Raw genomic sequence first — 135,225 nt, forward strand, 5'->3', positions numbered from 1 at the left:
CGTTTTAGACAATTAGACAATTACACTGGATTTTGCAATATTTCCGGTCACAAATATTTGGCTGGATGGCTTTGTGGAAATTTTCTGTGGTTTGCTAGCTAGCTTTTGTAATCTGCTTAGCTATCAACTTTGGGATATTTATAATATTTATCAATTGACTTCAGCATAGTCCAGGCAGCTGGTCTTTAAAGAATTCTTCTGGGTTGAGTTTAAGGAAGTTCCTTGAGCCAAGAATGAAGGAATTTTTTCCCTCTGTTGGCAGCAAATGCATTCTGTAGGAGTGGGTAGAGATTTTCAAACTTTGGGTTTTGTTTTTTGAGAGGGGGAGTCAGTTGAAATTCTAGACCCATATCTGCTTTATTCAGGTCCAAAAGCTTTGGAGCTGACACTTGGATTCTGAGACAAAAATAAATAATGGTGCTGCCCCATCCTTCCTAGCCCCAGGCTCAGCCTGGATCTCGACCTGAGTCCAGGACTAAGGCCACCCCAGGGAAACATGTCCTCAGAGACCTCTGCCCACATTCCCTCCCTTTTCCCTGTAGTCTAGACTCACCTCATTCCCACTGTGAACCAAGCCATGTTGCCGAGGTCCAGCCCCAGCAGGACCAGGAATACCCAAGGGATGAATGGCGTCGGCGAGGAAGACAGACAGACAGACACACAGAAGGTTGCATAGAAGAGGTAGCTTTTTTTAATTTTTAGGATAGCTCAGTTTTTATAGAATGAATGTTACTTCCCCCTTAAGTCACCACATATTACATCAGATATTGGTTTGTGCTTCCGTCAATATTTTTTTCCCCATGTTTTCCCCCTACACATTCATCTAGAACGTATTCAATTACAGGGTTTATTCTTAAATGTCCCGTACATAATCTTCTTGCCTCAATGGCCTAACATTCTCACTCTAACAAAAACAATATTCCACAAACCTCAGGTATAGTGTAAATTCTTTGGACAATAAAACAATACATGGGAAGGGTCACAGTAACATGTTTGACATTTCTGAGAATAGTACCATGAGAAAAACCTGATATTTTTCTTTACCTGAAACCACAAAATCTCAATTTACAATGATTAACTATTAAACAGCAAAAACACCTCTAAAGCAGCAAAACACCTGTATTAATAGTGAGATAATGGCAGTGAAGCTGGTTAATATAAATCTTCTATTGAAATCCTATGTACCCCATTTCCTAACTCTACAAAAATACCCGTAATATCCCATGTTGTTTAAAGAAAGGGAAACAATGAACAAATAGCAGCAAGGAAATAGCAATAGAGAAAACCCTTTCAACCAGGGAGCAAGTAAACTAAAGCAGTATATCTACTTCTAAATCTAAATGCCTCTACTCTTTTCAATTCTAGAACATTATAATCTTTTAAGCAAGCAGCCAAACTATACCTGTGGCCTTTTCTTTTTTGACTTGATGTTTATGGTCATGTCCTGAGCCAGAGCAATCATGAGCATTTCCAAAAAGGCTTGGACTTTTCCAGTGAGGCCTTATTACTATATAATATATTTCCAAAAATTAATAGAAAGCCCAACAACAGTAAGACAGAAGGAAGAAAGGGACATATCAGGCCCCCAGAACAACCTCGAGGGGAAGAGCTGCCTCGCAGGTTCCTTTCTCGTCCTGGCGGCTCCGGAAGGGAGATATTGGGCCCCGGGGGCAGCCCTGTGTGAGGAAGAGCTGCCTTGCAGGTTCCTCTCTCGTCCCATGGCCGTGTAACAGACTGGGCGCATCCTGGCGGCTCCCAATACCATGTGGAGGGACTGACACCCATCATGACTTCTTGACTTGCATTATAACTAGAGATAGGGCCTTACCCTAAATCATGCGTTCTCAACAGGGGCCATATTGCCCCAGAGAGGATGAAAATTGGTTCGGGATAGAGCGGGCACTTTAGATATGCCAATGATTTCTGACCTTCCAAAGGACCACAGAACATACATAGATATATAGGACTTCTGTATAAGGAAGAAGTAAAATGATCTATATTTGCAGATGACATAATTTTGTATATAGAAAATCCTAAGGAATCAAGTATTAAAATTTCATGGGAGGGAGTCTCAACTGGGAAAAAACATTGTCTAAAAAGTCTCCTTGGGTGGGTGGGGAGAGGAGGGCAATAATGGGGAAAGAAGTTGGAGAAGCAGTGTTCTTAAAGAAAAAAAATAGAATTATGATAAGTTCAAATTCTGGGACCCTGGGACCAGAAGGTTTTGGTGTGAGTTTTCTGGGCCCTGCATTTTGCATCGTGTGAGATCGAACAGCCCAGGAGGGCACCGGAAGGAGAGGGTGGAAACCACCCAAATGCACGGCAATGGCCCTGGCAGTGTGGGCTACAGAAGGCTCCAGCGTAGACACAGCCTCCCTGTGGGGCAAATCCCAACTCTGCCACATTCAAGTTCAATGACCTGGAGCCAGCTACTCAACCTTCCTGCCCCAGCCCCCATCCCGGGTCCAGAAAAGAATGAGGATGATAATGTAACTGCATAGGGTGTCTGGGGAGATTAGATGAGGCTGAGTGAGAAAAGAGTGTCCAGCACGTAGTTACCTTTCAGTCATGTTACTTGGGAGCTTTAGTCACCTGATTGTCCCAGGCACTCACACCTGGATGGTCACTGTGTCCTTCCCAGGGTTCAGTGAGCTCGGGTGGAATCCCTGCTGGATGTTTCTAGAAGAGGATGACTACACTTAGCCACAAAACACGGATACGACAGCAACAGAACAACAGCAAACCCAGTATTTCCCCAAATTAAGTCTTCCACTTCCACTGTCACAAGTTTTGCTGTTCCTTTGTTCCTTCTGAGCTTGTAGTTACTTCATAGCTGTCCTTAAATCAGACCTGGAAAGAATTCTCTTTTAGCATCATTCTGAGCAGCCAGATTCCAGAAATCAGGGCATCGATAGGCTGGTTATACAGTTTCTGATAGATGTTAAAATAAATACAAAGTTGTCAACACGTTAAAAATGTTTCTGCATGCACCGTCTACTTAAAGATACCTGCCACGCCACCGGCGGTACGCGTGGCGCTTGGAAAAAGATGCTGCCACCCAGACCTTGCGCCCACGTCCCGCCCGCCCCCATCCGCGAGGAGCCGCAGCCTCAGCACCGGGCTCGGTGGGGCTGCAGCGCCCTCTGCTGGCCGGTCTGGGAGCCGCTCCAGCTCGGCACCCCTTCCGTCTGGGCGGGATCCACAAGGGGCGACTCTCTCCGACTGGACGTTTGATGTCACTAGCGGTGTAGTTTTCCTTCGTTGTGAGGCGTGAAGAGAAGTGAGAAAGGACCCCTTGCTCCAGGTGCAGGGGCTGGGGCACTTGGGGAGCGAGGAGGTGGGGACAGGGCGGGGGCGGGACCTCGGGCAGGTGCGGGGTGAAGGGTGAGCTCTGAGTTGCGGGGGATTGTCAGAGATAGGACTTAGGGATCGAGTGAGTCTAGGGTAGATGTTAAGGACCGGCCAGGGCTGGATGAGGGGAGGGTGCAGCTCGGAGAGACAGCAGGGGAGACAGCAACGCCCTGCGGTGAAGCAGCGGCTTGGGAGTTGTGCAGGTAAAAGGCAGGGCAGGGTTGAGGTGAAAGTGGACTTGCTGGTGACCTTCCTAGGGGTGTCAGTGAGCTGGCTGTCACAGGAAGACTGTTTTCAGCTCCAGGTCTGTGTGGTTGAAACCTCCCATCTGGGTGTTCAGGGGGCACAACGCCAGTCGCTGCTCAGCCTCTCCAAGGCAGGTTCCCTGGCTCTCCTTCCTGGGATCCAGGACCAGCACACCCCCACCCCCACCCCAGTCCTTAGCTGTCTGCTCCATCCCAGGGCTTGTTCTTCATCCCCCTGAAGACAAGCCCAAGTCCTTTGTTTACTAAGATCCAATATCTGTTTTTTTCTATTGTTTATAAAGCAATAACAGTCGTCTTGTTTGTCGGTAAGATAAGATCTTACATTTGTGTGATTCTTCCTACATTAAAAGGCTATTTTCACAAACGTCTCCTTACTGGTTCACACAAGATCCTATGAGGTAAAAAATGACCCATCTTATATCATTTTACAGAATTGGAGCCTGAACATCAGTGAGCTTGATGCACCAGACCAGTCAGAGGCTACTGAGTCAGGACTGAAACTCAGTGCCCTGACTTCTGGCTCAGCAAGCTTGTGGTTCATTGACACAGATAAACCCAAGATTGATCCAGAGATTCAAAGCACAGGAGAAGTATTTGGATTTGCTATTAGAGACTTGGGCTTCCTAGGTGGCACTAGTGGTAAAGAACCTGCCTGCCAATGCAGGAGATGCAAGAGACACGGATTCGATCTCTGGGCCGGGAAGACAGCCTGGAGAAAGAAATGGCAACCCACTCCAGTATTCTTGCCTGGAAAGTTCTGTGGTCAGAGGAGCCTGGCAGGTTACAGTCTATGGGGCCACAAAAAGTTGGACATGACTAAGTGAGACAGGTAGGTGAGGCTAAGGATGGAGGCATTGATCAAATCACATTACCTGGCTCCTCACCCAGGCCAGGGGGGCACTAATTCCTACAGCCCCTGTGCCAAGGGAGCCCCTGCGGGCACTAATGAGAACTCCCTCTGAGACAGCCAGGGCACAACGTTACCCAGCAGGAGGCAGAAATAAAGTTCCTTCGGTCCCTGGTCTCTGGTCCCTGACTCCCCCTAGGGGGTGATTCTTGAAACCGGCGCTTCTTTCCCTCCACGTGGTTACCCCCCTTGGAGATGATCCCAGACAGGTCCACCCTGGTCTCCCCGCTTAGAACGGGGGCTCATATCCTTGAGACCCTCAGCACTGAGCAACGAGGGGTTCTCAGCTCTGCTGAGTCCTGAAAGACCCCCTCACAAAGAACAGCTATGCCAGCAAGCTCCCCCTTCACCAGGCAAGAGACTGCTCAGGACTCCTGGGGTGGGTTGGGCAGAGTCTGTGATTGGCGCACCAGGCTTTGAAGATTCACATCTTTATTAAAGGCTAGGACAGTGGCGAGAGAGCTGAACAGTCCTTTGCTATAACACCTGTGATCAACTCCATCTGAAGGGAGAAAGCCTTTGGGCCTGGGCTTGGAGCTGGAAATCAGCAGGCTCAGTCTTGGGGTGGGGCTGGGGGGAAGATGTGGTGAGAAGGAGACCAAGTCCTGCCCTCCTGCTGCCAAGACGGTCATCACAGATAGGCTGAGGCTCCGGCCCCCTCCTCCCCTCACCCAAGCCACCGGTTTTACTGAGCTTCAGAGCCAGTGCCTACTTTTAAGTCGGAATCTGATTTTAAATGCATCAGAGTTCGCTGTTAGAGCCAGCACTCTCACATGGCAACAAGTTCCTACGTGATCCCTCTGTGGGTCTTCAGGGTCCCCAATGGATGGGGAGGGGGGTGTGGGCACACAGCCTTCACCCATGTGAAAGCTGAGGTCATGGGGATGTCCCCAGGATCAGGGTGTCAAGGAAGAGGGATGGCAGAGGGGAAGGGGCAGTGGTTCCGCTGGTCAGACAAGACCACCTGCCTGTGTGCCGCACAAGTTTGGGGGCCTTAGTTAGCTTAGGGTTGGGGCCATGGGCTCAAGAATGAAAACCTCCTTGACCACTGCCCCAGAGGCCTGCTGTTCATTCCTAAACCCCCAGAATGGCGGGGCTGGATGGGAGCTCTGGGACTGGGCAGGCTAACCAGCCCATTTTACAGGTGGGTACATGGGGGCTCAGGAAGGGGCCCTTTCCTGGATTCCACTCAGTGCACACAGTTAGGGCCAGGACTTTCTCTGCTGCTCCACACTGCTTCTCCTGGGAAGGCAGTCTATCAAAGCAATGGTGCAGAAACTTGGCGGGCCTCAGAATCATCTGGAGAACTTGTTAAAGCAGCCTGCTGGGCCCCACCCCAGAGACTCCTATGCTGCAGGTCCCTGGACTCCACTGAGATCAGTGCTGGGTTGGAGGTCACACCTCGGGAGGGCTTGGGGCAGGTGGGGGGCAGTGCAGAGAGCAAGAAGGGCCCAGTGTGGCCAGGAGGAGGGAAGCAGGCTTGGAAGGTCATGTCTGGAAGCAGGGAGCAGCGGGCCCCATCTCCGCTGAGAGGAGGCCCTCTGGGGGTCAAAGTGCTCCAGAGCGGACGTGAACTGGGCTGGCCTCCGGGCAGTCAAAGGCTAGAAGAACCCAAACCCCTCAGGGAAGGGTTGGTTTGAAAGGCACTTTGGTACCCGTGGGGCCCCTGGTGCTGTAGGCAGTGTCCGTGGGCGCTCTCAGCAGGCCCCCTGGGGCCATGCCAGGGCTCAGGGGGGAGCAGTAAGGACCCCTCTGGAAGCTGGAGTCGGTTGGCTGGGGCAATATGGGGGCTGCTTCGAGAGCCCAGCGGCCAGGCCTTCTTCACCAGGGACCCTTCCCTGCCCTGGTTCTGGCTCCTGGAGAAGGAGGCCCGTGGGGGTCTTTGGGCTAACTCATGGTGCTCCCAGGGCCACCCAGGGATCTGGTGGCCCCCGGCGGGTGGTAGCTTGGCCTCAGAACCTTCTCTGTGGAATTTTTAGAGAAGTGGAATTTGGTCCCGGAGAAGGAGAACTGATTCTGGACCAAATGACAAGGGAGATAACTGGGGACCAGGACCTGGGAATGCTGCGGTGGGAGGGGGCAGGCTCAGGGACCCCCTCTCTCTCTGTCCCCAGAGCGTCTGAGCCAGTCAGCCCCTCCACTCAGGTCTGCTGCGTAGCCCTTTCTGCCAAGCTGTGGCCAGCCGGAGGGGCAGCGACGTCTCCTGCCCCTGCCGAGGCCGGCGCCCCCAGCAGGCCTTCGAAGTAGGTGCCCAGAGACTGCAGGTCGATCGCAGGCTGAGCAGGGGATGACGCAGGGGTCTGGAGGCTCAGGAAGCGGTTGTACTTCTTCAGGCCGCCCCGCGGATCATGGTGGTGTGCGGTCAGCAGCTCTATGAAGGTGACCTTGTGGAGGGCCAGCAAGCGGGCCTCGGCCCGGGGCAGGACGGCCGCCCGCACCAGGGGCTGCAGGGATGAGAAGCACTGCAGGCTGCCGAAGGGGTGGATGTGCGGGGCCAGCTGGGGGCCGGGGGACACCTCGAGCAGGCGGCACAGGTCACGCATGGTCAGCACGGCCGCTAGGGCACTGCGTTCGCTCATGTTTCTCGCCAGGTAGGTCTTGGCCAGGCTCTTGAGTTTGAAGCTGCTGGCCCCGGGCACGCACTCCCGGATGAGGGGCAGGGTGTCCAGGAAGCCTGAGATGGCCTTCTGGAACTCCCCCAGCATGTTCATCTGCTCCAGGGCCTGGAAGAAGTTGGGGAGACTGGGCCCCCACAGCTTATGGCAGGCCAGGATGGGCTGGCGCATGCTCGCCAAGAAGTACAGGAAGTGCTGCAGTCCCACCTCCAGGGAGACGGCCTTGGAGCACACGTTGAGCACCTCGGGCTGGATGTATGCGCGGAAGTGGCTTTCCTGGTTCACGGCTGCCAGCTGGCTAATCTTCTGGGCTGGGCAGGAGAGAAGGGCAGCGTGAGGTCCCAAGGGCATGGTGGGGGGCACCGACCCCACCATCCAGAAACCCCACCTTGGGGCCTGATGGCAGGAATCAAGCATCAGCCTCAAACGCAGCTCTGACCCTGGCTCTGATAGGGATGGGGGTCAGAAGGGGAGGTGGGATCACCCTCCAAACCCCCTTCCTCCCCTGCTGGGAGTCCCGCTCCCCCCTGCCCTGCCACCTTCCGGAGTTCACCAAACCCTTTCACTCCGGGTCCCTCCTGTCTTCTGCCAGCCTCCACCCACCTGCCCTAGGGACCACTCACTGCTTCAGCCTAGCCCTCCACTCCCTTTCCCCCCCGACTGCCAACCCCATCAGTCGCGTAGCTGAGGCCCCCAGCCGTCAGAGCGCTGGGTCAGACAGCACACCTGCCTGACCCGCTCCATTCAGAGCATGGCCCCGAATCTTCCAGTGAGGTCTGCAAACGGCTTCCCTGTCCTACAAAATACCCGCTGCTGTGTCCGCCTGGGCTGGCCCTACGCTGAGCCCAGGCAATTGGATGGGACCCGGCCTCCCGCAGGGCCAGGGTTAGCACCGCGGAGTTGAGGGAGAAGGGGTCACATCTCTCTGTGACCTTGGCTCTGTTGGCCTCCCCTCGCAGCAACCATGGAACAAATGGGCTCTGCACTCAGCCTAGGGCTGTGTTTGGATTGCTGGTGTCACCTCGGCAACTTTAACGTTGTGTTTCTATTTAGAAGTGTGTTCCCAAGGCCCCCTAGTGGAAGCACCAGTCATGGGGGACTCATGGAGGTGCTTGCCTCATGCCTTCAGGCCCTGATCAAAGCAGACGTCCTTATTCAGAGAACCAAGTTCAAACACCTGAGGGGCCCCGGGGAGCTGTGGTGCTCTGCCCACTCTCTGGCTGCAACCACTGGCCACAGCTCAGGGTTCTCCCGGGCTCACAGATGGCTCTGCATGCACTTATCCTGGGGACTTAGGGACTGAGCTAGAAAGGGGTGGGGGGTGGCCACCAGAGAACCCACTTTCATTGTCAATCTTGAGGTCAAAGAAAACCAGGGGCTTGTCTTCCACCGGGGAGTTGGAGAGGCTGTCGTCCAGGACTCCAAGGGAGCTGGGGCCCTCCAGCTGGAGGTCACTGGACTCGCTGCTGTTGTCGTCCAGCTCTCGGGAGTCCTGCAATACACAAGAAGCCAACAGGTCAGGGGGCTGTGGGGGCCCAGAGGGGGCAGTGGCCATGCGAGTCGGTTCCCCGTGAACAGGCGTGCATGCTTTTGTGTGCGTGAGCATGGGGCGGGGTGCGGATGAGAGCACATGGGTATGGCAGGGGGGGTCTGTGTGCGCCTCAGGGAGGGTCTGTTACTGGGAAAGGGAGGGGGTGTTTCAAGCGAGTGCCTGAATGGATGTGAATGTGCATGGGCATGTGTGAGGGTCATGCGTGTGAGGACACGTGTCAGTGTGTGAGTAGGATGGGATCACGGGGGCAAGTGTGAGTGAGTGTGAAAAAGTGTGGGAATGAATGCAAATATTGTGTGTGTGTGTGTATGGGGGTGTGGTTTTGTGGGCCTGTGTTGACACAGGTGTGTGTGAAAGTGTGATACTGTGTGGCTGAGTGTGCATATGGGTGAGCAGGGCTGGGTGTGGAGGCTCAGGGAAGGTGTCGGGGCGGAGGTGGGCAGGGCCCAATGTGTCTGCTCCTTGTTTCAACTCCTTGCGCCGACTCAGAACAAACATCGTGAACTGGGGGGCGGCGGGGGAAGGAGTCCCATCTCGAACCTCAGGTGTTCCTCTGGAAGGGGCAAGATGCCTAGCTTTTCTTGTCCCCCAAGTGAGCTGAGGTCCCGGAACCCTGCACGAAGGAGGAGGGAGGGCTGCCCGACCTCCGGAACGCCACCTCTAGGGGACACACAGCGTCTGGCTGTGAGAACAGTGGAGAAGTAGGCTCAGAACCGGGGAGCTCTCTGTCATCTGGCGTCCAGGACACAGCTGCTTAGGTAAGCTGAAGGCTCGGTTCCGCCAGGCTGGGCACCCGAGGCTCTGTTCTCTCCAGCACCAAGGTGTGGACACTGTTGAAAGGCCCTGGGGATGGGAGGGCCTCTAGCTGTAAGCGTTTAAACCCCCGGGGCTGGGGCGAAGGAGGGAGGTAAAGCCTTTCATAATGTAGAATTAATTGCTTATCATCTGCCCACCGGGCAAAGCTCAGCTTTGGCGGCCTGCTCAGAACTTCCTGTGTCACCTGTGGATGTTAACCAGACACCAGGAGGAAGGGACGTGGCCATTGTCACAGGGCCCGCTGGGGGCGCTGCAGGGTCAGAGTCCAGAGCAGGCCCCAGCCTTCCCCTCTGACAGACTGCCCCTGGTGGCTGATGGAGTTGGCCTCACCCGAGGCCATCCAAGGCCTCTCTGAACTCTGACCTCTGGCTATCGTCCCTGGCCTGGGCAGAACTAGCCTACTGTCTTCAGCCCTTCCACCCTCCAGGTGAAACCTCTGTTTTACTGAAACTTCAGCCAAGTGCAAAGTCTTTGCTAACCACAATTAAAATGTGCTGGAATTTTCCTGTGAGTGCCTGATTTCTGCTTTATTTGCATTTCATAGCCCTCTCCCAGGCTCACCAACTTCCTCCTAGGCACTGATAGACACTCATTGAGTCCATCTAGACCTGGTTTGGCTTACAGCAGCCTGTGAGTTTTCTGGGACTTTATACCCGAGGCCCTACTTTGACAAAACATAGGCCTTGTGGATCAGTATCCTCGAGTTGGCCGTGCAGCCAAAGCTGGCTTGGCAAGTCTTTCTGTCCTGCTATCAGGGCTCCCTGGCCTCCCTGGAGGGAGCCTTCTCCAAGAGTCTTCTTTGAAGTTGCTAGAGTGACGACAGGAGACACCACCTTCCTCCCCGTGGGAGAATCTAGTTGTTTCCTCCCTCCAACCTTCCAGTGCCTGTCCTGATCACAAGGCAGTGGTGCTCTCACACAGGGGCTGGTGAAAACAGCTGGACTCCCGTTGCTGTGGCCTCCCCTGAGCTGCAGGTGAAGTGCTGTCCCCGTGCCGTCCCCACTTGGCCGAGTCATCTCTGCCACCCACCAACATGGCCTTCCCCTATTCCTTCTTCTCTTTGCTCCAAACTGCCGAAGCCCTCGCAGTGGCCCTGAGTGCTTCCGTCTGTCTTCTGGCGCTGTCTCTTCAGGCTGGAAAGCCAGCGTCTTCTCTTCAGATAGTCCTTTCCAAGACTTGATCTCCCTGGAGAGCAGCATCTTTGAGCCAGCTCCCCCATCTTTATACCAGGGTCACTTATGATAGTCACGAGAACCTCACTTTTCAAGAGCCTCCCATGGCCCTGAGGTCATTCTCTCTTTTATAGTCATGGAAATATCCTTTGTCTTGAACTTACCGAAGACCCTGTCGTCCCCCTTAATAAAAGAACACCCCTTTCCATCGAGTTGTCAAGGGAGGGAAGGCTGAATCTTCCAGCCCTGACTCCCCTTCCACCCAGATTTCTCTTGCCCTTGGGTAACGACCATGAAGTATGGCTATTCCACCGGGCTGGTCTCACAGGAATGCCTTCCACTGAACTCCAGCTAGCACTACAAGCAGTTCCCCATTCCTGCCTTAAATCCCAGCAGTACAGCTAGGAAATACTGACATTCAAAAAAGACTTTCCTAAAGACCCAGGGTTAACAGAATCAGCACATAGAGGCTCCGATGCTGGATATCTTTCTGTCCCTCTTCCATGCCCCCCACTGCCTGCCACTCCTCAACCTCATTCCACAATCAGGATTAAGGGGGTGGGGGGTGGAGCATAGGGGGAGAGTAGCGGAGACCTGAACCCAAGAATCCAGGAGAGGGCCTTTTGTTGGAAAAAGCTTGAGATTTGCTTGGAAGGGAAAGGAATGGCAGCAGAAAGAACCAGAGTGGGGAAGCGATCAGAGCCCACATATGAGGACTGGAAAGTGAAAAGTGAGAAAAGGCTTTGAGGGACCAATGAGTAGGAGATGATGGTGGTGAGCCTGAAGGGATGAAGGATTTAAGGAGTGCTGTTGTGAGTTATGAATTGTATTCTCTGTAATAGTCTTTGAAAGATGACTATATACTAGATAGTTGGTTAATGGACTGTGTTTCTTTGACTGCAAAACTGAGCCATGTGGGATCCGGGATATTTCTCAGGATACACAGGCAATCAGGATACATGCGCAACTGGGTTCACGAGCTCAATTTCACTTATCTCCATCACAGTCAACTTAGCAGATCAATTGCATCTCAACACAACAGGTGTAATGGCCATATTGAGGTGCTCCTAGGAAGCCACTAGGCTGACACCTTATCACCTTCCAAAAAAACCTTATAGGAGGTTTATCTGGAAAGACCCAGCATCTCCCCTTTCCAAACTGGATCATATCCCAGCATGTATACGTCACCTCTATTCAAGGCTGATACGTACACAAATGAACAGCGTTTCTTTGACACAGATATGCAATCGAATCCCTCAAGAGGAGAAGGGAGCGACAGAGGATGAGATGGTTGAATGGCATCACCGACTCAATGGACATGAGTTTGAGCAAGCTCTGGGAGACAGCAAAGGACGGGGAAGCCTGGTATGCTGCAGTCCATGGGGTCACAGCACAGAGTCAGATATGACTTAGTGACTGAACACAACAACCTTGATTGTGCACAAGCAGTTTTAAAAAATCTTGACGTCCAGGCTGCACCCAGACCAATTCAGTTAGATTCTCTGGGGGTGGGACTCAGGAATCTGTCCTTGGTAAAACCCCCAAGTGATAGCAGTACATAGCCAGGATTGGGAACAACTGTCGTAATTACTGATTCATTTCATGTATGGGCATCAGCAAATCAGACAGGAGCCAAGCTCTTTGCTATTCAACATCCTCACCTGAAGCATCTAGTATCGATATTAATGCTAATTGAGAGAGTCCTCGGCTCCTGAGGAACTTTCTCAGCACTTGAGCTCAAGCAACAGTTGGGATCAGATTGGCCAGACACATGCATGCCCGTATTTTGCAGACAGAAAACCCTAGCTCTTGCAAAGCCTGAAGGCCCCAGAGATATCGCACATGTTATCTGTTAACCCAGATGATCCCATTAGCCAGCCTGTGGTCCCTATGGCTCTCTGTCTCCTGCTCTGGCCCCTCTGCAGGCTCCAGGGGCCACAGCTCCCATCTTCTCAGCCGAGCACCTGTTTCTTTATCTGGTGTGCACACTCACTAGCATCACGGTCCCTCCCCTGGATCAGTTGCTCCCCACAGGCCTCCCTTCCACTGCCCGTCACCATGCACTTCTTCCGGAGGTTGCCCCCTCGGCAAGGCCACCTCCTGCTTCCACTTGGTCCTGCTGCTACCGGGCACTGGGGCATCTTCTGTTGCAAGAGTGGGTGAGGACATCTATCTTTTTCTCCTTTGGCTCTGTTGACACAGGGCCCGCAGCAGAGGTGTGGCTGACCCACCTCATTTTTAAGCATAGTCCTCACCCCAGGTCTCCAGCATCAGGCCTGGGACTCCCCCTCCACCCCAAGATTACAGCCCCACTGCCTCTCCCAGCAGGTGTGAGGTCTCTGGCAGAACACCTGTGCTTCTCGAGCAGCCTCTCCCCAGCCCCGCCCACCACACCAGGTCAGTGCCAGAGCCCCCACATGTCTGGATTCCAGCCATTGACACAGCTGCAGCACAAGTTGGGGGCTTGCATGCCCTGGTACACTTGGAAAACGCAGTATCTTAGCAGGCCACTATTCTACAACTCAGCAGGTGACAGAAGAGACATGAGTTCAACCTCTGGGTGAGGAAGAGCCCCTGGAGAAGGAAATGGCAAGCCCCTCCAGTATTCTTGGCTGGAGAATCCCATGGACAGAGGAGCCTGGCGAGCTACAGTCCATGGGGTCACAAAGAGCTGGACATGACTGAAGCCACTAAGCAGGCATTCCAAAGCTCTCATACAGGGGCAGGATGGATAAAGTCCATAGGGAGGGTAGGACCTGGGAGCTGGGAGCATCCTGCAGACATCGCCCTGCCCCCTCCTGCTAAGGAACTCTGGGAGCACCATGGGTCTGGAAGGGAGCACGGAAGGTGGATGAGAGATGCACCTACTGAGAAGGATCTAATTTGTTTGCTTTCTAAATTTTTTTTTTTCCAGTAAGTTTCAGACTCCTGTAATGGTTAATTTTAAAAGCGTGTCTGAAGAACGCCTACACGAAAGCCGTATCCCTCTGGTTCCTCTTGCCTCCAGACATGAGCAGCTGCTTCTAATCATTTAATTCTTTGTAACCTGAAATGCACTTCTCCTTCCTGAGTTGATCAACCTCAGATAGCACCTAGTGGCTCCTTGCTGGTAAGTCACTTCAGTCATGTCCGACTCTGTGAGACCCCCAGAGACGGCAGCCCACCAGGCTCCGCCGCCCCTGGGATTCTCCAGGCAAGAACACTGGAGTGGGTTGCCATTTCCTTCTCCAATGCATGAAAGTGAAGTCGCTCAGTCGTGTCCGACTCTTAGCGACTCCATGGACTGCAGCCAACCAGGCCCCTCTGTCCATGGGGTTTTCCAGGCAAGAGTACTGGCTCCTTGCTACTGACAGCTAAGTGCTAGTCTGACCCCACCCCCAACCCCACCCCACCAAAATATTTCTGGTTTCAGTAGTTCTACCTGACTCTCATGAAGTCTGGCCAGATTAACAGCATTCAAATCCTTCTCTTGCTCTTTCTTTCCCAGGCTTCTACTTCCATCCAGGGTTAACCTTGTTTTAATGTTATCAAGATTACGGGATAGAAAGAAGTAACCAGCTTTCTGAGGAATTTAGAACATGGAAAGACTCACAAAGTGATTGGCTCTGAGGAATAGTAAAAAGGGTGGGGGGAGTCCTGGGCAGCTCTGGGGGTCCCAGCTTTTGCAACTAGGCAGATGTGTGCAACTTACAGAGAGGACAAGAGGCAAGGTGAATTTGAGGTTTCTGTGGGGCATCTGAGTGGAGATACTGGGCGGCTACTGGCTTTATTGTTCTGGCGGGCAGGAGCCCATAGGCAGCCGTGTGCATGGTTGAGATCATGGGGAGAGTGTACAGATTCTAGAAGGAGATGAGATCCAAGAACCTAAAGCTGAAAGAACAACATTTAAAAGAACGAAGAGACCTGAAGCGGAGGTGAGGAGGACCAGCCAGAGCCGCAGGAGGAAACCTCTTGAACCCAAGGGAAGCAGAGTCTTGGGGCGTTAGGACTGAAGGTGACCACTGGACTCAGAGGCACCATCTGGAGATGGTGACAGGGCTCACAGGCATGGTGGGAAAGGGCAGGGAACTGGGGCAAGGAAGGAGCGCTGAGGGGATTAAGTTTGAAGCTTGTAAATGGTATGTGTGGGGGCAATGAATGCAATGGTAGGACTTTCTCCAGGGTGCTTAGTTACAGCCCACAGGAAGTGTTTGAAGATGCAAATGAGGATGGGGAGATGGAGGGAGGTTCCCAAAGGGCAGGAGGGCAGGGCCAGGAAGAGCAGTGAGTCCTGGGGGGGGGGGGGGGGGGGGGGGTTGGGGGGGGGTGGCCACCCTCACTATCCTAACAGAAGGGATGGGGAGGGATGTGATGGGGTCAGGTCAATCAGTCATCAGAAAGCAAGATGTGGGCCGCTGCCATGCCACCTGTCCTATGGTCCTCCTAGGGCAGAAGGTGCAGCCACCGGCCAAGAGCAAGGGTGGGGAAGAGGGACCAGAGCTAGGGAAGTAGGGGTGCAGCGAGGCGCCCTGAAGAGCAGGGGGCGGGGCATGCCTAGGCAGGAGGCCAAGGAGCCCAGGAGACAAATCATCTGTAGCTTTCCTCCCCTCAACTTTTCTCCAACAGAAGTTGGCCTCCAGGTGGCAGTGCAGAGCAGGGGACACGACTGCCTCCTTCCAGGGCTGTGTTTCGAGGGCCGGCTACCAGGAGCGGGGCGGTGGGGAGACAGGGCACCAAGATCCTGGTGGAGGACTGGCTGAAACGGTGGACCTTGCTAGCTGGTGGGCGGGAGGTAATGGCAGAAGGAACTGGGAGGGAGAGAGCCCTTGTCCTGGAAATAACTGATGGGGAGCTCAAGGAAAAGGAGGCTATGGTCAGTCTGGGCCAGTCTAGAGAAGGAAAGTTCTCAGTGATGCAGTGGTCTGGGGGGAGGAGGCAAGAGGCGTGGGGCTGGCAGCTACTGGGGAATGGGGCAAAGATCCTTGAAACGTCAAGGAGAGGCTAGGCTGGTGGATGTTGGAGTCACCCAGGAAGAAAGCGGGACCTGGGTGGGGAGAGGAAACCTAGGAGGCAGTCTTCCTACATGGTGTGGAGCAGAAGGATGTCTGAGATGAGCTGGGGAAAGTGGGGTTCATCTGGAGAGCCCAAACCTCAAGGGCATGGAGGATGCTGCCAGATAGTAGAACCGAAACAGTCCAGGAGGCACAGAGGGCCTGGACCCCACGTCCCACCTCTGAGGCTCACACAGGGAATGGAGGCAAGAGGGTCACAGCAACCCCACAGGTGAACCGAGTGTCTGTGCAGAGGAGCCAAAGACCGCCAGCCGGGAGGAGGTAGGCCCAGCAGGGAATCTGATGGTCATGGAAGAAGGGTTTGCAAGGGTAATCGTTCAATGAGTGTTTATTGAGCAGCCACACCTGCCAGGGCCTGGGAGCCACGCAGTCCCTGCCCTCATGGGCTTACATCCTGGCAGAGGCCCAGTGGGAAGGCTTGGGGTGGGAGAATGGGGCAGTGGGAGTTGCAAAGGGTGCGAGAAGCTTCATCTTGGGCAAAGAGACCTGAGGATGTGCGGAACCAGAATATCCTGGCTGGGGAGGCCTTAAGCCTCTTTGTTCAGAGGTCCATGGAGCCATTCATTCCCTGCTTCATTCTGTGACAAGACGTACGGGATGCCAACCTGCCAATCTCCAGGGCTGCAGAGGAGGGAGGTACCTGGGGCTCTCAGAGGCTTGTCTGCGGGGTGTCTGTGCTGGTGGGTGGCCTCTCCAGAGGGTGGGGTGGTAGGAATGCACTTGGAGAGGCCTCCATGGGGACCTGGGCTGGGGGATTCTCCATGGGGGCCCTGCCAGAATCTCCAGAGGAGACCTCTGCTCCAGGAATTTGGGATGCTCTGCCTCCCCCCATTACTCTCCTGTAAAAGGTGTTACGCTGGGAGGTCCCAGGGGAGTGAGGAAGGGGAAAGATGTTGAGCCACTGGGACACAGCGGGGAAGGCGTCAAGGGGTCGTGTAGCCAGTCGCAACAGGCGGGGTTGGCCACCGGCCCTTTGGGGGCAGGCGGGATCCTCCTGGGGATTGGCAGGTTGGCTGGGAGGCCCAGTGGTGGCCAGGGTGGTGGCTTGACCCGTGGGGGAAAGCCAAGCCCACGTGTGGGCACCATACGTTTTGAGGGGCAGGTGAAAGGTGCTGCGAGGGCGCAGGGCTCTTTGCACCCCGCGTGACAGGAAGCTGATCCCACGGTGGACGGCGGCTTGCTCCTGGTGACCGGCAGGCTGGCTGGGACTCTCAGCGTCGGGGACGGCGGCTTGCTGGGCGGGATGGTGGGGAGGCCAAGCCGGGGGGCGGCATGTGCCACGGGACAGACGAGAGGCCCAGAGGGGGTGGGACGCTCCGCGAGCTCTCGGCGGGGGGTGGACGGACGAGGAAGGAGGCAGGACGGCGGTCTCAGTGGGCTCCGCACGCTTTCCAACACAGAACCTCAGACTGAGGGCTGGCAGGGGCCTCAGGGGCCACCCAGTCCAGCCTTCCACTCTAATTCCGATCCCTTTCGCCCCTGGGCAGGCGACAGCCCGGCCTCTATGACCCTCTATGAACAAACATCCGGGGACAGGAGGGTCACAACCCATGCAGCCACTTGTCCCACTGTGGGATGGCTTTAAAGAAAGTTCTGCTTATGTGGAGTCACAACGTGCTAGTCTGGGCCCTGCATGGTGCTGCCCTGCACCCTCACACCCCCACGTGGCCCTGCATCGCTGCCATTAACCGGGGGAACGGGTGCGGGTCCACCCTCCTCACTGAGACTTAGGAGGCAGAAAATGCATAAGGAAGCTGCAGACACAGGCACTGGCTAGTCCAGAAAAGACACAGGGCTCTGAAGGGAAGCCCTGTCCAGCTCTTCAGAAAGAGTACATGTGATTACTGATGGCTCCTGCCCTGGTACAACGGGAGGGCCAGGGTGATCCAGGCCACAGCTGGCAATTGGAGACTATCCTCTGGACAGCTCGGGACTCACTGCCTCGCTGATAAATCCCCCGGGCGCAAGGTGAGTCTGAGAGTCACCTGCTGGGGGCTATGCCCCTGGGGACCTGGAATGGGGGGAGGAAGTGTCCTGGGCCAGACTTCTGAACCACTCACCGGGTTTTCAGGATCTGAGTCTTCTGAGCTGCTGATCACCACGACGCGCTCCTCTGAAATGGAGCAAGGGAGATGGGGTTAGGCCCCGGCAGGGCTGCTCGTGAACGGAGCCCGGGGTGTTCTTCTGCGGGAATCCTTGCAGGCCAGTGGGCTGGGCGGGTGACATGTGCCCTGCAAGGGGGCTGTCAACATTCAGCATGTCGGCCAGTGTGGATTTGCCTGTTTAGTCCCTCAGTTAGGTCTGACTCTATGCAACCCTGTGGATGTAGCCCGCCAGGCCTCTCTGCCAGTGGAATTCTCCAGGCAAGAATACTGGAGTGGGTTGCTGTGCCTTCCTTCAGGGGACCCCCAATGCAGGGATCGAAGCCACCTCTCTGATGTCTGTCTGTGTTGGCAGGCGGGTTCTTTACCACTGGGCCACCTGGGAAGCCAGGATCTGCCTATACGGAGGGGTTACTCAAGGTGGCTTTCCATCACTGCCTGCTATGCCTTGTCTGTGAAGACTTAATTCAGCTGCTGGCCCTGGAACGATTCAGAACTGACTACCCGTGGAGGGGGAGTGACAAGCACCACCTGGTTTGGAACCTTGGGCCATCCTAAAGCAGCACACTGGTTGTTCCAATTCTCAGCTCCGTGAGCCGAGATGTTTGAGTTAAAAGATATTTTAGGTTTACAAAACCTTCTGATTACCAATAGCATTTGTGAGCAAGGATTCTCCGTTGGGGCTGAGCGTGCGGCCAGGGTCAGGGTTCAGTGTGACCAGGGACAGGGGTCAGTGTGGGACCTAGAATGAAAACAAAGCTGGACACTGGGTAAGACAGCTCCAGGAAGAACTGTCTTGAACATTCCAGAATTCTGTGGGTTGACCTCCACTCACATGAAAGGACTCCTTCTCTGGCAGTGGCCATAAAAGATACACTGAACAAGCGAGATACTTTAGGTGGATGGCCTACTTAAAATTTGGGAACCGATGGGTGTGAACTTTACCAAGTCTTCTCTGAGCATGTGCTAGACACCCACCAGCAAACATTGTTTGGGGAGACCCAGCCTGTGCAGAGGCATGGTCTGGGTTCGAAAAGAGTGTGTCAGGGGAAGGAGCTAAGGAAATGTGTTCCCCAGCCCATCATGCTCCCTACACGGGCATCCCAGCAAAGCATGGGCTAAACCATCCACTCTCGCGCCAGCGCCCCCAACCCAGACAAACCCTGGACTTGCCCTTCCCCGTTTGGTGGCAGCTGAGGGCAAGACACACAGGGAATGCTGCTGGCCTTGGGCTTCCTGGGAAGGGCATCGGGATGCAGAGGAGGGGTCCCACCCAGCCCCGGGAAGACAGGATGCAGGCCTCAGCCTGTGCCGCCCACCCCCACTCCCTACCTGTCTCTGCAGGGTCGCTGGTTTGATGGTTGCTGTCAGGCAGCGAGAGCTCATCTCTTATGATGGGGCTCTTGGGGCTGGGGGGCCCATCCAGGTGGGGTGGCGAGACTGCCCTGGAGGTGCTGGGCCTGGGCTGCTCAGGGGAGCTCCGAGCCAACCTAGACTCTTCCCCCTCCTCAGACTCCATCTTGATGACCTTCCGGGGGCACTCGGTCTGGCAGGCCTTCCTCTTCTGCGGGGTGGCCGTGTTGGTGACCTCCTGTGCAGTGGGGTGTCACAGGGCGGGGTCAGGAGCCTCCAGGGCACCAGGGCAGTGGGCAGAGACCCAGACCTGAGTGGTAGGACTCTGTTCCCCACCCCATGCCTTTTGCTCCTGCTCTCCCCTTTGCTATCTGCCATGCAGATCACACCTCTCTACACAGAGGCCCTCCCAGGTCAGCAGGCACACTGGCCCTGCTGGTGACCACTGACCACCCATCTCTGCTGGCTTCTGAGTGCCCTGGGAGGGGCTCCTGCTTGGAGGGGAGCTTCCTGACACGGCCACTAAGAGCTGGGAGGGCGCAGAGTAAGTGCCTGTTGAGGTCTGGGTTCTCACTTCCATTCCACCTCTTACCACCGAGTGGGATCTGGGGCCTGGGAAGGGGAGGCGAGGGCTGGGGAACATCTTACTTCTCTGCGGGAGGGGTCTTGGATGGAGAAGGCGTACACTGGCACAGGGTGTGCCCCTGGCACCGGCTGTACCACGGCCAGTCCCGCGGCTTGCTCCTGGTCCCTCTGCACTTCCTCTGGCTGCAAAGTTGGGAAACAGAAGTAGTCAGAAATGACCAGGCAGGGGACTTCCCTGGTGGTCCAGTGGCTAAGTCCCTGCACTCCCAATGCAGGGGGCTCAGGTTTGATCCCTGGTCAGGGAACTAGATCTCACACGCTGAAACTAAAGAGCGCCTGTGCCTCAACTAAGATCCAGTGTAGCCAAATAAATAAATATTAAAGAAAGAAAGAAAGAAAATGACCAGGCGGTAGGACCAGCCAGGTCCCCTGGCTTGGGGTCAGCTCAGTCTCCAAGGCCTCACCCAGACATAAGAGCTGGCTCCTGGTCCAATACTGAGAGCCTAATGGGGACCGGGAGTCTTCCTTGCAGCCTCCATGACTTCACCCCCTGGCAACCCTGAGTTGCTGGCACCCCAGGGACCACGTCAATGCCTGTGCATCCTAATGGTGCCAGAAGATGACCTCAGGGATCACACTACCCAACAATTCAAGGCTTGCTTGACAAGTAGGCCCAGCCTAGACAACTCTGGGGCTTCCCCAGTGGCTCAGACAGTAAAGAATCCACTTGTAATGTGGGAGACCTGGGGTTCAGTCCTTGGGTTGGGAAGATCCCCTGGAAGAGGGCATAGCAACCCACTCCAGTATTCTTGCCTGGAGAATCCTCATGGACAGAGGAGCCTGGTGGGCTACAGTCCATGGCGTTGCAGAGTCAGACATGACTCAGCGACAAAGCACAGACCAGCACAAACAACTCTAGGGACAAAGTGGTGCTGGTGGTCCCTACTAATGGTAGTAGCTCCTCTCTAGCTTCAAATTCATAATAGGGAGGGATCATTCCATGGAGCTGACATTGCCCCCTGCCCCATCACCTGTTCACAATAGCCTAAAGGTGGAAGCAGCCCAAATGTCAATGGATGAAGAGATAAAATGTAGGGTAGCCATTCAGGAGAATGCTATTCAGCCATAGAAAGGAATGACGTTCTGACCACACAAGGTGGATGAACCTTGAACACATCATGCTAAGTGGACAGCTAGCCACAGAAGAATGCATACTCTATGATTCCATTTATACGAAGTAGCCAGAAGTACCAACTGCACAACGACAGCAGACTGGGGGTCGCCAAGGGTTGGGGGAGGGAAGTGAGGAGTGATTGCTCCATGGATATGGGCTTTCCTTTTGGGGAAATGAAAGTACAGGAACTATCGTCTGGGACAGTTATACTAGACTGTGAGCACACTAAATGTCACTGGATGGTACACTTTAAAATAGTTAAAATGGTGAATTTTCTCATGTGAATTTTAGAATGAAATTACAGTTTAAAAAAAAAGGAGGTGGTGCTATATTATATATTATTATATTTTATATATATATATGTATTATATTATTGCCCATCTACAGAGAAGGAAACCAAGGCACAGGGAGGTGAAGTGATTTCCTAAGGTCATATACCTAATAAGGGCCTGGACCCGGGGCTTGAAACTAGTGTTATTTTTAATTTTTTAAAACTTTATTTTTGGCTGCATTGGATCTTCATTGCTTTGTGCGGGCTTTCTCTAGTTGCGGGAAGAGGGGGTTACTCTCCAGTTGTGGGGTGAGGGCTTCTCTTTTGTGGAGCACAGGCTCTAGGCGCATGGGCTTAGCTGCTCTGCGGCATGTGGAATCTTCCTGAACCAGGGATTGAACCCACGTCCCCTGCACCGGTAGGCAGATTCTTATCCACTGCGCCACCAGGGAAGTCCAAATCCAGTGCTTCTGAAATGCGAGTTCCCTTTCTAAAGCGCCTGAGTACGCTCCCTTTTCTTCACTCACTGTCTCCTTTATGTCCCTCTGCACCATCTTTCCCTGTCGTGGGAAACTCAAGAGTAAGCTGGAGCTTTTGCTGAAACGGTGTTTGTGATGTGGCGAGCATCCCTCTGCAATGAGAGGCCCAGATTCTGGCGCTCAGTCCAGGGGCCCCGGCCTGCCCCTCCTGCCTCCAATCCTGACCCCTTGGCACCTCACACTCCCTATGCACTCAGCAGACGAGGGTCCATCCGGAGCCCGAGGTCCATCCACACAGTGGGAGGGGGCTCTTGGCTCAGCTGAGCTGCGTCAGAAAACCCAGGCACTGGGCTGTAAGAGGGTGAGGTCAGGAATGTGCCTTCCTCATAGGGACAGGCTCTGTCCGCTCCCGTGTGGCGGGGCACATGGTCAGGCCCACCTCCACAGGGTGAACGGGAGGGCTGACCTGGCCAAGCCTGGGCAGGGGAAGGCAGGGAAGCCCGGCAGGACAGGCCGTGTGCTGGGGACCAAGACCCTGAGGCGGGGCTCTTCTTGATGTCAAGTGCATTCATGTCAAATGTGGGTTCCCAAATCATGGACTATCATGGACTGATTTCCTCCCCTCCTTCCCGGGTTTCTTTTTCTCAACATCTTCACAAAAAGAGAGGAGAGCTGTCTCTCTGAATCAGAGAGTGGACCTGTTTGGGGGGCGGGTTGTGTGGGAGGAGAGGATAATCTGGCAGGTCATTTTCTCCCAGGCCTCTTGGAAAAATATATAATCTCCAGGGTACTCTCGGTGCCAGTGTGTTTTACAAATTACAGTTGTGACCCATGAGTGGGTCACGGAAGCAAAGCCATGACTAGCATTTTTTGTATTACATAGAATACTACAGAACAGAAAAATCTTTAAGAGTACATACCACATTTATAAGTGTAATTTATTGCACAAAACTTCTGTTTTAGCTATAGGTATGTGCATGTGTATACACCAGTAGGTTAGATGTAAAATATATCTTTCACAGTGGGTGGTGGTCAAAAACTTTAAACCACTCCACAGTCTTTAAGATGGCCACAACTTAAAAAAAAAGTGTGAATGAGAATGTGGAGAACTGGAACCGCTGTGGACTATTGGTGCACCAGTACAGTGCAGCCACTAAGGAAAATTTTATGGTGATTCCTCAAAAATTAAAAACAGAATTACTATATGAATCAGCAATTCTACTCCAGGCAAATTTATGTTATATGTATTTGATCACCATTAAAAATGAAAGAGTGGGGAGTTTACTGGTGGTCCAGTGGTTAAGAATCTGCCTTCTAATGCAGGGGACCTGGGTTCGATCTCTGGTTCAGAAAGAGTCCACATGCTGAGGGGCGACTAAGGTCGTGTGCCACAACTACTGAGCTTGCGTTCTAAGAGCCTGCAACAAGAGAAGCCACACAATGAGAAGTGTGCACACTGCAACTAGAGAGTAGCCCCAACTTGTGGCAACTAGAAAAAGCTCAAGTGAGCGATGAAGACCCAGTGCAGCCAAAAAATAAATAAATTTTTTTAAAAAATGAAGAGTTGGAAAGGTCTTGGTCTGCTCGTCTGTATGTGTCTCTGAAAACTGCTGGCATGCAACAGAACCTCTTTCCATGTGGGCTGTGAACTCTCCAAAGACAGAGCTGGGCTCCTCTCAGCCTCTGCCCATCCTTCCTGACACCCCCTACCTATGTTAATGAAGCAGGGACACACACGAGGGCTCAGTAAAGAAAAAAAATCATCATGACTGATTCATAGTTATTTTACAGTTTTAAAACAATTTATTTTTTCCATTAAAGTATTGTGACATCATTACAGAAAGAACCAAGGGAGACAGAGGAAGGACAATGTCCGAGGTGCCGTCCTACCCAAGCGCTCCTAGTTAATTACACCAGTTGGTATTTATCATCCTCTCCACCTAGGCACGGGGTGGGGATGAAACTAAACCAGTGGTTTCAAGAGGGACGCGTGTTGGTGCTGGAAGCCCAGTTCCTGCCTCCTAAGGCAGGAACGTGGGTCAGAGCGGTACTTCTCTCCTGGCACAGTCAGACCACGCCTGCCTCCCTCAAGCAGCCGCACATGTCCTTTGCACTCATGGTGTATGACCCACTTCCATTCCCCAGCTTCATCCACCCCCACCCCCAAGCCTATTACCAAAGTGAAAGCAAGAGAGTCTGCACAGAGCATTCTTCTGATGCTCCAAGTTCAACCTGCTTAGTAGCTGGCAGCAACAGGGCACAAGACAAGGCCCAGAAAAACACCTAGACCGTCTTCACACAAGACAACAACACAGGCTCTCTTGCTGTTCATTAACTAACGACTGGCACCTGGAAGCCAGTGCAGTCTATGGCCCTGGGGCACTTGTCACCACCACTCATAATTTCTTTGAAGACATTTTTTCATTCTAGCATTGTCTATCATATCAAAATAACCTAAAAGCCAAGGAACTGGCTAAACAAATCACACTACACCTATTTTAGCAGAGACCACTATGCAGATATAAAAAGGCATCAGGCAGCTCCCTGCCTACTGATGAGATAAGAATTCCCCAACAGGATTGTGCCCTAGGCATGATATATATGTGGCACTGTGCTACCTTTGTCCAAAAAAAAAAAAAAAAAAGCAAATATATAGTCATATTTGCTTGTAACTACATAAAGAAATTCTGGAAGGATATAAGCCACCAGGGAAGCCCAGGAAATTAATAAAGATAGATATATAGGTAGGCCTTCGCTGGTGGCTCAGTGGTAAAGAATCAGCCTCTCAATGCAAGAGATGCAGGCTTGATCCCTGGGTTGGGAAGATTCCCTGGAGAAGGAAATGACAACCCACTCTAGTATTCTTGCCTGGGAAATCTCATGGACAGAGGAGCCTGGCAGGCTACAGTTTATGGGGTTGCAAGAGTCGGACACAACTCAGTGACTAAACAACAACAATATGGGTGTAAACACTGGTCAGATGGGGGACAATGTGGGAGGGAGACATTATCACTTTCTATGCTTTTATTACAATTTCTGACCATGTGATTGTATTACTTGTCCTAAATATCCAGAATTAAATGTCCTTTTAAAATTTTATATGTGTGTATATGGGAATGCAGTACCCAAGACAGTTGGGAACTGGCTTCAAGTCCTGCCCTTAGCATTAGCATGCTGTGTGGCCTTGGGTTAAGTCACACCCTCTCTTGGGGTCTTAGCTTCATTCTCTACACAAGAGCAGGTCAGACTCCAAGATTTCTCCTAACTCTAAAGCTCTCAGGTCCTAAGTTCTGCCTCCTATGGGAAGCCTCTTCTAATTGCCTCAACCTACAACAATCTCTGTCTCCTACGAGAGAGATTAGCCACGGCAAAGCTGGCAAGGCTGACTGCCCTCACCAGAAGACCTGCTTTCCATGGACGACCAGTCAATCCTGGGCCCAGCTCCTTGACAGGCACACACACCTGGATGACCAGGATGGGGAGCAGACCAGGTGCCTGATCCGGGGAGGAACTGAAAAAGCTTATCCTGGGAGAGAGGAGAAATGCATACATGTAGCCAAGAGGACAGGTTAACAGGATGCCACTGCATTTGCACCCACGGATGCGCCCTAAGAGCACTGCAGAGATGGGAGTGGCTCAAGCCTCAAGAACGAGCAAGCTTCCTGTCCCTGGAGATATGTGCATGACGGCTGGACAGTCGCAGGTCAGCAGTGCTGCAGAGGGAATGACCACATGAGAAGGAGTGCGGGCGCTTTCCAACCCTGAATACTATGGCTCTTAGGACTGTGATGGCCCTGAAATCACATCGATGGAACCCAGGCTGCTGCGATCACTGTCTGACTCCTGGCCTCATTCTCCATTCCTCTCCAGAACCATATGTGGGGGAAGGGCCACATATGTGGAGTGGGGCACACAGAAGGGAGGGACATCTGCCAGGTCTATCAAGGGCCTGCCTGCCAGGGACCACTCCTTTATCTCCTGTCCACCCCTGGGCCTAATGCCTCCTGGACACATCAAGACCTACTATGGCACTTAGGAGCCCAGAGCCAGCCAGCCCTTTCTCCACCCCCTCCCACTGAAGGCTCAGTCCAGGCCCTTGCTGTCATTCTCTCGGGTGCTCTCTCTCCTCTGTTGCCTGCAGACATAGGGGCAGCCTGCAGACATAGGGGCAACCTGCAGACATAGGGGCAGTTTCCTTCCCGATGGAGGGGAACTCCCAACCCGCCCGGCCTGCAGGATGGACCACCTCCCCTTCAAACCTCAAGTCCATCTCACCGGGTCAGTGCTACAAGTGTCTCTGGGAGTGCTGGCAGCTTCTGGGCTGGCTCTCCTGGATAGAGCTGCATCTGGAGAACACAAAGAAAGTCATGGGCAAGTCAGAGACGTTCCTGGTGAGGCATCCTGTCTGAGGACAGTGACAAAGGAAACATCCCTGTTGCTTTTCCTGGAGACCCATTTTCCAGGGCCTCTGGCAGCTCCATGGAGTGGCTGTAGTTGGGAAGAAAGCTCCCTGATTGCAGTGGGCATGAACTCACCTAGAAGAGAGAGGCGTGGCATGGGAGAGTGCTTGCCTTTGGCTCCAGACCCCAAGCACAGCTCTCTCTCCAACTTGGGGCCGCCACCAAGGCAAAGCACAGACAATCCTTAACAGCGTTACTGCTCACTGATTTCTCTGCACAGTGAGAGCTCCATGACACTCTTCTGACTTGTGGCCTGTGTTTATTAAATCTAAATCTCTCATGCTGGAAGATAAAATAACTCCTTTTTCTGCCACCACCGAGGCAAGCTGTTTAAACTCTATGGAGGTCATGTCCTGTACATGCAGTAATAGTCACCACCCAGGTGGAGAAGGCGCATGTCCACGCTAGGACTGCATTTTGATGAATCCACATTCACTAGCTCTGAGGGCAGGAGTGAGCAGGTCTCCATCACTGCCATCTGCCCAAGAACCTTCAGATTCCAAGGCTTCCCTCCCCTTTCTCAGTGAAAGGGCATCCTCACACCAGAACCGGAGATTTAGTCAAAGAGCCATTTCAGCCTCCCTACCCTGGAGGCCCTCCTGAGTGGCCCCTGTGTCTCTTGGAAGCCTCCCTGCTGCCTCCAGCGCCTAGAGAGCTGCTGTAACTCCTGGATTTGGGCTGCAGAGCCAAGCCCTGTCTCATTCTCCAGCCACATGATGTGCCCCGACATTGTCTCCCAGTTGGACTGGACAACTTCCAGGTCAGAAACTGGTCCTGTCTTCCCACTTCCCTAGTGCCCAATACTAGGCAGGGCCCACAAAGGTAGGCAGCTAGTCCAGATAGCAGGCCATCTGAGGGGCAAAAGATCTCCTCCACTGAGCCCTAGCCTGGTTTTGGGTAAGCACCCAACCAGGGGATGGGGGTGGGGGGTAGGAGCGGTGGTGGTGGTGGAGGTTCTCAGCCCCACCCAAACCTCATGTTCCTGTTGAGTTCTCTGTTGCTGGACACGGGGGGCTTATGAGAATCTCTTGAAGTGGTTGGCCCCTCTGGGGCTAAAATGATACAGGGTATGGTTCTCAGCTTTATAGTTTTTTAAGTCCCTTGAGGGGCTTCCCCAAGTGGCTCAAGCGGTAAAGAATCTGCCTGCAATGCAGGATACCAGGGTTCAATCCCTGGGTCGGGAAGATTCCCTAGAGAAGGAATTGGCAACCTAATCCACTCCCTCTTGCCTGGAGAATTCCACGGACAGAGGAGCCTGGCGGGCTACAGTTCATGGGATCGCAGAGTTGGACACAACTGAGTGACTTTCACTTTCAACTTCCTTGAGGGTCACAAGATCACAACTAATAGTTAGGGTCTTGTAAATCAGTCAGACGTGACCCTTCTGGATGGCTGCAGGCTTTGGCTCCCCCAGACTTATCCTGCGCTCTGTAACCTATGATGTGATCAAACCCAAGAGACGTAATAAAACCCCACAGTTTCCTCTTGCGTCACACCGGGCTGATCTTTTCCACTCGCCTTTCCCCAGGGGCAGCGGCAGGTCCAAGCCCTCACAGGGTAAACAGGCCAGCCATGAGGTGATGGTGGCTTACCTGTACTCTGGGTGATGCAAGAGAGGAGGTCCTGCAGGCGCATCCTGAATGTGTCGAAGCCGTCTGTGTGTACCGTGGCTCGCGGGCTCTGGGGCTCCTCCTGGCGCAGCTGGTGGAGTGCCTTGCGCAGGAAGTCATGCATGTCCAGCACCTCCTGGTCCGAGGCATACTGTTTCATCCTCTGCACCAGCACGCTGCCCATGCGGATCCGCTGTAGCACGGCGTCCAGCCGGCCCAGCTGGCCCGCTATCTCTTCGTAGTCGCGCTGGTACCGCGCACCCACGCCTTCCAGCAGCTCACGCTCCAGCTCGAGCACGTGCGCGACCACCTCGCGCACGCGCTCTCGGATGAACTCCTCGGTGTCGGCGCGGACACGGCCCAGCTGGGTGATGGCAGAGCGCATCTGCGCCTGCGCTGCCGCAAAGGCGCGGTCCTGCTCCTGCAGGTCCTGGGTCATGGTGTCCAGCTCATCCTGCCGCTGCTGGATCTCCGTGCTGATGTCGCACTTGAGCTCGCTGTGGTCCCTATCCAGGAGCGCGCACGAGCAGCACAGGGGCTTGGAGCAGCCCCGGCAGTAGATGCTGCGGACAAAGAAGGTTGGCCTGATTTAGGGCATTCCTGCTTTCTTTTTCTCTTTAAATATTCTTTATTAAATGCCTCTTCAAAAAGGTTACAAAACTTTGAATCCTGGTATGTTTCTAAGTCTGTGCTTTTCTCAGTTCAGTGTTTCTGGTTATGGTGATAGTATCCAAACTACCAATAAAACTTACTGGAACATAAACATAAAAAAGTTACTAAAGTAGTAATAGCTAGCCTCCATCCATAAAATACTGTATATTAACACATATATATGTAATTTAGAAAGACAGTAACAAAGATCCTACATGCAGGGCAGCAAAGGAGACAAAGATGTAAAGAACAGACTTTTGGACTCCATGGGAGAAGGCGAGGGTGGGATGATTTGAGAGAATAGCATTGAAATACGTACATTCCCATATGTAAAATAGATGACCAATGCAAGTTCGATGCGTGAAGCAGGGTACCCAAAGCTAGTGCTCTGGGAAAACCCAAGGGACAGGGTGGGGAGGGAGGTGGGAGGGGGTTTCAGGATGTGGGGACACATGTATACCCATGGCTGATTCATATCGATGTATGGCAAAAACCATCACAATATTGTAAAGTAATTATCCTCCAATTAAATAAATTTTTTTTTTTAAAGCAGAGTTAATCATCATCAGAAGCACCCAGAACTTCTGAATTTCTTTTCTCTACCTCGGAGACAACCAGGGGAGCATCCTGGGTGCATCCTTCACACCTCTGGCTCTTCAAACCACTTCACATAAATATTCACACTCTTCTGCTGCTAGCAGAATTCTAAGGACTTGATACATTTCATCCCATTTAATCCTCGGTAGAGTTTTTAAAGAGAGAATTATTATTATCCTTACTTCACAGATAGAAGAAAACAAGATGTTCAGAGCTTAAATAACTGACTCATACCTACAACAATTTTGGGCAGGTTGATGTTAAAAAAAAAAAAATCAGATCATGCTAAACGATTATTTTGTAACTTCCTCCTCTAATTTAACTTTTGTCCAGGACACTCCTCATCTAGGTCTACAAGCATAATCTTCAGTTCAGTTCAGTCATTCAGTCGCCGCCAACTCCATGAACCACAGCACGCCAGGCCTCCCTGTCCATCACCAACTTCTGGAGTCCACCCAAACCCATGTCCATTGAGTTGGTGATGCCATCCAACCATCTCATCCTCTGTTGTCCCCTTCTCCTCCTGCCCTCTATCTTTCCCAGCATCAGGGGTCTTTTCAAATGAGTCAGCTCTTCGCATCAGGTGGCCAAAGTATTGGAGTTTCAGCTTCAACATCAGTCCTACCAAAGAACACCCAGGACTGGTCTCCTTTAGGATGGACTAATGTATTCTTTAATAGCTCTATTACATTCCAGATGGACCACATTGACTCAGTCATCCTATTAATAATGCATTGGACCAGTTTACTGGAAGACAATTTTTCCATGGGGTGGGTGGGAGGGGTGTGTGCAGGGGAAGGGGAATGGGTTGGGGGAGGGGTGGCAAGGGGTGGTTCAGGCAGTAATGAGAGCAATGTGCAGCAGCAGATGAAGCCTTCTTCGCTCCTCGCCAGTTCCTAACAGGTTTCTGGCCGGTGTGGGTCTGCAGCCCAGGGTGTTGCAGAACCCTGTGTTAACGGGCATACCAATGATTTCCTGCTTGTGCATTTCCCCCCCAATATGGGCAAGGCTTTATGAAGCCTAATGCATAGATCCTTTTGCTTCTATGAAATATATTACAAAATAATAGAATTGCTAGGTCAAAGAGAATGTATATTTTTATTTATTTAATATATTTTAGCCAGCAGACACGTCCACAGTATTTACTATGTGTCAAGACACTTATAAACATTTCACAAATATCAACTCACAATTCTGCCAAGAGAATGCACTGGTCATAGCAAACACCCTCTTCCAACAACACAAGAGAAGACTCTACACATGGACATCACCAGATGGTCGACACTGAAATCAGACTGATTATATTCTTTGCAGCCAAAGATGAAGAAGCTCTATACAGTCAGCAAAAACAAGACTGGGAGCTGACTGTGGCTCGGATCATGAACTCCTTATTGCCAAATTCAGATTGAAATTGAAGAAAATAGAGAAAACCACTAGACCATTTAGGTATGACCCAAATCAAATCCCTTATGACTATACAGTGTAAGTGAGAAATAGATTTAAGGGACTAGATCTGATGGACAGAGTGCCTGATGAACTATTGATGGAGGTTCGCGACATTGTACAGGAGACAGGAATCAAGACCATCTCCAAGAAAAAGAAATGCAAAAAAGCAAAATGGCTGTCTGAGGAGGCCTTACAAATAGCTGTGAAAAGAAGGGAAGCGAAAAGCAAAGGAGAAAAGGAAAGATATTCCCATTTGAATGCAGAGTTCCAAAGAATAGCAAGGAGAGATAAGAAAGCCTTCCTCAGTGATCAGTGCAAAGAAATAGAAGAAAACAATAGAATGGGAAAGACTAGAGATCTCTTCAAGAAAATTAGAGATACCAAGGGAACATTTCATGCAAAGATGGGCTCAATAAAGGACAGAAATGGTAGGGACCTAACAGAAACAGAAGATATTAAGAAGAGGTAGCAAGAATACACAGAAGAACTGTACAAAAAAGATCTTCACGACCCAGATAATCACGATAGTGTGATTGCTCACCTAGAGCCAGACATCCTGGAATGTAAAGTCAAGTGGGCCTTAGGAACCATCACTATGAACAAAGCTAATGGAGGTGATGGAATTCCAGTTGAGCTATTTAAAATCCTGAAAGATGATGCTGTGAAAGTTCTGCACTCAATATGCCAGCAAATTTGGAAAACTCAGCAGTGGCTACAGGACTGGAAAAGGTCAGTTTTCACTCCAATTCCAAAGAAAGGCAATGCCAAAGAATGCTCAAACTAAGCACAACTGCACTCATCTCACACACCAGTAAAGTAACGCTCAAAATTCTCCAATCCAGGCTTCAGCAATACGTGAACCGAGAACTTCCAGATGTACAAGCTGGTTTTAGAAAAGGCAGAGGAACCAGAGATCAAATTGCCAACATCCGCTGGATCATTGAAAAAGCAAGAGAGTTCCAGAAAAACATCTATTTCTGCTTTATTGACTATGCCAAAGCCTTCGACTGTGTGGATCACAATAAACTGTGGAAAATTCTGAAAGAGATGGGAATACCAGACCACCTGATCTGCCTCTTGAGAAACCTGTATGCAGGTCAGGAAGCAACAGTTAGAACTGGACATGGAACAACAGACTGGTTCCAAATAGGAAAAGGAGTACGTCAAGGCTGTATATTCTCACCCTGCTTATTTAACTTATATGTGGAGTACATCATGAGAAACGCTGGGCTGGAGGAAGCACAAGCTGGAATCAAGATTGCCGGGAGAAATATCAATAACCTCAGATATGCAGATGACACCACCTTTATGGAAGAAAGTGAAGAAGAACTAAAGAGCCTCTTGATGAAAGTGAAAGAGAAGAGTGAAAAAGTTGGCTTAAAGCCCAACATTCAGAAAACTAAGATCAAGGCATCTGGTCCCATCACTCCATGGCAAATAGATGGGGAAACAGTGGAAGCAGTGTCAAACTTTATTTTTGGGGGCTCCAAAATCACTTCAGATGGTGAGTACAGCCATGAAATTAAAAGACTCTTTCTCATTAGAAGGTAAGTTATGACCAACCTAGACAGCATATTAAAAAGCAGAGACATTGCTTTGCCAACAAAGGTCCGTCTAGTCAAGGCTATGGTTTTTCCAGTGGTCATGTATAGATGTGAGAGTTGGACAATAAAGAAAGCTTAGTGCCGAAGAATTGATGCTTTTGAACTGTGGTGTTGGAGAAGACTCTTGAGAGTCCCTTGGACTGCAAGGACATCCAACCAGTCCACCTTACAGGAGATCAGTCTTAGGTGTTCATTGGAAGGACTGATGTTGAAGCTGAAACTCCAATACTTTGGCCACCTGATGCGAAGAGCTGACTCATTTGAAAAGACCCTGATGCTGGGAAAGATTGAGGGCAGGAGGAGAAGGGGACGACAGAGGATGAGATAGTTGGTTCATGGGGTCGCAAAGAGTCGGAGACGACTGAGCGACTGAACTGAACTGAATCCTTATAATAATCCTGTGGAGTGGGAATTATCATTGCTCCCATTTTAAGGATGGAGAAACTAAGCATGAGGTACAATAACTTGTTCAAGGTCACACAATTAGAAAGTCCAGAAGCAAATTGTAGTCCAGAAGCAAATTGTAGTAGACAGAATAATGGTGTGCATTCAAGTACTAATTCCTGGAACCTGAATATGACACCTCACATGGCAAGAAGGGCTTCCCTGATAGCACAGTTGGTAAAGAATCCACCTGCAAGGCAGGAGACCCCAGTTCAATTTCTGGGTTGGGAAGATCCGCTGGAGAAAGGATGGGCTACCCACTCCAGTATTCTGGCCTGCAGAATTCCATGGACTGTATAGGCCATGGGATCGCAAAGAGTTGGACTTGACTGAGCCACTTTCACTTCACTTCATTTCACATGGCAAAAAGGACTTGCTAGGTGTGATTACATTAAGGATCTTGAGATGGGAAGATTATCTTGGATTATCTGGGTGGGCCCAATGTAATCACAGGAGACCTCAGAGGGGAAAGAGGAGAGAGGCAAGAGAGTGAGAGAGGGAGAGGAAGCGGAAGTCACAGTGATACTGTCCTGGTGTCTTTGAAGGTGGCAGGGGATCATGAAGTACAGAATGCAGGCAGGGACTTCCCTGGAGGTCTAGTGGCTAAGACTCTGCTTTCCAAATGCAGGGTCCAGGCTTTGATCCCTGGTCAGGGAACTAGATTCCACGTGCCAAAACTAAACATTCCATGTGCTGCAACTAAGACGGGGAGCAGTCAAATAAATAAATAAACAATATTTTTTTAAAAAAGAAAAGAATGCAGGCAGCCTCTAGAAACTGGAAAAGGCAAGAAAATGGGCTCTTCTCAAGAGCCTCCATAGGGAACACAGTCCTACAGACATCTCGATTGTAGCTCAATGAGACCTACTGCAGACTTCTGACCTCCAGAGGTAAATAATCATCTATCTGTAATGGTTCAAGCCCCTAAATTTGTGGTAGATTGTTACAGCAACAATAGGAAACTAATTAAAACCCAAGTGGCCTGGCTCAGAGTCCACGCACTGAAGCACTGTAAATATTACTCTTCAAAGAGTACCAGGAGGACTTCCCTGTGATCTGGTGGTTAAGAATCTGCCTGCCAAGGCAGAGAACATGGGTTTGACGCCTGGTTCAGGAAGATCACACATGCAGGGGGCCTGGGTGCCACAACTACTGAAGCCCGTGTGCCCTAGAGCCTGTGCTCTGCCAACAAGAGAAGCCAGTGCAATGAGAATCCTGAGCACTGCAACTCAAGAGCAGCCCCACTTCACCGCAACTAGAGAAAGCCTGCATGCAGCAATGATGACCCAATGTAGCCAGAAGTTAATCAATAAATTAAAAACAATATTACCAGGAAAAATATTAGTTACTTCCCTAGGAATACTGCTATAATTTACTCTAGCCAGCAATGAGAATAACAAGTAAGCCCATCTAAGGCCAGAAGAAAGGATTTTAGCTGGGGCCACTTTGGTCTCAATTGCTGAGATCAACTTGTCCCAGAAATGCCAACAGAGAGCCTGCTGGCCAACCCAGTTCCAAAGTCTTGGCACCAGGTGCCAGGTACAAGTCCTCAGCTTTGCCAGCTCTCAACCTTTCCAAGTCACCCAAGGTGGTAAGTCCCAGGGCTTGAGACTCTTGATCAAACAGAGGAGACTCATTTCACACTAACAAAGCTTCTCTGGAGACAGAAAAATGTGTGGTAAGGGAAATGGGGGTCACTACTGGGTCATGAGCCTTCAACTCATCCAGCTTCAGCACACTGGACCTAAGTAACAGAGACTCATCTAGGCTGTGAGGCAGGGCCAGTGATTGAGGTAAGTGGTAGGGGGAGCAGAGAAAAAAGCTGGGCAGATGCAGATCTGACCTCAGATCTGTGCCCTTCCTTGGCAGGTCATGTAACCTCCCTGGACCTCAGTTTTCTTATCTGTAAAATACGGATAATTCCCACCTCATATGGGAGTGCTGGAGAAGATCAAAATAAGTCCTTCATGAATGTTTTTAACAAAGACTATAATTATAATTGACTGAAATATTAGTGTTCTCTAATGACACTATTAATGAGAAATGCTAAGAATTATGAAAAGAATGAGTAACTCTAGAGAGGGAAATTTGGCAAGATTCATCACAATTACAAATGTATTTATCCTTTGACCCAGCAACACCTCCTTCTAGATTTCTTTTCTACAGCTCTATCTCCATGCATAAGAGGTAACATCTGTACAACGTAACACAGTCCACAATAGCAAAGAATAGAAACAACCCAAGTGCCCATCACTACTCAAAGAGTTACATAAATTAAGATGCACCTGTGCAACAGAGTACTATGCAGCTGGAAAAAACAGAGGAGGTTCATTAAAGGCAAAAACCTCCCTAGCAAAATAAGGATAATAATAGGAGTATTAGAAGGATTAGATGTGTTATATACATATAAAGTTAGAACAGTGACCAGCATATACTGTATTCAATTATGATGATGTATATTTTAAATAAATCAAGATGTGGAAGTGTATATATAGGATGCTACCCTTTGTATATGAATGGAGAAAAACAAGAATATATTCATACTTGATTGCATTTGAATGAAGAAACCTTAGAAGGTTACAAATTATTAGTTATGCGATGGGGCAGGGCAGAGGTGGAGTAAGACATTTCACTGTACACCTTTGAGTTTGCTCTCCTGGTTGAACTGTGTGAACATATTACCTATGTTTTTAATTAAAGAACAGAATTCTATTAGATGTGGGCAATGCTGCTGCTGCTGCTAAGTCGCTTCAGTCGTGTCCGACTCTGTGCGACCCCATAGACAGCAGCCCACCAGGCTGGCCCATCCCTGGGATTCTCCAGGCAAGAACACAGGAGTGGGTTGCCATTTCCTTCTCCAATGCATGAAAGTGAAAAGTGAAAGTGAAGTTGCTCAGTCGTGTCCAACCTTTAGTGACCCCATGGACTGTAGCCTACCAGGCTCCTCTGTCCATGGGATTTTCCAGGCAAGAATACTGGAGTGGGGTGCCATTGCTTTCTCCATGTGGGCAATTAGGCTATAGACATAAAGGGAGAACTAGAACCAGCTGTCATTTTCTCAGCTTTGGGTCCATGGGAGAGGGGTTGAGTCTGTGGTGAGTGTCCCTTTCCATAGGGACATAGGGATTTCCCTGGTGGTCCAGTGTTTAAGACTTTACCTTCTAAAGCAGGGGTTATATGTTTGATCCCTGGTCTGGGAGCTAAGATCCCACATGCCTCCTGGCCAAAAAACCAAAACATAAAACAGAAACAATATTGTAACAAATTCAATGAAGACTTTAAAAAATAGTCCACATTAAAAAAAAAAAGCAAAAAACTTAGAAAAAAAGAAGAGTGCTCCAGGCCTGGGAAGGGGACCCCTAGAGTGGCCTGGCTGGAGGGAGAGGAAGACTTGCTGGGTGGACCACAGTCTCTGCTGGGTCCTCTTCTTTGGCGCCTTCTGCCCCAAGTGGGGTCTCCCAAGGGAAACCAGCCACCACTCCCCCTCTGCAGTCAAATGCTCCACCACTGAGTGATAACCACCGCCCCCCCCCCCCCCCACTTCCCCTCTTGATGGAAGGAGACAATTACCTTCAGGTCTCTCTCTGTTTGGGGTCTTACAACAGACAACCTGGGGCCCAAAGCCCCCAACTTTCTGCTAAGACTGAGGTGCAGACTCTGAATCAGAATGATCCCTCATGGGGCTGCCACCCAAGACCATGAATGACTTCCTTGGCTTAGGGTTCCTCATTCAAAAGACACTTACTGAGCACCTCCTGTGTGCTTGACATTTTTAGGGGTGACAGAGGTGAGGTGGGCACCTGCCCACAGGAGCTCCATCATAAGGATCTGGACTTAATACAAAGAGGTGTAGCTCTGGAGAGCTAAAGGGCACTTATTTACTCCTGGAATACTCAATAGAATGAACTAAAACACCACAGAATCAATATGCCAGAATTAAAATAGCTTAATTCTATTCCAGCAAAGCAAACATAAAGAAAATATGGTAAATATTTTCCAGCTCCCATTCACAATGACAATTTTTAAAATGCTTAAGAAAAAAAAAAAAGAAAAAAACCTAGACATAATCCTAACAAGAAACATGTAGAACTTATTTAGACTAAAGGACAAAAAACCCACTAAGAGAGAAAGTCTAAAAAAAATGAAAGAGTGTATCAAGGTCCCAACTACAGAGACTATTATTATTATATTAATTTTTCTGAAGTTAATATAAAGGTTTGAAGCAATTTTAGGCAAACTACGAATGAGATTTTAAAGCAATTAAAAAATTTTATTATTATTATTTTTGGCTGCACTGGGTCTTTGTTGTGGTGTGTGGGCTTTCTTTAGTTGCAGAGTAGGGGGCTTCTCCAGTTTTGGAGCATGGGCTCTAAGTCGCGTGGGTGCTCTAGTTGTGGCACATGGATTTAGTTGCCACTCAGCATGTAGAATCTTAGTTTTCCGACCAGGGATCGAACCTGCATCCCCTGCATTGGAAGGCAGATTCTTAACCACTGGACAATGAGGGAAATCCTAAGAATGAGATTTTAAAACTTAACCAACTGATTCTAAATTTTACTTGAAGGAGTAAACAGATCAAATAGATGAGAAATTTTTGTAAAAATCCATGTAAGGATAGGGATTTTCAGTGCCACTGACAACATTATAGAACTACCACTATTAATGTACTGGTATAATAGCCAAGAGGAAGATCAGCAAAACAGAAAGCCCTGAAAGAGACCCCGGCATCTATCAGAATACAGCATTTTACATAATGAAAAAGAGCATCCCAAACTAATGGACATTAAAGGGTTTTTCAACAATTTTATCAGGAAAACTGGTTATGGGGAGGTGGGGAGGCGGGGAGGTGGGGGGCGGGGGTATAAATCAAGTTAGAGCTTTGCCTCATGCTCTACAAAAAGATATATTTTTGATGAATCAGAGTTAAATATGAAAAATAACACCATGGGGGTATAATAGTTGGTTATTTACTCTCATGATCATAAAGACCTTATAACCAAGGAAGAAATGGAAGACATCATACAATCAACAGATGGAGTTGCCTGAAAATTCAAAATGGTCTATTTTTTGAAAAGACATGCACGAGCTCCTATTTTAAGGAAATTACACTTTGTGACACTCAGGGATGTTCATTCTGTTTTAGATAATTATAGAGACAGAAGGAAGGAAAGGAAAAATTCTATACTGATAGCACTTACCTCTTTCTCTTCCTCCCTCCCCTGTTTTATGTACTGAGATTTTCCAAAAGTTTCCATAATCAATTCTAAACAAAGGAGTTTGGACTTTAAATAGGAGGCAATGGGGAACCAACAGAGAACATTCCAAGTGGGAATTACAACAAAGCTCTATCTCTTCTGTTTTGTGACACATTGTTCGGTGTATTCCTTTATGACTGCAGTGAATTGACTGCACTATGACTATTTTAACAGAAGCTCCAATAAGTCCCCTGGGTTCTCAGCCTTCCCATTCCTAAGCTGCCTGTGTCTAAACGTCCCGCAGGCCATCTGACAGTGGGACAAGGTATCGGGAGCTTTCCATGATTCCTACCTACGAGACCGTGAGTGAATTACGTTCTCTCTGAGTCTTAATTTCCCCATCTACACAGTAGGGATAAAGATTCTGTCTCACAGATGGTTACAAAGATGAGGGGCTGGTGCATGGGAAGCAACCAGCACAGTGCCAGGCACACAATGGACGTTCTGGAGTTGTGAAAGAGCGGGCATTGAGCACATAGCGGGGCGGTGTGTGTGGGGAGCGGGGCGGTGTGTGGGGGGAGCGGGGCGGTGTGTGTGGGGGGAGCGGGGCGGTGTGTGTGGGGAGCGGGGTTGTGTGTGTGGGGAGAGGGGTAGCCCTGCTGCTGGTGAGCCTCTCAACCTTGGGCAGTAAGGAAATATCGCCACTGAGTGTGGTTTCTGGACTGCTCCCTTTCCAGTAGGGACATGCCACCCTAAACCAGCCTCACCTCCGACGAGGACCACAGCAGCATGCCACTTATGCTGTCCTAGGAACCTTGCATCCTCAGAATGCAAGAAGCAAAACTCCTGTGAAATCAGGACCCGTGGAGGAGAGTTGGCTCCAGAGCACAATTCCAGGGCAGGGCCTGGCTTGGTGAATGGTGACAGAAAAACCGTCCACGTCACACCCCCATCTCAACAAGGTGGGGCTTGGAGCTTTCACTTCTGAGGGGTAGTGAAAGGAACAGCCTCCTTTGGAAATTCAAATAATTAACTAGAGGGGAATTAAAGGGATCCATTAGTCATCTGCACAGCAGTATGAATGCATTTAATGGGCCTGGTTTCCTGCTATCTCCAGGGTGACAACAGTTGAGGAAATAACGATTTCTGAAGCGAGGAGAGGAGATGCATAGTTGGAGATGCCAAGATGCTCAAAGAGAATGAAAGCATTATCCGTTAACTAGTCATGGCTGAGAAGGTGGTGGCAGAGATAGGGAAACCTGAGGTCTTAGGAAGATAAGAGAAGTTAGGAAAGAGGAGAGAAGGAAGCCTTGTCTATTTCATACTATCTCCTTACACTGGCCCCACAACCAAGAAAGAGGAAGAGAAAATTTGTACTTTTCCTTCCCCACTCTTTCCTGTGTAGGTCTCTGCTTTCCAGACGGGGTGGGCAGTGTTCTGTTGGGCCATGTCACTCATTCAGCAGGCGCACTGCTGCATGGGCCCCTGCCTCCCCTTCCCTCTTTATGGCAGTGAAGGGAACTACCATCCAAAGGCCACTCCAGCCAGAGATCAAGGGGAATTCCAGACTCCTCCCCTCCTAGACTGCTTCAACAATTACTCATCGTTAAGTCTTGTTAAATTGTTTCTTCATTTGCTTAAATATAACGACTGAATACCAACTATGTTGCAGGTATGGGGCTAGAACGTAGAGATGATTAAGGCTGAATTCTAGTTCCTAAATCTGTCATACCAATTCCCAACAACACTGCCTTTGTTCTTGTCCCAGTTATGACTTGGATGCCTTTAAGACGGTCCCTTAGTAGGCCTCCTTGCCCCTGGTCTCTCCAGTCAACCCTTCCTAGTGCCTCCAGACAGTATTTCTAAAATGTGATTACCATCATTAGCTTAAGTGATTGCAATGATGCCCCTTGGAAGTACTGCCAGAATAGTTACCAAGTGCAGGAAATATTTTAAGTGGCATGTAAGTTATATGTTAATGAAGGAGATTCAAGTTTTGAGCAAAGTTAGATCACTTGGGCAAATTCATTGAGTTGTATAATAATATACTATAATTATATAGTATTGGATACTAGTCAACATGAACACGATTTGGATTTACATGTCAGTAAATTTTGCAAGACAACAAGACAAAGTTTATCACATAGATAGTGATTATCAAGCTATTTTATTTAAGTCAACCTAATTTCAATAAATAAAATGGCAAAACAGATGGAAATGGCTTAAACAATCAATTAACTAAAGCCATGAATAAGAAAAATGATATTTGATGATTGAGATAGCAATAACTTGTGGTTCAGCTGGTAAAGAATTCGCCTGCAATGCAGGAGACCAGGGTTCGATCCCTGGGTTGGGAAGATCCCCAGGAGAAGGGAAAGGCTACCCACTCTAGTATTGTGGCCTGGAGAATTCCATGGAGACCATGGGGTCGCAAAGAGTCAGAAACGGCTAAGCAACTTTCACTTTCACTTTATAGGGGCTTCCCAGGTGGCGGTAGTGGGTAAAGACGTCTCCTGCCAGTGCAGGAGCTGCAGGAGTCTCAGGCTCAGTCCCTGGGTCTGGAAGATCCCCTGGAGTAGGAAACGGCAATCCACTCCAGTATTCTTGCCAGGATAATCCTATGGATAGAGGAACCTGGCAGACTACAGTCCATGGGGTCACAGACTCGGATACAACCGAGCATGCACACACATATGTAACTTAATACTTTATTAGTTAAGGAACATATGATATAAAGAGGCAGCTCTTCTATTTAGTTGTACCAATCTCAAAATACCTCTCCAACTCTAACAGATTTGACAGAACAAATCCAAATTGTAAAATATGCCAAAGCAGGTATTTGTTACGCAATTCAATGACTATAAAGTTAATCATTAAATGTAAATAGAATCTGGGGACATAGAAAACAAGTAGTAACTCCTTATGTGACACAAACAATTTTGACATTCTCAAGTACTTTTATAAAAATGGGTACAAAATGATTTTATGTAGTTTTGAGTGTCTACTGTGGTTCTGATCTTTGTTATTCATTTAATCCCTATTAAACATATACAACCAACTCTGGTATCCCTGCCTAGGAAATCCCATGAAAGGAGGAGCCTAGCAGATTACAGTCCATGGGGTTGAAAAGAATCGGACATAATTTAGCAACAAAAGTACCACCCCAAGTACTTTTATAAAAAAGATAATAAAATGATTTTATGTAGCTTTGAGGGTCTACTATGGTTCTGATCTTTGCTATTCATTCAATACTCATTAAACATACACATTTCCCCCAAACTGTAGTAATACTGTTAAGATTATTAATCTGAAAAAGAATAAAATCATAAATTAAAAACTGTAATACTAAAGGTAACAGAGCAAGAAGAAAATAAGCAAGAGGAAGAAAGAGGAGGAGGGATAACATAAGAAATTTTCACTGAAATAGAACTTTTAGACTAAAGGAGCAAGTCAGGTTCTAGAATAACTTGATACAAAATGCTCAACACTAAGACAGCTTGGTTAAATTAATACATCTCAGGAATGAAAAGTATCTTTAGGCATCAAGACAGAAAAAGCAAATGAATCTGTCCTCAGGACTCTCCTGGTGAACATCTGCTGCTGAACGATAATTCAGCAAAGTCTATAAAGCTCTAAAGAAATGACATCTGGGCATCACCAGATGGTCAATACTGAAATCAGATTGATTATATTCTTTGCAGTCGAAGATGGAGAAGCTCTATACACTCAGAAAAACAAGACTAGGAGCTGACTGTGGCTCAGATCATGGACTCAATATTGCAAAATTCAGACTTAAATTGGAGAAAGTAGGGAAAACTATTAGGCCATTAATACATGACCTAAATCAAATCCCTTATGATTATACAGTGGATGTGACAAATAGATTGAAGGGATTAGATCCAATAGAGTGCCTGAAGAACTATGGACAGAGGTTCGTGGTATTGTACAGGAGGCATTGATCAAGACCATCCCCAAGAAAAAGAAATGCAAAAAAGGCTAAATGACTATCTGAGGAGGCCTTAAAAATAGCTGAGAAAAGAAGAGAAGTAAAAGGCAAAGGAGAAAAGGAAAGATATATCCATCTGAATGCAGAGTTCCAAAGAAGAGCAAGGAGAGATAAGAAAGCCTTCCTAAATGAACAATGAAAACAAATAAATGAAAACAATGGAATGGGAAAGACTAGGGATCTTTTCAAGAAAATTAGAGATACTGAGGGAACATTTCATGCAAAGATGGGCACAATAAAGGACAGAAATGCTATGGATCTAACAGAAGCAGAAGATATTAAGAAGAGGTGGCAAGAATACACAGAAGAACTGTGTCATTATAAAGATTTTAATGACCCAGATAACCACGATGGTGTAATCACTCACCCAGAGGCAGACATTCTGGAGTGTGAAGCCAAGTGGGCCTTAGGAAGCATCACTACAAGCAAAGCTAGTGGACGTGATGGAATTTTAGTTGAGCTATCTCAAATCCTAAAAGCTGATGCTGTTAAAGTGCTGCATTCAATATGCCAGCAAATTTGGAAAACTCAGCAGTGGCCACAGGACTGGAAAAAAATCAGTTTTCATTCCAATCCCAAAGAAGGGCAATGCCACAGAATGTTCAAACTATCGCACAATTGCACTCATTTCACATTAGCAAAGTAATGCTCTAAATTCTCCAAGCCAGGCTTGAATAGTACATGAACTGAGAACTTCCAGATGTTCAAGCTGGATTCAGAAAAGGCAAAGGAACTAGAGATCAAACTGCCAACGTCTTCTGGATCATAGAAAAAAATAGAGAATTCCAGAAAAATATCTACTTTTGCTTCATTGACTACGCTAAAGCCTTTGACTGTGTGGATCTCAACAAACTGTGGAAAATTCTTAAAGAGCTGGGAATACCAGACCACCTTACCTGCCTCCAGCAAAACCTATATGCAGGTCAAGAAGCAACAGTTAGAACTGGATATGAAACAATGGACTGGTTCAAAATTGGGAAAGGAGTACAGTAAGGCTGTATATTGTCACCTTGCCTATTTAACTTATATGCAGAGTAATCATGTAAAATGCTGGGCTAAATGAAGCACAAGCTGGAGTCAAGGTTGCTGGGAGAAATGTCAATAACCTCAGACATACAGATGACATCACCCTTATGGCAGAAAGTGAAGAGGAACTAAAGAGCCTCTTGATGAAGGTGAAAGAGGAGTGTGAAAAAGTTGGCTTAAAATTCAACATTGAAGAAAGGAAGATCCTGGCATCCAGCCCCATCACTTCATGGCAAATAGATGGGGAAACAAGGGAAATAGAGAGAAACTTTATTTTCTTGGGCTCCAAAATCACTGCAGATGGTGACTGCAGCCATGAAATTAAGACGCTTGCTTCTTGGAAGAAAAGCTATGACAAACCTAGACAGTATATTAAAAAGCAGAGAGATTACTCTACCAACAAAGGTCCATCTAGTCAAAGCTATGGTTTTTCCAGTAGTCGTGTACGAATGTGAGAGCTGGACCATAAAGAAGGCTGACCGCTGAAGAACTGATGCTTTTGAACTGTGGTGTTGGAGAAGACTCAGGAGAGTTCCTTGGACAGCAAGGAGATGAAACCAGTCCATCCTAAAGGAAATCAACCCTGAATACTCATTGGAAGGACTGTTGCTAAAGTTGAAGCTCCAATACTTTGGCCTCCTGATGCAAAGAGCCCACTCACTGGAAAAGACTCTGGAAGCTGGGAAAGACTGAAGGCAAAAGGAGAAGTAAGTGGCCAGCAGAGGATGAGATGGTTAGATAATATCACTGACACGAATCTGAGCAAACTTTGGGAGACAACGGAGGACAGAGGAGCCAGGCACACTGCAGTCAGACATGACTGAGCGACTGAACAAGTCTAATTTTACTTCAATATCTTTTTTTTTTCGTCAAAGTCAAGGAAAATTAAACATAACATTGCTTAAATAGCAAACTTCCTTTGAATAATTTAATTCTAAGGGAAAATACAATCTCAGCTCTAAACAAGGGACTTGCAGAATTCTTTTTTTGCAGCTGGGCCTGGTTGTTAGTTGAAGACTGCCTGCATGTGGAGGCTGGGAGCACCGGGGCAGGCTCTGTGCAGACAGAGTCTGCAGTCAGGAAATCCTGTGTCCTGTCCTGGTCCTCACTGGGATAAGACCTCTTACTTGGGAATGAGCTCCCATTAATGTTCTGGCCTCTTGCAACAATTCTTTCTTTCTCAATAATCTTATAGGAGGGTGTGGAACAGAACTATCCTATGACCCAGCAATCCCATTCCTGGGCATATACCCAGGAAAACCATAATTCAAAAAGCTACATGCATCCCAATGCTCAATGCAGCACTATTTATAATAGCCAAGACATGGCAGCAACCTAAATGTCTACTGACAGAGGAATGGATAAAGAAGATGTGGTACAGATACAATGGAATATTACTCAGCCAGAAAAAGGAATGAAATCGTGCCATTTGCAGAGCTGTGGATGGACCCAGAAACTGTCATATACAAAGAAGTAAGTCAGAGAGCGATGAACAAATACCATATAACATCACTTATATGTGGACTCTAGAAAAATGGTATAGATGATCTTATTTGCAGAGCAGAAACAGACATAGATGTAGAGAACAAAAGTATGGATACCAAGGTGGGGAAGAAAGGGAGGGATGAATTGGAAGATTGTGATTGGCGTATATACACTACTATGTATAAAATAGATAACTAATGAGAACCTTCTGTATAGCACAGGGAATTCTACTCAGAGCTCTGTGATGACCTACATGGAAAGGAAACCCAAAAAAGAGGGATAGATGTATATGCATAGGAAAAGGGAACTCACTCCAGTATTCTTGCCTGAAAAATCTCATGGATAGAGGAGCCCTACAGTCCATGGGGTCACAAAGAGTTGGACACGACTGAGTGACTGAGCTGATTTACTTTGCGTACAGGAGAAACGAACACAATACTGTACAGTAACTATACTCCAACAGAAATTAATCTAAAAATGAAGACGAGGTCAGATCCAACCAGAAGAGTGCATTCTCTGACCATATCGGAAAAGGCAAAGTTTCCCACTTGAAAAGCACTGCCCCGGTACCAAGGAGTCAAAGAGCACCACTCAAGGCTGGCTTCATACCTGTCCCCTGCACTCTGCTTTCTGCTGCCACTGTATGATGTTGCCTCTGCCCTGAACCCTTCCCTGAGCTGTCCAGGGTGCCTCTCCCCACCTGTTACAAATCATCCCAACTTCTGGTCTTGGGAACGCTTTTCCCAGTTGATCATCTCATCATACTTCTCAAACTAGATAACTTTTTGTTTGTTCAGTCACTCAGTCATGTCCAACTCTCTGCGACCCCATGGACTGCTACACGTTAGGCTTCCCTGTTCTTCACCATCTCGCGGAGCTTGCTCAAACTCATGTCCATTGAGTCGGTGATGCCATCCAACCATCTTGTCCTCTATCATCCCCTTCTCCTCTTGCGTTCAATCTTTCCCAGCATCAGGGCCTTTTCCAATGAGTTAGCTTTTTGTATCAGGCGGCCGAAGTATTGGAGCTTCAGCTTCAGTATCAGTCCTTCCAGTGAATATTCAGGACTGATTTTTTTTAGGATGAATTGGTTTGATCTCCTTGCTGTCCAAGGGACTCTCAAGAGTCTTCTGCAATACCACAGTTCAAAAGCATCAATTCTTTGGCATTCAGCCTTCTTTATGGTCCAACTCTCACATCCGTACATGACTACTGGAAAAACCATAGCTTTGACTATACGGACCTTTGTAGGCAATGTCTCTGCTAATAGGTCTTTAATTTCCCCCACTCAACTATAGCTAAAGTTCTTTCTGGCTACAAATTTTAACGGTCCTAGATTGATTCCCCTACCCTACCCCTACCCTAAGGCACTCCCGAGCACACGTGATGATAAGGCTGGCAGCCACCTTGACCTCCAGGACAGGCTGTCCATGGCAGTGTGAGACCCTGGCCTTCTCCCCATGCTGCCATCTCTGCAGTTCTGCAGGCCCCACCTGCACCATGGCCTCAGCCTCCTAAGGCGGCTCCTTTTTCCCCAGGTCCAGATTCTTTGCTTCAGTTTCAGGTTGGGTCATATACCCAACAATAAATTGGTAAATCTCAAATTCTTTATGGAAGAGGAATGGCAACCCAGTCCAGTATTCTTGCCTGAAGAATCCCATGGACAGAGGAGCCTGGTGGACTACAGTCCATGGGGTTGCAAAGAGTCGGACACGACTGAGTGACTAACACTTTCATTCTCAAAATGTAAGTAAGCATGTAGCCAAAAAAAAAAAACAAACAAAAAACAATCCTGGTCTCCCTGCTCCTAAACTTGCTCACCTCAATCAAATAGCAGAGTACAGAGAGAGGATCGGAACACTCTCCCGCTTTCGGCCTTAATTCCTCTCGGGGGTTTCCAACAGAGTCCCCCATAGATCCACTCACACTGTGTTCTCCAGGATATTCACTGGTGTAAGAGCCAACTGCAGGGAAATGGGGAAAACTGAGAACCTTCTTTGTCCTGGAAATTACAGGACAGAGTCATAACTCTTCCAATTCCCCCATGCTTTTTCTTTCTTTCTTTTTTAATAATTGTATTTATTTGTTTTTGACTATGCCGAGTCTTTGTCCCTGAATGAGCTTTTCTCTAGTTATGGAGAGCCAGGGCTACTCTAGTTGCAATGCCAGGGCTTCTCACTGCGGTGGCTTCTCCTGCTGCGGAGCACCGGCTCTAGGGCGCACAGGCTTCAGTAGCTGTGGCTCGTGGGCTCTGTAGTTGCAGCTCCCCAGCTCGGGAGCACAGGCTTAAGAGCTGTGGTGCACAGGCTCGGCTGCTCTGAGGTACGTGGGATCTTCCCAGACCAGGGTTCGAATCCACGTTCTCCAGCACTGGCCGGCAGATTCTCATCCACTGATCCACCAGGGAAGCCCTCTCTCCAATGTTTGAGCCTAGCTCACCCTTTTAGCCCCTGCCGCCCTGCACACCGGTTACCTGGAGTTCCTGAAATGCAGCAGACTTGCTGGAGCCTCTCGATTTGCACACGCTCCCTCCCCTTTCTGCTTCCTTACCTATCAGCCTAAGTACGATACCCCCTTGGAAGCTGTAGTCCCCAACCAGTAGCCAATCCAGGCTAGGCAGGTGGCCTTTCTTGAGCTCACTTGCCCAGTGTCTGCCTTCCTTCTTCCTCATGCCCTTAAATAACTGACTGAGCACCCATGGGACGTTGGCCCTCTGGCAAGGGAAGACGTGAGGCAGAGGACAGTGTCTTTTCACACTGTCCTTAGGGCAACTATGGGCACAGAGTGACCCACGTGAGCCGGCTTCCTCAAAGCCCTTTGCAGCCTTGATTGTTAATTGTAGATCTGGTTCCTTCACCAGACTGTGACCTCAGAGGTCGAGGGCTGTATCTGTTTATATTTATACCCAAGCACCTAGCAGAGGGCTTGCTATGTAGTAGGAAGGTGGGCTGAAAGAATGGACTCCAGAGGCATGGTGACCAAATGCCAAGGGCACCAGGGAGGACCCTCCCAGGCTGGGTTTAAAAGTTTAAAGCCATTTCTGATGCTGCCTCCTAGTGTGAATCGTAAGTCAGCTCAATGTCAAAGGATGGAAGGGTTTATTATTGACTTGTAAGCTGAAGGAAGTTGTGGGTTATTTGTGACACTGAGGTTTTGTGCAGAAGAAACAAGTTGAGGTTTTCTAATAATCACTGATAAAATGTGAAACAATGTGAACTGTGACTGTGTACGTATGGTTTTTAAATAACACGGTCAGCTTTTTGAAGCCATCTACCATGCACAAGGGAAAAGAATCCTGTCTTCTTTCTGGAAGGACTTCCTTGCTCATTATACCTGGGGAGAAATCCACGCTCACCCCCACACTAAAAGGTGAGGCACTCCGTAAGCTACCACCATCCTGGGGCTCTGGCGGAAGTCCTGTCCTTATTGCAGGGTGGAAGATATAAACTGTGGTTCATATAACTGCTGCCTATCAGCTACTAAAATTGTGTGATCTAGATGTTCACATTTACATGTGAGCAGACAACACAAAACCACAGGATCTATAAAGAGAATTAGCAGCCAAAATGGGGACCAAACTGATTTCTGGCTCACATTGATAAAAGGGTAATATAGGAAACATAAAAACTTCCAAAACTTCTAAGCTTGTTAGTTAGGGAGATTTAAGAATATACATTGAGAAAAGAAGAATAGGCCGACAAGAAAAAGCATCCTGAGAAAACTGACCTTATTTGGCAATTAAAAAAAAAACATGATTGCTAGGGGAAAAACCTAAAAAAAAAAAACCCTCAACATATGTAGTAAACAGTAGAAAGAAGTCTCAAAAAAAAAAAAAAAAAAGAGCTGGTGGATTAGAAAATCAATTCAAGTACCTATGAGAATCTGGAAGAAAAAAGGCAAAGTAACGGAATTAATGGAATTCCCAGGGGGCTACAGTCCATGGGGTCGCACTTGGACACAACTGACCATAGAGAGTGCCATACCGAGTGACGTTAAGTTAGACAGAGAAACACAAATATCATATGATGTCACTCATATGTGGATTCTAAAAAAAAAAATGAAACAAACAAACTTATTTACAAAACAGAAATAGAGTTAAAGATGTAAATACAAACTTATGGGTACCAGGGGGAACACGGGTGAAGGGTAAATTGGGAGACCGGGATTGACATAAACACGATGCTGCTGCTGCTGCTAAGTCACTTCAGTCGTGTCCAACTCTGTGAGACCCCACAGACGGCAGCCCACCAGGCTCCGCCGCCCCTGGGATTCTCCAGGCAAGAACACTGGAGTGGGTTGCCACTTCCTTCTCCAATAAACACAGTACTATATATAAAACAGATAAGTAATAAGAACCTCCAGTTTAGAATGGAGAACTCTACTCATTACTCTGTAATGACCTATTTGGGAAAAGAATTTAAAACAGAGTGGATATATGTGTACGTATAACTGATTCACTCCATTATACAGCAGAAACTAATATCACATTGTAAATTAACTATACTCCAATAAAAAATTAATTTTAAAAAAGCCACACACACAAATACTTGTAAAAAGAAAAACATAAGCAAATGAACAGAGAGCAATACATAAAAAAAGTAGAAGACAATTTCTTTGAGCTGAAGAAAGACTTGAATTTTCAGTTCAACAATGTCAGAGAGGATCATTGAAAAAAGAAAAGACCTATAGCTTGAAGAAATATTTTCAAGAATAAAGAAAAATTACATAAAAGTCATTAGCAGGGGCTTCGATGGTGGTCAAGTAGTTAAGAATCCACCTGCCAATGCAGGAGACACAGGCTGGATTCCTGGTCTGGGAAGATTCCACATGCCTCGGGGGGCAACAATGCCTATGTGCCAAAACTTCTAAAGCCCACACGCCTAGAGCCTGTGCTTCACAAGGAGAAACCACTGCAATGAGACGCCCTCTCACCGCGAGTAGCCCCCTCTCTTTGCAACTAGAGAAAGGCTGCATGCAGCAACAAAGACCCATCACAGAAAAATAAAATAAAGATCTTTTTTAAAATCCTTAGCAAACAAAAACAGATTACCCAGAGAGGAAAAATAGACAATAACTGACTTTCTCACCTGCAACACTGAAGGCCACAAATGTACAAAGCAATGTTTATGTATTCCAAGATGAAAGATTTGTGATCGTGACCTCAGAATTTTACAATGAGCTAAACTTTCCTTTAAATGTGACTCCGTGGTCTCACTGTCTAGGGCCTGGGTTTGATCCCTAGTCAGGGAATTAAAATCCCACAAGCTACATGGCACAACCAAAAAACATTATAAATACAGAAATGTGACAGCAAAAGAACCTGCAAGTTAAGATACTCAAAGTTCTGGAAAGTATGCTTCAAAAATCAACCAAAAAATTTACTTGAAGTATTCCAGTCAACTGGGAAATGAATAACATTAAATAATTGAAGAAAGAGGAAGATATAGAGAAAATTATTGTGGGCAGCAACACCAATTAGAATCTAAGATCATAAATAACAAGTGGGTTACAATGTGATAACTAACTGCCAAAAAAAGCTGCTTAGGATAGAAAAGACATAGAAAATTTGGTAATAATCTAGAGATAAAATTTCATGTTAATCCAACTATATCTGAATGTGGGAATGGAAGGAGAGAAGAAAAAGTATGCTAAAAGTTTTATCCTATTTGGAAGAACAGTTGTAATCTACTCTTGATGGTTCAGTTGGAAAAGAATCTGCCTGCAATATAGGAGACCTGGATTCGACCCCTGGGTCGGGAAGATGCCCTGGAGAAGGGAATGTCAACCTGGTATTCTTGCCTGGAGAATTCCAGTGACAGAGGAGTCTGGGTGTCTACAGTTCATAAGGTCGCAAAGAAACAGATGCCAACTGAGCAACTAACCACACATACACACACACACACACACACACACACACACACACACTCACTCACTCTTGATGGTGAGAGAGAGATACACATACACACATATGTTCTATTATGTTTGTTAAAAATTTAAACAAGAGTAGAAAGAGGAGATATAGATACATCTCTACAAAGAATACACATTAAAAAAAATCCGAGGAATGTGCTAGTCAAAGGAATACAGTAGGCCCCAAAGAAAACCTCAACACAGTCATAGATACAACTCTTAAATACTAGTTGACCATATTGTAGAAATTAACATCAAACATTTAAATCAAACAATACAAGCCACTTGAGAATTTTAGAAAACGTTCTCCCCCACACTCTTCTAACAAGGAGAAAATGTTTGAAAAGAGAAAAGACTGAAATTAGAGATATTTGAGAAATGATTGACTATGATTACACTACTTGTCACAGTTATGGGAGGCAGGCAATGTTATACTCAAAGAATGCAGTAAACAATGAGGATAGCAAGTAAAGGAATTAGATGTTCAGTTCAGTTAGATGAATAATGAGAGAAGAGTACAACAAATAATGATGCTAAAAATAAAATGATTAATTAGAAAAAAGGAAAACATTAATACCAGCAAGCAATAAAAAGATCAAAAAAAGAGCTAGTGCTTTGAAAAGACCACTAAAATAAGCACAAATATACAACATTAGGAGGCTTCCCTGGTAGCTCCTGCCTGCAGTGCAGGAGACTCGGGTTTGAACCCTGGGTCAGGAAGATCCCCTGGAGAAAGGGAATGGCAATCCACTCCAGTATTCTTGCCTAGAAAATCCCATGGACAGAGGAGTCTGGTGGGCTACAGTTCATGGGATTGCAGAGTCAGATGTGACTAACACTTTAACTTTCATAAAACATTAGAAATAATGGAGAAGGAAATGGCAACCCACTCCAGTATTCTTGCCTGGAAAATCCCATGGATGGAGGAGCCTGGTAGGCAACAGTCCGTGGTGTTGAAAGAGTCGGGGACACGACTGAGCGACTTCACTTCAGTTCACTTTGAGACAAGAGCCCTCTGTGTCTCCTTTTGCCTGGCAAAGGAATAAAACTTTTCTACTTCACCCCCCTCCCCCCAAAAAGAGAAATAAGAAAGGGGACACAATTACAGGTATAGAGGAGATATTTAAATTGTAAGATAACGCAAGATGATTTAGAAAACATTCCAGAAAATCTGATTCATGACTGTCCCCAAAAAGGGAAAAAAATCTACTCTTCAAAAAAGGCACCTGTCTCAGATAGCTTTTCAAGAAACTTCTATAAGCTTGAATTGCTTATGTCCTTTATTCTACAACCGAGAAATTATAAGAATAGTATTTTAACATTTATTGAGTATTTAATATGTGCCAGGCACTATGCTAAGCAATTTATATATATCATCATGTTCAAAAAAGCTTACAAACTCATTGAAAGCGATTAGTATCAAATGGATACAAAAACTTGACAAGGAAATCATATATATGCATAAAAATTGAGCACATTTACAAATATAGATAATAGCCTAGATAAAACAGTAATAAATGGAATCAAGCTAGAAACTAAAATAATAGTATGTCATGACCAAATACAGTTTTTCCTCCTGGGAATTAATGGTTCAACATAAAGAAACCTAGTGATATCATTCATTATACTAAAAGGTGAAAGGACACCTTCAGAGTCCAAAGAACACCTATCCCTGAGTTAAAATAAGACAAGAGCAACAACAAAACTCTTAGTAAACTAGATGCACAAGGCAACTTTCTTAATGTGATTTTTAAAAGTCACCTAAGGAAGTCAACAATAAACATCATACTGAACAAGAAAACATAAGAAACTTTTTCATGAAAGACAGGTACAAAGCAAAGTTGCCTTTTCTAACCACTTCACATTATACAATGTTGCCCTGGCAGTTCTGGCCAAATCAGTGAAACAAAGCTACAAAAAGGTAATATGTATAAATATTGGAAGGAAAAAAGTTTTTATTATTTCTAGGTGATATGACTACTTACCTATAAAATCTAAAAAAAAAAAAAAAAATCAATGGAAAAACTTACAAGAATAAAAGAGCCCAATAGGATGGCTAGATATAGTATGTGTGTGTGAGTCACTCAGTTGTGTCCAACTCTTTATGACCCCATGGACTGCAGCCAGCCAGGTTCCTCTGTCCATGGGATTTTCCAGGCAAGAATACTGGAGTGGGTTGCCATTTCCTTCTTCACTATATATATACACATACATATTAATGAATGTTAATGATAATCAGTTAAAAACTATAATGGAAAAGATTCCATTCATAATATTATTGCATATTATCTCATAGGCAGTGCTTGCTCAGTCATGATCAACTCTTTGAAACCTCATGGACTGTAGCCTGCCATGCTCTTCCCATCCATGGGATTTCCCAGGCAAGAATAATGGAGTGGGTTGCCATTTCCAGGAGATCTTCCTGCCCCAGGGATCTAACCCATGTCTCCTGAGTCTCCTGAACTGCAGGCAGATCTTTACTGCTGAGCCACCTGGGACCTTCACTACATGTTGTAAATTTAACTATAATTTAAAAGTTCAAGATATTTGTGAGAGCGTTAAGAGTACACACAGGTATGCTATCTTTTTGCTAAAAAAGGGAAAAATAAGTCCTATAAGACTATATACTTATATCTGTGTGTATATTCATAAACTCTGGAAACTTTTAAAGTTGGTGAAAGTGAAAGTCACTCAATCATGACTGACTCTTTGTGACCCCATGGACTATGCAGTCCATGGAATTCTTTTTCAAACCCAAAAGATGTAACCAGAGATGAGGTCAATTCCTCCAAGACTTAATTCCATTTCAATCAAAATCCCAAAGAACATGCGAATTCTGAAGCTGCCTAAAGTGTAAGAGCAAAAGAAGCTGCACAAATTGTAAAAGCAAAATTATTTCTGAAGAGTAGGAATTCACCCTACTAAATATAAAGCTACTGAATCTCTTATAGCAGAAGGGTTAGCATAGGAATTGTGTTCTGCACTCTGTTGGTGCAGAAGAGATTTACAAACATATTCATGACTACATGGACATGTAGTACAAGATTAAAAGGGCATTTCAGATCAAAGTCAAGAGCAGATTATTCATAAACTAGAGGAATATATGGTACAACATGGGGCACATAGCGAATGTTTTATAATAACTACAAGTGAAGTATAACCTTTAAAATTGTGAATCACTATCCTGTACACCTGTAACTTATAGAATATTGTACATCGACTATGCTTCAATTTTTAAAAAATGGGAAAAATCAAGCCAAAAGAGTGGATTATTCAATGAAAGTTATTGAGAGAACTGGCTTTCTATCTAGAGAGAAACAAGAAGCAAGTGTTCCTATCTTATATCACACACAAAGATAAGTTCCATGGGAGTTAAAGATTTAATGATAAAAAGAAACTCTTAAAATAGAGTATAAGTAAATATTTTCAATATTGGCATAGGCAAAATCTTTCCTAGGATGACCAAAGCCAGATACCATAAAGGAAGAGATTAATAGATTAGACTATATAGAACTAAAAACTTGAACACAACACCTTATATTAAATGAATGACAAAGGTCAACACAGGAAAAATGTCTGCACTATAACAAGCTCTTATAATTGAAGAGTAATTCCTAAGAGTAAACAAATCAACAAGCAAAGGACCTCAGTAAGCAATTCACAAATGAAGAAGCTCAATGACCAATAAACACATGAGAAGTCACTGGACAACCTCAATAATAAATAAAGAAATCCAAACTCAAACAATAATATCAGCCCTTGTGGAATCTGGTAGTACAGGTGGTAAACCTCCTAGCAGGAAGCAAGCGTAAGTTATAGTTTAGCAGGAATGGAACTCTGTCTGAGTGTGCCCCTTATGGGCAAAGAATACCTTCACTTTGTAAGCTGATCCCCAAGAATCTTATACAGCTATTTATTGTAGGTGGGTGAGAGGAGAGTGTTAAAAGTTCACACGGGTATGCTATCTTTTTGCTAAAAAAGGGAAAAATAAGTCCTATAAGACTTGTATCTGTGTGTATATTCATAAACTCTGGAAACTTTTAAAGCTGGTGAAAGTGAAAGTTGCTCAGTTTTGACTGATTCTTTGTGACCCCATGGACTCTGTAGTCCATGGAATTCTCTAGGCCAGAATATTGGAGTGGGTAGCCTTTCCCTTCTCCAGGGGATCTTCCCAATCCAGGGATCGAACACAGGTTTCTCACATTGCAGGCGGATTCTTTACCAGCTCAGCCACGAGGGAAGCCCTTTAAAGCTGGTAACAATGGTTAACCTTGGATTGGGGAGGGAGAAGGGATGGGTGTTAGGCAGATGTGGGACAAAATGGAATGGAGACTTTGTTCTCTCTATAAGTTTTGTTAGCAATTTTTTGAACCGTATTAATGTATTTTATTTGTCTCAAAAAACCTGAATTTAAATTCCTGTGCTGCTTGGCAAAAATTATTAAAATGGGACTTGACTTTCTCCATACAGACCCTCCCAGGAAGTTCGGGAGTGCTTCTGAGCCAGGAACTAACTACCCACATCTCATTCTACAATCTAGCTTAGGGAGACTGAGTGGCAGCGCTTATGGAAAATTCCACTCTTTAAGAGTTTTTATTTATTTATTTATTATTTTTTTTTTTCTTTAAGAGTTTTTAAAGGGCAGTTTGGTAACATGTATCAAAATGTAAAACTTTCATATCCCTTCACAGAGTCACGGTATTTTAAAAAATTTATCCTGAAGAAATGACTGGATATGGGTGAAAAGATGATTCTGCAGCATTATTTTCTTGTGTGGGGAAATTGGGAACTATTACTATCCATCCATTCCCACAGGAAAGCGTAAACTGTGGTCATGGCTACTGATGCTGCTGGTGTGTGGACCACCTTGAGAGCTGCAAGACCTCAGAAGCTCCTTGACCCACGCCCCGGCTGTTAGGTTCTGGATCTCTGCTCCCCGCACCCTCTACCTGGCTCTTAGATGCACCACCCCACCCTCGGCCGGCCTGCTCACCTGGTCAGCATAGGAGTGCGGTGATTGGGGTTGGAGCAGAAGATATTGTTGGACTTGCGGGTGCCATCCAGAAACTCCCGTATTGACTGGCTGCGGAGCTCCGCCAGGGGCCGGGCCTCGTGCTTGAGGAACCACTGGTGCGCCTCGAAGCACTTGTGGCAGATGAGCTGCTCGCACTCGAAGCACCAGTAGCTGGCCGGCTCTTTGCAGCGGGTGCAAAATGCCTGCTCACGTGCGATCTGCTGGTACACCGACAGCCGCCGCTGCAGGCTCTCGAAGAAGACGTTGTCCAGGGCCTGCGTGCCGGCGCCTGAGGGCCAGGGGGCCCGGCAGACCGGGCACTGCACGCCGGACTCCTGCAGGCATCCTGAACACAGCGTGTGCAGACAAGGCAGGAGCTTGGGGCACTTAGCTTCTGCCCGGCAGCCCTGGCAGCGCAAGAACTGGAACTCTTCCTCCGTGGCTTGCTGGGGAATCAGAGAGGGAGGTGAGACGTGAAGTCCCAGGAGTCCCCACCCGACCGGATACCCATCCTGTGGCTGCATGCTGACAGTGGCACTTCCTGTTTCATACCAGGCTGTCACTGGATGACACAAAAACCCAGGCTTATCAGTATCCCAGTCCTCCACTGACTTAGGCCTTCCCACACTCACTCCACGATTTACTGAGCATCTGCTTCTCATGAGACAAGATACACAGATGTATAGCAGCAGTCCCCAACCCGTTGGGGACCAGGTTATGGCTTCCTGAAAGATAGTTTTTCTATGGGTGGGGTGATGTAGGGATGATTTAAATGTATTACGTTTATTGTGCACATTTTTCTGTTTCCACTGTGATAATTTGGTAGTGCAAGCAATGAGAGCAGCTGTAAGTACAGATTAAGTTTTGCTCTCTTGCTGACTGCTTGCCACTGTGAACCTGGTTCCTAATAGGCCAGGACAAGTGCCAGTCCGTGGTCTGGAACTTGGGGACCCCTGATTCCAGGACAAACCCTTGCCTTCAAGGGACTTTAAAAAAGGAGATTCATTAAATGTGGGTCATAAAGCCTCACACAAAATGCTTACTGCACTTTGATGGTTCCTCAAAAACTTAAACATAGAACTACCATAGGCTCCAGCAATTCTACACCTAGCTATATACCCAAAAGAACAGAAAACAAGGATCCAGATGCTTGTACATCCATTATTCTGTACACAGCATTACTCACAAAGGTGGAAACAACTCAAGTGTCCATCAACAGATAAATGGAAAAACAAAATGTAGTATGTACATACAATGGAATGTTATTTAGCCTTAAAAAGGACATTCTGATACATGCTACAACATGAATATACCTTGAAGACATCATGTTAAGTAAAGCCAGCCAAACACAGAGATAAATACTGTAGGATTCCACTTACATAAAATATCTAGACTAGACAAATTCAGAGAAACAGAAAGTAGATTAGAGGTTAGCAGCAACTAGGGGGAAGAGGAGAATGAGGAGCTTAAAGGGTACAGATTTTGTTTCAATGAAAAAATTCTGAAAATAGACGGTGGTGATGGTTACAAACATTGTGGAATGCATTTAATGCCACTGAATTGTACACCTAGAAACAGATAAAACATACATAACATAATACAGTACCTGGCACATGAGAAATACTCAAACATGTTAGCTAGTATTGTAAATATTATTCTTAGGTGTTTTAATGCAACTAATAAAAGTTAATGCAATATGGTATTATTTGTACTTTCATGAAAGAGAGTAAAAAGGGCCTGGAAGAAAACAGAGCAAGTGATCTAAGCACTTCCTTTGGGGGTGGGGAGTTTGTGTAAGAGAAGACCAGTAAACCCTTAAAAACCCCTGGGGATGAGGGTTGAGGGAGCACGGTGCTCCAGGAAAAGGATCCAAGAAGTTTCCTAGAGGAGAAACCACAGGAACCCTGAACCTTAGCCAAGACACCTCTCTCCCACTTTCTGATCTGGGAACAAGGGTTCTGGCTTTTCCACACCTGGCACATGTCCGGGGTTGCCAGGCGGGTGCGATAAGACTACTACCTCCATTTTCCTTAACAGGTGGTCCTTCATCTGAGGTAGGGGATAAAAGGCATGTCGCCAGCTTGGGCGGAAGAGTCTGGCCCGGAGTTCCACTCACCCTCGGCATCACCCCGCTGCTCGTGGGGAATAGCAACCCAGAGAGACTCCTCCCTCAAACTCATGCTGATCCCCTTTTCTACTTTCCACGACCCCTAACCCTGCCGAGAAGGTCAGGACCCTCGCACCTGGTCTCCCTTCTTTGCGTCATTTTTCAAGGTACTTGGTCAAGTTCCCCAGTCCCCCCATTCCACCGACCAAACCTAATTAACAAAGCCCGAACCCCATCTCCCCAAACGCAGTAGTACCTCTGTGGGGCTGTCGCTGTGGCTGGACTGGTGGCCTTCGGAGAGTGACTCCGGGGGAGGCATGCTGGGGGAGTGGGGCAGCGCGGGGTCCTGCTGGGGCCCCGGCGATCCGGTCGGTTCCGGATCCTGCTGCATGGAATCCCGCGCAGTTTCGATTCTCAGTTTTGCTCTTCGAGAGCGGAGAAGCTGAAATAGAGGCAGGCGCCAGAACGCTGAGCTCCAGGAGCAGCCCTAAAGGGGAGGTGCCAGCTCAGGGCCCGCCTCCCAGAGGAAGTGAGACACTAGCTACCGGCAGTTCTAGGAGCGGAGAGGCTGGGCCAGGGTCCTGAAGACACGCCCAGAGCGATGAGGAGGGAGAGGAGAAGTCACCCGCAGGACAGTGGCAGAACTTCAGGATAGAAGCCGTCCCTGTCCTCGGCGTGGAATCTTTCATTCAGCTCACCCTGGCACAGCTTCGTGCCAGCCCTCAGATGGGAGCAAGAGCCACACAGCCGGGCCACGCGTGGCCCCTACTTTGGAAAAAAAAGTGAAAGTGTTAGTCTTCTAGTCCTGTCCGACTCTTTGGGACCCCATGGACTGTCCTCTTCTAGGCTTCTCTGTCCGTGGGATTCTCCAGGCAAGAATACTGGAGTGGGTAGCCGTTCCCTTCTTCAGGCCATCTTCCCTACCCAGGGATGGAACCCAGATCTCCTGCACTGCAGGCAGATTCTTTACTGTCTGAAGCACCCCATATCTAATGGAGGAGCAGGCCCCCAAAGGGAGATTTTCACAGTGTTGAGACTGGCTGGAGAGGAGATCACGCAGCTGGGATTTGAAGTGATGGTGGGAATTTGCCAGGGATTCAGAGGCCGGGGATGGGTGAGCGACCCTTTAAACTGAGAGACCAGCACATGCAAAGCCATGGAGGTTTGAAACAGAACCTGTTTGGAAACTAGTTTTGAAAAAAGCAACTCGTTTTGGTTATTTTCAGATTCAAGAAGGGACCCATGCATAATGTCAGACGAGGATGGGCTGGGCAAGATGATAGCTGATAAGATGGACTAGGACTGTGGATAACAGAGTTGGTGAAGGGTTTGAAAACAAGGAACCATGTCCATTGTGTATATTAGGACAGTCTGTCTGACAACCTAGGGCCAGGTGGTCTGGGAGAGTGGCTGTGGGATGAGAGGAGGGACCTGAGTCAGACACTGGGAGGACGCTCAGTGGACATGAGGGGAATAGGATGATGCCTGGTGTGACAGCTGGAAGGGCTGGTGGATCTGAGGCAGTAGAGAATGGGGAGAGCTCGTGGGCAGGTATGAGAAAAGTGAGAAGACAGCAAGTTAGCAATGGGTCAAAGGAGAAATCCCAGCTCTCAGCTGGTGAGGGGAGAAGGCACAGCTCCAGGTGGCATCACTGGGCCAGTGCTCCCGTCTTCAAACCTCAATGCATTCCAATCATTGTGATGACTCCCATGTACCCATTTTGTGCTCAGTTCCAGCTTGGGACAGACTAGAGGGACAGTGACAGGACCTTGCTCTTGTAAAACTTTAATAGTTGGGGTTGGGGTGAACTTATAGTTCAGGGTGGGGGTGGGAGGAGAGGGGAGAACTAATTCCTAAGGACAGTGCAAAAACCTCAAGAGCCTACTGCATGCACCCTGCTCCTTGATCAGTGCCCCCAGGGCTTTAGAACCAGGCTATGAAGCTAGGAAAAGCCAAAGATGGTAAGCAGCCATTTGCAGAAGGGACCTGGAAGTGGACTATGGCTGAGGGGCCTTAGGAGGCAGGACCGGAATGTGTGGAACAAGAAAAGCTTTATTAATTTCTTTGCCCACTTTGGAACACAGCCTGCCTTGTTGGCAATTAATACTTGTTGGTATACAGAGTAAATTCACCTTTTGCATTTGGTTTTCTCAAGCCAGGGAGAAGCAAGTTACCTCTGGGTACCTGGATCGTGGGGTGTGCTATTTCAGCATCTGCATGACTGAGGGTCTTGCCTCTGTGATGCTCGGGAGGGCTGCCCTGGGATAGCGCTGTGCAATCCCCTTCTTCTTTACTGTGCCTTGCTCCCCGAGATCTGCACACAGAATTTCTTTCTTTTTGTGCCTGAGCTCAGGCTCTCCTGCCCCAGGTTGACCCACAATGACCTGGTTACCCCTTCATTCAACAGATAAGCACTGACATCCTCTCTTTGCCAGGCCTTGCTTGCTGGGCTTTGTTGTTGTTCAATCGCTCAGTCACGTCCCACTCTTTGCAACCCTATGGACTGCAGCACGCTAGGCTTCGCTGTCCTTCACCATCTCCCAGAGTCTCCTGGAGCTTGCTTCAACTCATGTCCATTGAGTTGGTGATGCCATCCAACCATCTCATCCTCTGTCGTCCCCTTCTCCTACTACCTTCAATCTTTCCCAGCATCAGGATCTTTTCTAATGAGCCGGCTCTTCGCATCAGGTGGCCGAAGTAATGGAGCTTCAGGGATACGAACGGGAATAATGTGCTGATTGTGCCTTGGAGAAACTCTAAAGGCAACCTTCCCCAAATCCCGTCCCGAGTTTGTTAGTTTGTGCTGAGACGCCTGGTAGCATTTCTTTGCTTCTGGAGAAGATTCAGCTCCTGAAAACTCCCTTACAAAGCTCAGCTTCTCTTCCTGCTCCTTTTCCAAGACCCAGTGGGAAAAGGTGTATGAGGAGCGGACCGCTGCGGGCCTCCAGGAGCACATGACTACCCTTCCTCCCAGCCCCGCGGTCGCAGTTCGGTCCTCCCAGCGCAGAGGGCGCTACGCAACGGTACGAGCCGGGCGCGGTTGGCCTCCTCCTCCTGCACTCGGGCCACCCCCGCCCCTGCCCGGCTGCACAGCCGAAACCGGAAGCGGCGGCCGGCGGGGGCGGGGCAGTGTAGCGGCTGGCTGGTCGAGCCCCGCACTGCCCTGGGGCGCGGGGCGTGCCCTCTGTTGGGAACCATGCTTGGCAGGTCTGGGTACCGGGCGCTGCCTTTGGGGGACTTTGACCGTTTCCAGCAGTCGAACTTCGGCTTCTTGGGCTCGCAGAAGGGCTGCTTGTCCCCGGAGCCGGGCGGCGTGGGGCCGGGGGCCGGTGAGTGGCCGCCCAGCGCAGCGGATCCGAGGGAGATCAGCAGGCACCCCCGAACTCTCTGCCTCTTGGGAGTCAGCGTGTCTTGCGTCTTCGCAGCCTAAGAGGAGGGACTGAGAGGGGTTTTCCACGATATGGAGAAGGGCTTGGATCAGGCGCTGGGACACTACCGCCCATCCGCCCTTCTTTGAGCTACGGGGCGGCAGCACTGGAGCTCTCTCATCTTCCATGAAGCCTCACCCCACCTCATTTCTTCTTGGCATTTATCAGCCCAAAGGTTTCGGGTTTCCATTTTGCCCAGAAAGAAACTAAGGTCAAGGCATAGGAAGTCACCAGCACTCCAAGAGCACTTGGCCGCCGAGAAGTGGCAGAATCTTAACCTCAGGGGACACCTCTAGATTCCTCAAGCTTGAGTATCTCCCTGGTTCCTGGTGGAGATGCGCAGGCCAAAAAGTCAGGCCCTTAGATGCCTGTCGTGTCTTCCCAGGCCCTGTTTTTCTTCAAAGCCTTGAGTAGGTCCCTTGATCCAGAGGTGAGATCCCACATGCCTCAGCCTGACAACCAAACCCCAGAGGATTCGGCCCTTCTGTGACCCCCTCCTCTAATGACAGCTGTCCCTATCCAAGAGTTCTTTTCCTGATGGGGCCACATGGGTCAGAAAGAAGCAGGAAAGGAGATTTAGTATTCTGGTGCTCAGAGAGCCCAAAGGGTATGGTGAGCCTGGAAGGGTGGAGCAGAGGATTCTGTCTGCTTCCAGTTCAGGGTTGGGAGAGGATCCCCAAGATCCTGGGGTTTTCTCAGCTTTCAATCCCATCATGGGGTTCTCATTCACCAGGGGTAGGGACCTGTGCTTCAGCCAAGTTTTTCTTCCTAGTCCCTCAAGGGGACTAGGTGAAGCGTGCGTTTTGATGGTCATTAGGACATTAAAGTGTGAAGAATTCTGAACTAAGAAAGAGCATCTTAGCCCTCATCTCTGGCATCTGTTGAAGAGCCATTGACGCTTTATCCCCTTTGGTTAACGCATTACCTCCAAATTGAAAGCATACTTCCGGGGCCGATAGTGGAGGAAGTGTTATGCCAGCGGCTTTCAGTTCAACCCAGCATGTGTTTACAGATGCTGAGTTTCTCCTGGCTTTACCAGAAGTGGGAGGTGGTTTAAATCAGACAAAAGGATTGACTCCTGCTCAGCCCAGTGAGGAGAGCCCAGTCCTGTGATTAACTTCTCAGTTCCAATTACTGCTGCCTAGGAGAGAATGGGCCTTGTGAGGTTGGGACTTGGAACAAATTGATTCTGATATGTGGGAGGAAGGAACAGTCAACTAGCTCCTGCCCACAGATACGGAGTTAGTATTAGGCAAGGCAAGTATCTGATGGTCTTTAGGGCACTCCAGTGAAGTGAAACACTGTGAGTTAGGGAAGCACACCTTAGCTCTGAGAAGGAAGGAGCCACTGAAAGGGGAGGTGGGCAAAAGGTGCACTTGACCAAGTTCACTCAGCCTGCAGCTGTCATGCCAGACCCAGTTGGCATTTCTTGACTGTCTCTGCTCTCTTGTCCCCAGATGCACCTCAGAGCTGGCCCTCCTGCTTCTGTCATGGCCTCATCAGTTTCTTGGGGTTCTTACTGCTGCTGATCACCTTCCCCATTTCTGGTTGGTTTGCCCTGAAGGTAAGGCTGGCTGGGTCAGTCCCCAGAGTGGTTGGGCCACACCGAGAGCTTTAATATTGGTGCATGAATTTCCTGTCCTCTGCCCGCTTCCTCTAAGTATTATCACACCTGTGTGAAATGGGCGCAGACGGTAAAGAATCTGCCTGCAGGGCAGGAGCCCTGGGTTCAACTCCTGAGTTGGGGAGATCCCCTGGAGAAGGGAATGGCACTCCACTCCAGTATTCTTGCCTGGGAAATTCCATAGACAGAGGATCTTGGTGGGCTACGGTCCATGGGGTCACAAAGAGTCGGACATGATTGAGCAAAGAACACTGTGAAATGGGCTGGACAAGAACTGTTCATTCTCACCTTTCAGATGAGGAAACTGAGGTTCAACTTTACTGGGAGCCAATAAGTGGCAGAAGCAAATCTTCCCAAATGCCCAAGTTTAGGGGTCTGAACGCTGGCATGAAGGTGCACACAAATATCTTCTTCCCTTTGGGTTAGGCTAAGTTAGAAATGAAAAACCCTCAACCTGGCCCAGCAAGTGATGAGTAATAGGAATTTCAGCCTCATTTTCAACAAGGGATGGAGCAGAAGGGAAAGGATGAGCTGGGGTAGATGCTCGCACCTGAGAGCTGCAGTGCAGGTGGAAGCTGACCCTTGTGCAGCCCGAGACAACAGTCACTGTCTCTGGAAATTTTAGGGTTTGGGGTGCTCTGGAAGGGAGTCCTTAGAAGGTCCTAAATCCTAATCCTAAAACTGCCACTGAAACAAATATCGTGTGACCTTGGGCAAGTCACTGCCTCTCTGAGCCTTCATTTCTCAATTTGGATATATTTCCTTCCTTGAGGACTCCAGGAACCTGAAGCTGGCAAAGCCCTTCCCTCAGGGTTGCTATTAGAGTGGCGCAGCTTGTCCCTTGACTAAGACAAGGGCAGACAGTTTCCTGGTTTGAGTCATGTTTAGCTTTAGACCACACAGGTAGAAGGTTTCACAGACAATCAAGTCAGTACAGTATGGCAGTTGAGAGCGTGGCTTTTGGAGTCACTCAGAACTGCCTTCAGATCTTGCCTGTTTCACTTGGGGACTTTGTGGGTTTTGAGCAAGTCAGTTAATCTCTCAGAGCTTGGTTTTTTCCATCTGGAAACAGCTAAGGATCCCTGACCCTGAACCTGAGGGAGAGAGGTGAGGGAAAGACCTGGGCAGACATAATTGTCAGCATCAGCTCAGTGCTTTTGACCCTTTCCCTTGCTATTACGAGCAGATCGTGCCCACCTATGAGCGCATGATCGTGTTTCGACTGGGCCGGATCCGCACCCCTCAAGGACCCGGTATGGTTCTGCTCCTGCCCTTCATCGACTCTTTTCAGAGGGTAGATCTGAGGACACGAGCCTTCAATGTTCCTCCCTGCAAGGTGAGGGGCTTCTCGGCTCCCCCGGACTGGGGAAGTGGGGAGCTTGTGCTGGGTGTGTTGTGGATGTCAGTACCTTGGCCTGTCAGTAGCCATCAGGGCTGAGGGGTGGGGAAGACACCAGAAAAAGGAGGAGGGAGGCTGGGAGGACATCCTTGTTCTATGTATCTAATCCCCTGCACTTGGGGTTTCCATTTTGTTCTCGAGGAGCCAGTGACCAGGCAAGAGGGTCAGGTTAGGTGGTCTCAGTGGGCCTGGCCTCCCTGCAGCCCCTGCCCCTCTTTTCTGACCTCTCCTAACAGTTGGCCTCTAAGGATGGGGCTGTGCTATCCGTGGGGGCCGATGTCCAGTTCCGCATCTGGGACCCGGTACTGTCGGTGATGACGGTGAAGGACCTGAACACAGCCGCACGCATGACCGCCCAGAACGCCATGACCAAGGCCCTGCTCAGGAGGCCCCTGCGAGAGATCCAGATGGAGACGCTCAAGATCAGCGACCAGCTCCTGGTAGGCAGCCCCGCACCGGGCAGAGTTCCGTGGCTGGCACATGGGCCCGGCTCTGCCTGCCGGGGTACTTTAGCAAAGCACCAGGTCACTCTGGGCCTCAGTTTACCTTGTGTCCCAAGAGTGTAACAACTTGTGAAGAGTCAGCGGTCTTGGTGGGACTGTGGGCTGAGAGATGGAAGGTGGGCACAGACCATAGCGACCTTGGGCAAATGGGGCCTGAGAGGTGAAGGGGCTGGGCCAGGGGAGTGGCCTGACAGGAATTCTCGAGTCTTCCCCTGACTGCCTGAGGTTTCACTCTTCACTGCCCTGCAGGCATTGCTGTGACAATGGGCCTCAGGGGCACTGAGCAGCCTCTTGGGTGGGCAGGTGGCTGAAAGGAGCAGGGGCCTTCTTGGCCCAGTTACCTTCTGGGGAATTCCATGCTCCCCAAGGCAGCATGTGTGTTTTTGTGGTTTTGTGTTCTTTGTTCTGGATCTTTTTCCTCCCTCTTCTCTTGAGTGTGAGCAGTTACACTGGAATTCACCTCAGATCCCTCCTGTGACAAGAGGGGTTGAAATACACGTGTGAGGGCATGTCAACTGCTCCTCATGCTCACCTCAGGCTTTCTCCCATGTCCTGGCAGGGGACCGTGGGTGAAGTTTCTCCTTGTTCCCCTAGCCTCTGTCTTCCCCAGGGTTAGACAGGGAAGGGAGTGGGTAATGCCAGTCCTGGAGATTCCAGTCCCTTCAGGAAATAAATCAACTGGCTGAAATTCCCAAGAAAATTCTATTTGTGGTAGTAACAATACTTCTCACACGCATAGCATTTTGCCTGCCTCGGTGTATCTCAGCTTTGCATTTTGCTGCACAAAGGCTAGTATCACCCTTTTATTTTGGAGGAAGGAAATTAAGGCTCAGAAGTTATATGACTTGCCTCTAAGAGCCGTGGTCAAGGGCAGAGCTGGGCCAGAGCCAGATCACCTGCCCCTGCCCTCCAGTCCACTGCTTGCTACTGCTAAGTTGCTTCAGTTGTGTCTGACTCTGTACAACCCCGTAGACGGCAGTCCACCAGGCTCCCCTGTCCCTGGGATTCTCCAGGCAAGAATACTGGAGTGGGTTGCCATTTCCTCCTCCAATGCATGATTGTTCTTGGCCTTTGTTTTTGGGCTTGCTGCACATTACTTTGGTGCAGCAAAGCCAAGAGAGGCCATTTGGGGGTGTGAGTCCTGTACCAGGGCATTAGAGTCCTTTAGGGCCATTACCCAGACTGACTTAGCTCCTGGCAAAGTGGATTCAGTGCCTGGATAAAATGAAATCTCAGGAAATCCAGCCCACCTTCGGCAAGGCCTGGTTCAGACATACTTCTCTCATTTTCACTCCTCCATTTGCCTGTTTTGCACCTGGAGGAATTGCAGCTTCCCACCTCTCCCTTGCTGGGCCCTCTTAGCTGCTTATCCACAAGTGGATAAGCAGCTTCACCCCTCCCTGCCCCACCCAGCCTCCTCTACTGCTGGCCCCAGCCCCACCCATCCCTTTGCAGCAGGCCTGGCCTCTTAATCCTCAGGAGAAAGCGCTCTAGGGTGAGAACTCTTTCAGGTTCCTCCAGGGTTACCCCTTGAAGCTCATCTACCTCTGTGCTGTTTTCCTGCCTCCCTGGAAGCATCTGGTTCCTCTGCACCACGAGTGCTCGGGGCCCAGGACTCGGCTCCTTCCCTCCTCTCATCCTCTTCTTGCCTTTCTGCATTCTCTCCCTTTGCCCCACACCCCTTCTAGCTCTTCACCCCTCTCTTCCCTTTCCTTCCTCCCTTTCTGTTGTTACTCTAGGCTCCCCTAGGCTCCTAAGACTGCCGACCCCACAATGACCTCCCTCTTGCCAGTACGGGAGCACTTCTCAGTGCTTCCCTCACTTCACCTGGAGGCAGCCTTGGACTCCATGGGTGCTTCCTTCTCTTATTATTGGATCCCCTGTTTCCTCTGACTTCCGTTATTCCACACTCCTGGTTACTCCCTGTTCTCCTGCCCTTCTGTTTCCTCCCTCAGTGGTCTCTTTTCACCTGTGATCCACCTGGGGCTTTTGCTACTTCTGGACACTAATTATTCATGACACTCTGATCCAGTCCCATTCTGTCCTACTTCCTGGACCTACCTACCCAGTTGTGGTTGGCTGTCCCGTAGACACCTCAAGTTTAATGTATTTAAAAGTACATTATTCCTTCCCTAAAGGAATACTCATCATTCCTTTCCTACCCACCCCCTGTCTGTGTCTTCCTCTGTGTGTGCTTTCTGGGTGAATGCCCACACTCATAATCTGTGCAAGAACCCACATCAGAAACCTGGCTCCCCCAGCTCCTCACCATCCTTCCTCTTTTCACACACTCAGGCAACCGAGGAGCCCAGTGGTTCTGATTCTCTAGTGTCCTGTAGCTTAGGGTCTACAGAGTGGTGCCCCTCCGCCGTGCCCCTCTCGGCTCAAAGCTGCCTCTCTGCCTGATACTGCATCTGCATCACTTGCCTGCAGTTTGAAACACCATCCTACCTGGTCTCCTGCCTCCACCCTCCACCCCTCCAGTCCAGTGTCCACATAGCAGCCAAGAGAATCTTTGCAACAAGGAAGACTGTTTGTCACTTTGCTGCTGAACTCCTCTCGGGGGCCCCTTGTGCCTCAGAATAAGTCCAAATGAGAGAGAGAGCAGCCACCTCTGCGCCCTTGGCTGTCTCCAGTGTCCCAGCCCACTCTTGAGGGTCCAGCTAAATGGAACTGTGGTTACTCGCAGTTCCCCGAACGTTCGAGGTGCTCCTCTCTGGGCTTTTGTCACATGCTGTCCCTGTTGTCTGGAAGGGTCCTCCTTTTATGCCCCTTCTCCTGGATAACTCCTCCTCCTCCTCCTAGCATCACCCCCTCCTCCCTGCCCCACACCCTCTCCTGGTGCACACTACACCTTCCCACGGTAATTGCGCTCTGCCTCCGTCCAGGCTGGGTACATGGGCCTGGTACCTCATGTGTTACCGTGGCCATACCAGCCTGCCTAAAGAAGGCACTCTGGACGGGGCCTTTGTGGAATGAGTGCTGTTTCTCCCACACTTCCTCCAGCTGGAGATCAACGATGTGACCAGGGCCTGGGGGCTGGAGGTGGACCGCGTGGAGCTGGCAGTGGAGGCCGTGCTCCAGCCGCCCCAGGACAGCCCAGCGGGGCCCAGCCTGGACAGCTCCCTGCAGCAGCTGGCCCTCCACCTCCTGGGAGGCAGTGTGCCTTCAGGGGCAGGAGCTGCCCGGCTCCCTGGACCAGGTGAGGAGCCTCAGGGAAAGGGTGGTGTGCTCCCCAGGGCGTTCATCTTGGTGTCCAGCACAGACTGAGCTTTGCCTCTTGTTCCTTTAACCAAGCAGCTTGTGCAGTGCACACCCTGCCCAGCTGTTCCAGCCACCCCGATTCTAGAGCTGGCCAGAACTGAGGCAGGGAGAAGAGTCTGAGTGTGCGGAGGCCTTTGGGAGCCTCTATGGGAGGAAGCAACAGCATCCAGAAGAGAGTTCAAGACTCATGGCTGGAGTGGTTTAGAAATGGGGGTTGGGGTTATGGCTAAAAACTCAAGGGCAGCCTCTTCGCAGAGGAGGAGAATGAACACAGGCCTGCAGGGGATGTAAGAGAGAACGCTGAGAAAGAGGGCCGGCAGGGGAGGCCACCGGCGTCCTGACCTTGGCAGCGCACTGACTTCCTTCTCTCTGCCTCCCTCCCCTATCCTGTCGGCCACCACCAGCAGATACCTTGGAGATGGTGAGCGAGGTTGAGCCGTCTGCCTCTCACGGGGGTGCCGGGTCCAGCCCCAAGCAGCCTGTGGCCGAGGGGCTGCTGACGGCTCTGAAGCCCTTCCTGTCAGAGGCCCTGGTCAGCCAGGTCGGGGCCTGCTACCAGTTCAACGTCGTCCTGCCCAGTGGCCCCCAGAACATCTACTTCCTGGATCTCACTGCAGGTGCCGCTGTCCCCTGCCCGCTCCGTCCCCCCTGGGATTGCTCATAGCACCACCACCTGTGGTCCTTTTCAGTCCAGGCCCTGCTCCCGCCAGCAGTTTAGGGCAAACCCATAGCTGTCAGGAGCTCAAATGCCATTTGCAGGCAGTGACTGCCCAGGCCTTGGGCTCCCTGTCCCATCCCCATGAGTAGGACTGCCCAGATGGCCGAGCTGCCTGGACCAAGAGCCCTGCACACATCGCAGGCCTGTTCGTGCCAGGCTCTGTCTAAGTGCGTTTTGTGCGTCATCTCACCTACTTCTTATCATGAACCTGTGACTTAGTGATGATTATCATCCTCATCTCACCAGTTTGGAAACTGAGGCTCTGAGTGGTCACACAGCCAGTAGGACTTGAACCCTGGGTATTAGCACCTGAGCTCTTAGCCAGTCTTCCCACCCCTCCCAGTGGGATGTGCTGACCTCTTCTACCCGCTGTAGCATAGCTGTCCCCTCCACTAATTCTCAGCTTTCTTTTTCCCCACAGGGCAAGGGAGGGTGGGACGCGGAGTGCCTGATGTCGTCCCCGACGTGGTGGTGGAGCTGTCCGAGGAGGACCTGCAGGCCCTGTTGTGCAGGGAGCTGCGGCCCCTGGGGGCCTACATGAGCGGGCGGTTGAAGGTGAAGGGTGACCTGGCCGTGGCCATGAAGCTGGAGGCTGTCCTCAAGGCCTTGAAGTAGCAGGTTTGGCTGCCTGTCGGTAGCCCGGCCCTGAGCCAGGCACCTAGCCAGGGAGACATCTTGGAGGAGGCGGCCCTGGCACGGCACCTTGGATTGTTGAAGCCCTGGGGAGTGTCAGACCCAGCGGGAGACAGTGAGTGGAGGCTGGGAGACACTGGAGCTAGGAGGGGCTGAGTCAGGCAGCCCTGCCCTTCTCAGCCACAGCGGTTCTCTCAGCAAGGGTTTGCTGATCCTGGTCCTCTGCCCAACTGGGTACACAGGCAATAACAGGAGAGCCAGGCCTGCTCTGCTCCTCTGGCGACCTGGCTGGAGAGGCAGGGCTGACAGAAACAGCCCAGCAGCAGCTGGTTTGGTCCTGGTGTGAGGGAGCTCTGCATGTGACTCAGGCTCCAGGTTCCAAGAAGAGGGGGTCAGAGACGGGGGTCAGAGCAGCTCGGGGAGGGAGAGAGAAGGGACCAAGCAGAGGTCCTTGCCTTGGGAGGGATCTGAGATTGGACAGGGTCTGCCTTGCTGATTGCAGTCCAGGCCCAGACTGGGGGTGGGGGAGGGGAGGGAGACAGGGGGGCAGGGCGGCGTCTCCCTGGCCCTGCTCCTGAGGGTGTCTTGACTCATCTCCCAGCCTCAGTCTTGCATGCCCGACGGGCTGGGGCCAGGGCAGCATGACGGAGAGCCCTGCCGTTCCTGTGCTTCTTACCAGAGGTTTGAAAACCTCAAATAAATGTGCTGTTTACAATGTATCTGGAGAGAAATAGGGGTCAAGGGGGTGGGGAAGAGGGCTCCGAGGTGATGTCCCTGCTGCCAGCCCGGGACCCAGGCCCTAAAGGATGACGCGAGCCCCAACAGTGCTCTGGAGTCACCCACAGTTCCCCTTCCTGACGAGGGTCTGAAAGCGGGCAGGAGCAGGCAGTGTTCCTCTTTATAGTTTGGGTAGAGGTTTGCAGGAAGGATGTGGGTGTGACAGAGCTGGCCGGGCAAACCGTTAATCCGGCGAAGGGCGGGGGCCCCTGTCACACTCGCGAGGAGCTGGAGCTGCTCTCGCCTGCCCCTCCTGCTTACCCCCGTCACTGTTTCCCCACTGGTCTGGCCCAGACCCCAGGGACCCCAGAGAAGGAGGGCCTTGGACATCTTGAGTTCTAAGGAATGAATCACATCCCAGAGAGGCTTGTGGAAAAAACCCAACGGAAATCCGAGCCTTCTCTTTGAGGAACAGCCTCTGGCTTGTCCTCTGGCACCAAGCCTTCCCCCGCAGGGCCCTGTCCAGCTGCCTTGGCACCAGGCTCCATCCAGTTTGCCCTTTGGTTCCTGGCAATGCCCGCCTTGGCCCTGCTCTTGTAGGTCCTCCCAGAGTAGACCAAACTGCCTTTGGGTTCAGGTTTCAGCCCCAGGGCCCCTCCCTGAAGGGCCAGAGCCCCAGGCTGCGGACCCTACCCTGACCCTCTCTCCACTGCTCTGGAGGCCGCCCAGCCGGGGCCGCCTGTTCAAAAGCCTTCCCTCCAGTCCCCACCGCCCGTGAGCCCTAGCGGGGCCTGGGCTCCCGCGCTGCTTTGGGGCTGTCTTTGAGCCCATTCCCCGCTGCTTCTGTTACTGTTCTTGTGTGAATGTCCGCCCTCCCTGCTGGACCCTGAGCTTCCTGCCTGAGCCGTTCATCACTGTTCGCTCGGCTGGGCGGCTGCACACAGTGCCCCAGGGGTGGGAGGGGAAGCCCCAGGCGCTTAAGGGAAACTGAAACTCAGATTTTCTCTGTGGGTGTCAGAGGAGCAGCATGATGGGGGGAAACCGAAACTTTTGTAGATGTCTGTGTGGGTGGAGAGCAGAATCTGCTGCCAGCCGTTAATGCCCTCATCCCATGGAGGGGAACTCATTCCTTCGCGAGGCCAGCGCTCCAGGACAGGGAGCCCACAGGCTCAGGCCTCTGGGCTTCGGAGGACCCAGCAGACTGCAGTCCCGGGGGGTGGGGGTGCAACGAGGGGCACCTAACGGGGCCAGGGTGTGAGGGGCGGGGGAGGAAAGGATGTCCATCAGAGAAAGCTTTCTGAGGAGTTGATGCCCGAGACTCACAGTTTACACGGACATGAGAGAAGGAAGGAAATGGGGGAGACACTCGGCAGAGGGGAGAGTCCCTGTGAAGCCACAGGAAGGGGTAGCAGGCACCTCCGATTTGGGGAACTGGGACCTGAAGTCTGAGGGGGGATGTGTGCAGGGATTTTGTAGTAGTATAGTAACTGATCCTGTGTGCCAGCTCTGCCCCTGTTCTGCATTAGACGCTTCCTGTATTTGTTTCCCCAAGGTAACCCGATGAATAATGGTAACTAAACAGTTACGCTATGCTTTATCTATATATAATGTATTTTTCTGATATTTTTTAAATAAGTATTTAATTTTGAATAGAGAGGTTTAAAAAGGCAAGCTATGAAAATTGTTCCTCCTACTCTTAACTCCATCCACGTAGTTTCAAACAGATATCCCCTGGTATTAGTTTCCAAGTTATTCTTCCAGAAGTTGGGGTTTGGGGATTTCCCTGGTGGTCCAGTGGTTAAGACTCTGTGCTTCCACTACAGAGGGTGCAGGTTCAGTCCCTGGCCAGGGTGCTAAGATCCCACATGCTGTGCTGCACAGCCAAAAAAAAAAAAAGAAGTTGGAATTTTAAAAAAATATACTTGCAAGAAAGTCCAAATATATTATTCTCTGGGATTTTTTTTTTTTTTTTTACAGAAATGGCAGCATAGCAAATACAATGTTAATCTGTTCACTTAACATTGTGCTTGAGACTCTTTCCACATTTGCACACCTAGACTTTCCCTGTTCAATTTTATATTAATAGTTACATAGGATTCAGTTGTATGGGTATATCATAGTTTATTTTACCTGGTTTGGATTGATAGACATTCAGATTATTTTCTTATGTTTTGCTATTTCAAACATTCATGCAGTAGTAACCTTTCACACATGCTGTTGTGGTTAAAGTTCATCTGTGGGATAAAGTCCTAGAAAGGAAATTGCTAGGTCAAAGCATTTATAATTTAGTATTGCCCAAATGCCTTCTTTAGGGATTATTCTAATTTACACTCCCCTCATCAGTAAGTGAGAGTCTGTTTTTCCTCACAGCCATGCCAACACAATGTGTTATTAAACTCTGGAATTTTTTGACAGTTCAGTAAATTAAAAAGTTCATCTCAGTGTGATTTTTTTTGAAAGTTGTTCAATTGTTTATTGCTTTTTAAGGTTTGGATTTTCCATCCCAGCAAAAGCACAGGGTTTCTTTTCAGTCCCAGATAAAAAGCACAGAATTTACATTTTTAACAGATAATAGGATAAAATGCACTCATTTTTTAATAGTAAAAGATGTTTATCATTTTTCACAATAAGTAGCCAGATAAAAGATAATTATAATTGCAAGCCATAATGGAAACATGATTAACCTAAAAATATAATTACATACAGTTTGGGGGGTATACATGCATATGTTTTCATCCACCTAGCCAGTCTGTGTCTTTTGGTTGGTGCATAAAATGCACCCTTTTTAAATGTACTTTGACAAATGGAACACCAAGTAACCACTACCCACCAGAATCAAGATATAGAATGTTTTCATCAACTCATGTGGTTCCCTGTATCCCTTCCCATTCAATCTTGAATCTCCCCACCCCCAGGCCCAGGTCACCACTGATCTGCTTACTAATAACTATTGATTAAATTTCACATTTCTAGAATTTCATACAATTGAAACCATGCCATGTGTATCCTTTTGTGTCTAGCTTCTTTCTGTAGTTCTTTTGAATCATCTATGTTATTATGTGTACCTATAGTTACTGTTCTTTTTTATTGTTAGTGATACTCTGTTGAATGGATAGAGGTACAATTTACACATTCACCTGTTGATGGACATTTGAGTAGTTTTCAGTTTTGATGAAAGCTTCTCTGGACATCTGTCTGTGTACAAGTCTTTGTATAGATACATGTTTTCATTTGGGTAAATACTGAGGAGTATCTCTTCTGGCTCTAGAAACTGCCAAACCAATTCCTGGATGTTGTGCCAACACTTGGTGGTGGTAGTCATTTCCAGTGGGTCTGCCTGATGACTTTGAGCCCCTTTTTGGATGCTCATTGGCTATATGTCTCTTTTTGTGAAGTATCTGTCAAATATTTTTTCTCACTTTAAAATCTGGCTTTATCTTGTTGGTATAATATTCATGTTAGTTCCAGGAGTTCTTAGTAAATCCTGGATACATGTCTTTTAGCAGATACTTGAAATATTTTCTCCCAGACTGTAGCTTAGCTTTCTAACTTCTTAATGATTTATTTTTAAAAGCAATAGATTTTAATTTTGATGAAGTTGTCTGTAATTTTTTACGTATTTATGTATTTGTTCGTCTGTTTGTGTCGGGTCTTAGTTGGGACGCACTGGTGGGACGCTCATTTGTTGTGAGGGATGCTTGCAGTGCGTGGACTCCTTCGCTGTGGCACGCAGGCTCAGCGGTGGCGTGTAGACTCCAGAGTGGGCTTGCTTCAGTCATCGCGGCTCATGGTCTTAGTTCCCCGTCCAGGGGTCAAACTTGAGTCCCCTGCATTACACAGTGGATTCTTAACCACTGGGCCACCAGGGAAATCCCTATAATTTTTTCATGGTTAGAGGTTTTGTATCCTTTCCTGGAAATCTTTGCTCATCTTTGCCGAAGGTGTTGAAGATTTCCCCCTGTGTTTTCTAGTACCTTTAGGCACAGTGCCTTGAAGCACTAGCTGAATCTATAAACTTTTAGAACTTTTAGTACTTTTAGGCGTGATGTACTTTGAGTTCCTTTTTGTATATAGCATGAGATAAACGGCTGAGATGTTTCCCCCAGCCCGCGTCCCCCCTTCCGTATGGGTATCCAGCACTTCATGTTGAAAGGATATATTTTTCCCATTGAATTACCTCAAAACTTGAAATCTTTCATGTCTCTCAGTTTGTATGAAGTTGAAATTTTGTAACATGTTTAGGAGCTATTGTGTGTCTTTTCCTGTGAAATGTTATTTCATGTATTTTTTTAGTGTTGGTTATTTCTACTTTGGTTTTGACATCTGGAACTCCTTCCAGGAGAGAGATTAGCTCTTTTTGATATAAGTTGTAAAAATTTTTAACCCAGTGTATTGTTTGTAGTTTGACTTTGCTTATGATATTTTTCCATGAAATTTGACAGGTGTATTTGAAATGATATGTATTTTGCTTTATGGCTTTTAGGTTTTAAGTTATAAGAAAAACTTCCATTCTAAGATCATAAAGGAATTCCATGTACTTCCATTATTTTATTTTTTACATGTAATTGTTTGACAGACCCCTTGGGATTTAAATGAGCATAAAATATATAGAACCACATTTTTTTCAGTGCTCTGTATTTCTGTTTGTCTTGGGATCTATATCTGGGTTTTCTGTTCTGTTCCATTCGTCTGTGCACTAAGATCACATGGTTTTAACTATTGAGGCTTCATAAAATGTTGAGTGTCTATAAGATTAATTCTTTTTAATGCTTCTTAAGGAATTCTTCCTGGGAATTTCCTGGCAGTCAGTGTTTGACCACTCAGCACTTTCACTGCCGAGGATGTGGGTTGAATCCCTGGTCTGAGAACTGAGATCCTAGAAGCCATGCAGCGTAGCCAAATTAAAAAAAAACAAAAAGAAAAGAAATTCTTTCTGCCTATTCTTGTTGCTGTTTTAAAATAAACCTTAGAATTACCCTAGTAATTGTTTAGGGGACTTTTGTTGGTGGTCCAGTGGTTAAGACTCTTTGCTCCCCACGCAGGGAACTTGGGTTCCATTTACAGTTGGGGAACTAAGATCCTACCTGCCAGTGGAGTGGTGAAAAAAACTGTTTATATCTTTATGGAGATCATATTAAATGTGTGAAGTAACTCAAATAATTGCAGTCTTTATGGTGCTGAGTCTTCCTGTCCGTCAACCGGCCTGTTTTTATGTGTTGTTTTTTTCCCCTCTTACTGTTCTTCAGAAGTTTTACAGTGTTCATATAGTCTTGAACATTTTTTTAAAGTTTATTTCCAGGTACTGTATCTTTTCTGATTCTACTGTAAATGGGGTCTTTCCTTTCATTATATTATCTGATCAGAGTGCAATTTACTGCTCTGTAGGAGTTCTGTGTCTTACTAACTTCATTCTTACCTTACTAACTGTATTTTTATTCACAGTAGTCCTTAATCTTCAATACAGTCAGATGTTGACAATGTCACCTCCTCATATCAGTGCTTTAGAATGCTTTCCCTTTTATAATTGCGTTGGCTAACATGGAGGTGGGTATTTTTAAGATGAAAGAGAGAGGATATTATGGGGAAAGAGCCAGTAGAGAGAGAGGCAGAGGGAGACTGTAGAGGAAGAGAAGGGAATGGGATCCCGAGCCCTGATGGGATTAGCTCTGGACAAAGATGGACACCTCACCCTGGAGAAAGAAGGGAGGAAGGCAGGCTGGGGGCAGGATTCCGGCACTCTTAGGCACATGGGGGCATGTTGGGGTAGGCGGCAGCTCTGGCGTGTTTATTAACTGAACAGTTTCAGTGAAGAGAAGTGCCAGTGGTAAATCATGGTCACTGTGTCACTCACGCAGGCCTCACTGGGTTAGCCCTTTGGTGGGGCCTCCAAGCCAAAAACCATGAAATTGAGACTGATGAGTGGGTGGGGACTTGGGGAGGTTTGTGTCTTACAGGGGTGGAAGATGGGAGGAGAAATTTTCTGGTTCCTCCTGGTGAGTGGTTCTTGATTCCTGTCCTAGGCCAAGTGGAGTCCAGCTCCCCCAACCAGGACAACAAGAGATGATTGGTTCACAGATGGGATGACTGAGGACCAGCAGGCCCCCATAAAGCCTTCCCAGAGGGATTTGTGGTAGGACTGGGCCCAGAACCTGTGTCTCATGGCTCCAGCCCATGACTTCCTCTTCCATCAGTGGGGAACTGTGGGGCAGTGGGATTGGCTTGGAATAAAGAGGGTCTTAAGATTCCGGCTTTGTGTTGCTCCACTTAGCCTGACTCCACCGTGTGGGGATGGGTGTGGACTGGGTAGGGGTGGGCAGAAGGGGGCATATTCCCCATCTGCTGCCCCAGATCCGCTGCCACTCAGTCAGGAGAGAGGCTGGAGAGAGAGAGAGGAAAGTAGTGAAGAGGGGAGGAGAGGAGAGGGAGGAGACTGAGGATCAAAGGGACTTGCCCACCACAGTCCTCAGCTGGGAGCTTCTTCCCCTGGACTGGGACTCCAGTGTGCTTCCACTGACCCAGAAATTGGCAGTGTCCACCACATAACCGGCACCAGCAACTGGTTTTTAAAATGGACTTATTTCGGGACTTCTCTGGTGGTCCAGTGGCTAAGACTCCAAGCTCCCTATTCCGGGGGCAAGAGTTCAATCCCTAGTTAGGGAACTAGATCCTGCATGCCACAACTAAGAGTTAGCGTGCTGCAACTAAGACCCAGCACAGCCAAATAAACACACATTAATTTTTTTTTTTTTTTAATGGACTTGTTGGGTAAGATGAAGCAGCATTAGGTTTGCTGAGGAGGATGAAGACAGAGCACAGATGAAGATAGGAAGAAAGGAGAGACCGAGGGAGACAGAGAGGGAGAGAGACAGACAGATGGAGGGGAATGCTGGAAGATGAACAAGGAGAGACAAAGCAACAGGGAGACGGACAGCAAGAGGAGGTAGGAGCCAAACCATAGGACCTGCCACAGGGGCGAAAACAGGGCCCTGAGGGTCTCCCTGGAGGGGCCAGAGTCAAACCTGAGGGGAACAGAAGATGCTTGGGGTGGGGGGGTGGGGGGTGGGGCACCCAGCTGTCTCTTGGGACACCTTGTCTGTTCTGTGTTTCTTCTTGAAGGAGCTGGCAGAAGCCCAGTCGTGAGCTTGTGGCACCATCTTGTGGCAGTTTGGGGGATAGCTGGTTTTCTCCTGGAAGTGCTTTCGAAGGCTGGGGAGGATCTTGGGGGCAAAGGAGCTGCCGCTGTGGAGAGAAGTGAAGAGTAGAACCAGATGGGCAGGTCTGGGAGATGCCCACCTTGCCCAACTGTTCCCATGCACGTTCACACACCCATCCCTGTGTACACCCAGGCCCAGGGCTGGCAAAGCAGTGATGAGGGGTCAGGAGGGATGTGGGAGGCCGGATAATATGAGGGTTTGGCCAGGAGAACTGGGGGAGATTGACCAGAGAGAGGATCAAGGAAACTGCAGATCATGGAGCTAAATCTGCAAAATGGAGCCAATTATATCAAAGGGCATTTTAAGACCTTTCTAGGATGAGGTGTCTCCCCCAAATCAATTATTGAAATGCACAGAATTGTCAAATATGACATATTACCATAAGATAACACAAAGTGATTTTTGTAAGTTTGCTTTGGAAATTATTTGACTAAGAGTAATTCATTCACCGGTGTAATTATCTGCATGTTCTCAGCACTCGGTGGGCATTCATTTACATTCTGGAAGTACTTGCGGAGTTAAATATCTACAAATTATTTCCAAATAGAATGAAATTCTTTTGAATACTACATATTTAATAATTAAAGAAGTTGACACAGAATTAATGATATAAGTTAACAATTGATGACATTTTTTAGACATTTATTAATTTGGGCTGTTCTGTAGTTTTTGCATTTTAGAGCCAGACGTTCAGGTTTTAAACATTTAATGTAGGTGCTTGAGAACTTCTGGGACTCTGGTCACTGTGTCTCCTGGGATTACCTTATCTGAACAGTAAGTGGCTCTGGTAATATTGAGTTGGTGAAAAAGTTCATTCAAGTTTTTCTATATGATCTCATGAAAAAACCCAAATGAACTTTTTGGCCAACCCAATACCCTATCGGAGAGCTATGAAGAGTAAAAATGGGGGTAATATATGAAAGCATTTAGCACAATGTCCAGTAAACTCCAAGTACCCAATAAGCAGGAGATGTCATTAAATATACCTGCATACACACATAATCCCATATTCATTCAGTCATTCATTCTAAAAAATTGTGTTGGGTACTCACTTTGCATTAGACCAAGCAATGTCTTAGGTGCCGGAATAGTTAAGTTGCTAAGTTGCGTCCCACTCTTTGTGATGCCGTGGACTGCAGCACACCAGTCTCCCCTGTCCTTCACTATCTCCTAGAGTTTGCTCAGATTCATGTCCACTGAATTGGTGATGCCATCCAACCATCTCATCCTCTGTGGCTGTCTTCTCCTTTTGCCTTCAGTCTTCCCAGCATCAGGGTCTTTTCCAGTTAGTTGACTTTTCACATCAGGTGGCCAAAGTACTGGAGCTTCAGCGTCAGCATCAGTCCTCCCAATGAATATTCAGGGTTGATTTCTTTTAAGATTGACTGGTTTGGTCTCCTTGCAGTCCGAGGGACTCTCAAGAGTCTTCCACGGCACTGCAATTCAAAAGCATAAATTCTTCAGCTCCAGCACCACAATTTGAAAGCTGGAGACTGCAAGTAGCCTTAATCAGGGCACACTTGAAGCTTTCCTTCCATTTTTCACTATAGAGCTTTCCAGTCCTCTGCCTGTCTTTGAGTCTCTGCCAGGACAAAGCGATGGTGGCTGACTCCCTTGCTCTGTAGCAAGCTCTGAAAAAATAACCTTTGCTTTTCCCATTTGGCTGGTTGTCATTTATTTCCACAAATGATAAAAGCTGCCTAAGATTATAAAAGCTGCTCTATTGAGAATAAACTGTATGTAAAAGTATGGAGACCCATTAAGAGGCCATTGTAATAATCCAGGCAAGAGATGATAGTGGCTTGGACCATGCTGATAGCAGGGCAGGTGATTAGAAGGAATTAGATTGTAGTTATGTGTATTTTATTATTTTATTTTGAAATTATAGATTCACTGGCAGCTGCAAAGAGATGCACAGAGCAGTCCTGTGTCTGCCTCCCTGAGCCACCCCAACATCTCATATAACCACCAAACTATCAAAACCAAGGAGCTGATGTTGGGATAATCAATCAGATTTATTCGAATTTCCCTGGCTGTATGTGTGCTTGTGTGTGTGTGTGTGTGTGTTTGTGTAGCTCTACACAATTCTGTCACGTGTAGGCTATACATGAGTAACCACCACAGTGGTCAAGATGCTCTATGGTACTGTCCTTGGCATCACCCCTTTATAGTCACACCCCTCCTTCCTGTTGCTCACCCTGACAGCCACTACTCTATACTCTTATCTCCATGATTATGTTACTCAGGATTGCCAGATAAATGACGCCCTGCAGTATGTATCCTTTTGAGGCTGGCTTTTTCACTCAGCTTAACTCTCTAGAAACGAACCTAGGTGTTGCATGTGTTGGCAGTTCACCCTCATTCTTGCTGACTGTTCTACTGTGGTGTGGATGCACCGCAGTTGGTTTCACCCTCCCCCCTCTGAAGGACATCTGAGTAGTTTCCAGGCTTGGGCTATGACAAGTAAAGCTGCTATGAACTTTTGTGTACAAGTTCTTCTGTGAATGTAAGTCTTTGTTTCTCTGGGATAAATGCAATGGCTGGGCCCTTGTTAGGTCTGTTTTTAGTTTTGAACTGGTTATGTTGATATTTTTCAGTCTGCCCTTTGATGGAGAGGGGTAAGAGGCTTATGGAAGCTTCCTGATGAGAGAGACTGACTGAAGGGGAAATTGGGTCTTGCTCTGATGGGCAGGGCCATGTTCAGTAAAACTTTAATTCAATTTTCTGTTGATGGGTGGGGCTGTGTTCCCTCCCTGTTATTTACCCGGGGCCAAACTATGGTGGAGGTGATGAAGATAACGGTGACCTCCTTCAGAAGGTCGCTTTCATGCACTGCTACACTCCGTGCCCCCAGCTCTGCAGCAGGCCACCGCCCACCCACGCCTCCACTGGAGACGCCTGAACACTTACTGGATGAAGCACAAGCTGGAATCAAGGTTGCCAGGAGAAATATTAATAACCTCAGATATGCAGATGACACCATCCTTATGGCAGAAAGCGAAGAAGAACTAAAGAGCTCCTTGAGGAAAGTGAAAGAAGAGAGTGAAAAAGTTGGCTTAAAATGCAACATTCTGAAAACTAAGATCATGGCATCTGGTCCCATCACTTCATGGCAAATAGATGGGGAAACAACGCAAACAGTGACAGACTTTTATGTTTTTGGGCTCCAAAATCACTGCAGATGGTGACTGAAGTCATGAAATTAAAAGACGCTTGCTCTTTGGAAGAAAAGTTATGACCAACCTAGACAGCATATTAAAAAGCAGAAACATTACTTTACCAACAAAGGTCCATCTAGTCAAACATATGGTTTTTCCAGTAGTCATGTATGGATGTGAGAGTTGGACTATAAAGAAAGCTGAGTGTCAAAGAATTGATGCTTTTGTTATGTTGGAGAAGACTCTTGAGAGTCCCTTGGACTGCAAGGAGATCCAACCAGTCCATCCTAAAGGCGATCAGTCCTGAATATTCATTGGAAGGACTGATGCTGAAGCTGAAGCTCCAATACTTTGGCCATCTGATGGGAAGAACTGACTCAATGGAAAAGACCCTGATGCTGGGAAAGATTGAAGACAGGAGTAGAAGGGGACGACAGAGGATGAGATGGTTGGATGGCATCACTGACGCGATGGACATGAGTTTGAGTAGGCTTTGGGGGTTGGCGATGGACAGGGAGGCCTGGCGTGCTGCAGTCCATGTGGTTGCAAAGAGTCAGATACAACTGAGCAACTGAACTGAACTGAACTGATGTTTATAGATAGAGCCAAAGGATCTCCTGATAGACTGCATGTGGGTGTGAGAGAAAAGCAGACGAATCAGGGCTCAAAATGGGCCAAGGCACTTAGTGCTGGAACATTGTAGGGGCTCAGTAAATGCCAGCTATTCAAGCGACAGCAAACACAACTAAGATATGGGGAAATGAGAAAACTTGTGAGACACAAGTCACAAAATGTCACCTGACAAAAGGTTAGAGATGAGTCAGAGGGCATTTAGGTCCGGAAACCCCTTTGATTATTTTGATGTAAAAATGAAAGAGAGGGGTTTCACTTCCTCTTAAGGATGTAGAAAGCTACAAGAAAATGTCACTCCCATTCTGACAAGAAGCAGCCAGGTAATCTGCAAAACTAATTTTTTAAACCCATGAGAAAACTGAGGTCATCATAGGCAACCAAGAGAACTGAATTCCAAACAGGCAGACGGTTTGGCCTTGGGGAGAGCATGTTGGAGGGCAGGTTTGACAGAAAACAGCAAAATTCTGTAAAGCAATTTTCCTTCAATAAAAAAATAAACTAAAAAAAAAAGCCTCTGGGATTGGGGAGGGAGACGGGAGGGAGCTTCAAAAGGGAGGAGATATATGTATACCTATGGCTGATTCATGTTGAGATTTGACAAAAAACAGCAAAATTCTGTAAAGGAATTATCCTTCAATAAAAAATTTACAAAGCCTCTGGGGTGTTGTAGGGGGGGCGACGGCGGGTCGCAGCACACTACTGGAGGAGAGGCAGAAACTAAGACCCACTGCTTCGGGGAGAAGGATAAAGGTCAGTGCCCCCACTTGTCCCAGCGGGGCGGGCAGGAAAGGTTCTCCTGCCCAAGACCAAGGCGAGGGGCAGGAACACCGCCAAGGCGCACCCTGTGGGTCCCACGTACACAGGCTCTGAGTGAGGAAGGGCCCGGGAGGACCGAGAAGCAGCAACAGCAGTGTACCACCAGGGGGCGAGCGAGAGCACGCAGAGGGAGCCGCTCCGTGCAAGAGGCAGGCAGGGGCCTCCGAAAGCAAACAGTGGGACGAAGATCCTGTGGAACACCTAAGTACAAGGAAGCCATTTCAAACAGACCTAGGTAGGTTAAAAGTAAAAGAAAAAAAATGACATGCTCTAATCCAAAGCTCAAGTGTCTATATTCAGTTCAGTTCAGTCGTTCAGTCATGTCGGACTCTGCGACCCCATGGAGGCCAGGCTTCCCTGTCCATCACCAGCTCCTGGAGCCTACTCAAACTCATGTCCATCGCGTCGGTGATGCCATCCACCCATCTCACCGTCTGTTGTCCCCTTTTCCTCCCGCCTTCAATCTTTCTCAGCATCAGGGTCTTTTCCATTGAGTCAGTTCTTCCCATCAGATGGCCAAAGTATTGGAGCTTCAGCTTCAGCATCAGTCCTTCCAATGAATATTCAGGACTGATCTCCTTTAGGATGGACTGGTTGGATCTCCTTGCAGTCCAAGGGACTCTCAAGAATCTTCTCCAACGCAACAAAAGCATCAGTTCTTTGGTACTCAGCTTTATAGTCCAACCCTCACATCCATACATGACTACTGGAAAAACCATAGCTTTGGCTAGTCAGATCTTTGTTGGTGAAGTAATATCTCTGCTTTTTAATAAGCTTTCTAGGTTGGTCATAACTTTTCTTCCAAAGAGCAAGCTTCTTTTAATTTCATGACTTCAGTCACCACCTGCAGTGATTTTGGAGCCCAAAAACATAAAGTCTGTCATTGTTTGCATTGTTTGCTCATCTATTAGCCATGAAGTGATGGGACCTTGGCCTTGATCTTAGTTTTCTGAATGTTGAGTTTTAAGCCAACTTTTTCACTGTCCTCTTTCACTTTCCTCAAGGAGCTCTTTAGTTCTTCTTTGCTTTCTGCCATAAAGGTGGTGTCATCTGCATATCTGAGGTTATTGATATTTCTCCTGGCAATCTTGATTCCAGCTTGTACTTCATCCAGCCTGGCATTTCACATGATGTGCTCTGCATATAAGTTAAATAAGTAGGGTGACAATATACAGCCTTGACATACTCCTTTCCTGATTTGAAATCAGTCTGTTGTTCCATGTCCAGTTCTAACTGTTGCTTCTTGACCTGCATACAGATTTCTCAGGAGGCAGGTAAGGTGGTCTGGCATTCCCATCTCTTTAAGAGTTTTCCACAGTTTGCTGTGACCCACACAAAGGCTTTGGCATAGTCAATAAAGCAGAAATAGATGTTTTTCTGAACTCTCTTGCTTTTTTGATGATCCAGTGGATGTTGGCAATTTGATCTCTGGTTCCTCTGCCTTTTCTAAATCCAGCTTGAGCATCTGGAAGTTTATGGTTCACATACTGTTGAAGCCTGGCTTGGTGAATTTTGAGCATTACTTTGCTAGTGTGTGAGATGAGTGCAATTATGTGGTAGTTTGAACATTATTAACATGAGACAGAGTAGATTAGGAAACAGAGAATATTTCCAAGAATAAAGAGGGACAATTCATAATGAAAAAGAGGTCAAGTTTATCAAGAATAAAAAGGACCTCAAAGTGATGACCTGAAGAACAGACCATCAGGATACATACAAGTACGACTGATAGACTTAAAAGGAGAAATAGGCAGATCTCAATATTTGATAGAATGAGTGACTAAGCAGAAAATCCACTTGGATATGGATAACTTGAATAACACTATTAACCAGTTTAATCTGAATGACATTTATAGGATTGACTCCACCCAACAATAGCAGGATACATATTCTTTTAAAGGCTATGGAACTGCACCAAGTTAGACCATATGCTAAGCCGTAAAACAAGTCTCAACAAATTAAAAATAATTAAACCCATACAGGTATGTTCTCTCATCATAATAAAATTAAGCTATAAATCAATAACCAGAAGATATCTGGAAAATCCCCAGATAGTTGGAAATTAAACAGTACATTTTTAAATAACTCATGATTCAGAGGAAAAAAATGAAAATAATTAGAAATATTTTAATTAAATGAAAGTGAAAACACAATTTATCAAATTTTAAAGCAGCATTTGGAAGCTATAGCACTATGTATTTATGTTAGAAAATAGAAGAGACTATGACTTTGTTTAGGTAGAGATTTCTTAGATGAAATAAATAGTACAATCCATAAAAGAAAAAAAACTCTTGATTATATTGACTTTCACCAAAATTTAAAACTTCTGTGCTTCCAAAATTACTAGTAAGAAAATGAAAATACAAATCACAGATTGGGAAAAAATATTTGCAAAACATTTAACTAATAAAGTATTTGTATCTAGAATAGATAACTCTTCCAACTCTGTAATAAGACAGACAATTAAAAATGGGCAAAGGATTTGAACAGAAACTTCATCAGACATGAGATATGATGGAAAATATGTATGTGAACAGATGCTTAACATTATTAGTCATTTGGGAAATGAAAATTAAAACCACAATGAAATAACAGTACTTACTGACTAGAATGGTTTAAAAACACACACAATATGAAGTGCTGGCAATAGTTACTTTGTGGAGCAATAGCCACTTTGGAAAACAGTTTGGCAGTTTCTTGTACAGTTAAACATACACTTATATGACTGAGAGCCTCATTCCTAGATATTTACCCAAGAAAAAAAATGTATGCCCACTCAAAGACCTGTATGTGAATATTGACAGAAGTTTTTTGTTTTTGAAATGGCCCCAAACCAGAAGCAACCCAAATACATAATTTCTGATATAAATGGAAAAACAAACTGTGGTCCACACAGTGGAATACTTCTCAGCAATAAAAAGGAACAAGCTGTTGATACAACATGGATGAGTTTCAAAAGCATTATGTCAAGTGGAGGAAGACAGATACAAAAGGCCACATACTGAATCATTCCATTTATATGAGATTCTGGAAAAGACAAAACTATAGGGACAGAAAGCAGATTAATAGTTGCCAGGAGACGTGGGTGGAGGTAGAAAATTGACTACAAAGACGCATAAGAAAACTTAAGGGTCATGGAAATATTTTACATCCTGTTTGGGGTGGGGGGTTTCTACAACTACACATACTTGTCAAAACTCATCAAAATGTATGCCTAAAATGGGTGAATTTTACTGTATGCAGATTAGTCTTTAATATATCTGAGTTATATTTTAAAAGTGAAAGAAACAATAGCTGTGAATCAGAAATGAAATGGACTTTGATGTCACATATCCTGGAAATGGGGCTTCCCTGATGACTCAGATGGTAAAGAATCTGCCTGCAATGTGGGAGAACCGGATTTGATCCCTGGGTCGGGAAGATCCCCTGGATAAGGGAATGGCTACCCACTCCAGTATTCTTGCCTGGAGAATTCCATGAACAGAGGAGCCTGTTGGGCTGTAGTCCATGGGGTCGCAGAGTTGGATAGGACTGAGCGACTTAACACATCACGTCCTGGAAATAGAGTCCTCCGCCATCTAGTGGCTTCCTAGGGCAATGACAGTCCTATTTGCTGGCTGAGAAGCTCCTAGCTTGCTGGAACCCCAGACAGAGGCCATGCCATGGGTACCCTGCCACTTGGATCAAATACCTTGAATCCAGGGTTCTGTTGCCCTGGTCACCATAGGCACTGTCCCCAAGTGTTTTGAGGGTATGCATATTGATACAGAAACGAAGGAATTCCAACCAGGACTTGACTATTTAATCAGATGTGGCCAAACCCAGCAGGGAGAAAACAAGAAAGTAACTTATTTAACAACAAACAAACACTTGAGAACTTCTCAAAAAGGAAAGGAAGTGACAAATTATCAACCTAATGTGGCATTTCAGCTGACTGCAAGGTTCTAGCAAGCAGTAATTATTCAAACTGTAGCCCTTTTGTATTTTTTGCAAGCTTTGCACACCTGCTCCATTTTATTCTCTCTGCTTCCTGAGAGGAGCACTTAGGACTGTACAAAAGGAATGTTGGGTCCAAACTGCCTGGATCCAGATATCGGGTCCAGTTTTGCCCCAGCACAAGTCTGGGGACCAGGAAAGCATACCAAACACTGGGTGTTGTACAATTGTGGGCAACTCTGACCTCTTTAGGCAACACCATAACAGGATTTCACTTGCTGGCCTTTTATCCAGCAATGTATACATTGCTGAAGTAAAACTTGTCTGTGGTTTATCATCATGGAGGTCAGGAGGGAGGACACTTATCTTTGTTAGATTTGAGTGTCAGGAGTACGTGAACTTTATAAAATCAATTTGGATGCATAAAACCCATCCATCATTTCCCCCATGTGCTCTGGAAAAGTTTAGAGAAATAGAAATGAACTGTTTTTCTAGTTTGGAAGAACTCATAAGAATACTCTCTCTGTTTTGTATCTTTTTTAGAGAACAATTGTAAAATTTCTTCTGTAGTTATAGGTTTCTCACTCATTGAGTCCATTTTGGAAATTTACAAATATATTACTAGAATATTGTTTTTAATGTTGAAGCACTCATTAATAAGCATGGAAAATGCATGTACTATTCTCTTAAATTTCAAAAGTCATCTCTATAGCTGTGTTATTACTTCCTTTCTAACCACATATTTGGTATTATTTTCTTGACTAGACCAGTTGATGGATTGTCTATTTTGTCTATGCCTTCCCCTTCCCATAAAGAACAATCTAGACATGAATTCCACTACTTCTAAGAGGAATTATGCTTCTCCTTGCCCAGCCACTTTTTGAGCTGCTGTTTCTAGGAGTCATGAATCTAGAGAGCTATGGAGGAAGGAGATGAAGGTTTGAATAGTGCCCTGGCTCTGCTTCAAAGCACAAGCATATGGTTTTCTGTCTGGTCTCAGATGCCTTGAGGATCTGCTGGAAGCCACACCCCTGTCTCCAGAAATTTGCCTGCATTTGAATCTTGGCTCTCCTATTTACTAGCTGAGGGAACTGGGGCAAGTCACATGGTTCTCTAGGCCTCAGCGTCCCCATCTCCTAAATGGGGATAATAACATTCCCTTTCCTCATAGGGTCATTGTGAGGATTAAGTAGGATAACTTTTGTATAGCATTTATGGGAGAGCCTGGCACATGGCTAGGGCTTCCCTGGTGGCTCAGATGGTAAAGAATCTGCCTGCAATGCAGGCGACCTGGGTTCGATCCCTGGGGTCAGGAAGATCCCCTGGAGAAGGGAATGGCAACCCACTCCAGTATTCTGACCTGGAGAATTCCACGGAGAGAGGAGCCTTGTGGGCTATAGTCCATGAGGTCGCAAAGGGTTTGACATGACTGAGCGACTAATACTCTCACACTTCGGCTGGCACCGTTGTTAGTGGCTAACAGTTCAGGAAGTTAAACGTCATCACCATCATCATTAGTGGTCTTCTCCTGCTCGGTCCTTTTCTCTCTCCACCCCGGGAGGTACTTGTGTTTCCCCCACCTCAAGGTCCAGATCTGAGGGGGCTTCTGTGAGCCAAGGCACACTGTGGGCTGATGGAAAGAAAGAAAGTGAAGTCGCTCAGTCATGTCCAACTCTTTGCAACCTCACGGACTGTACCCTACCAGGATCCTCCGCCCATGGGATTTTCCAGCCAAGAGTACTGGAGTCAGTTGCCATTTCCTGCTCCAGGGGATCTTCCCCACCCAGAGATTGAACTTCTGGGTCTCCTGCATTGTAGGCAGACACTTTACCGTCTGAGCCACCAGGGAAGTCCTGGGGTGATGGAAGTTTGTCCCAAATGGGAAGAGGAAAGGAGAGAGGAGTTAGGGAGGTTGTGGTAGAAGCAGGCAGAGGGAAAAAAGGCAAGATAGCTTCCCCCAGACTCGGGAGATGGGGGCCTGTGGCTCTGCTAGTAGCAAGGACAATGTCCTGCTCCTGGTGATGCCCTGAGGATGTATGAACCTCAAGGGACATGCTGCGTGGTGTCCTTGTGCCCAGGCTTTGCAGGAAGCAGAGACACCTGCCCTCAAGGGTTCATTCATCAAGCCTGCATGCAATGGCTAGAGGGCAGCCTCTCTGATGTTCTGGGTCTTTTGAGGCTTCTAGCATGAGAGTAAAATGACTCAGGACATTTAATTTCCCACCTGGTAACCAGGGGCTCAAAGCGGATTAAATTTTCTTTTTCTTTTTTTTTTTTTAAAGAATGATTTCACTTAGCTAGGGCAAATGGGAACCAAAATCCATACCTGCTTCCCCTGTCTTCCATACCTTGAGTTTCTCTGTTGAAGCTTTTTTAGACTTTCTCACTCTTGGAAAGTTCTGCTGCAGTTTCCAGGGTGATGTGTGTCAGGTGAGCCCTTGGGTCCCGAGTCCTAGCTGCTCTCTTGATCTGAATCCTTGTGATTCCCTAGTGAAATTTCCAGGGTGTGGGCAGTGCCTCTCATTCTCCTTAGCTGGCTGGTGCCCACCCTGCCCGTGGCCACTGCCTGTAGGACTCAGTCTGGGGGACAGCAAGGAGTTTATGGGGAGGTGGGGCTTCCCAAAAAAGGCTATAGTTGGGTGTGTACCCAACTTGGCCACAGTGGGGAGTGTTGGGACCATTCCTGGGCATGACCAGCAGGGCTCAGAGGTCTTGGAGGGTGGCCAAGGGGGCCTTGGTATCTTGGCCATAAAGGGGAGATGCTTGGTGGGAGCTGGGGAGTGATCCCTCTGCTCCGAGCTGGAAGGGCAGGTATTGTTAACCTCACTCAGTCTGAAGCAGCAGGGTAAGCAGGAACCTTCCTCAGGAGGCTGGCCCCAGGGGCAGGCATCAGGTGTGGGGCCAGTGCAGATGCTGACGGACCCCCAGTGCAGAGGGGAGGGGCTTGGCACACAGGCATTGCCATGGACCAAGAGGGAACCTGTTTGGCACCCAGCCCCTTACCACCCAGAAAACCCCACACTGTTTTCTTGGAAGGCGGCTTCTAAGGAATAACATTTTTTTGGTTCAGGCTTGAAGGTGGTCACCACCTCCTCCCCTCCTGCTCCTCTTGCCGCAGTCTCGCTCATTCCCACCCTCTAGCCCCTCCAGTCCCACATCCCCCAGGTGCACTGTTCCTCCCCAGGAGCCTCCCTTGAGCATCTGCTGAAGCCTGTGGCCTCAGACAGGCTCCTCCTCTAGGCTTCAGCTTTCTGACCTGGCAACTGGGGACTCTTGACTGTACCTCTTGGGACCTTCTGACAGTCTGGAATTTGGTGACCTCGTCTGAATCCTCCTTGCCCTCCTGGGGGCACCTAGGAAGGACAGCGGTGGGGCTGGAATGAGGACAGAGTCTCTGAGGCACACAGGGGTACAGGTTGTGGCAGAGTGGGACCCCTGGAAGGCAGGCTTCTGCCTGCACCCCTTCTCAGTTCTGCTGTCCAGCCCTAGGTGGAGAGCGGCAGGGCCACAGCCCTCACCCCGAGTCGGGAAAGAGGCGGGCCCTAGCAAGGCTCAGTGAGGGAAGGAGAGGGGCTGCAGTCGCTTCCACTCCGTCCTCTGCCTGGGCTAGTCAATGGCTCGAGGGCTCCAGTGGGCTGGGCCAGGGCCTTCTGGAAGCACAGCATGGCTCCAGGAGGACCCCCTCTCCACGCCGTTAGAGCGCCTACTTGCTCCGGGGGTCCTGAGGCAAGACCAGTGTGAGAGCCAAAAGGGGGGGGCCCCTTCTCCTTGGAGGACTGCAGCAGGCGGGGGAGACCGACCACGAGGACCTGGAGGTGTGGTCTGTCACCCCGCGGCTGGCCTGCAGGAGTAGCTCAGGGGCTCTCCATGCCACATGTGGGCCAGGCAGGAGAGCATCCCCATTTTACTGACGGGGAAACTGAGGCCCAGAGGTGTTGCAGGCCTTGCCCAAAGTCACACAGCTGGTGAGCAGGAGACCTGGCCCTGGAACTCACAGCCCTGGTTCTTGGACCAAGTTTCTTTCCCTTTGTCACTACTGTCACTGCCCTGGGAAGGAAGGGAGCTGGCAGGAGGCAGGTGGGTGCAAAGGTGTTCCAAGGGCTTGTGGGAGGAGAAGGAACAGGGTAAGTGCCTTCCTTTGCTCCTTCCAGCCTGGATCCAGGGTCCAGGAGCTCAGGGTACCGCTGCCAGGACAGGAGCGAAAGGGCCACCGCCTCCATCAGCCTCTGCCAAGTAAACTCTTCTCCCTTCTCTTCCCGGGCTCCACCACTGCCCCCGGGGGCCGTCTTACTAGGGAGGGAATGTTTTCGCGTTGGGGGGTGCACCCCCTCCAGCCCGTGAGCAGGAACTGTCTCTGGCTCTAATGTGCGCTCAGTTCCACCATAGGCTGGTCATTCAGTAGGCGCCCAATATGCAAGAAGGGGGCAGGTGGCTGGTGGAGGGGGTGACTGTGTGAGAGCGAGGGGGGTGGGGGGTGGTGGAGCATGAGATGCCGGGGGCCTCTCCCCACGCAGCGGGCTTGGTGCCGAGAGAGGCCCTGTGGGGCTTCCAGCGGGGGCTCGAGGCCCCCTCGGTCAAGCTGTGGTCCTGGTGGGTGGTGGCTGCCCTTTCCACATTCTGCTGCGAAGGATGGAGCCCGAGCGTGTCCCCTGAGCCCAGCCTAGTTCTGGTCATCCCGGCTGGCAGGCCACATGCAGAAAACCACAGAGTAGAAAAACCTTGTTTTATTCAGCCCAGGCCTGGGCAATCTTACTCTGTGGTATGGCCAAAATATAAAAAATAAAAACCAACAACCAACAAAATAACGTGGTGGGGGAGAGTTAAGTACACAGTGGGGCCTGGCATCCGGAGTCCCTGTGGTTTCGGTCCCCGTTCGCTCCCTGAGGCGGGCAGGGAAGGATGCTCCCGCGGTCCAGCTGCCCCTGCCTGTGAGTGGGGGCTGGGCCCCTCGGCTGGGCTCGTCCTGGCGGGAGGCTGCCTGGGGAGCAGGGCCTGCCTTGGGAGGTGAGGAGGTGGGCCGGCTGTATACACCTCCCCTGGATCAGGATCTAAGGAAAGAAAGAGAGCAGGTCAGCGGCAGGCTGAGGGGCAGGGAGACCTCACTGAACTGTCAGCCAGGCCCCCCCCCAACCACCGACCACCACCTCCCCAGCTCAGCGGTTCTCCTCTACTCCCCTCAGTCACTGGGGCTCAGGGGAAGCGGCCTTGCACCCCCAGCTCTAAGAAGAGGGGTTTCATGGGCTCCCATCCAGGGTGTGGTCTGGGCAGCACACTGCCCCTTGCCCTGAGCTCCAGACTCTTTTCTGGGTCATTAGCAGAGCTGCTACTGTCTGAAAATACTTTCTTATTTCTTCTAACTCAGTACTTTTGGGGAAAAAAAAAATGGCCTCCTTTTTCTCTTCAGAAACATGATTGAAACCCACAGGCGTCAGTCCCGTGGCCTTTCTGGGAACGCTCCTTCCAGCTTCCTGTGTGCTGGCCCAGCCGCCTGCCTGTGGTCAGGGTCGCGGAGACGCGCTAATGAGACCTGAGCCTCTCCAAGCACTTATGTAAAGGGCTCGGAAGGAAGGGCCTCGGCATTCCTGGTGCCCGCAGGCCCCGGGGGAGCTGGAGAGGGTGTGGGGCAGCTGCTCTGTCCCCCCCGCTGAGGGGCCCAGCTCACCGGAAAACAGGGGGCTGTTTGGATGCTCCCCCCACCAGCAGCAGGAGCAACAAGAGGGCGTGTGGGCTCCCTGCCTCCCTCGCTCCCCCCTCTGCTCCTGCCTCCGTCCCGCCCGTCCCACTCCTTCCTTTAACTGCTTCCCAGAAAACCTCTACTGTTTAGGTGACCCCTGGACTTTTAATGGCTGAAAGAGACAAGCCCTGAGGAGCAAGAAGGTGCTGGAAACCCAGGCCTGCCAAAGGGCTAGGTTGCCAGGGATGGGGCAGGAGTCGGTTGTTCCCAGGTCACTCCGTGACCTGGATAATTCTGATCTAATCCCACTAATGAGGAACAGAATCTCTGAACTGAACCAGAGGCTACTGTTCTCGCAGTGCGGTGGGGGCTGTGAACAGTTAGCTTAGTGGTAGCAGCCAAGGATGAAGGGGCTATCTGTAAACACACACGGAGCCCTCACATACCAAGCCCTGACCCTGGTCACATGCTGAGCCTTAATCCTGGTCACACACTGAGCCCTAATCCCGGTCACACTCTGAGCCCTGACCCTGGAGATAGGCTACGCCTCTCATATCTGCGAACCATTAAGAAGCAGGCGTGTTTGGGGAAAAATGCTTCTCTGGGCCTTGCAATCCCTGCCACTTGTCCCCTAGCTGACGGACTACAGTTCTAGAAGACTATTCTGTTTTTCTTTATTTTTTAAATGGAAGAGAGTTGCTTTGACCCGATCAAGCATTTAAAATTCACACAGAGTGCGACTGCATTTTCTTAATGAGTTTGTAAGCAGGCAGTCCCTCTGCAAAGTGCTTCACATGAGGAATCAGGAGAGAGGATGAGGACAGCCAGCTTGGGCAGCTGAGGAGCCATGTGCCAAAGGCCTGGGCAGAGAGTTTATCAGCTCCCTCCACAATGGGGCCCAGGGGCTGATGACCGACTAGAAGTGACTCCAGCCAGAATCCCTTCTAATCTGGGACTGCTGCATTCAGTCCACCTTACAGGGACGCTAAGGCCCACACAGCTGCCCGTCACTGAGCACCAGTGTAAGGGTTCTGGAACATGCAGAGACAGCTGTCAGGCCTTTCAATCCACCTCACAAGCCTGCCTGGGAAGCGTCGAAGAGGAAAGATCAGAGAGGTGTGATGAGCTGCCTGAGGTCACAGAGCGAGGGAGTCACAGAATGAGGCCTGCAGGGCCCTGCACCTCCTCGCTGCCTCCTGCCAGTCTCCGGTTGAGAGATGGGGGGGCCACGCCCCAGATCAGTGCCCGCAGCCTGGGCGCCACCCCCATCCTGAGCACTGGGCTCGGGGTGGGCACAGACGAGCCTCCTCCTGCGCAGCCTGGGGGCTGGTCCAGCTGCAGCCGTGCATGGCTACCAAGGTGACCCAGAGGGCAGGCATCCTCCATGTTTCGGGTGGCCCTGCCTGCTCCTCAAGGAGGAGAGGGGCTGGGGCAGGGAGCGGGGTGGGCCAACACTTACTGGACGATTTTGCAGTTTGTTGTAGAAACGTAGCGACCTGTATAATGGATGTTGCATCTCACTACATTGTTGGTGAAGTCAGACTCCAAAACGATGTACTTTGGGTTCACATGCACCTGAAGAAGGAAGAGAACAGATGGAAAGGGATCTGATCAGGGAGCTGTGCTTCACTTGGTCGCCAAGGAAGGTGGAGGGGCAGACGGGCAGACACAGAGGAGACAAAGGGAGAGAGACACGGAGATGGAGAAAGACCACACCAAACCAAGAGACGCACTGATGCAGAGACAGGAGAAGACGCAGAGACACAGAGAGAGGAAGGAAGAGACAGCTCATAGTCAAAGAAAGCATCATCAGATCACCCTTCTTGGAAGACAGGCGGCTTCCTCAGTCAGAGGGCAGGACAGGGGGCCTGGCACAGGGCATTCAGAGCCACTGCCCCAGGGAACCCAGCAGTGAGTGAGGGGCTGGGCAGGGATCCCATGCCTAGTCTCCCTGACTATGAAGCCCATACCCTTTCACTATGTGTGCTCATCTAGATGACCCACTGATGGCCTGTCTGATGCCAGGAGGCATCTCCTGGCCTGGAGCCCAAGGCACCTGACACTCAACTGAGATGATGACCCTAGCGTAACCTGGCTGAAGAGGAGTTGTTGGGACACAAGGAAGTCTTTAAAATGTTGGACTGACAGGAGAGGGCTTCACTGGGTTAGGCCACACCCAGCCTTATCTGCAGAACATTTAAGAAGAGATGCAGTGATATTGTCTTTAAGTTACATTTATTAGAGGCAGGAACTGGGCATTACATGTCTTGAATCCTTGGAACCTAGAACTCAGAAGGGCTTTTGTGTGAGTTTGTTGAGTGGATGAATGAGGGAAGAAAAAAGATACCCTGAACAATGCTGGCCCCTGGGTGAGGCTGAGCAGAGGCCTCACCAAGCCCAGTGAGAGGTGCTCATTCAGGGCTGCAACCAACAGCTTCTGGGTTGCTGGGTTCTGAATGCAGCCGCCTAGCAGCCCATCTTTGTGCAGGTTAAAGCTGCTTTCCAGGCCCACCTTCTCTGCTCTTCTTTTACTCCAGAGTAGAGAAGAGCCCAAGGAGCTCTTCTCCTTGTGAGAGATAGCTCACAGAGTGAGTCCCACTCTGGCTTTGCACCTGCAAGGAAGAGGCTAAGATTTGGCTTCCCCAGGTGAGGCTGTGATAACCTGGCCCCTGCCCAGCCTGCATGGAGGCACCATGCTGGGTTCTGTGCCCCTGACGCACTTTTCTGCTTGTGCCCCCAACCAAGGGGCATTGGAATGATCGGACGTGGAGGAGGGGTTCAGGCCAGAGGGGATAAAGCCCTTGGCTTTGCAGCGGGTCCTGTGAGGAGCTGTGTCTCAGGGAAGGGCAGTGTCCTCTCCCAGATGGCACAGAGCCAGCCCTGCCCACATACAGGGGGATGGACTACATGGCTCTCCAAGTCCTCTGTCACTTAGGGAAGAGAGTCACCCCCTCCTCCAGCATTACCACACCTGGGCTGCAGTGTCCTTGGAGTTTTTATGGGAAAAGGCTGTGTCTGCCTGAGACTAAGACCTTCAGATGCGAAGTGCAGATCTCAGGGGACATCATTAGTTGCAGAGCAACAGGAGTATGAAGGAGGAGCCTTAGCCTGGAGATACTGGCCTCCCCTTCCCCCTACACCCTTCGTTCCAGCTTCAAATACTGCTTCCCAAACAGACTTAACTCTTTCACTTCTGTTCACTTGACCCAGAAGCCACCCAGCCTTCTAGACCCAATTCAGGTCCCCTCCTGCAGGAAGTCTACCGTGATTGCCCCATTTAGAGTGCTCTTGACTGCCTGTGAGATCTAACACCCAGAGGGTGTACACCCAGAACGTGAAGCTTATGTCAGGGGTGGGGACATCAGGCTGGAGGAGTGCCTCCAGGGGCCCCACCTTGAGGATGTAGTTCCCGGGCTGTACATCGGTGATGTCAATCCACTGGCAATCGATGTCTGCATTGTACGTGTCGTAGCAGCCTGGGCTCAGGCCCTAGGAGAGGGGACAGGAGCAGAGGTTGGGGTGCTGTGCACTCCTCAAAGAGCCACCCCATGCCCACTTCAGCAGCCTGGGGCCTCCTTGCTCTGTGCTTTGTCCTGACCCTCAGGCCCACCCCCCCCCCCCCCAGGGAGCAGCTCAGCATGGCTCTGCCCTGTACTAGGCCCACTGGGCAGATGGACCAGAGCAGTGAGAGATGTAATAACCAGAAGGAGGGGTGAAATGAAGGTGGGGGGATGCCTGGGAGAGATGGATGGATGAATGGACAGAGAGAGACAGGCAGGATAGATGGACACTCTCTGGACAGAAAAATGGATTTGGGGGCCCAGCTAGACAAATAGAACATTAAGCCATCCAGACTTCCTTGGAATGTTTCCCTTCCATGAGCAGACACCCCTGGAAATGGAGGTGCAGGGTAGGCCTCGAGGAGCCCTGCGGCGGCCTGAGGACTGGCGAGAAGACCTGCACTCTGGAGGAGCAGGGTGGCCAGGAGCCTCGGCGATAGCCTGTCTTCAGGGTGGCCCAGCCTCCCATCCCCAGGCAGCTCTGCCCTGTCGTCCGGAGCCCGGCCCCGCCTCTCCAGCCTGACCTGACCTGACCTGTGTGTGAGAGGTGCAGGCATAGCGCTTGAGGTTGCCGAAGTCACAGGTGCTGTCCTCCAGGCAGAAGCTGGCCTTGTGGCCCTCGGCCACCTTCTTGCCTGTGGCTGCGTCCAGCAGGTCGTAGTGGCTGAACTCGTCCATGCTGTGGTAGTGCCTGGGGTGGGAGAGGAAGCAGGAGAAGAGGGCCTAGGCGGCCCTGCCCAGCCCACTCCCCTCCCGAGGTGGCCCAGGTGACCCTGCCTCCTGACCAGCCTGGGCTCCTGGGTCCCACAGGCAGCATCTCTGGTGTCCCCACCGAGCCAGGCACCCTAGGAGGGCACCTCCGCAGGACCCCTCACTCCTCCCTATCCTGGCCTCCCTTGGGCGATGCCCTGCATTCTAGACACTTTCATCTCCTATGCAGACCGATCCTTCTATGTCCCATCTTCCAGCCCAGTTGCTGAGGCTCTGCTTAAAAGTCCTTGCCCCAGTGATGGATTCTCGGAAGAAAACCCCCCTCGGGGCCCTCTCCCCAGCCCTGCCCCTCCCGAGCGCTTGCGGGGGCGCGGGTCCGGGCCCAGAAGCGGGGCGGCAGCTCACTGGTGGCAGCTATGCCACTCCCAGGTATGCCGCGGCCGGTTCGGGAGGAAGTCCGCTGTGCCCTGGTTCTTCACGCGCTGGGGGAATCGCAGCAGCACGCGCACATCGTAGTCGGTGGCCTCCGGGCCGTAGGCCGTGCTGTGGGGACAGGTGGGGAGAGCGGAGGGCGCTCAGGCACCAGCCAGAGACACCCCGCGGGGGCCGTCTTGTCCCTGAAGGTTCTCACAGCTGATCCCTGTGTTGCAGCCAAGGCTCAGGCCTCCTCCTCTCTGCGGGCCGCCCCCTCCCCTCTGCCGTGTGGCTGGAGGCTGCCGGTGGGGACGCTCTAAAACAGGGCCTGATAATGACGCTCTGAGGGTCCCTGATGCCTGCTTATGATTCTCAGTTGGGGACAGTCTCTACGTGTGGTGACTCAGATGGTTAAGAATCTGCTTGTAATGCCAGAGATCCGGGTTTGATCCCTGGGTTGGGGAGATGCCCTGGAGAAGGGAATGGATACCCACTCCAGTCTTCTTGCCTGGAGAATCCCATGGACAGAGAAGCCTGGTGGGTTACAGTCTATGGGGTCGCAAAGAGTAAGACACAACGGAGCATTGGGGCATATCAAAATCTTCGGAGGGCTTTTTAAAAAATAGCTTTGTCCAAGAGATTCTGACTTCCCCCTACACCCTGGGTTCTAGCTTCAAATACTGTTTCCCAAACAGACTTAACTCTTTCACTGATCTCTACTTTTGTCTGTTCTGTTCACTTGACCCAGAACCCAACCAGCCTCTTAGCCCCGACTCAGGTCCCCTCCTCCAGGAAGTCTGCTGAGATTGCCCCACTTAGAGGGATCTTGACTGCCTGGGAGATCTAACAGCACTGCCTCCAGCATGCCCTGATACCACACACAGCCTGAGCCCGGCCTGTGTGAGTGCTCTCCCTGATTGTGTGGCTTCAGGGCCAGCTACCTGACCTGTTTTGTTGGGGGAACACTGGTTGCAGACTGCCTGCTCACAATTCACTTGCTGTCCCCCAGCTGCCAACTGAGATGGGCCATGTGAGGAGGGAAGGGAAAAGAGAGAAAACTCGGGGGCAGCAGTGAAGGGACACATGTCCACACACCCTGTAGGTGGGAGAAAGGGCTGACTGCAGGCTTCCCCCTCTTCAGCTGACTGCGGACAGCTGTCTTGGCCAGCCTCAGGGGCACTTCCCTAGCAATCATTAAGGGCTGGGCCCTGAGGCCAGAGGCAGGAGGTGGCCAGTCATGGGGATTAGCTCTCTGTGAGAAGATGTCTGGACACCAGGCGCTGCAGGCTTCTGTCTGCCAGGACGTAAGTCCCTTGGCCTTGTCTGAGGGAGGCTTGGAATTTGTCTCTGTCTGCGCTGGAACAGAACATCCTCCTTCCCTCTGTTCAGCTAAATCCTGCCCTTCTGTTGGGCTCGGCACACCGTGGGAACCCATTAGGGTCTGGGTTCTAGGCCCAGCTTGGCCACAAAGCCGCGGTGAGACTTGGAGCAAGTCCCTTCCCTCGTCTGAGCCCCGCCTACTGTCTGTGAACTGGCACCGGTCTGTGGCCCATGCTTTTGGCCATCTCCGAGGGCCCTGCCGCTCCAGGGCGTCGGTCCTGCCGCATTTTCTAGGTCTGTATCCCACGCCTAGCCTCCGCGGATGCCTCAGCCCCTGCCAACCTCCCCCTCCTCTGGCCTCGCGCAGCTCCAGCCTGCCAACCACCCCTTCTAGCTCTCCTCCACTCCCCGTCGCTTGGGTCTGGGTGAGCGGCTACCTTCTCCAGCTAGATCAAAAGAGCCCTCGGACGGAGCCCCGGCTGCCTCCTCCCCAGTCCACCTGGGGGCCCAGGTGTGGGCACACAGGATGTTCCATGAAGATGGAGGAACAGCTTGGTTTTGACTCAGACTCCTCAAAACTCAGCCTCAGCTGACAGCCATGGAGACCGCGCTCCTGGTCTCTGAAGGCGCTTGTAGTAAGAGCAGTACTATGATGCTCTGTTCCCAGGCACGAGACCTGAGTGGGCAGGCCAGCTAAGGGGACTCACGTGTGGTCCCTGGACCTCTGCCAGCTGTCACACTGTCTGTGGCCAGTCTGTAAGGAGATAAGGAACTTCCACCAACATGTAAATCAGCTACATCACTGATCACACGGTCTAGTTCAGCTGATACTTCTTTTTTTGAAGCAAGACTTTCTCGATGAAGGAAGTGGTGAATTGAGTGACATTCCAGTGCAAGCCCCTCATTTCGTTACAGATAGATAACAGTCTGTGGTCAGCTACTCTTGAGTGGCAGTGAATGAGAGGTTCCCTCAATGAAAAAATGCTGAGAATCCCCAAGGGCTTCCCAGATATGCAGAAGTGAAAGGAGAGTTCAACTGCTTTAAAAAAGCAAATAATTAAGAAGAATAGGTGCTTTCAACACAGAGGGATGTAAACAAAAGAAGTAAGTCAACGTAACCTTTAACTAGTTGTTTTAGCATGGGGAGATGTCCTCAACGCATACATTTTTGACCAGAACATTCGCCGTCAAACTGAGAAGCAAGCTCTGCAAGAGGCAGAATTAATCAGGTATAATGGAGAGTCGGCTGTGCTCACCTCCTGGGTTCAAGTAAACTGATCACCTTCCCCTCTCTCTAGTGCAACACACAATGGAGGCCTCACTGTCACCGGTGCCCTTGGCCCCTTCCATCAGCCTCCCTCGTCCTCTGTAGAGATGGCTCCATAATCCTGCCCTCTGTCCTGATAGCAGCTAAACTTGCCTGGGACCTTCTCACGATGCAGTTCTTCTCACTGCTCCTCAGTTACTGATGGGGCAACAGAGACCCTTTGGGGTTGGTGTGAAGTTGCATGCTAAGTTGCTCAGTCATGTCTGACTCTGCAACCCCAAGGACTGTAGCCCACCAGGCTCCTCTGTCCATGGGATTCTCCAGGCAAGAATACAGGAGTGAGTTGCCATTTTCTTCTCCAGGGGATCTTCCCAACCCAGGGATAGAACCCGTATCTCTTATAGTCTCCTGCATTGGCAGGCAGGTTCTTTATCACTAGTGGGTGTGAAGGTGAAATGTCATTAAGTTCCCTGCAGGGTGATGTGTACATAAAAGCTGGATCTCCCCACTCCCTTCCCCACCTGATACCCTGGGGGAAGACCAGGCCCACCAATGAGAAGGCCAGGGTGGTGCGGCCTGCAGGCAGGTTCTGGGTGACTGTCCGCACTTCACCTCCTTACCTGGCCAGGCACTTCTCCTCCGCAGCACAGCGCAGGGAGTATAGGTGGGCTCTCTGGACGTAAGTGGACGCTTGCACGTAGTTGGGGTCTGGGACCAAGTCAGGGAGGCCTGGAGTCAGGAGTGGGAGAGAGAGGAGGGAGTGATAGCTTGGCATTGAGGAGGGTCGGGGTTAAAGCCCAGAGACCTCCCCAACCCCAAATGTCCTTGGTCGTTCTCAGTTCTCTGCACTGGCTGTCACCTCCTCCTGGAAGCCTCCCAATGTGTGTGTGAGCGAGGTGTGTGACATGAACCATTCTCTCTAGGCTCAGGTGTGGGGTCAGGGAGGTCAGGGAGCAGGGGCTCACCTCTGGAACCCCATGCTGTGGGGACCACTGAGTCTCCCTCCCGGGAGACTGGGGGGCGGGATTTGGAGAACCTTAGAAGACAAAAGAGTGCTCTTGGCAGGGGGCGTAGCATGAACAAGGGCCTGGGGGCAGGACCGAGTGAACCAAGCAGTTTCCTGACGCAGACACTCCCCTTGGTGTCCTTATTTCCCAGGGCACCAGCCCCCAGACACTCTCTGCTCCCCTCTCCCCTGCAGCTGGCATTCTTCATGAACCGCCGAGAGCGAGCCCTGGGCTTCCAGCCCTCAGCGGGTACCAGAAGGCTGCTGGGCAGAGCCAGGTGAATGGCGGTTGGCAGAAGTGAGGGTGGCCAGGAAGGGAAGGGCTCACAGGAAAACACGTCCCTGGAGCAGGCTGCTGACAGGGCAGGATTCTTGGCTTGGGCGCCCAGCCCGCCTTGCTCAGGATTCCTTTCATCCTGTCATTGGCCCCCAGAGCGGACCACACCTTCCCGTCTGCAGCCTCTGGCCTCCCGTCTGAGGAGGGCCTGGGGCCCAGTGCCCAGGGGAAGTCTGGAGTCTGGTCCAGTCCCCGGATCACTTGTTCCTCCGGTCAGGCTGCAGCCAAGGGTCTGTCCATTCTGCTCCCCACCCCCACCCCTGTACATAACTTCATCCCAGTGAGTTATTAGGACTAAGCAGAAGCTGAACTCAGGTGTCCAGACCCTAGCCACACAGAATAAAGACGGAAAGATCTTGATGTTGGGTGTGTGGAAGGGGTGGGGTGGGAGGTGGGCAGGGGGACTCCAGAGCCCTGGGCTCCATCCCAGCTCAGCCACCAGCGTAAAGGGGAACGGGCCTGGGCCTCCATGTCCCCTCCCCTCTCATGCTGCAGGGCTTCTGGCAGATAAATGATAAAATGAAGCTGTAAGCTCTTCTTAGCTTCTTTCAAGCCCTCTGGTTTTTTGGGGGCAGGCACAGTGAAGGGGCTTGAGTCACATGGACAGGCTTCTAGCCCCTTCTTCTTGCTGCCAAAACCCTCTTGTCAGCTTGCAGGTCCAGAAGACGAGACAGAAGAGGGGGACGCTGGCTTCTGACCCTTTCCCAGAGGTTTCTGCCTGCCTGTCACCCCTCTCAAATACATCTCTGGGGCTCCCAGACCTTACCCCTGCCTGCCTACGGCTCAAGCCTCAGGCAGGAGCAGCCAGTGTGATCTCACCTGCTTGGAATGAAGAGGAAGCAAGGAGCACAAGGGTGGGTGAGGATGAGGTGGCTCCTGGCTGATGGGGGCTGTCTTGGCCAGCCTCGGCCCCGTTACTCAAGCCCCTAGGAATGCTTGCAGTCATTTCCCCAGGGAGCGTCAGGCCCTGAAAGCAAGGGCCACCTCCGTATCAAGCTGTTTCTCACTTTCTCGTCCATAGACGCTTGTGTGGTGGGGAGAGCGGGGTGAATGGCCAGGAATGGCCCCCTTCCCATTATCAAAGAGCCTTTCCCTCAGCAACATGTAGTGGTGGGTCAGCTGGGCCTGAAGCTGCATGAGACCCACATTTGGCACCAGGCAGCCTGCCACCCCCACCCCAGGCCGGGTTTCAATAAACACTGCACAGATGACTGTACAGCGCTTTCTGGCCCGACCCTTCCTCGTCCAGGGAAGCTGGAAGAGCCAGCTAAGAGGCTAGGGATACTCAGGGCTGGTGCCACTCCTGGCCTCTGACTGTGCCTTGAGTCTGACCACATACTGGATTCTGATCCTGGCCACACACTGAACCTTGGTCCTGGTCCTAGGCTGAGCCAAAGATGACCATTTTCCTCCTTCTGTTGAGGAACCTCAGGTTCAGGCAGGTGCCTCCTGCTCCAGGAAGGCTTCTCTGATTGGCAGTGACATTCCAAGCTGCTCACACTTCTGCCTCACTACTAGATTTCGTCATATCTACCTGTGTCTGCTCCCCTGCAGTCTGTACTCCCCGAGGGCAGGGCTCAGGCCCCACTCACGCCCTCAGCATGCTTCAGGGCTGGCTGACTGTTAAGCTGTCAGTCTCTGTCAGGCAAGCTTCTTTAACGATCAGTGGCTTCATACTTTACTGCTCCACTCATCCACCAGCATGCTCCTCACCCTGTCTCCCTCAGGAAATCACGGCTCACAGTGGTGCTGAAGGGAAGGGAGGCTCGGAGAGAGCAATGAATTTGCCCACAGTCACACCGCAGGTCAAGGAAGCCCCAGGAAGAGCTTCCAGGTCCCAACCTCTCCTTCTAGGACTTCACGTGTTATTTTTTCTTTCTATAAAAATGATTTTTTTTTTGTTATAATTTACACAGAGTCAAATGCACAGATTTTAGGCATCCAGCTTGATAAGCTGTGACAAATGCACACAGGGTGTTAGAGCTGCCACAATCATGCTGCGGTCTGTTTCCACCATTCCTGAAAGTTCCTCTCTGCCCCTTCTCAGTAAATCCTCCCTCCCTCCTCCCCACGTAACCACTGATCTGCTTTTTAATCACTTTAGATCAGTTATGCCTTTTCTAGAACTTAAATGGAATCCCCTTGATCATTATTTTGTGTTCTTTGTTCTGTATCTCTGACCATCACGGGGGTCCTGTGACTCCCCTAACTGGCTTCCCCTTGTCCGCCCTCCTCTGTCACACCTTCACTGCCGTGGGGGAAGCTACTGGAAAAGGCAGAGTCTAGGCTGGGTCCCCCCAACCCCCCTTAAAATCCCCCACTGAGGTCTCTGGGAACAGCAGGCCCCCTCCCTTAGCTGGTATGTTTTCCCAGGAAGGAACAATGCCTCCTTCTCTGCTGCTCTCCCAGGAGGCATTCCATCAGCAGCCAGGCCTGCAGGCTTGGGCTCTCAGCCTCTCCATAGGGGCTTGGGTATGTGGGTGGGCTGTGTGATGCTGGAAGGGGGCTGAGGGAAGGCTTGAGTGTGCGCTTGTGGATGTAGGGGTAGGGGTACTGGTTTGTTCCCTCTGGCTTGTGGGGTACATCCAGGCCCTCCAGACAGAGCGGCCAGTGTTGGTTAAAGTTCAGTTCCAACAAGACCTGTGCTCACCTCTCTTCCCCACCATCCCAAGAAATGTGCATTTTAAAAGGAAGATCCTGGTCATCGGGTCATCAGAAGGCAGGGAGAACCATCAGTCATGGGATGTAATTTTGTGGGAGGGGGTGGGGGGTGGGGAGTAGGGCTGGGACCTCTTATGCAGAATGTATGGAGTCAACCAGCCTGTGGACCTGTCACTGGAGACATTATAAAATAGTGTAGTGGGAAGTTTTTCTGGAGACACTTGTTTTTATAAATGCAGAGAACTGAATTCTCATTTCAGAGCAACCATTATCACTGGTTTGTGCCAGGCCATTCTCATAATTAAGTTTTTTTAACCTTCATCCTTACCCTGACCCTTAGACATGTCTTTGAACATCTGTGTCTCTGTATAAAATTGGACATGGGTATTTATCCGTGAGGTATATAAATGATATTATCTTGTGGGTCTCATTCTGTTTCTTGACTTCCAGTCAATGTTAACTTTTAAGATATGTCAAGTTCATTGCTTGTCATTATGAGTACGATTCCACAGTTTATACCCTCCATGACTGATCTAGCCAGTCTCCTGGGGATGGGGTTGACCCCTCAAAGGCTGGGCGATGGGCTTGCTCAGGTTACCCAGGGAGGCCTGGTCACCTTCAGTGCCCTGCCTTCCTTGCCCAGGAGGCAGGCAGGAGCCTGACTTTTTACTCTACTGTCACAAGCCTTCTGCAAGGCCCTGGGCCGGCCTGGCCCCAGTCTAGGCCTCACTGCTTCCATTAACACAGACTGACTGTTCTCCACCTCACTCAGGGCCAGGAGCCTGGGGCTGACCCCCTGTGAACACTCTTCCCCAGGAACAGTGTGCTGGCCACGGGGGTTCAGGCGGCACAGTCTGGACAAGGATTGGGAGGACTGAGTCAGAGGGCCAAGGCCCCTGGGATGACCAAAGCTAGGCTGCTCAGCTGGGGGGCGCTAGGTGTGAGTGATCCAGGTCCCAAGGCCATCTGCAGGCAGCCTCTGGTCTAGAGGCAGTCCCTTGGCTGTGGGGGCTCCGTTGGACCCTCCAGGCCTGGGAGGACACAGAATGGTGGGACAAGGGCCAGCACTCGGCATTCCTGCTCTCCCCTCTGTGGGACCCAGGGCCCCTTCCACTGCCTCTTGGGGGTCTGATGTCCTCCTGCCTCCCCTGGGCTGGGCCTGCAGCTGCCGGCTGGCCCCCACGCCAGCCCGTGGAAGGCTGAGCACTGTCTTCCCGCTCCCTGGCAGGACGCAGCTGGGGCCTTCTGGTGGGAGAGAGTCCAGCAGGCGATATCTGCCATCTCGCCCCGCGCCTCATGTTCCAGGTCCCGGCCCTTCTTTAGGCTCACTTTCCCCACGTGGATGACAGGGAGATTAGAGTAACCGTCCCTTGAGAGCAGGTTTGATGGCTCCATAAACACTTGGAGATTAAAATATTTTTCAGGAGCTATTCAGGCCATTCCCCAGCTTTGGGCAAGAGCCCAGGACCTCTCACAACCTCTGCAGACGATACTCTAGCTGCCAGGAAATTCTCCCACCGTCTGACCTAAATCCTTCCTGCTTTAGGAGGAATCTGTTCCCTCCTGCTCAGCGGTTCCTGGCGGCCGCCCAGAGCAGAGGGTCTGAGGTTACATTCCCTCCGCGTGCCTACACCTCACCTGTTTTCCTCTTGGCTTCCTCTTTCCTGTGAGTTTCATAAACCTCGTCTCCTTTGAAATCCTTCTCCCCAGCCTCCTGCTCACATGAAGCAGCTGAAGGCAAATGGAATGCCAAAGAGCCCTAATCTCTCGAGCCTGGGGCTGCAGGATAAACAATGTCCAGCAGGAACCGGTCAGTGGGTTGTGAAATATGTACAGAGAGGGATGTTTTGGCCCGAGCGGCCCGACTCCAGAGCAGCCCCTCGGTGGGGAGAGCAGGAAGCTCAGAGAGCATGGCCTGGAATAAGGATGGGCCAGGAGGGCCTCCGGGGCAGGAGCTGGCAGCTATAGGTCCTAGGCAATGATGGTCTAATAATCAGGATGTTAAACTGTCGGCGCCACACCTGGGCGATTAGTAGGCAGGCAAGGTTCTGCAGGATCCACTGTGGCTCACCGTGAAGGGCAATACAGTCCAGGCAAAGGAGCTAGGATGGTCACTGAGCCTAGCCAAGAACCTTCCGTGGCTCCCCATCACCTACAGAATCAAGCTCAGATTTCTCAGGGTGGCGGCCAAGGCCTTCTGCGGTCTGACCTTAACCTGGCCTTCCAGGGCTCTCAACCCTAAGGATCAGGAGGCATCTCCTAGCACAACTGACCTGTTCTGCCCCTGACCTCTGACCCCATAGCGCCCTTGCCCTGGACTTCTCGCTACACAGACACACACACACACACACCCTTATACAGGGTACAGTCTTGAGGCCCCAAGGTCTACCTCACTAACCCTCCTCTGCCACCACCCGGTTCCCCTCCTTCCTCCTTCTTCCAGCACCCATCTGCTGCCCCCACCAGACTGGGAGAGGCAGTCCAAGGGCAGTGATGGCCTCGATGCTCTGAGTGACAGTTCCAGACTCAGAGGAGGGCAAGGGTATTTGTTCAACTGCGCAAACTACCCAGAAGTAGCCGGGCAGAGCTGGAGGAGGCCGCCAGGGGAGGTGAGCTACCTTCTGCCTCCTGCCGCCTCCTCACACCTCTCCATCACTCACAGTCTTCCCAGTGTGAACACGCCCGCCCACCCCACCCACAGGCCCCCTCTTGCAGGCCCTGCCTAGTGCCCTGCCCCCACCTCTAGAAGGCTCTGAAGATTCCATGGTCTCCTGGGTTCCCTTGCTGCCCCTCGGACCCTTCTCAGTGACCTGAACTTTTTATCTTTCTTACAAAACCCATGGACTGTCTATCTCAGCTTATGGTGACTTCACCCATTCAGCTGCACAGGACCCTTTCCCGTCATGCCTGACCCCTCTCTTTCTCTTACACCCCACATCCAATTCATCAGGAAAAGCTCGTCAGCTCTATCTCCAAAATATATCCTGAAACTGACTGCCCCCCCACCTCGTTGTTATTCCCTGGCCCAGCCGCTGATATCTCAGCCTCGATCTCTGTACCAGCCTCCTCTCAGACTCCCCCTGTCTGCCTCCACACAGTCCATTCCCAGCATAGCAGAGAGAGACCCTGCTTAAATGTCACTGTTGTGGCTCCCCCATGAATGGAGAGTCAGAGTCCTCACAGTAGCCTACAGGACGTCCATGGTCTGGACCCCGTTACCTCTCTGGCCTGTCTCCTATAAGGCCCCCATACCCATGCCGTGCTGCTCCAACCACACTGGAACACACCTGAAAGCTCAGGGAGTTCCTACCTCAGGGCCTTTGCACTGGCTGGTTCTTCTGTCTGGAATGCTCTACCGGCAGATAGCTGCATGGCTCACTCACTTGACTCCTTTAAGTTTTTGCTCAAACGTCACCTTCATGACGCCCACCCTGACACCTCTGCAAGCTCTCCCAATGCTCCAGAACTCCTTGATTTCTCTCTGCTTTCTCTGCAGCACTTACCACCTTCTATTATTTACTTATTATGTTCACCCATGAAGATGCAAGATCTACAAGGACAGGGACTTTGTCTCTTTTCTTAACCTCATGAATGCCCAGCTCTAGACCAGCACAGTGTAAGGCACTCCATGAATATTTGTTGAATGGCTGCATTTCCTCATGAGATGGTGTCTGCTCTCCACAGCCAGCCTTCCGCAGTCTGGCCTTAACCTGGCCTTCCAGATTTCTTAACCCTAAGGAGCAGGAGGCAGCTACTAGCACAACTGACCTTTTCTTCTGCCACTGACCTCTGACCCCATACTGCCCTTGTCCTGAATTCCCTGCTATGCAGGCGCGCACACACACACACACGCTTCATCGGGGTAGTCTTGGGGTCCCAAGGCCTATCTCGCTAGCCCTCCTCTGCCACCGCCCGGTGCCCCTCCCTCTTCCCCCTCCCACCACCTGTCTGCCGCCACCCCGCTGTGGCCCAGGTCTCTGAGAGCTGGCGAGTTGGCGAGAGAAGGAAGTGGACCTGGACCATGGCATCCTGCCTGCCTGGGCTGAGGCCCCGGCGAGAACAGGGATGGGTTCAGGGTGCCCCTGAATTCCCTGGACCCCAGCTCGGGGCCTGGCACCTCCATGCCCTCAGCGAGCCTGAGGACAACTGCCGGCACCCCACAAAGGGCCTGCTGGCACTCTATGGGAGCACAGCCTTCATTACCACGTAGAGGCTGGGGCTGACTCCAAAAGCCCTTTCTTTTCAGGAAGGATTAGCTTTGGGGCTGGAAAATCATGGTTCCCTTGGCCCACAGCAGGGAGGAAGGGCGGCTTCTCTCCTGAGACTCGGGTGGCTGACGCTCCTCTGGCCTCGACCTCCCCCTCTGAGCACCCTCCTGCTCTGGTGTCCTGATGCCCTCTCCCCGTTTTCAGGTGATGCCGAGATGCCTGGTTTCTGGGCGCCCGTCAGTAACGGGGAGAGGGACCCAGGTGCAGCCTGGCCCTGTAATCCTGAATCCAGACAGCAAGGCCCTCTGGCTCCAGCCGCCCGTGGGGAGGAGGCTGTTAGGTCAGGGCAGGGGAGGGACGGGACCAGCCTCTCCTTCCGGCCTCCCTCCCTGCCGGCTGCTGCTCCGCAGGAATGCCGGGCACAGAATTGGAAGCAGGTGTGGGCTGCTGGGGCCACCGACCACCGGCTCCTCCCCCGCCCTTCCTTTCTGCCTTTCCAGCCACTGCCCTGGGGAGTTTTCCATGTGTTCTTGGCTTGGACAGGAGTCGCGTGGACTTGGGCTGGGACTACTTGGGAGAAGTGAACCTTTGGAGGTGAAGTGCCCCTTCGGAGGTGAGAGGGCATTGAGATGGGGGCACCTAGGGTGGGAGAGAGGCGGAGGAAGGGGGCAAAAGACCAGAACCGCCCCCGCCGGCCAAGTGTGCCAGTAGACTGGTGCCTATAAGGCCTGAAGCGCCTTGCTGGGCCACCACCCCAACAAGCTCTGTGGGGCCTGCGAACTCAAGGCAAAAAGTCCAACTTTTTGAGTCTTAGACGGTTTAGGTCTGAGAGAAACAATGAGGTGGAGACATACCCTTCCTTGAGGGGCAGGAGCAGATGGGGAGGTTGGAGCGGTTTGGTGAGGGGAGTCAGCCTGGATCTGAGCTTGGCTGCTGATGAATTCTGGGACCCTGGATGAGTTACCGAACTTCTCTAGCCTCAGCTGCCTCCTCTGTAAAATGGGGGTGATAATACCTCACAAGCTTGCCGGGAGGACTAAAGGAGGAAACAAAAATAAAATGCTTGGCATGGTGTCTGGGGCATACTGTGCGTGCTCAGTCGCGTCATTCATGTCTGACTCTTCTGTGACCCCATGGACTGTAGCCCGCCAGGCTCCTCTGTGCATGGGATTCTCCAGGCAAGAATACCGGAGTGGGTTGCCATGCCCTCCTTCAGGGGATCTTCCCGACCCAGGGATTGAACCTGGGTCTCCTGTATTGCAAGAGGATTCTTTATCGTCCTAGCCACCAGGGAAGCCCTTGATACACATTAAGCGTTCAATAGTATCAGTTGCAATTATAATTATTTAAAACGGGAGCTGTCTCTTCCTGCAGGGATAGTCCAGTTTGAGAGCAGGGGGAGAGGATGTGGCCCTCAACTGGCAGATATGAGAGGAGACAGGAAGTCTGCCTGCAAGGAGGCTGTCCGTGACACAACTTGTTTGTTCCAACACCAGTGACCTCCGATTGCCAAACAGGGGAGCAGCAAGAGGACCCAGGCCCCTCTGTCTCCATAACTGTCTGACGCTTTACCCCAACTTCCTCGGCCTGAGACTCCATTTCTTTCTGAAGGAGCAACTTGGGACAACTTCAGGGAAGGAAGAAGGAGTGATGAGCTGTGATTCTGCCTCCACCAGTCACCAGTTAAAGCAATCGTGGGAAAGGTGCTTAACCTCGGAGGGCTTCCGTTTCCTCATCTGCAAAATGGGAGTAATAGTAACAACAAGGGTTGTATGTGTGCTTAGTCGTGTCCTACTCTTTGCAACCCCGTGGACTGTAGCCCGCCAGCCTCCTCTGTCCATGGAATCCTCCAGGCAAGAATACTGGAGTGAGTTGCCATCTCCTATGCCAGGGGATCTTCCTGACCCAGGGATCGAACCCACGTCTCTTACGTCTCCTGCACTGGCAGGTGGGTTCTTTACTACTAAGCCACCTGGGAAGCCCGTTATGAGGACTAAACGACTCTAACTGTAAATTTCCAAGAACTGTGTCAGGTGCTGTCCATGTGCCTGTTAAATATTCTGGAGTCTGGAGTGGAAATGATAGGGCTTCGTGTTAACAACGCACTGGGAAGGTGTTCTTTGCTTCTAAATCTGTGCACACTCTGTTTCATCTCACAACCAGTGCTCACTGCCCAGAACACAGTAGGAGTCAAGCATCTGCTAAATGACCAAATGGATGTGAGAGGTAAGCCTTAATACATGAAAATTTAGGAAAAAATAATGCATGGCGGTTAAGGACCCAGGATGGGGAGTCGTGCAGACCCAAATTTTGGTTTCACTACTAACAGGTCACGTGACAATCAGCAAGTGAACCCGCCACCTTATCTATGAACTGGGGTGGATTATCAGCATCTGGCTGGTGGGGTTGCTATGGGAATAAAGAGAGATGATGTATAAATATAAAGTGTCCAACATACGCTAGCAGAATTATTCCCCCTGGAGGTGGCTGGCGGAACTGAGGCCTGGCTCGCAGGTGGCTTGAGGGTGGGGTCCCCTCAATGCCATGAAGACATGACAGGCTCAGTGCGAAGTCTTGGCTCCGCTGCATCCAGCTGTGAGACCTCCCTGGGTCTCAGTTTTCTCATCTGTACCACTGGCCTGTAATCCACACCTCTCTAGGAGGCTTGTGGGGTGAATGAAATTGCACATTGAGGCCTCGAAGCTCAGCAGGTGCTCCTCTGCAAATGGCTGTGAGCATCATTCCTGCCTGGGCGCTCTGACTCTGGAGGCTTGCTGGGTGGAGGCCCGCTCTGTCTGCCCCTACATCTCCTTCTGGCCTTGTGGAGGTGGGTGGGTGACCTGAGTCAGGAAGGCAGGTTCTGGTGGGGAGAGGGGCAGGCAGCAGGGGATGCAGCAGGGAGACAGGCCACTCTCAGGGACTAAGGGATCCTGTCTGGACTCTTGGGTGCAGGAGGCTGGATGGAGAGAAGCGGACCCTAGAAACACCTAGGTCTGCACCATCCCTGGGGGCTGCGGAGGCCTGAGAGGAGGAGGAGGGGACGGGAGGAGGTGCCTCAGGTTCTGGAGCAATAGGCTAAGGCATTTGCGATTTTGTCCTGAAGGCCTTGGGAGCCCCAGAACCTCATTGAGCAGGAGAGTAATGTGGTCAACAAGGCAAGGGTGTAACTGCCTCACACGTAGGACAGACTGGAAGAAACCAGGGAGGGGGCAGTCCCAGCTCCAACTGGCTGTGTGAGGACAGGCTGGAGGAACCGTGCCAGGCACGGCTGGCACAGCCATCAGAGGTGCCCCGGGAGGATGCCCTCCAACTGGCCGTCCTCCCAGGGCGGCTGCTCCACCTTATTTTCACAGGGTGGCCAGAACCAGTGAAACAGGTCAGGGGTGTAAGGGGGAGCCCTGGGAGAAGAGGCATGGTTTTCCAGGGCCTGGAGTCATCTTAGTCCGCACAAATATCACCAGATCAGAGGAGCTGAGGCTGTGGGGAGGCGGGAACAGGGACAAGGAGGCCAGGAGGAGAGGGCCTGGCCATAGGAGAGGGATGGGCACAGCTCTGGGGTCTCAGCAGGGCCTGGGAAGCAGGCACCCCCACCCCCAGGCCTCTGCCTGGATTTGCTGGGACAGTCAGGCCAGGTATGTGACCTGGGCCTCTGTTTCCTTGCCTTCTGTCCAGTTACACGTTTCAGAGACAATGGTATTGCAGGAACCCTTGGGTCCCCCTCTCCAGGGTGGGAGGGAAGGGGGTACAGGCGCCCAGGGAAGAAACCAGACTCCGGACAGGCGCTTGGAAACCGCCCAAACATGGAGGCCGTGGGCGGTGCGCACATGTGTTTGGTATTGTGAGGACATGTCCACGCCCGTACACGCACGGGCTGCCAGCGCCCGGCCTCAGACCCCTGGGTGTGCGGCCAGGAGGAATGAGGTCAGCCTCGGAGAATCCGCCCTGGACTCCCACACCAGGCCTGGGGGTCTGATCTCAAGCACAAAGCTTGGCCTTCCCTGAGCCTGGATTTTCCACGGTCCCAGCCTAGCAGGGTGGGAAGGGGAACAAATGATGGGGGAGAAGGTACTGCTCCCTCTCTGGCCTCTCTGTGAGCCCTGATTTAGCCTGCAGCCCCCACTCACACACCATCCTCCCCCCTCAGGACTAGGGAAGGGGCACCTGGAGGGTGCTGACAGCTTGCAGCAATACTTGGGCACCTACTCCTCCTAGAAGTCCTCCCTGGTTCCTAGCCCCTAACTGGGGAGGCCCCTCCTCTGGCTCCCCTAAACCACCATCCTCTCCCCACCAGCCCAGTGCCTGCCTGATCACAGCACTGAGATGCCCCCTCCTCTATGCCTCCCTCAGGGCAGGGCCTGGATTCAGCTTGGCATCTCCTTCAGGAAAGAAATGTCTTTAATCCCAAATGAACACTGGGGCTCAGGGGCAATGGCCAGAGGCCCTTCTGAGGACCAAGCAGCCCCACTCCAGACACGGCCTTGCCCTGGTCAGTCTCCACCTGATGGGCCACAGAAGGGCCTTAGAAAAACCCACTGGCTCGGGGCACAGACATCAAGTCCAAGGCCTGGCTCTGCCAGTACTGCTGTTTGAGGCCTGGGTTTTCTCCTCCGCCCAGAGGTGGAGCACTTCTGGCTAAGCCCCACATCGCGGTCTTGCATTCTAAGAAAATCCATCACAACAGTTTAGCCTATAGGTAAAACGTGCTTTCCTCCACAGAGCTCTAGCAAGGGCTGATGCAGAGTGGTATCACACACCACTGCAGGGCTGCTGCGAGTCCTGCTGAGGATCATATGCAGGTAGGCCGCGAAATCCTTCATCACAGCATAGACGGGCCCTCCCTCTAGCTCCTGTCTTGAGCACCTGCAGGTTCTCAAAGTGGGATTCAGCATCCCACGTTGAAGGCTATGCCTTGAATGTGAGGGAGAGCTGGAGCTAAGTTGCTTTAGTCGTGTCTGACTCTCTGCTACGCTATGGACTGTAGCCCACCAGGCTCTGTGTCCATGGGATTCTCCAGGCAAGAATACTGGAGTGGGTTGCCACGCCCTCCTCCAGGGGACCTTCCCGACCCAAGGATTGAACCCGCATCTCTTACGTCTACTGCATTGGCAGGCAGGTTCTTTACCACTAGCACCACCTGGGAAGCCCCTGAATGTGAGGGAGTGAGTACTACCATTGGGGACACTTCCCTGCCCTAGCCTTGGGCTCCAGCAGCCCATAGAGAGACAAGAGTCCCCACCCTTGCAACCCAGCAGCAGCCTCTCACCCAAGGTCAGTATGGCTGGAGACAAGGATGCATCCCCGTGTGGACAGAGGCAGAGGAACGAAGGCTGGCGGTGCAGCATCTGTGCCCCTGGGCCCCTCAGTGCTTAGCCCTCACCTGGTGGGCCTGGCGCAGCCCCCTGGTGTGGAGCAGAGAAGCAGGAATAAAGAATCAGGAATAGTAATTGCAACCTGAAAGAGGCAAGGCTGACGTGGAATGCATACACGTTGGGGTCTGAATGGAAAACCTTGACCAAAGCTGACTGTGGACTTGCAGAGACAGAAGCAGGAAAGGGAACTCTTGGACGGCAGAGGTTAGGTCAATGGCCGTTCAGCCCTGGCCAGACCACTTTTGGGCCCTCGCCAAGATAGCCTGCCTTCCAACAGCGTGTGTGGAGCTGCTCATCTGAAGAAGGAAGGCCACCCCTTCCACTGTGCAGATAGCTTTCCCAAGACTAGGTCGTATCTTCAACCTCCCCCCCACTATCCTTGTCCACAACTGCCTCCAGGGACTCTTCCCAGCCTGGGGTGCAAAACTTAAGAGGGCACCTAAAAACTCAGTAACTAAGGGAAGTAATATTTGAAGCAGTGTTTTTAAAATTCAGCAGTACTGCAAAAAAAGAAATCTGATGAAGAAAATATCAAAATTTCAAATAAAGACAGATCGCTACTGCTAATTTTCAGTTTTTCACTGGCTTGAATACAGTTTGGCACGGCACCATCACTGATTCTATTTCAAATTTTGATATTTTGTTCATCTATTTTTGGCATGATTTTTGATCTAAAAATGCACTGAAATATTCTTAAGTCGATTACTTTTTGGAGCCCAGGCCAGTGCCTCACTTGCCTCTCTAGTCCGGGCCTGGCAGTCCCAAGAAGGAACCCCGGGTGGTCCAATCTGCTCTCCTGTCAGGCCAGACCCTCTCTTCTAACCTCCTGTTCATTCACGCCAAGCCCACCTATGCCCAGTGACTGGGAACTTGTCACACCTCCGGAGATGTCCCCGAGGCCTTTCTGACCCGGATGCTCCATGTTTCATCCTGTGAGGCTGGCAGAGGGGCACCTCTAAGAGGGGAGGAAGTGCCCCAGTGGGAACGAGGGAGAGGTGGGGAGAGGGGCTCCTTTATGTGTCCTCAGATGACCTAAGCGTCTCTTTGCAAAGCCTGTCCACCTCCTCCACCCCCTCCACCCCCTATCCCCCCAAGTCAGAGCCTTGGCCTGCCTGGCCAAGTCCTGGCGCCGATGGGGATGTATGGATGGCGGCGAAGGCCTGGGAAGCACTGGGGCTGCCGATGGGCGCCAGGGTGGGGGTCCTGACTTAGCAGGCGGGGGAGGCCTTCTGTAAAGGATGGACGAGGCCCCGGGCGCCGGGACGGACTCACCTCGACCGTTCTGGTTGGGCCGGTACACGCTGCCCACGCTCAGGCGGCCCTGCTGCGCGCCGTTGCGCTCGGAGCCCGGCGGGGGCGCGTCGGAGCTGCGCACCGGCAGGTAGGGAGGCTCCAGCACGCGGAAGGGGGGCTGCGGCTCCACGGCCCGCGGCGGGCTGTAGGCCTCGGGCGGCATGTTGCCGTAGGGTGGGTACCAGCCGAGGCGGGGGTCGCCGCCGCCGCCGCCGTACGTGCCGCCCCCGCCGCCCCCGTTGGGCTGCGCAGCGTCGGGGCCCGGGTCGGGGTAGGCCGGCTCGAGGCCCGCGGTGCCCTCGTGGTACAGACTGTGAGAGTAGCGCCGGTCCAGGCCGTCGGCGGGCTGCGGCGCGTACGGCCTCTCCGGGGCGGCCGGATAGAAGCCCTGCGGCGGGTACTCGGGCTGCTCCTCGCCGCCGCCACCTCCGTACTCCTCGTAGCGCGCCCGCGGCTGGAAGGGGTAGACGACCCCCGCCGAGGCCACGGCCGCCGCGCCCAGGCCGCCGCCCGCGCTGCGGTAGTACACGTAGCCCTGGTCGTAGGTCCGCGTCGCGGGGTCGTACGTCTCGTACTGGCTGACGAAGGGCGCCTGCGGGTAGGGGAACTGCTGCTGCGGGAAGGAGGACGGCTGGCGGTAGGTGCTGGCGAAGGCCGAGGCCGAGACCGAGGAGGCGGAGCCCCCGTGCCGTTGCTGGGAGACGGACGTGCGGGCGCGGGCCATGCCCGTGTTGTCCCCGACGGCCACCTCGCGCCAGTTGTCGGGCACCTGGCCGAAGCCGAAGGGGTGCCGCGCTTGGCCGCGCACGGTGTCCGAGCCGACGCGCCCGGGCAGGGGCAGGGACGGGGCCTGCCGACGCCGGAGGCCCCCCTGGCTGCGCCGCGGAGGGGCCTGGGGCGCGCCCGCCAGCAGCACCCGGGAATTAGCCTCGGAGCCCTGAGGCCCGGGCGGCACGTACTCCGCGCCCGAGTTGAGCAGGCTGTACACCTGCCCGTTGTTCTCCCACTGGATCAGCTGCCGCCAGCGTCCCGGGTCCGAGCCCTGCCCTGGCGGCGCCTGCTGCCCGTGCACCAGGACGCAGACGCAGGCGCCCCACACCAGCTGCCAGCCGGTTAGGGCCAGAGCCATGGTGGCCCCTCTGCGGAGGCCCGGTGGACCGAGAGGCTCTCAGGAGTGGCCCCCCGTGCGTGCTTCTCTTCCCACGGCCTCGAGGACAGGACGGCTCCTTGCCCGCCCCAGCTCTAGCTTTGTCCATCCTGGCCTTGTCCCGAGCGGGACGGCTCCTCCGATGACAGCATTTCGAGGCCAAGGGGGTCAGGGCAGGGCAGGGGCGGTGCCCAGGGCTGCACGAGGCTCTCTGCAGGGCACCGGGCAGGCAGGGCCGCCTGGGGGCCTTACATGGCCAGCCCGGCTGTGGCTGGCCGCGCTGGGCTGGCGTTTTCCCACTCTGAATGAATAAGCAACAGGCTGGGAGCTTCGGGAGGTTTTTCGGGCAGCCTGGTCCGCCTGCTGGGGCCTCCTCCGCGGGGCCCTATGGCCCGCCGGGTTTTAGCTATGTGGTCTGTCCCACAGCTGCTGCGCCCGTTCCCTCAGCCCCTGGAGCTCCCAGCCAAGCCGCAGACCTGCCTCTGAGCACGGGAGTGAAATAGGGAGTAGGAAGGAGGCCTCTGGGGACTCAGGCCTGGTGAGTGGGGCCCTGGCAGGCATAACAGGGCTGAGGTGTCAGCACCACTCTGGCCCATTTCCTTTTGCTTTGGACCCAGCATCCTGGTTTCTTTCACCTTACTGGTTTCTTATCTGGGCTTTAATGAACCCCTGACTCCTGTCCACTCCAGCCTCTGCCCAGGATGTCTGGGTTGCTAGTCTCCAAAGCAGTAGTGAGACTTCCTCTTTGTCGGTGGGCCTTCTAGGGGGATATGCTGAATCCTACCCTCTTGTGGGGAGAAGCTGAATCACTCTAATGCACGTCGTCAGGCGCACCTTCCTTCACTGGGCCTGCGCACAAAGAAGATGGAGCTTCAGCCTTTTCCCTCTTGGCACACCCCTGGGCCTTACTCTCCTGGCCTGTAGAATGGAAGTTTGCCTTCGTGCTCAACAGAACTTGTGAAAACATGGGAGAGATCAACTTCCTGCCCATCATGTGTGGTTTCTGTCACACATCTCTGAAGTTGACATGGCCTAGAAAAATAGCCTGAGTGTGCACCTGGATAAATGAAATTCAGGGGCTGTCTTTGATGTGGGCTAGGAATCATTGGGAGGCACTATGTGTTATTTGCATGGAGCAGCAAAAAAGAGGATTTGGGAGAATGGGCCTACTCCAGTTGATGTGGTTAAGTTGCTGGATCAACTTGGGCAAGTCTTTTCCCTGTTCTGATTCACTCACCACATCCGATCAGTGGAGGATTGGACCAGATGGTCTCCAAGAGTGCTTTGGCAGGTTCTCTGTTCTCTTGGCAGAAATAGGAGGGGCCTCAGAAGTTTGAACACTTTGGAGTTTAAGAAATCTCTCTGAATGCCTCCTATGGGCTGCCTTCTCCAACCTTGGTCCTGGGAACTGGAAGGCAGAAATCCCCCTCTTGGGCTTCTACATCCAGGAGGAAGAACCTGCCCTTAACTTGGTCTCTCCAGATTCCCCTCCTACTTTGGGAACGCCTGGAGACCACTTTGGGAGGAGACAGCCAGAGCGGACATTCCTCAGAGACCCAGGGCCCCTGCTTCCTCGTCCACCCTGCATGTGTTCCCCCATCACACTGTGCTTCAAGATGAGGCTTGGTTCTGGTGACTCAGGGCATCCGTCTGCCCTCCTAGTCCAGCCAGCAACCGCTCAACACCAGTCCCTCTGCTCCCTCGTGTGGGGTTTGATCTCTGTCTCTAGACAGGACTCCCGCAAAGAGCAACCCATTTGGTGCAGGACCATGAGCTAGATGCTGAGGGCCGGGACCGGCAGGGTTAAGCCTTCCCTCCCTCCAGCCTGCCCCCCTGCAGTGCTGGCCTCAGCTGCTTGGAATCCCTGGGGTCCTATAGGGCCCTCCCGACAGCCAGATGGGCAGCAGCGCCAGGAGAGGAGGAGGAGGAGCAGTGGAAACAGGCCCCAGGGTACCCCTGGGCAGGGAGGGGAAGGGAAGAGAGGAAGAGAGGGAGGAGAGAGGATGGCTGTGTGGTACGGGAGCCCCACTGGCAGAGCAGAGAAGGCAGGACCCTTCTTCTTTAGCCAGGCGTGGGGGACAAGGCTGCCCCCTTTGGAGCTTTGGAGCTGTGGGGAGTTCAGGGCACAGGCCATTGTGCTCAGCCGGCCTCCGCCTGGGAGCCAGCTCTTGGCGTGAAACCCTACCCAGTGCTGGCTCCTGCTCCTCTTTCTTTTTTCTTAATAAGGTCGAATCAGAGTGAGTCAGAGGAGCCAAGTTTCCTGTTAGGCTCTGTTTGAATAAACTCTGCTCTGAACATAGCTTGGGCCTCTGCACAAGCTCCTGGGGCCAGGATTGTAGCCTGGCCAGCCATCTCTGCTGAGACTGGAGACCTGGGGTCCTGGCCTGGCCCCCAGACGCTCCCCAGGGAAGCCTGTTAAGCTCTCAGAGCTTCGAAGTCTTCAGCTATAACTTGGGAGTAATAATACCTTTCTCGTGGTATATTTGGGAGGATGAAATAAGAGGATTATGAAGAGTACCCAGCACAGTGCCAGGCATGTGGCCACTATTTTTTTCTTTCCTCTGGACTGATGAGAGAAGGGAGGGCTTCATCCCCCAGGATGTTCCCACTTCCCCATTTTCTCTGTCCCTTTCATCTTTTTCATCTGTCTTCTGCATCCTCTTCTTGTCCCGAGCCCAGGGCACACTCCTAGGGCCGGTCCTCTCCTCCTCTCCACTCCCTTCCTTGCCCTCCTTCTCTCTTCCAATCTGGGTCTCCCAAAGTGGCTGATAAGACCCTCTTGGATCTCTGAGCCCAGAGGAGCCTAGCTGGTTCCCCCTCTGCACACACAGGACAAGACCTTGCCTGAAGGTGTCCTGACATCCTTTGATTGGAAGCAGCGGAGCCAGGGTCTGAGAGAGACCCCGGGCAGGCAGCAAAGGATGCAGAGCTGGGGTCAAATGAGGGCTTCGAGTCACCAGGCTGGGCCTGAGCCGTCTGGAGGTGAGGGGCGGGTGGCAGGCGGCTCCTCACCAGGCCCTGTTCCTAGGGGCTGGGTTCACACCCGCAGTTTTAAGACCTAGCCCTGTAGTTGAGGCTTGTTGCCAGTCCCTGGCACTCAGAACCAGGCACAAGTGTTCTTGGAAGGCTGGGGTATAGGGCTGCAAGAGCTTTTGGTAGTGTGTGACTTTGTTAAGAATCTAATATGTTTTGGAAGGGGCTGCTCCACCCCCGGGCTTCCCATGGGACACAGCCAGTGTCTTTTGATCCTGTGCTGGAACTCCAGGCTCTGGAAAATCTGGAGGGAGTGAGGAGGCCTCAGACCCAACCAGCAGAGGGTTTGGGAAGCTGAGAAAGGACAGGAGCCGTGGGATGCCTTACTGGTTTGCAGAGGAAAGGACCAGGAGGCCCACTGTGGGTCAGAATGTTTCTGTGGTTGGGGGGAAAAGATGAGGCAAACTCCGGATGTCCCTGCCTTCTGTCCCCCACCTGGAATGGGGCTGGGCCTTATCCCCCCCGCTGTGATCTCTGGCTGCTGAGCCTAGGCCCCTGGCAAAGGCTATTGATGGGGTTTGTGCGGACCTGGGGATGGAAGCCCCAGCCCAGCTGGCAGTGAACTGTGCAGGCCCCTGCTGCTGCTTCTAGAAATTGGGCCGAGGAAGTGCTGAGTGAGGAGGCCTGGCAAGCTGGCATAGAATGCGCTGACTCTGCAGCAAGAGGACCACCAAGTGACCACTGCCAACTGGGCCCTGCGCCCACCCCTCCCCTGCAGCCACATCTGGTGCAATGGTGGGGGAGGCAGGGGGGCTTCGGAGGTCCCCAGAGCCAGGGCAGCCATAGAGGGGCCCGCAGAAGGGGCTGGAGCCCTTTGGTTTGGAAGTGCCTCTCTTCAGGGCTGGAACTCTGGAGAAGCCCGGAAATGGGGGAGGTGAGGTCAGAGCCTTTTGGAAGGACAAATGGGGAGGTGGGGCGCGAGGAAGGGAAGGAACTCACCCTGCCCTAGGACCCAGGGGAATTTGGTGGCCCTGGCCACCTCCCACTCTGCTTTTCCTCCTAGCTTTCTGGGGCTCCCGCCTCCATGCTTCCCCTGGGAATTGGAAATACCAGCGCGGATACAGGGGTCCGTGGAGTCCCAAAGAGTGGAACATGAATTTGTGACTAAACAAGGCTAAGAGAAAGCTCTTTTCTCTCTCTTGTCTCTCTCTCTCTGCTTTTGTTTTCCTGCCTTTATATCTTTAACTTCCATTTGGGTTTTTCTGGGTTTCTTTACCTTTTTTCCCCCCTTTTTTCAGAATATCCCTTTTTTCATTCATTCATTCATTTCCTCTGTCTCCCTCCATTTTAGTGGCTTGCAATCTCTACTCATTGTTTCTGTTCTTTCATATCTCCCTTACTCCACCTCACTTATTTCTCTGAATTATTCCTTCATGTGTCCACTCATGCAGTCACTCAGCATGTTCCCTGGGTGCCTGCTGAATGGAAGCCCTGTGTTGGCTGGGGGATCCCCAAAGAGCCCCACTCTAGTGGGAGTGACACAGATAAACAGATAAGAACAGAGTGGCCAGTCCTGAGTAGAGGTGCATCTTTAGGCTGACTGTGACCTTTGAGTCACCCAATAAATATTAGTTGAATAGCTGAATGAATGGTGAATTCTATATTCTTTGACTGTTTTCTATTGTAATGTTCATCTGCTTAGTATTGATTTATAAGATGTAGTATATTTAGCATCTTTTCGTATATCACTGTTTTTGTCATATAGTGTGCAAGTAATTTTTGAAGTTTGTCTTTTATATCTGTAGTTTTTATACTTTCCTGACATATTGAGGTGCTTCAGTTTTAAGCTGTCAAATTATTTGATTTTTCTGTTATGACCTCAGACTTTATTGTTATATGACCTTTGCCTTCACCAAGAATGCATACATTTTCAATTAAATTTCAAGATTTTATAATTTAATTTCACCTTTATGTTTAACTCTATTTTATTTTTGTATCTGGTGAGAGGTAAGAAAACAACTTTAAAACAAATTAAGCCACTGTCCCAATATGAATGATAAATTAATCCATAAATGAATTCCTAGTGATCTGAAAGGCCATTTTATCATATACTGAATAGTTTTCTGTTTGATGTGCCTTCTATTCTGTACCATTGACTTATCAGATCATTTTTACATTGAGATTACCTTATTTTAATAGTTGTAGCTTTCAAATAATGGTTATTAACTGAGAATACAAATCTCATTTATTTCTTTATTGGCCATGGCTTGTAGAATGCAGTATCTTAGTTTCCTGACCAGGGATTGAACCCATATCCCCTGTAATGGAAGCACAGGTATTTTAACCACTGAACTGCCAAAAATTATTCTTAGTGCTTGTCATTTAGGTGAACTCTAGATTTTTTTTTTCCAAGTTAAATACAAAACAAAATGTCCCTCTGAAAATTGGAATTGGATTACATTTATAGATGAATGTAGTGGTAAATAACTTCTTCGCAACGCTGAGTGTTTCCATTTGGAAAGAGGGTGTATCTTTCTATTATTAAGGTCTTTTTAAATTGTTGTTCTACAATAAAGTTTTATAGATGAATATATGTGTCTGGTGCATCTTTTATGAAACATGGCAATGACATCTGTAGTTGGCAGCTTCTGAAATGGTTCTCAGTGATCCCTGGTAGTCACTCCCTTGTATAATCCCCACCCTTTATGTGTGGATTGGACCTAATGACTTGCTTCTAGTGACTAGAAAGTGGAAAAAAGTGATGGGATGTTACTTCTGAGATTAGGTTGTGAAAAACTGTGACTCTGTGTTGCTGGAGCTTTCTTCCTCTCTCAGGCTCTCTCTCTTGCCTTCTCTGATAAAACCAGCGCTATGTTTCGAGCTGCCATATGGGAAGCCCATGTGGCAAGAAGCTGAGACCCTCAGCCCAACAGCCATATGAGTGAGCACACCTACTTGAACCTTGAGATGAGACCACAGCTTTGGCTAACTACTTGATCATAGCTTTGTGAGGGATCCAGAAGCAGAGAACTCAGCTCAGCCACCCACAGATTCCTGACCCATAGAAACTGTGAGATAATAAATTCTGTTGTTTTTAAACCACTATGCTTTGGGGGTAATTTGTTATGCAGCAATGGATAACTAATGCAGCATCTTTATTTAATTTTTGCTTAATGTTTTCCAATAAGTTGTCAGGAAGTAGAAAAGATATTAACTTTTCTGTAGTTATTTTATAACTGGCTACTTTACTAAACTCTTCTATTCTGATAATTTTGTATTCCTTTTCCTAGTTTTTCTGAGTCCTATTTGCAAATAATTATAATTTACTCACTTATTTTTTTCTAATTGAAATAACTAGAATTTTTATAATATTTAGTGTTGAATAACAAGACAGTAGAAATCTTCATCTTGTTCCCATATTTGATGAGAATGCTTTTTGTGATTTGGTGTTGGCTGTGGGTTTGAGAGCTAGTATTTTTTACCAAGTGAAACAAATATACTTCCATCTCTAGTTCACTAGAGTTTTTTGAAAGAAAATCAGGAATGGATATTGAAATTTACCAAGTATCTAGTCAGCATGTAAAATGATTTTTTCTTCTCCTTTGACCTATCGCTGTAGTTAATCAGTTTCCTGGAGTTTTGACATAGCATTATCCATGCATTCCAGGAGTGTTTGCTCATGGTGTATTCTTTTCATAGTTCTTGATACTTTCACTGTAAGTATCTTTGCCAAGACATCTTTGCCACAAACATTTACATCACATAACTAGCTGGCTATAAGATAATTTTGCCATAAAAGTTTAAGAGGAACATTAAGAAGGACAGAAACATGAAGAATGAATAATGAAATCTAAAAGACTTTATTTTAAAATACAAAATATTTGAATACATTTAAAATATTATAGATTCATAGAAATACTACACAAAGAACTGATTTTATTTTGTGGACTGGACCGATATGCACCTGTCTTCCAGGTCTTCCATTCATAGTATTTTATGCATTTACTTGTTGAGTTGTCTTCTCAGCTGGCATCACCCTTTTTCTTTCAGGCTAAAATTTCTTCCATCACTAGATGAGTATCTGTTCCCAAATCCTGGGATGTGTCTTCATACCTGAGCTCTGCAGTGAGCTGTGAAGGCCTCTACACTGTCAATAGCTCTTGGTGTAATGTCACCTGTCCATTGATTGTCACTCCAGACATGTGTGGGAAGAGTGGGCTCAACTGTGCCTGGAAGGCCTCTTTCTCCTCCAGTGAAGTGTGTTTCAAAATAAGAAACCAACTCTTGGGGCAAATCATTGTCTTCTGTCAGCTCCATAAAGCCATCAATAACATTGCTAACTGGAAGAAATGCTAACACACTTCAACCAGCGGAAACCAAGCTGTCAAACCCCAAACAGTCAACCAGTTATTTGATCTTTCTCACAAAATTGCCTCACAGCCCTTTAGTTACAGGGCAAAAATGTTTGCAGCAGAAATCGCTTTCGGCAAAGATTTCTGTGGCAAAGATGCTTACGGTGAAAACACTGGACACGTTCTTTTAATATGTTGTTGGACTGGGTTTGGACTTTAATCTGAGTAAATTTTTACTAGGACTTTACATCTCTATGAGAGAGACTAGTGAATGACTCCTTCGTTCGTTGTGTTTTTCCTTCGTGCCATTGGTCAGATTTTAGTGTTCGGGTTATTCCAACTTTCTAAAAAGAGCTGGGAAGTGTGTGAGTCAGGGTCCTGGCAAGAAACATTCTCCCCACTGCCAAATGGTTGAAACAGAGAGTCCTTATTTTTATTTTTTATTTTTTTACTTTTAAAATATTTATTTATTTGGCTACCCCAGGTCTTAGTTGTGACACTCGGGATCTTCGACCCTCATTGCAGCATGCGTTAGTTGCAGCTTGTGAGATCTAGTTCCCCCCAACCAGGGGTCAAACCTGGGCCCCCTGCATCGGGAATGCAGTCTCAGCTACTGGACTACCAGACAAGTCCCTAAATAGCGAGACTTTAATGAAGGGAGTCCCTACAGAAGTGTGGATAAGGTGAAGGGGACAAACGAGGGACAGTGAGGCACCCAGAGACTAGTACTGATGCGGAGACACCAGCAGTCCCAGGGCTGCAGGGACGAGGGAGGCGCCTAGAGCTGACCCCTGGGAGAATAGGGTCAGGCAAGTGCTGAGGTTGGAGACACTGCTGCTGCCGGAGCGGTTTGTGGGGTCAGCCCCCTGGGGCTTGGGACCAGACAGGCAAGGATGTGGCTTCTGCTGCAGTTTCTGTCTCGTGACCAGACTCTGACGGAGACTAACATGATCCTATGCCTGACAGGGTTTTCATATTTACTTTCACATATATGCAACAATTTCCCCGTACTGATTTTCATTGATTACTATGATCTTGCTTATTTTGACTCGTCTCTGCCTGCTAAGATTGCATCCCTGAATATTTTCCCCCATGACACATGGCACATGGCACATGTCCTAAGTTCTGGAGTACAGGAAAGTTTCTTTCTGTTGTCTTCATGCATGAGCTCACCTGGCAGATGGTGGGAATTTTAGGTCACAGCTGCAATCTCGAAAAATTCTGTAGAAGCCTTGTTTCCAAAGTGTGTTCCATAGAGCGCCTGTCTTTCCACGCAGCCAGTGGAAAAGGGTTTCATTGCTAAATAAGCTTGGAAAACTGTGCTCGCTAATATTACCGATTTCACAAATGCTTTCCAAGCCCCGAGAAAGCCTCGGTATAGGATCTTGCCGCACCTCATTCTGCGTCTCCCAGACCGATTTTATGGCAGAAGCTGTTTTTCTCCAGCACAACTGGGACACGGGCCCTCTGCCGCAGTGCGGCAGTGCTTGCACCTGACACCCCTCTCCTCAAGCGACACAATATGAAGACACTGTGGGACTAAAAATAACTGCATGCTTATGCACTTGGGACAAATTCTGGACCAAAGATACAAAGAGACCAAAAACCCAACCGCCATTTTTGAAGAACCTGGAGCAAAAACTGTGTCAGAAGAAAAATATTGTACTGCGCATGCCCACTGCACTCAACATCACCAAAGGAGTGGGTAAAACACCTAAGCCACCCCTCTGGTCTGACCCCTGGACACACCCCTACCCTTATTCTGTATAAGGAACAAATTGGCACCCAGCTTTATGGAGGAAGCGAACAAGGGAAACTTGTTTGTTCTTGATCTCACTTGTTGCAGCAAGGGTCCCAATAAAGCTTTGTCTGGATTTCTTGTCTGGCTTCTGGTCAATTTCTGTTGATTGGGGAAGGCCACCCTGGTTGGTAACATAAGTACTTCTCAACATTCCCTGGAATGGAATTTCTCTTCCAATTAAACATGATTCCAGAATGTTATAGATGTTTCTCCCATTTCCCCCCTCTGTATGGGTGCTTATAAGATTACTCTGTTGTTGTTGTTCAGTTGCTAAGTTGTGTCCAACTCTTTGTGATCCCATGAACTGTAGTCCGCCAGGCTCCACGACATTCTCCAGGCAAGAATACTGGAGTTGGTTGCCATTTCCTTCCCTGGGGGATCTTCTTGGCCCAGGGATCGAATCTGTGTCAAACCGCGTCACCTGCATTGACAGGCAGATTCTTTACTACTGAGCCATCAGGAAGCCCCATAGAGTTATTTCTTTACCCTTAAAATGGACAAAATGCTGCATGGTGTTTCTAAGTTGTTTTTTTTTTTTAATTAATTTGACATAGAGATCAAAAGGAACATTTTAAGTGTTTAAGCACAGGCTTCCCATCAGGAGTATCATCTCCTTTTTTGATTCTTGCTTTTGTTTCATTTGCTCAGTTTCTTCTTTGGGTCTCTACGTCTACTGTGGTCTCCCTGTTTGCGTTTATTCCTTTGGGCTTTTCCTCAGCCTTCTCAGAGGACTTAGGTCTGTCTCTGCATTTACAGATTCAGTCTTCTGTAGTTTCGATTCTGTCCATTACCATCATAATGCAATTTTAAATCTACTGCTGCCTTTGTAGTTTCTTTACATCCTTTTCTTTCTTTCTGTCTCTCTCCTATATGGTTTGCCTATGACTTCCACCTGCCTCTCAGCCAGCAGCCATCTCATTTCATTCTTCCCATTTGTATTTCAGCTGTCCTTTCTTAGAGTTTCTGTTTTGATTACATGAAGTGCATACAAAGCAGATGTGGTCTGAAAGTTATTTGTGTATCTGCGATAAATCATCTTCAAAGGAATGGTTTTTCTCTGCCCTTTGAAGGACTTGTTCTTTCCCTTCATGATACAGAATCTTTCAAAGACTCTGTGTGTTTGAAGCATTTGTGTGTGCCTGTGGGTGTGTGTTTGCTTTTACTCCTCCTTAAAAAATCAGTGTTTTGTTAAATCTTATTATTTTCCCCCAAACAAGAGGGGAAGAATTGGATTCTTTTTGCTCATCATTCACCTGGATATTTTTCCAGGTCCTGTCATCTTTTAGGTTGAAGGACTGGTTAATGCCAACTCATGTCACCAACTGGCTGTGAACACAAATTATCTAATTATCTTTGTCATTATGTGCCCACGCTCATCTCCAGAGTTGACTTGCAGGTCTCCCTGGCTGTAGGGTGTGTGTGTGTGTGTGTGTGTGTGTGTATCTGTGTGTTTGTCCTGTTCTTTCTCTACTCAAGTAGAGCCTTCCAAAGGCTATTACCCGCTCAGGGATCTAGTTAGGGGAACAGAGTGGGAATTGGCAGTGACCCAGTGGGGACTCTTCTGTCTGCACCAGGGGCCAGCAATACGCCAGGCTCCTCCACTAGATAATTGATGCAGCCATGATAAGACTTGAGCTCACCCTGTCAAGGAAGAGGAAACGTGGTATCAGGTAGAAACCAATTCAGGGAGGAGCTCCCTCCCAGTTATACACATGGCCTAGCAACCACAGGCACCCCAAAGCCTTCCAGTCAGCTCTTCCCAAATGCTATTGATCCAGAGCCCCGAAAGGGCTTCTGAATGACATTCTCTGCAAGCCCCATGTCCCAACACATGCTTTCCAATTCAGGGGCAGTTGACAAACACTGCCAGGATCTCATCTACTTATTTCTCTTGAAGGAAGTTTACCTTTCTCAGAAATTGGTGTTGTGAACAGCCCTTGGGGGGTCTCCCTTCAATCCCGATGCTGCGTATTTTCCACAGATCCCCAGCATTCCTGCCATGGAAATGTGCTTCCCCTGGCTTCCAGGCTGACTCAGGGCTTGCCCTTATTTATTTATTTATTTTTAATAAAAAAAATTTAAGGGGATTTCCCTGGTGGTCCAGTGGTTAAGAATCTGCCTTCCAGACGGTATGGAGATTCCTTTAAAATCAGGAATAAAACTACCATACGATCCAGCAATCCCACTCCTAGGCATATTCCCTGAGGAAATAAAAGTTGAAAAAGACACCCGTACCCCAATGTTCATTGCAGCACTCTTTACAACAGCTAGAACATGGAAGCAACCTAGATGTCCATTGACAGGTGAATGGATAAAGAAGTTGTGGTATATATATACAAAGGAATACTACTCAGCCATAAAAAAGAACATGTTTGAGTCAGTTCTAGTGAGGTGGATGAAACTAGAGCCTATTATACAGAGTGAAGTTAAGTCAGAAAGAGAAAGATAAAAATTGTGTATTAGTGCATATATATGGAATCTAGAAAGATGGTACTGAAGAATTTATTTGCAGGGAGAGAAACAGACATAGAGAATAGACGTATGGACACAGGGAGAGGGGAGGAGAGGGTGAGATGTATGGAGAGACTAACACGGAAACTGGCATCACCATGTGTAAAATAGATGGCCAACAGGAATTTGCTGTGTGTCTCAGGGAACTCAGACAGAGGCTCTGGATCAACCTAGAGGGGTGGATGGGGAGGGAGATGGGAGGAGGTTCAGGAGGAAGGGGGTATATGTGCACCTACAGCTGATTCAGGGCTTCCCTTGTCGCTCAGCTGGTGAAGAGTCTGCCTGCAATGCAGGAGAACCAGGTTTGATCCCTGGGTCGGGAAGATCCTCTGGAGAAGGAAATGGCAACCCACTCCAGTATTCTTGCCTGGAGAATCCCATGGACAGAGGAGCCTGGCAGGCTGCAGTCCATGGGTTCACAAGAGTCGGACACAACTTAGCGACTAAACTGCCACCATAGCTGATCCATATTGAGGTTTGACAGAAAACAACAACATTCTGTAAAGCAATTATCCTTCCATTAAAAAATGAATACATTTTTAAAAACAGGCTGCCTTCCAGTGCAGGGAACACGGGTTCAATCCTTGCTAAGGGAACTGAAATCTCACACACAGTGGGGCAGCTCAGCCCACGCACCACAAGTAGAGAGAGGCCCAGGCATTCAAGGAGGGATCCCCCAGGCCACAGCTGAGAGCAAACGCAACCAAAAGTAAATAAATACCATATTGACCCAGAGGGAGGGGATGGGGAGGGAGGTGGGAGGGGGGTTCAAGATGCGGAACACATGTACACCCATGAAGGATTCAAGTCAATGTGTGGCAAAACCAATACAATGTTGTGAAGTAAAATAATAATAAAAAAAAGGCAAAAAACCTTTTTGAATATGTTTACTTGTTGAGCTTTCCCTTCTACGTCCTTTTGATCAGCTGGGCTCTGGGAGGAAGCAGAGCCCTGCGCCGGCACACCTGGGTGCTGTGTGGGACTCGTCCTGTCCTGGATGCAGCTGAGACCCAAAACTGCGTATGAAAGACGCCAGGAACCCATGTGCCTACACTCACAGGGCCTCCAGTGAGGGCCAGGAGCTCACAGCATCTCCCCTCTGCAGGGCTTGCACAGGGGCTGGACTGGCCCTTCTCTCATCAGCACCACGGCTGCTCACAGCGACTGGGAGAGGAGCTGGCACGGGGGCGAGTCATTGGCCACGTGGGGAGCGCAGCGCAGGTGGCAGAGGGTCCGCCCTTCCCTCTCGTGGGGGAGATGGGGACGGGCGCTTTCCCTCCCCGGGGCCACAGGGGATCTCTTGTGAGGCGAGACCTGCATGTCGCCCCCCAGGTGGGTGTCCGCTCTGTCTGTGGGCTCTGTGATGAACCTCCAGGCCGCCTGAGGAGGGGAAGGGGAAATGAGAGGCAGATGGCGGGTGGGGAGAGAGCGCAGAGGGAGGCAGAGAGGCTCAGACTGAGTGCTGCTGCTGCTGCCTCGCCCCAGGGCCGCTCACAGGCTGCAAGGAATGCACAGGCCTTCCAGAGGGGCTCGGCTGTCTGCGAACAGAGGATGGGTCGAGTAGCCAGAAAGGCAGTGACGATCCAGCCAGGAGAGGACAGGCTTGTGAGACTTGCTTCCACAGCCCTCTCCTGGCCCCCCTGTCTCAGAGATCCCCGGAAGAGGGAGGAGGAGGATGGGTGTAGGGCCAGATTCCCCTTCACCCTGGGCCATGCAGCTGGGGTCTCACCTCTGCTGGAGGAGGCGAAGAGGTCTGAGTGTTGACTGCGGAAACGAGACTGTTCCAACAGACAAACACGGCCGGGGAGCAGGGCGGTGCAGCCAAGATGCCATTCAGAGCGCTGCCACCCAGTGGACATGGGCTTTCAGCAGGACACAGCTGGGTGGGGGTGGGGTGGGGCGGGGTTGGTTGGTAGAAGACCATTTCATGTTTATACTCCAACAGATTGAGACTCTACAATGAATGTGCTACACATGAAAAACCCTTTCTTAAAAGCAAAAGGGGGATAAAACAGCTTTGGAACATTTTGGGAGTAGGGAATGTAGAAGTAGGGCATGGGAGCTGCTGTGAGTGCAGATGAAGAGGGAGGGCCATCAGCAGGGGACCGAGGGCGTCAAGGAGCAGGTCTTTGTCCTTATGCTTTCAGGGGACAGAAGTCCAACTCATGCTCACTTCTGCAGAAATGGGGTTTTATAGGAGGGATCCTGGAGCATCTCATGGAGTCCAATAGTTGAGCTGGGGGAGGGGAGGTGACACAGGTGGGCATGAGTGATGGCAAAATCAGCCCCCTCCCAGTCCTCATGTTTTGCTTCCTACTGTAGGTCAGCCCCAATCTTTCCTCTCACTGTACACAGGTTTGGTCCAAAAGACAGAAAATATGGCCGCTCACAGCTTCCAAGCATTGTAACATGGAAACTCTGCCTGGAGAACTGACTCTCAGAGGCCCCAAATCTATAATCCCAGAGGATGACCTCACCGGCCAGGTCAAGACAGTGGACAGTCAGGCTGGCCAGGAGGGCAGCTCCACAGAGAAGCAGGGAAGGCCCCTCCCAGGGAAAGAGGATCGGTGCCGTCAGGCAGTCACAACTGGTGTTCCTGGTGGAAATCAGACTGACACCATGTCCTCTGTAAGGAGGGGGTTCTGACAACCCCACCATCCCACCACCTGCCAGGGTGCCATGCAAGCTGCAGAGGTTCTGATGGTGCTATGGCCTTCAGCCCTCATGAAACCCATTGCAAGGGAAGCAACCTCAGAAATCATAATAGTTGGCATTTATTGTCTACTTACCATGTGCCAGGCCCTGGGCTGTGCTCTGTATGGATTTTCAATGAATCCTCAGGGCAGCTGTATTATTTCCATCCGTATCGAGGTTGAGCAGGCAGAGGTTATGTTTGAAAGGTTAGGAACCCAAGGCCCTGTGGCTAGTGGAGGCCAGGCCTGGCCCTCCGCCCAGGTCTGTCTGGCTTCCACGTCCACACGTTTTTACCATTCAGCTCTCCTACCTCTGAGACTGAAGGTCTGGGACATGGCAGTCACTGACTCTTGCTGGCAAAGATTGAAGGCGGGAGGAGAAGGGGGTGGCAGAGGATGAGATGGTTGGATGGCATCACCGACTTGACGGACATGAATTTGAGTAAGCTCCTGGAATTGGTGATGGACAGGGAAGCCTGGCGTGCTGCAGTCCATGGCGTCGCAGAGTCTGAAATGACTGAGCGACTGAACTGAACCGAGTTAGACGTAGGCTGCAGGCATCGCTGATGTCAGCAGAGGGTGCCAAAGCCTCTTCCCACACCCAAGGCCCAGGCCTGGCCCAGGAGGGGAGAGCAGAGAGGCAGGTTGGCAGGGGGTGGTTATGGCATGCTCCCCGCCTGTTCCTCTTGCCTCAGTCAGCCTGTCCTCTGTATGCCTCCACGCAGAGCTGATGAATGTGCACACGCCTTCCTGTGCGTGTATGTGTGTATGTGTGCGTGCTTGTGCACATCTGGTCTCCCTGTGTCTAAGAGGAAGTCCAAGGTCACGGCATGGGACAGATACTCTGTCCATAGCAAGCCACTGATTTTATAGACTTCAGTAACATCATTTTCTGGGCAGTCGTTATAATTCCTGTTTCTGTCCTATCATGGGACAGGCCAAGAATGACTGCATGCAGGGAGGGGAAAGAACAGTTATCCAGCTCTCTGTCTGTACCAGGTCTTGGCGAGAAGCTTTGCACCTATTATCCTGGTTGGCCAGTCCCAACAGTCATGTGAGCCAGGCGATATTAATCTCGTGGTACAGATGAGGATGAAGTGGCTCGGGGAGGTTAAGTAACTTGCCTGAGGTCACACAGCTAGGAAGTGGAGAAGGTAAGATTTGAACTCTTGTCTCTCTGATTCCAAAGTCCATGTCAGTTTCACACCTAAAGCTGCTCTCTCAAACCTGTGGTTTCTTTACATGCAGACAACCCCCTGGCCTCCACATCCCCCCTACCCCAGCAAAAAAAAAGTGCTCTTGAGAGCAGTCAGTGCAATTCCAGGAGCAGCAGCTGGCTTGCCGCTGGAATGACTGAGAAATGAATGTTGATAGATAGAGTGGTGGCTTCTGGCATTCAAGGAATAAGGGGCTATATTTAGCTGTTAGCTGTGGGCTAGTTAGCTGATGGGGAGTGAGGAACAAGATTGGCTTGGAGGAGAGAGAGAAAGAAAGAGAATGAATGGGAATGAGGTGCCAGCTGCCTGGCCTGGCTCCTCACCCTCAGAGTTGGGTCTCTCTGGCCAGCTTTGTAAGGATCATAGCTGGTTGGGGGTCTCTTCATGAAGGGCAGTCCCAACTTTATCAGGGCTGGTGGGACAGGGAACATGGCTTGCCGAGGAGGATCTGCCAGGCCTTTCAGATTGTCTTCTCCAGGTATGTGATATTGGTCCATGAGCCTTTCCAGCTAGGGGGTGTGGGGGTCCACAGACTAACATCGATGCAGCTCAGATCCAAAGCACTGCAACAACCCCCTGGATGGGCTGGGGTTCGGTCTGTCCCTTAGAGTCGTGTGACCTCAGGTGCCCCTCACGGGCCAGGACATCCCTCTCCTTTCTCACAAGGGGACATCAAGGCACTTGCTCTGGTGTGCCTTGGGTTTGGTTTCCCCAAACATTCTGCTTCCCAGAGGAACAGAGTGAGAAGTTCCTGCCTTCTCCTCACCTGTCTATGGTTCTGTCCCCCTCTGCCCTCCTCTTCAACCCACTTTGTCCCCTCCTGGTGTAACCGATGGGGCTGGGCCCCACCCTTCTCCTCAAACCGCTCTCCATCCCGACTCCTCCCTCAGGTTCACTCAATCAAAGAGCAAGGCCCAGTGTACTAATGATTTGAGTGGTAGACCTCGAAGAGGGTCTCATACCCCCACTTGAGATGCATTTCTTTCCACCCTTCTCCCCACTTAGGTCCCCGTTTGCCTACCCAGATCCTTCAAGATGGGCAGCACAGAGGGCCACCAGGCACCGGGGCGCAGCTTCCGAGAAGGCTGTGCAGAGTTATAAATAACAATGACGCTGTTCTATGTAGAAGCACCAGGGCTGGGGAGGGGAAGGCGGGACAAATGGGGAAAGTAGGTTTGAGGTAGATGCACGCCCCCGTGTGAATCAGGGAGCAGGGGGAGCTGCTGAGCGCAGAGAGCCCGGCTCTGTGATGACCTTGGGGGGGGGGGGGGGAGGCTTAAGAGGGAGAGGACTTGCATGTGCTCACAGCTGATTCCCAGGTGGCGCTAGAGGTAAGGAACTCACCTGCCAATGCAGGAGACATAAGAGACGGGATTCGATCCCTGGGCCTGGAAGATCCCCTGGAGGAGGAAACGGCAACCCACTCCAGTATTCTTGCCTAGATAATCCCATGAACAGAGAAGCCTGGCAGGCTACGGTCCATAGGGCCACAGAAAGTTGGACATGACGGAAGCAACTTAGCACGCATGCCTGCACAGCTGACTCACGCTGTTGTAAAACAGAAACTATCACAACACTGTAAAGCAATTATACTCCAATTAAAAAACAATAAAAAGAAATAGGGCCACAAACCTTCTGGGACTCTGAGTCTGAGCACCTGAACAAGAGAGGCCCCAAAGCCAGAGCGCAGGACACCTGCCTGAGCCTGACCCCCACCCTGGCCACACTGCAGGTGACCCATGGCCAGTTACTTCCCTCGTGGGCCTGGATTCCCTTGCCTGAGTTCTCTTCCCTGCAGACCACGCTGCCTTGAGGAGAGGAGCACGGACCCCCGGGCCAGGCCCCAGCAAGTCCACACAGACCCCGTGCTGCCCGCTTGACCGCCCCCATGGATTCTACTCTGGGTTTCCCCTGGGGTGCTCACAGCCAGGACCTGGAGCACGTGCTATAAATCCAGCGAGTGCTCCGATTTCAGCTCACCTGGGAGCCGTAGATTGCTGGGGGCAGAGCCAGTAAGTGAAGGCACTGGTGGCTTTCTGAGAAAGAAAAGAAGCTCTGGTCTGTAGCACTTGCCAACTTCCATGTAATAAATACTGCCCCCGCCCCCATGACCAATGTCAGGCTCTCAACATGAAGCGCAGAGTGCAGAATTGGGAAGAGATGTGGAAATGTGTTTTTTCGAGCCAGCACCAGCCCATTTCTGCACTCCATCCGGCCAGGGGAAGGGCATGAATTCAGGGACCCTAACCTCAAGGATGTGCTGGTTTCTGCCGGGGAGGAGCCAGCGAGCAGACCCCTAACTCTTTGTTTTCCTCCCACAGGTCGGCTTAACAAGGGAGAATAAAAGCTCAAGAGTGCCTTTGTGAGTGAATCTCTTTCCAAAACAATCGGACCGCTTAGGAGTATAATCACCTAAATGTTTTTTACCTAATTTAACAGTTGCTCATCCTAGAAGTAATTGGACCACATGTTATTGAATTAGAAGGATTTAGTACCTAAATTGGGGGCTTTCCTGGTGGCTCAGTGGTAATGAATCTGCCTGCAATGCAGGAGAACTGGGTTCGATCCCTGGGTCAGGAATATCCCCTGTAGAAGGGCACAGTAACCCACTCTAGTATTCTTGCCAAATTCTCGGGCACAACTGAGTGAATGACTAAGCAGCAGCAGCAATGCCTGAACTGAAGAAGCAATGAAACATTTGCATCTTTGAATTGAGTCTCTGATTCACACTTGGCTGGGGTAGGGGCAGGGGGACCTGGTTCTCTAGCGAGCTGCCCTCGCTGCCCTGGAGCCCAATGCCTGGAGCAGGTTTCATGGCCAGCTAGGGCTGAGCCTGCGATTTCCACGGCCGTCTGGTGCTGCTGTCTGTGCTCATCATTCCCCAGTTTTCACCTCTGTCCCTACATTCTCCCATTTCTGCCCCTGACTTTCTCCATTCTGGACTGTCCTCCTCTCATTTCTGCCTCTGTCTCCACTCACCTTACCCCTCTCTGTCTTCCTCACTTCTTTGTGCTTTTTGTTTGTCTGTGTTTGCTTTATACCTCAATGTCTCTTCCCTTCTTGTCTCTGCTGTCTGTTTTCCTTGGCCTCTCTCTCTTACACACACACACACACACACACACACACACACACACACACATACACACACACACCTGGCCCTGTCTTAGAGCCCCAGTTCCTCCTTGTTTTGGTTCTCCAGCTGCATGCTGGTCCTGTCCACATCCACCTTGGCACTCTGAGGCCTGATTGACCTCCCTCCTCCTGACTGATCTGCCTACCTCTTGAGGGAAGATCAGAGCCAGAACCTGTGCTACAAACCCCTCCACACACTCAAGATTTCATTACACCTGGGAGCTGCAGATGGTTGGGGTGGGGATGGGGCACACACAGTGGAGGCTCTCTGAAGAAGATGAAATCCTTGCCTGGTAGCATTTCCGATTTCCTTGGTGTAAATACTCTCATCGTGGCTGGTTCCAAGCTACCGACGCAATGATGATGCGTTGGAAGAGATGCACACGTTGGTTCCTCTGAGCCAGTGTGAGCTGATTTCAGCATGCCAGCAGGTGATGGGGTGGAAGGAGATTCGACAGGACCTGGCGGGGGATGCTCACAGGGCTGACCGCAGAGCAGCCCCCCGCAGCCTTCCCAGGGCGAGGGCTCACGGGGCCTGACGGGCTCTGCTCTGGGCTGACAACCGACTCCACCCAGGCCCCTGCTTCCTTGAAGCCGGCTTCACAGTCCGCTCACCTTAGGATGGGGCAGGGCGCCCGAGGACTGACCTTCACAGTCACCAAGGAAGGCTTCCAGATGAAACGCCTGCACTGAGCTTCAGGCAGGGGGACAAGGGCATACGGAAGGGCATTACAGCCAGAGGGCGTGAGCCAGACTGTGTATGTGTGTGTGTGCATGTATGTGTGTGTGTGTCTGTGTGTGTGTCTGTCTCTGTGTGTGCGTGTGTGTGTGTCTGTGTGTGTGTCTGTATCTGTGTGTGTGTCTGTGTGTGTGTATGTGTGTGTGCGTGCATGTGTATGTGTGTGTGTCTGTGTGTGTGTTTATGTGTGTGTGTCTGTGTATGTGTGTGTATGTGTGTGTAGGGGGCAGGGACATGGCTGCTCTGGGTGGTATTGGTGATCACGAGCAGTTCAGTGTGGCCAGAGCATGAAGTTTGAGGCTGGAGGGGAGAAGTGGTGCAGGAGAGGCAGACGTGGGTGAGGGTCCTGAGGACTCTGAAGACTGAGGGAAAGAACCCGGGCTTTCCCAGGAGGCAGTGAGGAGAGTCAGGTGATCTGTTGTCTTAGTTTGGTTTCCAGACCTTTACACAAGGATTTGGGTGAAGTCATTTGTTTTTCAGGTGATCCCAGGAAGCAGGTGAGGGATAGGGAAATAGACAGGATGGAGATAAGTGGAGAAAGCATGTACAATGAGCAGGCTACTGCTGTGAGCAATCGGGACCCCAGCCGAATGGGGTCCCTGTGAACATGGCCCAGAATTGTCTAATGGAGTGTGAAAAGCAGGGGTATTAATCTGCTGTGACCCGTCCCTTGTTGGTGGAAGGTTTCTCTTGGGGTGTCAATGCCCCAGCCTTCCAGTCTGACCCACGTGGGGGCCGAGTTCACCCCAGGGTCAGACAATGCCCTTATGAAGAGAGATAAGATGCTGTGGGTCTTGGTCCCAGGCCAGGAGCAGCAGAGAAGTCTGTTCTGGCCAGAGCCTTTGGACGGCTCCCTCTGCATTGGGCAGCACCAGGGTTGTTAGTGACTCTGGGGAGGGTATTTCAGAGGGATAAAGGGGCAGCAGCCAGAGAGGGCTGACATAGGGGGAGAATGAGAGTTGGTACAGAGGACACAGACTACTCCAAAAAGCCCAGATAATGGGGGAACTGTTCCAAGGCCTGTGGGGCTGGGGCAAAGGTGAGCTACACGTGGACAGAGGAGCTGCTCAGAGCCTGCGGGGAGCAAGCAAGTGGCCTGGCCACTCTACCTGCTGCCAGACCTGGGCTGATGGAAGTGTGCGTGGGGCCTCTGCCGAGTCCTCCAGACTCAGATTGAGTCCTCTAGACTTGGCTCGGGCACTAGCTGGCACCTTTCACTTCCATATTTCTCCTTGGGTGTCATGGATTGGCTCAGCATGACCGGTTCTGTGAGCATTTATTGGATTGATGGAAGCAGACAGGCCTGTCCTCTCCAGGGGGAGCAGACCCCACGTTAGGCATCAAGAGGGAGAGGACAGGAGAAGGACCTTCCTGTCCGCTAGTCTGGGAAAGTTACACCTGTGCAATGACAGATACAAGCAGTGCACTGGGGCAGGTACCAACGGAGGTGTCAGGGAGCGTGTAAGTCAGAGAGGAGATGGCTGCTCTGCCTGGGCTGGGGCAGCCAAGCCTTGAGTGATGAGGGATATTTAGACGTAGAGGAAAGAG

General features: G+C 50.2%; 3 protein-coding genes across 11 annotated transcripts; 1 reads left to right on the top strand and 2 right to left on the bottom strand.

Moving 5' to 3' along the window:
- Positions 1-4,939: 4,939 nt before the first annotated feature.
- On the bottom strand, positions 4,940-57,747 carry PML (PML nuclear body scaffold). 5 transcript variants are annotated; one of them, XM_061159019.1, is made up of 9 exons: positions 57,506-57,747; positions 55,122-55,588; positions 27,747-28,327; positions 25,970-26,040; positions 19,834-19,953; positions 19,165-19,423; positions 17,791-17,843; positions 8,481-8,631; positions 4,940-7,450 (listed from the first exon to the last, which is right to left on the bottom strand). In XM_061159019.1, the coding sequence occupies exons 1-9, from the start codon at positions 57,638-57,640 to the stop codon at positions 6,666-6,668; spliced, it is 2,622 nt and encodes an 873-aa protein (XP_061015002.1). In that variant the 5' UTR covers positions 57,641-57,747; the 3' UTR covers positions 4,940-6,665. The 5 variants fall into 5 exon arrangements, with proteins under 5 accessions (XP_061015002.1, XP_061015004.1, XP_061015003.1 ...); XM_061159021.1 differs by having other exon boundaries at positions 7,303-7,445; positions 57,506-57,744; XM_061159020.1 differs by lacking the exons at positions 4,940-7,450; positions 8,481-8,631 and adding an exon at positions 16,041-17,117 and having other exon boundaries at positions 57,506-57,745.
- Positions 57,748-60,354: 2,607 nt separating this feature from the next.
- Positions 60,355-71,982, top strand: STOML1 (stomatin like 1). Of its 5 annotated transcripts, none has more exons than XM_061159029.1 (7): positions 60,355-60,456; positions 62,135-62,241; positions 63,488-63,637; positions 63,937-64,140; positions 67,210-67,405; positions 67,872-68,084; positions 68,607-71,982. In XM_061159029.1, exons 3-7 carry the CDS (start codon positions 63,509-63,511, stop codon positions 68,798-68,800), a joined length of 936 nt encoding a protein of 311 aa, XP_061015012.1. In that variant the 5' UTR covers positions 60,355-60,456; positions 62,135-62,241; positions 63,488-63,508; the 3' UTR covers positions 68,801-71,982. The 5 variants fall into 5 exon arrangements, with proteins under 5 accessions (XP_061015012.1, XP_061015008.1, XP_061015009.1 ...); XM_061159025.1 differs by having other exon boundaries at positions 60,362-60,578; XM_061159026.1 differs by having other exon boundaries at positions 60,362-60,578; positions 67,875-68,084.
- An 18,018-nt stretch (positions 71,983-90,000) lies between these two features.
- On the bottom strand, positions 90,001-114,580 carry LOXL1 (lysyl oxidase like 1). The gene is made up of 7 exons (XM_061159030.1): positions 113,092-114,580; positions 98,859-98,967; positions 95,643-95,780; positions 95,061-95,217; positions 94,360-94,455; positions 92,426-92,541; positions 90,001-90,340 (listed from the first exon to the last, which is right to left on the bottom strand). The coding sequence occupies exons 1-7, from the start codon at positions 114,239-114,241 to the stop codon at positions 90,334-90,336; spliced, it is 1,773 nt and encodes a 590-aa protein (XP_061015013.1). The 5' UTR covers positions 114,242-114,580; the 3' UTR covers positions 90,001-90,333.
- Between the last annotated feature and the right edge of the window lie 20,645 nt (positions 114,581-135,225).

This window comes from Dama dama, chromosome 13 (genome assembly GCF_033118175.1).
Source record: "Dama dama isolate Ldn47 chromosome 13, ASM3311817v1, whole genome shotgun sequence".
NCBI lineage: Eukaryota > Metazoa > Chordata > Mammalia > Artiodactyla > Cervidae > Dama > Dama dama.

Bases quoted from the DNA above. Each gene is read 5' to 3' on its own strand.
- PML (XM_061159019.1), bottom strand. From the start codon at position 57,640: ATGCAGCAGGATCCGGAACCGACCGGATCGCCGGGGCCCCAGCAGGAC. The intron at 28,328-55,121 runs GTGAGCAGGCCG...CTTTGTCCGCAG, and splicing joins CGCACTCCTATGCTGACCAG to CATCTACTGCCGGGGCTGCT. The intron at 19,424-19,833 runs GTAAGATGTTCC...CCCACTGCACAG, and splicing joins AAGACCCCTCCCGCAGAGAA to GAGGTCACCAACACGGCCAC.
- LOXL1 (XM_061159030.1), bottom strand. From the start codon at position 114,241: ATGGCTCTGGCCCTAACCGGCTGGCAGCTGGTGTGGGGCGCCTGCGTC. The intron at 95,781-98,858 runs GTAAGGAGGTGA...CTGTCCCCACAG, and splicing joins GAGGAGAAGTGCCTGGCCAG to CACGGCCTACGGCCCGGAGG. The intron at 92,542-94,359 runs GTGGGGCCCCTG...TTCCTTCTTCAG, and splicing joins CCGGGAACTACATCCTCAAG to GTGCATGTGAACCCAAAGTA.
- STOML1 (XM_061159025.1), top strand. From the start codon at position 60,446: ATGCTTGGCAGGTCTGGGTACCGGGCGCTGCCTTTGGGGGACTTTGAC. The intron at 60,579-62,134 runs GTGAGTGGCCGC...TCTTGTCCCCAG, and splicing joins CGGCGTGGGGCCGGGGGCCG to ATGCACCTCAGAGCTGGCCC. The intron at 67,406-67,871 runs GTGAGGAGCCTC...GGCCACCACCAG, and splicing joins TGCCCGGCTCCCTGGACCAG to CAGATACCTTGGAGATGGTG.